The sequence below is a fragment of the Scatophagus argus genome, chromosome 9, assembly GCF_020382885.2.
Source record: "Scatophagus argus isolate fScaArg1 chromosome 9, fScaArg1.pri, whole genome shotgun sequence".
Classification (NCBI taxonomy): Eukaryota; Metazoa; Chordata; class Actinopteri; family Scatophagidae; genus Scatophagus; species Scatophagus argus.
Genome location: NC_058501.1, coordinates 11,822,847 through 11,960,875, shown reverse-complemented (window position 1 = coordinate 11,960,875; position 138,029 = coordinate 11,822,847). Strand labels below are relative to the sequence as shown.

General features: G+C 42.1%; 16 protein-coding genes and 1 pseudogene across 24 annotated transcripts in view; 5 read left to right on the top strand and 12 right to left on the bottom strand.

The window, feature by feature from the left end:
- Window positions 1-11,023: 11,023 nt before the first annotated feature.
- zdhhc18a (zinc finger DHHC-type palmitoyltransferase 18a) lies at window positions 11,024-19,610 on the bottom strand. 2 transcript variants are annotated; one of them, XM_046399630.1, is made up of 10 exons: window positions 18,956-19,609; window positions 18,618-18,778; window positions 18,211-18,360; window positions 16,925-17,062; window positions 16,751-16,802; window positions 15,599-15,701; window positions 15,403-15,515; window positions 15,063-15,168; window positions 13,718-13,789; window positions 12,842-12,980 (listed from the first exon to the last, which is right to left on the bottom strand). In XM_046399630.1, exons 1-9 carry the CDS (start codon window positions 19,189-19,191, stop codon window positions 13,748-13,750), a joined length of 1,101 nt encoding a protein of 366 aa, XP_046255586.1. In that variant the 5' UTR covers window positions 19,192-19,609; the 3' UTR covers window positions 12,842-12,980; window positions 13,718-13,747. The 2 variants fall into 2 exon arrangements, with proteins under 2 accessions (XP_046255585.1, XP_046255586.1); XM_046399629.1 differs by lacking the exon at window positions 13,718-13,789 and having other exon boundaries at window positions 11,024-12,980; window positions 18,956-19,610.
- An 818-nt stretch (window positions 19,611-20,428) lies between these two features.
- Window positions 20,429-23,147, bottom strand: pigv (phosphatidylinositol glycan anchor biosynthesis, class V). Its single transcript, XM_046399628.1, has 3 exons — window positions 22,753-23,147; window positions 21,316-22,482; window positions 20,429-21,222 (listed from the first exon to the last, which is right to left on the bottom strand). The coding sequence occupies exons 1-3, from the start codon at window positions 22,819-22,821 to the stop codon at window positions 20,935-20,937; spliced, it is 1,524 nt and encodes a 507-aa protein (XP_046255584.1). The 5' UTR covers window positions 22,822-23,147; the 3' UTR covers window positions 20,429-20,934.
- Window positions 23,148-23,846: 699 nt separating this feature from the next.
- Window positions 23,847-39,505, bottom strand: arid1aa (AT rich interactive domain 1Aa (SWI-like)). 2 transcript variants are annotated; one of them, XM_046399080.1, is made up of 20 exons: window positions 38,290-39,505; window positions 35,537-35,761; window positions 34,825-35,424; window positions 34,606-34,701; window positions 33,664-33,904; window positions 33,133-33,222; window positions 32,865-33,035; window positions 32,026-32,359; window positions 31,790-31,935; window positions 31,618-31,703; window positions 31,264-31,473; window positions 30,967-31,171; window positions 30,643-30,796; window positions 30,323-30,492; window positions 30,003-30,216; window positions 29,193-29,318; window positions 28,425-28,521; window positions 27,368-28,205; window positions 27,088-27,218; window positions 23,847-26,990 (listed from the first exon to the last, which is right to left on the bottom strand). In XM_046399080.1, exons 1-20 carry the CDS (start codon window positions 39,208-39,210, stop codon window positions 25,137-25,139), a joined length of 6,909 nt encoding a protein of 2,302 aa, XP_046255036.1. In that variant the 5' UTR covers window positions 39,211-39,505; the 3' UTR covers window positions 23,847-25,136. The 2 variants fall into 2 exon arrangements, with proteins under 2 accessions (XP_046255036.1, XP_046255037.1); XM_046399081.1 differs by having other exon boundaries at window positions 30,323-30,486.
- Window positions 39,506-42,167: 2,662 nt separating this feature from the next.
- Window positions 42,168-45,895, bottom strand: gpn2 (GPN-loop GTPase 2). Of its 2 annotated transcripts, none has more exons than XM_046400216.1 (6): window positions 45,754-45,895; window positions 44,964-45,488; window positions 44,631-44,787; window positions 44,309-44,469; window positions 42,866-42,996; window positions 42,168-42,676 (listed from the first exon to the last, which is right to left on the bottom strand). In XM_046400216.1, the coding sequence occupies exons 2-6, from the start codon at window positions 45,381-45,383 to the stop codon at window positions 42,604-42,606; spliced, it is 942 nt and encodes a 313-aa protein (XP_046256172.1). In that variant the 5' UTR covers window positions 45,384-45,488; window positions 45,754-45,895; the 3' UTR covers window positions 42,168-42,603. The 2 variants fall into 2 exon arrangements, with proteins under 2 accessions (XP_046256172.1, XP_046256173.1); XM_046400217.1 differs by having other exon boundaries at window positions 44,964-45,456; window positions 45,754-45,822.
- A 158-nt stretch (window positions 45,896-46,053) lies between these two features.
- On the bottom strand, window positions 46,054-49,570 carry gpatch3 (G patch domain containing 3). The gene is made up of 7 exons (XM_046400214.1): window positions 49,087-49,570; window positions 47,792-48,249; window positions 47,451-47,625; window positions 46,892-46,951; window positions 46,665-46,786; window positions 46,429-46,556; window positions 46,054-46,324 (listed from the first exon to the last, which is right to left on the bottom strand). Exons 1-7 carry the CDS (start codon window positions 49,505-49,507, stop codon window positions 46,141-46,143), a joined length of 1,548 nt encoding a protein of 515 aa, XP_046256170.1. The 5' UTR covers window positions 49,508-49,570; the 3' UTR covers window positions 46,054-46,140.
- Window positions 49,571-53,600: 4,030 nt separating this feature from the next.
- nr0b2a (nuclear receptor subfamily 0, group B, member 2a) lies at window positions 53,601-55,757 on the top strand. The gene is made up of 2 exons (XM_046400357.1): window positions 53,601-54,231; window positions 54,346-55,757. Exons 1-2 carry the CDS (start codon window positions 53,697-53,699, stop codon window positions 54,585-54,587), a joined length of 777 nt encoding a protein of 258 aa, XP_046256313.1. The 5' UTR covers window positions 53,601-53,696; the 3' UTR covers window positions 54,588-55,757.
- A 1,065-nt stretch (window positions 55,758-56,822) lies between these two features.
- On the bottom strand, window positions 56,823-60,593 carry kdf1a (keratinocyte differentiation factor 1a). The gene is made up of 4 exons (XM_046400356.1): window positions 60,246-60,593; window positions 58,832-59,895; window positions 58,391-58,465; window positions 56,823-57,507 (listed from the first exon to the last, which is right to left on the bottom strand). Exons 2-4 carry the CDS (start codon window positions 59,874-59,876, stop codon window positions 57,422-57,424), a joined length of 1,206 nt encoding a protein of 401 aa, XP_046256312.1. The 5' UTR covers window positions 59,877-59,895; window positions 60,246-60,593; the 3' UTR covers window positions 56,823-57,421.
- A 509-nt stretch (window positions 60,594-61,102) lies between these two features.
- On the bottom strand, window positions 61,103-63,368 carry LOC124065264 (annotated as a pseudogene).
- Window positions 63,369-63,374: 6 nt separating this feature from the next.
- LOC124065265 (transmembrane protein 222-like) lies at window positions 63,375-67,152 on the bottom strand. 2 transcript variants are annotated; one of them, XM_046400498.1, is made up of 6 exons: window positions 66,983-67,152; window positions 66,645-66,729; window positions 66,181-66,212; window positions 65,975-66,071; window positions 65,758-65,888; window positions 63,375-63,985 (listed from the first exon to the last, which is right to left on the bottom strand). In XM_046400498.1, exons 1-6 carry the CDS (start codon window positions 67,099-67,101, stop codon window positions 63,976-63,978), a joined length of 474 nt encoding a protein of 157 aa, XP_046256454.1. In that variant the 5' UTR covers window positions 67,102-67,152; the 3' UTR covers window positions 63,375-63,975. The 2 variants fall into 2 exon arrangements, with proteins under 2 accessions (XP_046256454.1, XP_046256453.1); XM_046400497.1 differs by having other exon boundaries at window positions 63,375-64,328; window positions 66,983-67,150.
- A 610-nt stretch (window positions 67,153-67,762) lies between these two features.
- Window positions 67,763-74,892, bottom strand: wdtc1 (WD and tetratricopeptide repeats 1). 3 transcript variants are annotated; one of them, XM_046400363.1, is made up of 16 exons: window positions 74,833-74,892; window positions 74,016-74,154; window positions 73,737-73,820; window positions 73,575-73,621; window positions 73,115-73,226; window positions 72,214-72,401; window positions 71,912-72,094; window positions 71,674-71,768; window positions 71,411-71,526; window positions 71,243-71,318; window positions 71,030-71,126; window positions 70,750-70,920; window positions 70,422-70,657; window positions 69,961-70,129; window positions 69,485-69,677; window positions 67,763-69,351 (listed from the first exon to the last, which is right to left on the bottom strand). In XM_046400363.1, exons 2-16 carry the CDS (start codon window positions 74,079-74,081, stop codon window positions 69,154-69,156), a joined length of 2,031 nt encoding a protein of 676 aa, XP_046256319.1. In that variant the 5' UTR covers window positions 74,082-74,154; window positions 74,833-74,892; the 3' UTR covers window positions 67,763-69,153. The 3 variants fall into 3 exon arrangements, with proteins under 3 accessions (XP_046256319.1, XP_046256318.1, XP_046256320.1); XM_046400362.1 differs by having other exon boundaries at window positions 74,731-74,888; XM_046400364.1 differs by having other exon boundaries at window positions 69,961-70,126; window positions 74,731-74,888.
- Window positions 74,893-76,335: 1,443 nt separating this feature from the next.
- Window positions 76,336-89,276, top strand: cep85 (centrosomal protein 85). 2 transcript variants are annotated; one of them, XM_046398444.1, is made up of 14 exons: window positions 76,336-76,599; window positions 77,591-77,650; window positions 77,755-77,886; window positions 82,028-82,821; window positions 83,953-84,083; window positions 84,328-84,445; window positions 84,576-84,761; window positions 85,302-85,454; window positions 85,544-85,698; window positions 85,812-85,929; window positions 86,570-86,620; window positions 86,719-86,826; window positions 86,941-87,184; window positions 87,283-89,276. In XM_046398444.1, exons 2-14 carry the CDS (start codon window positions 77,611-77,613, stop codon window positions 87,444-87,446), a joined length of 2,394 nt encoding a protein of 797 aa, XP_046254400.1. In that variant the 5' UTR covers window positions 76,336-76,599; window positions 77,591-77,610; the 3' UTR covers window positions 87,447-89,276. The 2 variants fall into 2 exon arrangements, with proteins under 2 accessions (XP_046254400.1, XP_046254401.1); XM_046398445.1 differs by lacking the exon at window positions 76,336-76,599 and adding an exon at window positions 76,624-77,388.
- ubxn11 (UBX domain protein 11) lies at window positions 88,655-94,121 on the bottom strand. The gene is given in 15 exon segments (XM_046398447.1): window positions 88,655-89,995; window positions 90,078-90,227; window positions 90,716-90,792; window positions 90,872-90,975; window positions 91,059-91,155; window positions 91,228-91,305; window positions 91,390-91,607; window positions 91,715-91,820; window positions 91,905-91,984; window positions 92,075-92,126; window positions 92,216-92,316; window positions 92,475-92,505; window positions 92,507-92,589; window positions 93,590-93,630; window positions 93,705-94,121. Coding segments are annotated over 15 exon segments (1,425 nt in total). The 5' UTR covers window positions 93,776-94,121; the 3' UTR covers window positions 88,655-89,859.
- A 77-nt stretch (window positions 94,122-94,198) lies between these two features.
- Window positions 94,199-101,501, top strand: fez2a (fasciculation and elongation protein zeta 2a). 2 transcript variants are annotated; one of them, XM_046398448.1, is made up of 9 exons: window positions 94,199-94,763; window positions 96,079-96,187; window positions 96,366-96,482; window positions 96,674-96,806; window positions 97,783-98,048; window positions 98,263-98,343; window positions 98,481-98,556; window positions 98,639-98,704; window positions 100,365-101,501. In XM_046398448.1, the coding sequence occupies exons 1-9, from the start codon at window positions 94,423-94,425 to the stop codon at window positions 100,379-100,381; spliced, it is 1,206 nt and encodes a 401-aa protein (XP_046254404.1). In that variant the 5' UTR covers window positions 94,199-94,422; the 3' UTR covers window positions 100,382-101,501. The 2 variants fall into 2 exon arrangements, with proteins under 2 accessions (XP_046254404.1, XP_046254405.1); XM_046398449.1 differs by lacking the exon at window positions 98,263-98,343.
- A 956-nt stretch (window positions 101,502-102,457) lies between these two features.
- Window positions 102,458-104,134, top strand: clec3ba (C-type lectin domain family 3, member Ba). The gene is made up of 3 exons (XM_046398450.1): window positions 102,458-102,801; window positions 102,950-103,048; window positions 103,293-104,134. The coding sequence occupies exons 1-3, from the start codon at window positions 102,702-102,704 to the stop codon at window positions 103,691-103,693; spliced, it is 600 nt and encodes a 199-aa protein (XP_046254406.1). The 5' UTR covers window positions 102,458-102,701; the 3' UTR covers window positions 103,694-104,134.
- Window positions 104,135-105,577: 1,443 nt separating this feature from the next.
- Window positions 105,578-112,067, bottom strand: cdcp1a (CUB domain containing protein 1a). The gene is made up of 9 exons (XM_046398443.1): window positions 111,760-112,067; window positions 110,847-111,056; window positions 110,373-110,735; window positions 109,899-110,267; window positions 108,442-108,633; window positions 107,926-108,288; window positions 107,473-107,829; window positions 106,905-106,992; window positions 105,578-106,730 (listed from the first exon to the last, which is right to left on the bottom strand). The coding sequence occupies exons 1-9, from the start codon at window positions 111,821-111,823 to the stop codon at window positions 106,277-106,279; spliced, it is 2,460 nt and encodes an 819-aa protein (XP_046254399.1). The 5' UTR covers window positions 111,824-112,067; the 3' UTR covers window positions 105,578-106,276.
- Window positions 112,068-113,457: 1,390 nt separating this feature from the next.
- Window positions 113,458-115,132, bottom strand: LOC124065330 (transmembrane protein 158). Its single transcript, XM_046400605.1, has one exon. The coding sequence runs from the start codon at window positions 114,746-114,748 to the stop codon at window positions 114,047-114,049; it is 702 nt and encodes a 233-aa protein (XP_046256561.1). The 5' UTR covers window positions 114,749-115,132; the 3' UTR covers window positions 113,458-114,046.
- Window positions 115,133-123,796: 8,664 nt separating this feature from the next.
- lars2 (leucyl-tRNA synthetase 2, mitochondrial) overlaps window positions 123,797-138,029 on the top strand; it is a 28,838-nt gene continuing 14,605 nt past the window's right edge. Inside the window, exons 1-7 of the mRNA XM_046399656.1 lie at window positions 123,797-123,951; window positions 127,641-127,886; window positions 129,639-129,770; window positions 134,637-134,728; window positions 134,812-134,872; window positions 134,994-135,083; window positions 135,364-135,507. Coding sequence (XP_046255612.1) covers window positions 127,653-127,886; window positions 129,639-129,770; window positions 134,637-134,728; window positions 134,812-134,872; window positions 134,994-135,083; window positions 135,364-135,507 — 753 coding nt within the window. The 5' untranslated portion in view covers window positions 123,797-123,951; window positions 127,641-127,652. The remainder of the gene's footprint in view (window positions 123,952-127,640; window positions 127,887-129,638; window positions 129,771-134,636; window positions 134,729-134,811; window positions 134,873-134,993; window positions 135,084-135,363; window positions 135,508-138,029) is intronic.

Below are 138,029 nucleotides of genomic sequence, written 5' to 3'. Positions count from 1 at the left end.
TATTAATAGCTCTTAATGTGGTATTTGATTATTTGTGTGCGATTAAAGCGGATAATGAAATATGATATGATTTTGATTCTATATGATTTATTACAGAGATCATGTTTCAAGCTGCGCAAACACCAGCTCCGCTTTTCCTTCTATGAGCTACGCTTTATTTGTCAAGTGAATGTTTGCAGAACATGCAGGATGTTTTTATTTCAGCAGCACCCTCCTTCACATCATACACTTCATGGTCATACAGATCTTATGGGAAGCGGGAGGACATCATAAGCACTTCACAGAAGTAAAAGGAAGTTCGAGGGCTTGCTGGAGGGGCATTTCAGCAGCAGCTTTATCCAATTAAGATTGTCCAGATAACAAATTTTTCCAGTTCGAAGTGACCTCTACGTCTATGTTTCCAATCAGGATTTGCTTGTTACCTCTTTAAACAAAGTATTGTATACTTGCAAGTCCTCTCTATTTGCCAGTAGGCCTACCAGTTGTGACCAGTTCAACTAAAATGTCATTTTTTTTTGCAGGGTTTTCTGCATTTGAGTTATTTAGATACCTGGATGGGACAAATCAAACAGTAATTTATAAAACAAAGGCAAGTGATCTCAAAATGAGCTGAATTTTTTCATAAGAAATATGTTTTTTTTTCCACTGCTGCTTACTGTTACACTTGTGTTGTGTTTGGCTATAGTCACCATTAGCTCAGTGGAGGTGGAGCTGACTGAGGACTTTTTGGACAGCGACCTTGGATCACAGGGGAGTCACAATGAGCAAAATGGTCTCAGCTCAAGCAGGCTCAGCAGCCTCTCATTTCCTACTGACTGTTTCACATTTTGGTGTTTTTGCTTTATTGACTTATTACACTACATGCTACGCTTGTGAAAATTTGTCAAACTCACTTCAGTAGATATCTCTGCAACACAATGCATGCATGTCTTTTGATATGATGTCAACACTGTCGTTTGTCATTGCTAATGTTAGGACTTTTTTATGTTTTAAAACTATAATCCTGATATAAATTTTCAGACCCTAACTTCTTACACTAATTATTAATCAGTGTTACAGGCATAACATAACTAAATTTATATTTCAATTAAAGGAAACAAGTGGGTAAATTGTATTTTGCTAATTACCATGACTAACTAAAGTGCAGTCATTTTTTTCCTGTTTTCTTGTCATTCCTAATTTTCTGGCCTCACTTTAATCTAAAGAAAATATGTTGCCAGTAGCAGCATGGTACATAGTAACATGAATACACAGGAAATCCAGAGGCTGCTTCTTCGCAGCTGAGTGTTTAAACTATGATAGCAGGCTATTAAGCCTGTTAATACTTGGTGATCACACATTTTTATAGGTCCTTATCGTTTTCAGTCTGGCCTGTTTAAAGTGAATAGTCTTACCTTTGAGTTGTTTGTTTATTCAGCCATTGGAAAATTAAAGGCTACAAGCACCCGAACAATCATTCGTTCAGTTGGCTCATGATTGTACGGTGGACTTATGAAAAGGGTAACGATAACCTGCGATGCCCTTTATACTTTCCATTTATACTTTCAGAGAGCTCGCTGCCACTTTTTTCCACTCTGCCTCCTTATCTGTGGAGTGTTTTTAGATTTTATTTGTGTCGGTGCAGCGACGTTGCTGTGGTCTGAACAAAACATGTCAGCTTTTCACGTCTAATGCTGCATGTAATGCGATGGTTCATTTGAGGCATTAAAGATAAAAGGGGAGGCCTCAGTTAAATAATGTACTCACCTCAGATTGCTAATTTAGCTGCTGTTGGATGCAATCAGTTTTGTCCAGTTTATTTGATTCCCCTGAATTTCAGAAATCTGCATCACAGGATGGACTGTGGTCACCCTGTCTCATCCAGTCCTGCATGCAGTCTACTATGTGCTTAAATGTACTAAACATCCCCTAGTGAAGGATTTTCACAATGGCAGACATTACTCACAATAGCAGACGTTACTCTTTCAGTGGTGAGGAGGCTTTATGTTTCTGCTGGTGTGCCATTTGCCAGTGAAAAATACAAACAAGAAAAACTGTAAAATATGACTTCCTCTTTTAAAATGACCCAAATATGTCACCATTTTAAAAAAACACTAACTGCGCCTATCTGTCCACACGTTATGCACCTATAAAATTTTTACAAGAGACTAAAGTTCACTTCATGATTGACCTGTGTTGATTTTTAGTGATTCTGCAATAAAACACACTCTGACAGAAACACACACTCTTACGCACTCGAGCACTTATCATGTCTTCCGTGAACACATGCATGTGCATATTTAGTTCACCCGCCTCTCCAGTGTTGTCTACAACACACAGCTGGAGGCTGACAGCATCTCACAACCCCTGGAGAGGTCGGGTCGTGGGCGTACCACCATGGACTTGGTCTCCACAGAGGATCATTTCAAATCCTGTGATGCTAACATAATCCTGTTTCCCTGGCAACAGCATCCCCGGTTGTGGGGCAGCTGGGCAGAGGCGTCTCCAGCTGAGGGTCCTGCCAGGTGCCGATGTGAGACATCTGCGTCATCAGACTATAAATAACCTGCCATGTGGCAGCTGTGCTTCCTGGGAGCAGAGCCAGCCTTCACCTGAATGTGAAACACTTGGGGAAACAGGGAACAATGACGACAGATACATGTCAGGCCTCTTGACATTCTCAGGTTCCTTCACAGTCGGAGCAAAATTCATGAAGTGGAGCAAAACAATTAACCCAAGAACTCCTGACATGTGTTCATCACTTTGTGAATAAATCCCCTTTTCGCCTTTTTTTACTTTGTGCCAATGTCACTGGATCCTCTGTTTATCCCTCAGTTGACATCCTGCTGCAGCCATGACAACTGAGACTGTGAGTCTAGTAGGCGTGGTGAGATTACCAATATTTAAACACACCTTAGACAAATGCCACATTAGACTGGTGTATGTTCCAGCTCTGGCAATGATCAAACATGATGAATGTGGGCATCATGAATTATGTGGTGAAGGAGGCGTGTGTTTGCTTTTATTAAGAGGCCACTGAACAGCTTCTCTTCTGTTTTATTGGGGAGGTTTTTGTATATTGTGTGGTATGTGTCACGTTTTTCAATGCAACGTTATTGAAGAGGTCTGTTTTCCTCTCTGTATTTGTGCTCAAAGACAGATCCCATGGTTGTCAAATATCTCTATCTGCCTTTGCCTGATGTTGATGCCTGCAGTGACGGGAAGAGGAACAATGCGGGGCCTCTCTCGAGTGCAGGGACGCGACTGTACGTCATAGTGTGCTGTAAAAGTGTGGCTGAATATCGATGTTGCCAAACAACAAGCGCTGAAGTGTCACAATGATCAATTGTGTGAAGACAGATAAGACCCCGTCTGTCACACGGGATGGCTTGCAAAGCTCTTTTCTTACCAGTTTGTCATGGCTGCTACAATCTAAGAAAACCGTTTCTCCCAAAAAGACTTGGTCTCAACTGCCACTTCATCCACTGACCACATTCAGACATGTAATACTAGAAGCCCAAGTATTGCTATTATTAGAGTGTGCATCGTGTGTATTGCCATAGCTAAAATAGTGATGCAGCTGCTGCTATTACATCGCATGCATTGCATTGCTGACATTATACCGCATGTTTAATTTTGAGATGTTGTGGATGAATAAAAGTTTGTTTGCATGAGAGCTTTAGGCTCAGATAACCGGTCTGTACAACCAGGTTGGGTTGACCGATCAGGTTGGACCGGGGCTTAGACATGATAGAGAGAGCGAATGATAAGAGAGGTAAATTTACTTTAGTGGATTGCTCCAGATGAGAAATCTATTGGCCAGTGGAGTGAAGTTACGCAAGCAGCTGTGCTTCTGACGTCAGATACTCTCCGCTGCCTGCTTGATTGATTACAGTAGTGCTTGGGAGAGCAGACCAGTGTGCTGAAGGAAAAACTAAACACACCAAAACACACTATAGATTCAAGTGGCATCATGCGTCTCTTCTCTGTCCACACACAAAATGAAATGGAAAAATACTAAATGGTGAAAAAGAAAGCACATACTATTGTGTGTCGATGTGTTGTAAGCTTTGCTACTATTGTTGGACTGAAATCAAATCATGAAATGTGTCGCTGTGTTGTTGAATGATTATACAATAGTTTTTTTTCCAAAGATTACAAGTTAACACTGGTTTAAGTAATAAAGGTGATGGTTTTATGTTCTAGAATGACTTCTGCTCTCTTGTCTTTTTATTGATTCTATAATGATTTGCTTTTTAGAAGTTAAAAGTGAACCATTGAAAGCTGCATAGCGCTTTCTTCAGGTCCTGCATATGTGCTATAGTATCTTTTGAATAAGGGAGGTTATCACATAGTTGAGCTGCCCTGAAGCTCAACGGTCAAATATAGTGTTCGGCTACATATTATGTAAGACCTGGGTTACTTTACAAACGGGAGGGAAGGGGGCGGATAAGTTTGACTCGGTGTGATGCTGTGTGGACTGTCAAATTCATTATAGAAAGAGAACAAATGTAAGTTAAAAAGAGCCTGAGATCTATAAAATGGTATACAACGAGGAAAGATCAGAAATGTCTTTTGAGGGTAAATAAATCTGTTTCCTCAGTAAATTCCTATCTAATGCCATATAGAATTGAGGGAGTCTCTTGCAATGTTTTGTAAAGTTTTCTTTTCCTCAAACTCTCTGCTAAGCACATGTATATCTAACGTGTGACTTATTCCTGCTTGTATAGGACCCCGTGTAGAAGAGAGGAATGTATGGCCCCAGTAATAAAACACCGTCGCCTCCTTCTGTATGTCTGGGACGTCCTAACTTTGCTTCCTTTACTGGAGCTTAAATCATGTTATGCAAGGGCTCCATACCCACCCCAAAAGGACGTTTAGTGTCCCAGTTGCAAATTGTCAAATACTACACATAAAGAAAATAAACCCCAGTTCGCTTCACTTCTCAACTTTGGTGCTGTTAGATGAATGGTCCTCTGTGGATATTACTCTCCACCGTTCAAAAATACTTGTAACTACACTACAGGGACATAGAAACAAGCTGACAGCTGCCTACAATGTGCAGATACCGCTGAGTCAACAGACCCAACCATAAAAGCTTATAAAATAAACTTGTTCTGTAATTTTCTCAACACATGTGCCTCGTGTGGACACTGCATATTAAAAGTTACCAGAGAGGGGAACTGGCTCTTTCTGCTCTCTGGAGCATTTACCAGAAGTGAGAGGGAACCCCTATTTAGCAGGAAGCTCTGGTTACATTCCCAGAAATCCTGTCTCCTCACCCCCATCCAGTAGCTGAGAGGAAAAACTCAGCACGATGAGCGATTAAGAGAGTGACATGTCAGGGAGCAATTGTTCAAATTCACTGGAAACCTCTGGGGCTAAGCACAGCAGAAATATGTCCTCGGAGACAATGTCTGTTAGGGTCATGATCATACCAATGCGATTGACTCATGCTGACTCATGATAATGTCCAACACCTGAAAACAACAGAGCTGGTCGAATCTCAGAGCCGCGCTTCAGTTGGGTTAAAACCTAATTCAAATGCTCCTAAAAAAAAATATTTGTTAGCGGCACGTTTCTCACATCACCATCCAGATTTTTAAAATCCTTCTCCTGGAAGGATTATGGGATTGGGAAAAAGTGTATCCCATCATGCCTTGGGACAGAGAGAGAGAGAGAGATGGTCCAAGAGCCACAAAAACCTTTATGATATCAAAAGAACAAAGTTCACTCATTAGATTTACAATCAGCCATTTCCAGACATATCCAAATTCATGACAGGTGTTTGTGAGTATTGATAACAAAACAAGATTTTGAACAAAAACAAACCTGGATTGTTTTCCATAGTTTGAAAGATTCGCACAGGGTTTTCTGGTGAGAGGATGAAGATTTATGTAGTGCTATAAATGAAAGCAGGCATGGTGCACACATGGCCAAAAGCTGCTCTGAGTTACGTGCTGTGGAGTTACTGGCAACAACTGGGGCTCAAGAAACCACTCGACATTCACCCCACAGTCTCGGGCCTTTTAACTGTACAATTTAAAGGTTTGTGGCCTGTGTTTTACTACAGATCTCTCTGTCTCTTTACTAACTCTCTCCTCTTTCCATTACTTTTAAGTAACATATGGAAACATGATAAGCAATACAGAGCATTTAAGCTGTACTGTGACATTTTCCAAGTCCATACATGTTGGGAATATGTCTGGTCATGCCCTCTCAGTGACTCAGCATGCACTATGCTGTCACTATCAGTCACTTTGTCCCACCTCTTTTCTGTTCTAACTTTATTGTGGTTGCTACATAAACCTGGGCCGTGACCAAGTGCCTGAAGTTCAGCGGACTTTATTAGTCATTGCACAACCATCATCTGTACGTAACTACATTCTTACAATGTACAGCTGTCTAAACATCTCTATATATAATACCCAATACTGAAATACTTGATAACTTCAGTGCTGTAAGACATACTTGGTATCCTAGTATGATTCTAAGTACAAGTTGACATACTACATACTCCATCCAGAATACTCCATCGTAAGTGGGATGCAGAAGTGTAGTGAGGTGTGTCATCATGTGTTTGCGCGTATGCATGTAAAGTGAGATGTGTTTGTTTGCTTGTAGCTTGTATACTAAGGTATGCAAACTTTGAGATGCACGCCTAATCCTGTAAGTATAATATGTAATTTGTAACAGAGCAAATGGATCAATCCAAAACAATAAAAGTAACCTTAGCCTTGATGTTGATGCTGACTGAGAGCTTATTTTACCATTTCATACATGGGTGGCTTAATGTATAACAGTTAATTGTATTCAATGTGCTTATCGTATGTTTTTAAAATCATTAACATAAGCAGTGACAGCTGTGAGAAAAAATGCTGTGTGTTAGTGTAGTATCAGATAGCATAAAATTAAAATGTACAAGGAAAGTCCAGTATTTCTGTAAGTGCAGTACTTAAGTAAATGAATCGCTTTCCATTGCTGATTAAATCAAAAACAAACACTGCAATCATTTGCTAACAACCTGCTAAAGTGGTTCAGCCAATAAAGATACTCCAAATCAAAATGCTGCATAAAACACTCAAATATATTGATATAAATATGGGATTTGCAGAGTTGCTTTTTTTATTATTTTTCTTTATCAGTTTATACACTCCACTCACATAATGTTTTAAATAAGACAGGCACATATGCAGAGTTGTGTCACAGTGCGTGCAAGCTAGGCAGGGTATTTCAGACATTGCTCTCACCAGCAAGATTCCTCAGCTCAAGGCAGCCCCAGGCCAGATGAGATACTGTATGTAATTCCTCTAATGACTTCCGGGTCTACCCCAGAGTCTCCTTCCAGCCGGACATGGCCAGAACGACCACCTCAGTTAGCTCCTTTCTACACAATGAAGCCAAGAGAACCATGTGATATTCAAAAAGCAGAGATGTAGTTCAGAGCTTCCCAAATCAAACACTGTCCTCACCTGCTGTGTCTTCATGTCCTGTCCATGAATGTCATGAACAAGACCAGACAGTCCAGCGGGACATGGTTGTCTTTGTACTAAGAACACAGACACCGCTCCGACTTTGGTTAAACAAAGACTGGATGGAAGTTTTCAAAGCTGAAGCACTTCTGGCCAACACTGGGCCAACTAAGCCCAAATGGCCTCCTTCTTCAGCTTGATGGCTTCCTTGGGTTCTTAGGTTTCCACCACAGCGGGAAGCAATGACCTTCTGATCATAGATGCCCACTGGTTAAGGCTGACATGATGGTTTATATTACAGAGAAATGTGCACACTGATGCATTTGTGTTTGGCACAGAAGTCATCTAATCTTTATTTAACGTTTTGCAGAATAAATAATGTGTGGACATAATTTCCAAAAGAAAAATAAATAAAAATAGTAATATGTTATCGGTCTGCAGTTGAACTTTAATATTATAAATACTAGCAATAATCAAGGTTTGTTCAGCAGATTGACTGAGGCCATATCAAACTTGTGCATGATAATCGCGGCTGTGATAAGGTCTGACCCTGTGGTGCCCTGGTACGCTAATCCATCTCCATGGCACATATTCAGGTTTCCATAAGCAGCTCTTTCCACCTTACCACGCACAGCCAAAATTTTTCCCCTGCAAGAATCAGGCATATGTGACGTCTTTTTCCTTGTTTACCTATCTAATCTGTACACAGAAAAAACACACAATTACCAGTTTTTGTAGTTTAGCAGATATGATATCTTGGAAAAGTGGAAATTGTTTAAACAGTTATGTGAGAGATAGGGAGGTAGATGGTCATACTCAAATTCTACATATCAAGACAGAGACTTTCATGTAGAACAACAGTAATAGCTGTTGAGATGTACTTGCAGCACAATGCAATAATTAACTAATAATATATCACAACCTAAAATGACCTGTGTACAGCGAGCAGTACAGTACAGTACAGATCTGTAACCCTGCACCGACTCTTCTTTAATCTTTAAATGAATTGGATCAGTCAACAAACCAAAACACAACCCAATCAACAAATAACACTGAACTGATCTATTATGAGCTTTGTGTACTAAAAGGCTTTCAGGGTTTTATAGGTGTTCACACATGCCCAGATAAACAAATCTACCCATGTTACACCCTGGAAAAGCAGTACACAAACAAATGGGTAAGTGCTAACCAAACTCAGGTGCACTCACAGTGCCATAGACATTCTGTGGAAAAATCTTTTTAGCTTTCAGTGTCAGCTAGTTTTGATCTGCTTTGATCCTTGTTGGGAGTTCAAACAGTTTTTAGTTTTGTTGTGGAGATATTGCAGCATAAGTCCACTTTTAGGAAAAGACAAGTATGCAAGAACAACAAGCCATCTGTGTAGTGTTACAATTCCACATCCAGGATTGATAAGCCTTAACCACCGTGTGCAAGTTACCCACATGATCTGGTTGTTTTATGTTCCACCGGCCTTAGCAACAAACTGTGCCTGCTGGCAGCTGGTTAGTTCTGCTTAGTGCAGGGTTAATTATATCCAGCTTCACTGCCCAGCAGAGTCACACTTTTAGCTCTCGAAAATCACAGCAGCGGTGATAACGACAGCAGCCCTGACCTTGAGTCACCTGTTTTGTTCAAAGGTCTGCTGGTCTGCTCTGGTCAGACCAGTGAGCTATGAGGAGAAGACTTGTGAGAGTGTGACACACTGCTGCACACATGACAGCAGGGAAACGTAGAAGAGGAAGGAGCAGGATGAATCAGAGCGGATGGCAAACAAAGGTAAATTGGTACTAGTTTATTTCTTCAAAGAGCTGGACTTTATTAGTTTTAAGTGAAATGGATGGCTTTCTGCTGGTTGTGCTCTTACTGTGTGTTAACAAATCAAACATATGGAAGCATCATATTACACAATAAAGTTTTGTTCAGGCTGTCCGTGTAGTGACCACTATAACATGCAAAGCTCAACCCTCACCCATCCGCTGACATTAAAGAATGTTTAAACATGTCTTGTCGAACACCTTTTTGATTAAAATACATCCTCTTATTGTGAAATCCAGCAGCAAAGCAGGCCATGCACTCCCACTGACTGGGTGGCCTCCTCTGCCTCTGTGCCACACCAGCTGGTGTTAAAGAGCATGACACACTCCAGCAAGCGAATAATCACCTGCAACCAACAAGGACACAAATAATCCACATGTCAACACCCGCTGACATATAAACCCACAACACACTGATGACCCAGTACCTTTACTGGTGCTGTTAAATCAGGCTCATCTTCTCATTTCTCTTCTTCTTCTGTGAACACTTTTTTTCGTTCAAACAGACGGAGTGCTGTGGTCAAAATGCAACACAGCTGCCGAGGCGGCGATGCTTTGGCTGTCTTCCCTCTGCAAGACAAAAGTCTGACCGTCAAGGAGTGTTTTGAAGTCGACCGATGTAACAGATGGATCAGAATCTTAAGGAATCCATTAAGGTCACGGTAACAAATGTCTTGTAACAATGACATCTTTTGTCTGAATGCAGCCAGGGCTTTGGAACAAGTTTGCCTTCAAAACATCTTTTTCTTCTCTTATTTCCTACCTTTTTTTCTGTTAACCCTTTTTTTTTTATTGTTAACTAGTAAAACAAATTCTCCAAAAAGTGTGCTGAAACAGACATCAACCAAATGCAATTGTTTATTTAATCTAAGTTACTTCTCTTACATATAAAACAGACAAAACGACATCAGTACACAGGAGACATCAGCTGCTACATGCAGAGAACTCTTCAAAAATAAAATAATCTTTTTAAAAAAAGAAAAAAAGAAAAGCTTCCCAAAAAGGGATCCTTACAGCTACATTCTCACTTCCCTGCACACAAATTGACAGCTGAATGCAGTCAGACTCCAACCCCAGCTGCCACGGTCCATCCGCTGTGATCACTGGCCTTCAGGCTATTTTCCTCCAGTTTTCAATTTCAATAATTACAGGCAAAACGGCTCCTTAAAAAGGATAACCCTGGGCACAGAATATGAATCATGTCATCAGCAATGCCAAGGAAACAATTTAGGCTACCAAATAGAGAAATATGATATTCTACTCTGTATGACCATTTACCAGGGTGAAAAACATCACTAAGCCACAGTATAAAAGACTTAATCTTGTTAGGCTGGAATGCATCTCCTTGAGGATGGAGAGTGGATACAGCGGACAGCATTATTATGAAAATCATATTCCTTTTTACTGTGCATGGCTTGGTTTGTGAACCTAAACATCAAAGTTTATTAGCCAGCACAATTTATTTCCTGTGTATGTCTAAAGTGCACACCCTCCACACACACAGACCCTTTTCATAGCTGGATCTCTGCCTGTCGACCACATGTGCCTCTCTTCGTTTGCACGGGGGAGCTGTCAGAACGGATGAACTCGGCTATCACTGATTTACTGTATGAACTATATCAAAGTTTCACACTGGTATGTTTAAACTCATTGCATGTTAAATAAATTCCATGTGTCCAGTTAATTTGCTATGCAATTACCAAGACCTTGCCTCAAAATTATTTGTAGGAAGTGAAATAAAAAATAAACCATGAGGGAAAAAAAACAAAGGCAACAAAAGCGATCATTTTATTGACCAAATGTTACTGTTACATCCTACAAAATACAAGCAACCAGGTTTGTTTATACAAGCACTGCTTGCAACTGTTTACACATCCTATGGGTCTATGCAGGTTGATACATGAATGACCCCACTGACTATGGCAAAGTGGTTCTTCACAAACTCACAACCTATGTACAGCATCAAAGCTCAATTACACAAAAATAAATAAAACATCACAAAATAAAGACAACAGATTTTCGTGTTGCTTAACTGTCCTCCACAAAGCTGCATCCCTTAGTCATTTGCTGCCCCCTAGTGGCATGAACTAGCCACTCTGCTGCCATTCACACCTGCAAAACTGTACTTCACCATCACAGATGGAGGATAAAGTTTCATGCTGTAAGATGAGGAAAAGGTCACAGCCATAAAAATGTCAGCTTGCCGCGCATGTAAAGAGGCCTCATCAGCATCCCTAAAAACAAACAAAAATCACTCTGCTTGACACAATCCATACGTCAAGCCCGTGCTGTAACCACCAACTCACTTGTGAAATACAGTCAAAAAACAGATGCTCACTCAAATCGAAAGCATTCATGGAACTCACATTAATAGAAACCAGCGCGATGAACCTGTGATGAATACTGCAACCCAAGTCCTGGTAGGCAGCGGCAAATTTGGTATTAAATTAAACACTTGGTTTTGACATTCAACAAATTGGATAAAGCAAGTGGACACTATAAAATATGTGAAGGAACTATTTCAGTTAGTTAATATCCACTCAGAAATATAAGTCAGAAAAAGTATCTGGTTAAAATATCTCTCGGTTTTACCTGTTATCCTGTCTCAATTACATACTCCTAAAGTGATACAATTCACAAAAAGAAAATGTAACATTTAGCCTCAGAGCATCGGATATACAAAACACAAAGATTGCAGCAAAAACCTTGATAAGCAAGGTTGTTAAGAGAAAAAGAAAAAAAACAAATCTTGCCTTCCCTCCAAACTCTGACAGCTCATTCATCTAATACTGTCAAGCTGGGTTCACCCGATGACACTGGGATGATGTACACATAGGCAACAGGAAGTGACGAGACATGACAAAAGGCTAACTCTTGAGTTCATAATCCTGAAGTGGCTCACTAACCAGAGCATGCCAGTTCAGTAAATCTAAACTCCTGTTTGTGAACTTACTGCTATCGTGAGTATTCCCAGATTCAAAGACCTGTTTGCATAATATATTAGCAAGAACTTAAACACTGTGGTTGTGATGTATGGCTTGAGGTTCTGCAGAAGGTGTGGAGGCATGTTCTGGATGTCTTCATAAAAAGGTGTTATAAAAATATCTCTATATTGTGCTTCCAAGTATTACTAAGATTCACCTCCATCCTGAAGAACACACATAGTATATCACAGGACACAGTTGATAAAACTCACAGAACATAAAACCCTTGCTGATAAAGCCTGATCGACTCGAAAGAATGACATCTGGAGATACAAACGACAAGACAGCATGACCGACTGCGACGAAAAAGTTTCTTTGGAGCCGGAAACAGAGATGTACAGAAGTGTTGAGTGCAGCAGGGACAAGAGCACTGACTCCTGTTCTCTTATGGTTAATGGGTGCACTCAGGGTATGGGGATAAAACCAAGGTCAGGTGCACCTCCCAGAGTCAAAGTGGCACGGCTCAGCGATGGGGAGGGAGAGGCCAGACGGAAGGCTGGGTTGATGGAGTGCAGCGAGTCCCTCTTGCTGCTGCTGCTGAACGGGGGGCACGGGCCTGCCACAGGCTGTCGGGAGCAGCCAGCAGAGGCTGAAGGTTCTGGGGAAGGTGCTGATGTGGCGGAAACCTTCAGGCCCAGCGGAGTGGTCTTTGGGGTGCAGGGGGGGCACAGATCATGAAATTCAAAAGAGTGGACTGCCCTCTCCAACACATCCTTGGTGCTCTGAGTGCACTGTGTGAGGAGGAAAAAGAGAGAAGTCAAGGAAAAGGGGAAAATGAGCCACATCAGTAGTTTACTATGACAGGCGGAGCAATAATAACAGGACAAACATGTATAGGAAATTCTACAAATGTGATTAAAATGATTAGTTAAAACTCAAGCACAGTGAAAGCAATAATAGCCATGGCGATAGCACCGTCAAAAGATTCATGGGGAGAAATAGAAGACGTGAGTTAGATGCAGACAATGCAACATGGGTAAAGAGTCAAACGTGTGGAAAAGCTGCTTCTTCCTGTTTCTTCAGGTTCTGATGAAAATAGAAAGGCACATACGGGTTACACAGGCTTGAATTTGTTTGCGTCACCAAGCATGCACAAAAACACCTCAGACATGTGAGATGAAAATATCTCATCTAACCAACTACAGAGAAGACAAGATTCAGATGATCAGCCTTCAAACACAAGCTCCATCCCAAACTGAGCAAGTGAGCAAATGTTAATGACAGGAGAATGAGTGGTAGTGAAGCATGCACATTCACAAGGCAATGCACCCATCCACACCAATCACAAGATCTATCCTAACAACATTTAGGTTTAAGCCAGAAAAAAATAAAAAAAGAGTATCTTAGAAAAGAAAATAGTTGTTGACAGTGATTCCAGACATAAACACAAACTGTGTTACGAAAAATACACAGTGAATGGCAAGTGAAGAGATGTTGTGATTGGTTTAACATTCAACCCTACTCTTACCATCAACCCGTCTACATGCAGCAGTGCCCTTCAGGCTGTGCAGGACAAAGCAAAATCCTGACAGTTCTCCTCCTAGCAGGGTGGAATGAATACAGTACAATACTGAGTGTCAGATCTTTCATCCCGTAATGGAGTTACAGGCATATGAAACAAATGTTCATGTTCATAATAACAAATAAACCCAAGTGTTACCCACTACCCACTGAAATAAAATGACCTAAAACAACACAACTTTCCCCAAACACCTTAAAATCTGCATGAGTACATGAAAAATAAAGATGTAAACCCAAAACAAAGATGAAAATCCAATCCCAAAATACAAAAATAAGGTTTATTTAAGACATAAAAGAAATTTTATTGGGTAAATAAAGTAAGTAAAATAGGTGAAGTGGATTGAAGAAAATAAAACAATATAGCAAGACAATATACCCAAGACATATGATATGCTCACCATACTGAGTGACAAATGTATTCAAGACATGAGACAAATGATCTGTGATAAAGTGCTGATAAATCAAACACAAGACATGTTCCATGGCCCTTTGCATGTCCTACTGAAATAGCAACTCAGCCCTTTGTGTGCATATACCTTCACCACAACATACAAACAAGCCCAGTAGTATAGCAACGAGGCATATAAAGCAACAAGTTACAAAATGTAAGAGGACATAAATACAATTCAAATACTAAAAGGTGCAGAGTCTTTACTGTCCCACAGCACCAAACGACTGTAACATATCTTCAGCAGTCTGACAACTCAGCAACTCAATAACGTTAACAAATTCTGACATTTCTGGCTGTAAAGACTCTTTGCCCATTTGCTTGCATTTTTAACTGCTCAATGATGCCAAAGTGCTAGAAGCGGTTTCCAAGACATTTTGTTCTAACGCTCCAGACCCAAATGAAACAGCAGTATTATTTCAGCATACTGTATGGTGACAGATGACCTCTTCAGTAGAGGTTTCTGTTGAATGCCAACTCTGATTAGCAAGCTTAATCTTTTCTGCTGTTGACATTTGGCTTCATATCGTGTGTCACTTCCAAGTCAACGTAAGCTGAGCCCTAGTAATCTTGTTCCAGTCCTGTCAAAGACTCCCTAGGAGGGATTTTTATTAAAGATTCATCATCTGCTTTCTGCTGCCATAAACAATACACATAAAACGTATAATTTTCACAACACCGGGCATAAATTCAAAATAGTGCATGTTGGCAGCTCTGCCTGGGTGACTGAAGCTGGAAGTCTGGAGGATGAAGGAGTGGAGAAGGAAGAGTGGCAGCCTAACAACAACACAGGAGCTACGGGACTGTCAGGACCTGGGGGCGACCGCTAGCTGGTTCATCCTACCATGTGAGCATCGTTCTTGGCCACGAACGGAGGGAGCTCTATCTCCGAGGCAGAGGCAGCAGGGGGTGCCTCATCAAAAGGCAGGAGACCTCTTCTGTCAATCAGACTGGAGAACAGAACAGAGGATTATGCTCTGATGCACTTCAACATGGACTGTACATGTAGGGCAACTGACGCTGTATTATTGAGAAAATGTTCAAGAGGCAATTTCACCAACTGTGAACAGAGGAAAATGTTTCTAAACCCTAATGAGGGGGACACAGGGAGAGCTTTATAATCAATAAAGGAAAAATGTGTGTGGGCTTCAAAGCTTGTATGGGATGAGGAGATCTTTACTCACCTTGGGGGCATGGGGCCACATAACGTTACACAGCAGTTGGTTATAATACTGTTATAACTGTATGGGTTCCCAGACTCTTCTGCAGCCCTTTTACTTGACCAAGAGCCCTTTATCTGCACAATGAATAAATAAAATAAGCTGTCAGTTTGTGGATAAAGTATATTCCAACAATCATGAAAGGAGCACAAGTACTTACATCTTCATTTGTTGTGAGGTTGGAGGCTACTAAGTAAGTATGGAAGCCCGAGAGGCCCAAAATAGACCAGATGGAGAAGAAACAAATCACCAACTCCACCACAGTGCACAAGGAAGAGTCAAGGCAGGATACTGTTACAATTACTTATGATTATTTAAGGCAGCAAAATTGAAGATTAAAATCTTTCATGATGTTTAAGTTGTTTTCCTCCCACTGTTTTTTTATTTCCTCCTGCTCAAAATACAACATCTGCAAGAGGCATCTAAGCTACTAAATGTCTCTGTGTCTATTCTGAAATAAAACTACAGAAATAAAACTGGCATTGCAAGTTATTTGCAAATACTTCCATGTCAACAAACTTCTGATAACACACACTGGTGATAACAGTGTGAACTCTACAGCCATTGTACTAGAAACAGCATATACTCACTTCAAATCACAGCACACCATTTTTCAGTATTAGAATATTAGATGTAAAAGAACAAATAGCGTGAAATTGAGCAACATTCGTAACGGTAAAGTAAACATATGTTACATTCCACCACTTCAAATCTGTTATCCAGATGTGAACAAAAGGCTCACCCCCCCATCATAATGTTGCTACTTAGAACCAGTTTGTTTTTCGCTGTGGTTCGTGCTGTATTAAATTTAAAGCCTACTAGTCACAGAGAATTCAGATTCATTGGTGTAAATTTTTTAAAATGTAAACTGACGTAATACGTTGCTTAAAAAGTCTAATCAGATCATCTGCTCTGTGAGATAACTAGTAAAAAATGAACATATTCTTTCTTAAAGACACGGAAAAAGACTCCAACAAGACAACATGATGACAAATTACCCCAGCTGCTATCTGTGAATAAAAATTGAACCACTTCGCAGTCATGCAGTCTATATTTGTCAGCCCACTGACATCATCTCACAAGGATATGAGGCAGCAAACCTCCTCCTAAAAGCCATCCGCCCAAAAACACTGCTTTGCTGGGTGCTAACTCTCTGATCCTATTAAGCGTGGGCTGGGAAGCAGCGGGAAACGCCAAGTCAACTGTGTAACTCATGTTAATGCTTGGCACAAAAAAAAGTCGCAGATTTAAAAATCTCATCCATTTCATCAATAGGCTGACTGTGTGACAACTTGAAATGTACAAAGGATATCTGGCAGGGCTCTCTTGAATGGCTTGAACAAGGCTTTTACCTGCTTGAGAACCTGAAGAGAAAAGAGCAAATCCAACACTAAATAATTTTAAAAAGTCACTTTTGATAACATGACAGAAGGACTTTACAACTACTGAGAACACTTGTGTCTTTTTACCAAATGAGAGTACTTACGCAGGGTAATGTGTGTGATGACACAGCCAAATATGAAAGATGTCAGAAAAGACAGAGAGATGATGAAGCTGTAGAAAAAGCGATAATTACGTTTGCCCACACAGTTCCCTACCCATGGGCAGTGGTGATCAAATCGTTCTGAGGATGAAAAAACAGTTTGCATACCAGAGATCAGAGGCATGTTTATAGTAGTTGTAAAATATAACACTAGTTAGGCTGAATGCCTTACATGATGAGTATTAATCTACTATAAATCACAGACACTGCTAATTTACTTTTCATCAAACTGAAGTCTTTCCTGTTTCAGTGAAAGGGTGAGTTCACAGTTTTTCACATCTGTCAGATGTCAATATGATCACTGAAACTGTTTTTTTCTTGCTATAATCCTTCCTCCATTCATACTGACCAATAAAGAGTTTTCTTTTTACTGCAATTCCAACATAAGTAATGAGAAACAAATGTCGTGGTCTTCATTCTGTGCAAAGACAAACTCCAAATTTAGTTAAAGTTAATGTGAGGTTTCAGAAGTCTGACTGAGACTAATCAAGTGGGCATCCTCCAAAGTTACAGACTTTTTAGTGTGAAATTCCCTCTTTGTGTTACTATTTCTCCGCCACAGCCCAGCAAGTAAACGTGGTTTGGGAAAACACAAAAAGGGTTTTTTTTGTACTAAAAATAGTGTAACTTTGTTAGAAACACACTTGATTTGATTACCTGACATTGCTAAAGCTTCATACTGGTTTCAATTGAACTCTTGAAATTTTTGCACAGAAGGAGGTCTGTGGTTTTGCCCTCCATCTCTCCCATTGGAATCACATTAAGAAGGGATATTTCGGGAGCCAGTACAGACAGGAGGAACGAAGACAGCAAGCACAAACAGTACATATAGACATGTGAGTATTGTTTTAAGGCATACTTAACATAATGTGAACCTATCCTTCAACAGAGCAGACCATTCAGGCTGGTAAAAGACACACTCTGTAGTCCCAGAGAACTGTTTGCTATCAAGACCATCCACTTTGAAGCAAACAACCTAGATCTTGCTCACACAGAACTGCTCACCTTAAAGGAAAACTGCCATTCATACATTTTATGTTTATGTTATGTTCAATCAATAGTTTCATGCTTCTGGCATTGTACATTCAAAACACAGATCAGTGGGTTAATATGGGAAGCATGAAGCATCTAATGAAAACCTTCCAGTCAAGCAGCATGGTGTGTTACTCTTGGCAATGAAATTAAATTGTTACGTTTAGTGCAGTTGGATTAAGCGGGAACTTCCTTACCCACACAGTTGTCACACAAGCTGCAATGGGAGGTCCGAGGAGGACGGAACGTTTTACAAGTGAAGCAGTATTTGAGCTTTACCACCTGCTGGTTGATGAGGATCTCCTTGGTTCGTGGTGGGGGGCGATAGGTAGAGGATCCTGAGGTATCTTAAAACAGAGAAGTACAAGGGGAGAGACTCACTAAGACTTGCACATTTCAATCAAAACAGTTCACCCAAGAAGAACTCAAATGATATACTAAGGAAAGAACACACAAATAAAGCTGGCTTTTGTGCTCTTCCACCATGATGGAGAGTAAGCTACTTAGGCTCGCAGTTAAACGACAAACATGTCCCTCTGAGATGCCCCATATGGCAAAGCTCTTTTACCCCATCTGTTCCACAGCAAGCATGCAATTCCAGTACCTATCTGCTTCTCTACGTCTGCTGCTTCATCTGGGGTGGCCCTCGGTAAAATGCCTGGATCTGTAAAGCTGGTTCTCAGCAGGGAGATGATGACAAACAAAAAAAGCACCCCACCAATCACAGGTATGAAAACTGTTAGGTGCTCCACCAGGAATGGGCAACTGTGAAAGAGAAGGGCGAGTTTATTTCAGCCTGTCCTAGTGAAAAGTACAATGTCATGAAAACACCGTTTAGCATAAAAACAATTAAGCACAAGAATGTGTTAGCAAAGACTTTTCATGTTGCATTCAGGGCTCACTGTAAAGAAACATACAAAAAGAATATTTCCAGTCACTCACTCGAATGCGAAGAAAAGGCCACATGTGACAACAATAAGGCCCAGTGTCAGAGGAAGCACGCCGCTCTGTCTGGCCAGGATTATCCTTCCATCGCAGAAAAACCTGTTCTTCCCAGGGAACACTTCCCACTTCCTCCGGGGACGCTGCGCTTTCCTCTCGGTGTGGTTATGTGCGGACGAGGGCGACACCGACAGCGACCGCGGGTCAATCTGCTGGTACTCGCAGTTCTTCATCATGTAAACAGTATCGACGCGGTTAGCGAGGTAGCTAAAGGCACCCACGAAACTCTCTTTTCTCGCCGCGTTTTGGAAAGACGCTACTCTCAAGATTCAGTCATTGTACGCTGATATTTTTTCGCTTTTTCGATTAGCGTTCAGTTGCCCATCTTGAAAACTGACGCTAGCTAGCTAGCGGACCAGCAAAGACATTCTCCTCCGTAGCAGTTTCACGAGCTGAATCAGTTCCCGAGTTGACTCAAGGCTAACTACCATCTTTGGTAGTTACATTAAAGCCATTAATAATTGTTACTATTCATATTTATTTCATTTATATTAGCTTGTCCTTTAAAAAAAAATCGACACATACAGACAGGCTTCGGATCAAGCTTCTTGTGGCAGTTCACGTTTCCTTTTTTGCCGTCAGCCAACGTACGTCACTGCGGGGCTGCTGACGTAGTCACCCAGGATTGAGCGCTGATGTGTAATCGCACTGACGGGTGAGGTGTGAGCAGGAGATGATTTGTAGATCTGTGGCCGACACCAGCGCCTGTACAGTGATTATCTGCTTGGATTGGCATAGGCAGCTCCTGGTGCTGTGGTTTTTCCCACGCTGAGGAGTTAAACCCCTTTTAGAGGATGTAACAATTTAGTGTAGATGCTTAACAGGTGATAGACTTGCTGTTTCAGATGTTTAAGTAAAAGACCAGTGCTATGTGCACGTGTACAGCCGTTAATTTCTTTGTTAAATGTATTTATAGAAGAAGAATTTATAGGACTGTTTAAGGATGAAAATCCAGTCAGGCTCTTCATTCTCTAGCCTCTGGCCTACAACTGTTAATAGTTAAAATATTCATCCTACATGAGCCAAAAATGTAATGTAAGATCTCACGCTACAGTAATAGGATTTTTGTGTTTTTAGTATGAGTGTTAAAAAAACACTGAAGTGTTAGGCGATGCGTTTCATGCGCGACAGCAACACCTTGCGATTCTGGCAAGAGTTCACATTCTCCCACTCACACTTCAAAACAAATTACAATGAAAGGCAGGATCTGTTTTGGAAGTAAACAACAAAGGAAGACAATTTAAAAAAGTATACTGTTTAAAGAGAACGACAAAGGCTCTCATGTTGAGAAAATACTAGTATGCATTTTAAGTTCATTTGAATTATACTTTCTTTATGACAGAACAAAAAAGCAGATTTACATAAATGTCTAAAAGGATAACTTTTATATAAAATATAAACAAAAACAGAGGATCTTTTAACAGAAAAAAATCTTTATTTTTTCATTCACATCCAAAAATTCCAAACTATAACTCGGAATAAATCTTCCAGCATGCAGGACAATATTAAACAGAGTAAATAAAATGTAATGCTTAAGCAAAATCTGCCTGTGTGTGTGCGCGTGTGTATATATCTATATATATATTTATAAATATAATTCTTTTTTTCCCTCCAAATACAACCATCCAGTCTTCCAAAGTTTTACAACCAAATTTAAGAGATGTCACATAACGTCTATGTAGGACTGAGCAATGTAGTCATAATCATTTATTTGACTAAATGTCACATTGACAAAAATTTTGCATTCAAGTATACAATTATTTTCACAATAAAATTAACAGTTACTACAATAACAAAAATGGACTATTAATAACATGCTGTAAAAGTACCTGCATGTGGGTTCATGTCACTTTAAATATCATATATAACTCAGTCCTACGTAGAAATATTGCTTTTAAAGCTCATAGTAACATTTTAAATCAAGTCCATGGCAAGAAGTTACAATGCAGTGCGAGGCCCAGCACCCAGTAACAGAGGAAGTAGCCCAGGATGCTCTGCGTGGTCGGAGAACAGACTGTGAAGTGTGGCAGCAGAGCAATGATGGGATTTTGAGGTGTGTGCTGGCATCCATTTCTAGAATGTGTCTGTAGCTGTACGCTGGGGTTTGATGTTCTCCTTCGATGAAGAAGGGGTTCATTAAGGAGGAGCAGATGAGCACTTATCCAGAAGGGCACGGGTGACGAGGAGGCCATGAATCTGGTTAGAACCTAGAAATGTCAATTAAAAACAGGAATAGGTGTAAATTAAGAGACATTCCTCATACCCAGGCAGATGAAACATTCCACACATGATTTACTTACCTGCACATGCATGCACAACGTTCCAAACACCAGAAGTACCGTTGAATGCACAACATAAACAAACACTCTGGGGCTGAACATTCCCGGCATGGGTTTGTCGAGCCCTTTATTTGCACCTGTCTCCCAAAGTCCGAGTCTTAGACACAGATCTGGATTTGCTTGAAAATATGCATAGGCCGCCATTATGCCAAGGGTAGCCATAGGTAGAGCCAAAATAAAGTTCGGTATCTGCTTCAGCTCAAAGTAGCGAAGGAAGCCCACATCCCAATATACATCCTGGATGTGAGAATAAAGCAAGGGGAGGGGTCTCATGCACCAGAGGGGTGGCGGACCATTTTCATCTGGAACACGGTAGCCCTTCCGTTCAGCCAGCGACAGAAGAGCAGTGGGTATCCGTTCCAGGGACACCGATGGTGTGCAAAACGTCCTATAGCCATAGTACTGGAAAGCACAGAAGGGAAGGGCAATAATTGCAGTTCCTAAGAGGGATGTTAGCAGAAGACGAATGATGACCCAAATATAGTGGAAGACTTTACTGTGGCCTTTTGTCGTTGTTCGATAAACACGAATCTGGGAAATTGCGTGCAGTGATGGAAGGTACAACAGAAACCCAATGTTAACAAGTCCATTGGATCGTGCTGCAGTGGCTATACTGAGGGCCAGGCAGGCTCGGAAGGTGAATCCTTTTTCCAGCAGGTAAAGGCCACCAAATGTTAGTGCAGCAAACAGGCTCTCAGAGTATCCAGCGGTCATGAAAACATTTGCAGGTGTGACACAGTAGAGCAGGCTGGACAGCAGAGCAAGACGTCTGTCCTGAAGAACGATTCTACTAAGGGCATGCAAGGCGACCACACTCAGCAGGAAGAGGGCACTGTTCCCCAGAGCCACAGCCACCAGCAAACGCCCCCGCACACTCAGCCAGCTGCTCAGGGGCCACAGCAGCGTCTCTGCCAGACCTCGGAGAACAACAGGGAAGAGGGGGAAAAAAGCAAAGTTGTGCTCATAAAGGTAACCCCTCTCAGCAATGAAGAGGAAATGCTCAGCATCCCAGTGAGAGAGGCCACCCAACAACCACTCAACTGCAGAGTCCAAGTATAGAGGCTCCTCTGTCCGTGGGGGCCTGAATGCATCAGCATCATGGTCAGGGATGGCAGCATTGAAGACAGCCTGAGGAGAAACATTTTACTATTTATATGAATAAATCCTGCTATCATAAACATAATATTACTGTACAGAAAAACAAACCACACAGGTGAACAGTCATTTTGTCTGTAACCTGCACTCCAACATGTATTCCTCTGAGCACTTTTCAATAGCTACCACACAGAAACATATAATATCCAACATTAATAACTATCAGTACATTAAAGACATAAACTGGGAAGTTAGATAAGGAATTTGTCAGATTCACTAAATCCAAATTTGCCTCAAGCTTACCTGCAAAAACAGTGACAAACCCCTAGTGAGTGTAGCAAACTCCAGAACTGCTCTGACATCCATGGTCATTGATGTGACGGACAAAATCTGAACAAGCCGGTTGTGACAGGCCTGAGCATTGTCGCTGCTACGAGACAGTCACTGCTGGATTCGTCATGTTTTCTATCAAACATAGCTAGCTACGAAAAAAACTATTCCGCAAATGAGATTCTGTGAGTTTCGCGTTTTCATTGGTTTGCCAAATTTACGAGAGGATGCAAGTCGATTTTATTAGAAAGCTACCCGTCTTCAAGTAGCGTTTGTTTTCGCTCAGGTGCAATCTTTGCCCTCGCAGCCTCTGTCTGCCGCAGCTTGGCTCGTTTCGGATGGCACTATTCACTTCCGGTGTCACAGCAGAATGAATATCAAAATAAAAGCTCATGAGGCCTGATGACGAGAACTCGTGCAGTTGGTCCCACGAGCGAAATTTTTTTGTGTTGTAAAATGTTATCATTAATAATTTAGTGTTTAACGAGTAGCTTTTGTAAGCTGTTGTAAGCTTTGTAAGCTTACAACTTCTTTATCAAAGAAGTTGTAACTTCTTCGATAAAGTTCTAAGGGTGTTTGTCAATTCTTGTAATATCATGCGACTCTCAGGCGGTCAGCAGGTGGCGCTCCACATCGTCTTATGGACTGGTTTTTCGAGTTGTGTGTGGTTTTCTTCATTCAAGAAGTGAGAATACATCCCCAGTGAATTTCAGGTGCATATTTTTATATTGTACTTTGTAAGTAATGGTATAAATGTGATTAACTTCATCAGAGTTGTAATTTAAGTTACATGTACATGAGGTCTTGGCCTGTGAAATGTATAGCAGCTGTTAAAGATGGTGTGAGGACTCTGAAGGCCATAGAGCTGATTATTTTGCAGAAATATAGAAACTGTGATAGCTAATGCAAATAGCGAATTCCATGTCAGTCATAATTGACTTTTGAATCCACTGAGTAGATCCATGTGAAAATACATGTATTTCAGAAACTGACTGGAACCCAATTTTGTATTAATTCACATTTGTGTGATTTAAAGGGTTAATTATTTCAAAAGAACAAAACCATCAAACAGCTTACGAAGATTTAATGTACATTTATTCTTACCACGTGGAACATATAGTATAAAGATTTCATACTGAATAAATGATATTCATTGAGCCAAAAAAAGGGAAAGGGAGGAATTTACATGTCGTCTTAGCTACATAGTCTGAAATACAAATATGCAGAATCCATGACTGAAGAAAAATTGTCAAATGTGTACTTCATCTAGTTTATTTTCGTTGTACCAGGAGATAACAGGTTTGAGCCGTGTCTGCCATACTACGGAGCTGTGGAGACCAGAAGAGTGGGTCTAATCAGCAGGGACTGTAGGTCACAGACCAAACTCACGTCAGCCTCAATCCCTCACCGATAACAAGTGTGAGAATAGTGACACAGACAGAGACAGACACAGAGAAAGGAAGTGTAATGTACAACATTATATATACACTACAGCAAAGCTGTATTTGAAGTTGAAAACCAGTCCTAAGAGGTGATTTCTTTTCATAAGGGTATTCATACAATCAAGGGATAAGAGGAGGTAAGGGTGTTGTAGGTTCTTGATACTTTGGGGAAGAAAGCCATTTTCTGTTTAACACCAAACTAAAATGACCTCAAAACTCTAGAAGAGTTGTATCTTCTGCTTCTGTGTGAAACGTGTGTTACAGAATGCTTACACTCAAGAGCAGTACGGTACAGAAAATGTCCTACAATCTACTGCACACTGCACAGGCCTCCCTGGTGAAGGTGTCTATTGACAGCACTTTGTCTACTGTCGGGCTGACTTGTGAGAATCCAACTACAACAACTATAACCAGTAGGCCACTTGTCAGTCTGCTTCACCTCAGTATGTCAACCACTTATAGACTCATTGTGCCCTCGAAGGGAGAGCTAGGGCACACTGTGTCTCCCAAACTCACTGTAAACGAGACAGCAACTTTGGTTACAGTTTTTGTTTTTCAGCTATTTATTTATTTATTTATCATTTATTTATCTTTATTAAAAAGTACTTTCCCCAAGTGCAGAACAGTCTCCCAACCGTGGTACTCTGCTCTGTGTCATCCAGTTGGCATTCATGTTGCAAGTAGTGTCACTTTGTGGGCATCTCTGGTTTGTAATCCACCACAGCTCTGTGATTACCCTCCTCCAGCAAGGACGGCCTGGGGAGGGCTCAGAGAATGGAATCTGAAGGATTTTCATAAATTAAAGACAGTCACTTGAATTTTCCTTGCCCTGTTACACACACAAGCCAGGCTTCCAGGAAAGAGGGGATTGGGGATAAAACCCCCAAAAAGTGGAGCCACGGCTCCCTACAGCTGTCATGACTGGCCAATCAAAAAGAGTACATCACAGATAACATGAGAAACCAGCGAGTTCATAAGGGGAGACACTGAAAGGTCGAGGAGTCGGGACTCATGTAGTGTGAACTCTGAGTGGTTCTCCTCCACCTTGGCTAAGGCGTGCAGAGCCCGGGCAGCTCTCCGCATCATGTCCGGACTTGTGGGCTCGAAGTGCATCCCCTGTAGGTGTAGTAGAGAGCTCTGACTCTGCTGAAGCTGTGTGGCAGCCAGACTATCCTCCAGGAAGCCCAGCAAGTTGCCCACGCTGCCTTTCTGAACAGCGATTGCTCGGGCTGCCATAGTATCACCCTGGGCCAAGTTGGCCAACAGGACCACGGCCATCTCCCTGCAGACTGCAATCTTCCTGTCTCCGATAAGCCGCACAAGGTTCCCGTACAGCTTTTCCAACCGACTGAATGGCGGAGTGGCCAAGATGAGGTCCACATTGTTGTCTTGGATGCTTAGTTTGCTTAGCGTCTCCAGGACCAGTCTCTGAGGTGATAAAGCACTGTGCGGGCCCAGTGTGGGGAAAGGGTCCTGGGCCTCTGCTGAAGGGCAGACAGCCCAGTGGAGAAGACCATCCAACAGAGGCAAGCAGATGCTCTCAGGGTAGATTGAAAGGTTGAGCTGGCCTGAGATGTTCGCCAAAGTGACCAATGTGTTCTCCCTCAGAAGCCCCAAGCAGTCCCACCACCATTCATCCCTTTGGCCCATTCCCTCATCTGAATCCTCATCTTTCTCGTAGGTGAGCGGAGCCTGCTTACGCTCAGGGTGCCTGTGGTGGAGCAGGATCAGGCGTCCCAACAGCAGTAGCAGCCCTGGATGTTTGGACATCTCGTGGTCATTGCCTGGTACAAAGGAGAGGCTGCGGACAATGTTGGAGATACAAATGCAGCGGCGGGCTAAAGAATCCTGCCAGTTAGCCAGTGCAATGAGAGGGCCCTCGTCTTTACTGTGAGGCTCATCCTCCAGGATGGTGCCAGTCTGCTGTGCCTTCTGGGTTAAAAGACTGCCAGGAGAAAGAATGGATCTATTATTCTCCTGATGACCGTCAGAATCAGTTTTCCTCTCTTCACTGCCGAGCGAAGGGCTAGCCTTCTCTGAGACTGCTGCTTTCTCTGAAGAAGATGTCTCTTTGTGCCTTTCTTCTTCATCCTGATGTTTCCGTTTCTCTTCCTCAGTTGGCAAACCATTTTCCTGCATCTCTTCTTCTGGGACTCGTCGCCTCAGCAAAACCGGGGGCACTGGTATTCGTTCTCGTGGTTCCAAGAAGTCTTTGCGTGGTTCAAAGTGAGTCTGGATGTGTTCTGTTGAGTCTCCCCCACCAGCACTCCAATGAAGCAGCCCACTGTCAAACTCTTGCAGTTTGCCATGATTATTGGACTGGCCTGCCACAAATGGGTCTTTCTTTCGTACCACCTTAAGAGGAAACTTGTCAAACTTGCTGGCCTGTTTGGGTCTCTCATGAGCAGCTAAGGATTGCAATGAGCCATTCTGTTCAGATGACACACCCTTGCTCTTCCTGTCCTCATCTTCTGTTTTCTCCTCTCGACCACGAGACTCAGAGTACTGATCTTGTGCTTCCTCCTCTTTGACATGAGCTGGCCCCCCTCTCTCCTGTTCCTCCTCTTCTTCATCATCTTCTTCCTCTTGTTCCATGTTCTCAGCCTGTGCTTCCTCTTCCTCTTTGTTGTTCCAGTCTCGTTTCAAGGCATCAGGGTCAAGTAGTGTCCTCTGGCCAGGGTCTCCCACCTCGTACTCCCGTAGAATGCCAAAGATTTCAATGAGGCAGCGTCTGAAATACTCAACCACCAACTCCAGCAGACCAGGCAACTAAAGAAATAATATAAATATAGAAAATATTAGACTAGATAACTAAACATAGCGCACTGTTGGAAATCATCATTAAGGGCTCAATGTTGAGTCTCACCGTGTTGAGATCAAAGGTGGAAATAGTGCTGTCATCATACAGAAGAATGTTGATGGTGTCCAAGGCCCACGTACTCTCACCCAGTAAACCAGACTTTAAAGACATCATGACTCTCCAGGCCTCTGGAGTTCCTAAGAAGTCAAGACAAAAAAAGAAAAACAAAAAAATTGGCACCAAATACTCACTATTCAACAACTTGAAACTTGGCAGTGTTCTCAATGATAAAGAAGGTCAACATGGTTGGATGGATGGCCTCAATATTTACAAACTATACTCATACCGATATCTTTCACGGTGAGTCTCCGACGTGGTTTCAGAACAGGAAGGGTAGCTTCTACAGAGCCTGGAGGAAAAGGCATGTCTCGCCTGATCAGAGGCGACTGCACTGGAGGGGGCACTATGTGAGATGCAGGCACTGGAGGGCCGGCCTTCTGCATCTTCATTACTCCATGCATATAGGGAGATTTACTAGGTGATGTCCTGCTCTCCATGGGGCGTGGCATGGATGCTGGGCTGGACACCTGTGGAATGTGGTTCTGCACACCCTGAGGGGGTTGGTAGTTGGACTGTACTGACCGAGGCATAGGTTGGCCAGGTCCCGCTGGACCATAAGGGGGTTGCCGTGGGCCCATCTGACCTCCCCACTGGCCATCATGATTCATGCGCTGTTCTGATGACATCATCTCCTCTGAGCGGTTCATGCCAGGGTAACCGGGACCCTGGGGTGGGCCCCCAGGGCCACCCTGACGGCTTGGGTAGCTCTGATAGTTGATGTCTCGCGGTCCCTGCCACATACCTCCCTGAGGACCCTCAGGGCCTGACTGCATCATCTGAGGAGGTATGTTGGGCTGAGCATTCGGCCCCGACGCCGTCTGCATTCGTTCACGACCAAACGGAAAAGGGAACTGATTGCCTGGGCCAGGTGGACGGCGATCAGAGCCAGGGTAGGGCCCAGTGCCGCTGTACTGATTGTACGTCTCCTGCTGTCCTGAAGAGGGTGCAGAGGTACCTCCTTGCTGTTGCTGCTGTGGTGGTTGTCCACCATGGAAGGGCCCACTGTACTCTGTCTCATGACGTTTCGATGGAGGGTAACCTCCTTCCACAGGACGCTTGTAACTCTGCACATAACAAAAGGTACAGAGAAACAATCATTTCAAAAACATTGCAAAAATGAGTACATGGGTTCACAACACTTTTTCTATTCAGAAACATGAAAAAAAGCTCACAAAAAACACACTAAAACAAAAATAATAATAATTTTTTTAAAAAAGGAACGCTGACATTATTTGGTTCTGGTGTATTGACAACAGTGTGAGTGGTGCAGATGGATCATTGACCTGTTGTTGTTGTGGGTACATTCCAGGCTGCTGATTTGGGTAGGCGCCAGTAGGGGGCGTTCCCTGTCCAGGATACTGATTACCATAGGAATCATGCCTGCAAACATTGCACCTTGTAAGTTTGACCATGAAAATACTCACTCACACACACACGCAAACACAGCACAATACACATACAGTATAATGGTGTATAGTGTTGAATTTAAGACCAAATGACAGCCAGTTGTTTTGTTTAAAAGCCTCATTCTCAAATACATTATACCACAATCTCCATTATATTTGTTCTCAGTTGTATCAACGTAATTCATTACCCCCCCCCAATCTATAAAACCTTTATTAAATATAATGGGCATGTGGGAATCTTGAATATGAATATCCAACTCTTTTTGTTTAATGTACTGCTCACAAGACAAGTTAAATAAGATTCACAGATCACAGATCACAGACACTCCACATAAAATAATGCCAAACCAAAAAGCTGAGATTAAAGATTTTATCCATGCAGGGCAACAAAATTATACTATTCATGACGTGATCGTGTTCTGATGAATATTTCTCACAATATAAATATCCCAATAATGTGAAATTATATTTTGTCTGATTACAACCAGATGAAATAGGTTGTCTTGTAACAACACCAAAGAACCCTCACTTCTAGCATTGCTGAAACCATCTAAGACTCACAGAGACAATACATTTCTTTAATGTGCCCATTGAAACTAGCTTTAAACCTATGAAATTTGGCAAATAAGTACTATGTGAACTGACCTTGGTTGCTGTGGTGGGAAGCGATTTGGCGAATACATCCCCGTGTCAGCGTTGGCAGGCATCATAGGGTTTGGCTGAGGAGCACCGGATCCCATGTTACCCTCTGGGCCCATCGCTTGCTCTGATCTGGGAAATCAGAACAACACAAATGGTATGTTTTTCCATATTTTGCTACGCACTGGCATACAAATTATGCAAAAGTTCATCAAAAAGACCACAATGATATAATAAATTTTACGATCACAATTTGTTGCAATTTAGTATGAGCTACTGGCCAAAATTTGATTTTCATCCTCTTTTTTTTATTTTTTTATTTTTTTTATCTGGCCCTTAAGCCTGTGACTACTGTAGCTTTTTGTCTGTCTCAACCAACCAATGCATTTCACCCCGAATTTGAAATATAGACTCAGGTTAAACAGCACAGCTTATTAGCTTATTAAGGGCGAATTATTTTTCAGAGCATCACAAATATACACAGCCCTCTTCTGGCACAAACACCAGTAATTTATGTGAGTGAAATATATAGTTAAAATATATAATAAATAAATGAATATTAAAAAGTCATAAAGCAGGATGACAGGTTACTGTTTCATAAACAATACAGAGTAAAGTGGACCCATAAGATGTGCAGACATGACAGCAACATGACACATGCTACAGTCCCACCACATCTTCCATTTCAAAAATATTTTTTTTTTTTCCAGGTGTGTGTTGTTGGAAGATTGTATTGTATTTGTTTCCACAACAAAACCACGTCAAACAGTACATCATTAATTCAAAGCAGGGTTAACTGTGTGAGAAGATTCTTACCTCCTGTCATAGCCTGGTCCATAAGGATACTGCTGTCTGGGCCCCATCGGCATTGTGCCCATGGCCCCAGGCGGACCCCGGTTGAATGGAGGCTGTTGTTGTTGCTGCTGCTGTTGTGGTGGTGGCGGCGGCTGCGATGGCTGCGACTGCTGCGGCTGCTGTTCACCCACCCCACTGTTAGGGCCCTGGTTAGCAGGTAGAAACTGCTCCCCAACTGGAAATGCAATTAGAATTAAAGCCCACTCAGAACTGATTTACTGAACAGGTAATTGTGGACGTACTTTTGTTTTAGGATAACACAATCGATTCAGCGTGCTCACCTTTCCGCATGTTACAAAAGGGGTCCTTGTTGGGTTCGTAGGTGCCCATGCGCCCTTGCATGTCTGGTGTATTCATGCCAGACTGATAAGCTGAGTTGGGTGTCATGTTTTTCCTTGGGAAAGCAGGGTCATTTCCTTCAGAGAAGGGGTCCTGCAGGTTCACGCTGCTCCTACAAGGAAACAGAGGTAAGGGGGAGGGGAAATTAGGAAATAAGTGGGAAAGACAGAAAAAAGGCATAATGAAATTAGTTTCTTTCATTAAAACGTCTTATAGAAGGTAGATTAAATTGGTAAAATGAGAGGTGTTTAACGACAGTCACCTGGACCCAGGTGGCATGGGGGGCATCTGGGTATGAGGAGTAGAGGCTGGGGTGGGAGGTTTTAGGTCTCCACCTTCAGCCATGGAGCTGCTAGTGGACTGAGGTGTCTGAGGACCCTGCAGAGAACCTGACCCAGCTGTGGAGCAGAGGGACGCTTCAGTTCGGAATAAGAGAGAAGACAGACAGGGTACATTACATTAATGACACTAAAGCACAACAAATTATGTGTTCATGTTGGTTTGAAACTGTTTGGTTGCAGGTCACAGCATTGGACCTGCACTGAAGTGTGTTCATGTGAAAAGATTTCATGAGGACAAGTCTAACCTGGAGACGGGGGCTGGACCTTAGCAGCTTGGTTCTTTTTGTTGTCTGTAAAAATCTCAGGAGGGGGGTCCTCACCGCGCTCAATTTTGCACTCAAACGCATACAGACATTGGATGTACTGTTTCTTCAAAGAACTGGCAGCACTGCTGGATGTACCCACGTTCAGGGAAGCAGCCAGATCACGCCATTTCTTATTCTTATTCACCTGGGAAACACAATTTCATATCACAAATTACAACAGGGGGCCAGCAATTAATGTATTTTGGAAGTTATTGTTGTTAATTATGCCATGCTGACCTGTGTCATTCCTCCAATCTCTTTAACTGACATATACAGCAGGAAGAGGTCAAGGGGTTTGCGTCCGACAGCGGGCAGGTTGGTCATGCCCATTGCTTTCTCTTCAATGAAGGCCAAATAACGGTCCACCCACATCTTCCTGTCCGGCTCTTGTCCCAACTCATACAAGCGTGTTATCTTTTCATTGGTTGTGGTGGAAGAGTTGGACTTCTGTTTTGTGCATGAGAAATGAAAGCATTTTAAAACAGCGAGGAAATGCTAAAGTTGCCCCTACAGAAGATATCTGATGTGTTTGATGTGTTTCAGCAATTAAAAAAGAAATATTTTTGTTAGAACATATATAACACAGGTTACCTTAGATTTGGACTCTGGCTTGGCTGTTACAGTCCCATCTACTTTGTTATTCATTTTATTGTTCACCTCTGGGCTTGAGGCCATACCTAGACACAACGATAGGGCATTATATTTGAAGCTGCCACCTTAAAAGAAAAATAAAGCTAGGTGGAGTCATTTCCGTATTACTTACCACCTGAGTTATTGGCCATGTTTGGCCCCATTGGGTAAGGTGATCCACCTTGTGTGTTCATCATTCCAGGCATGTTGTTCATAGGAGGGCCATATGGTGAGCCGGAGCCCATCATGCCTGGAGACATATTGGGATAACCAGGCATCCTGAATGGAGGAGAAAACATATGAACACCTGGTATTCCTCAAAGTCTGTGGAAGCAAGGCAAGCATTTTTAACATTTATCATGAACTAACCGGTTGTGCATGGAGTTGGTGGCAGGGTGTTGCATGGCTGCGGGGTCCTGGGGCTTTCTGTTCATGCCTGGGGGAGGACACATTCCTGACCCTACCTGGGGCGGCATGTTGCCCATGTTAGGAGGCATGTTTGGACCCATGTTGGGGCCCATATTTGGACCCATGTTGGGGCCATAGGGACGTGCCCCCATTTGATTAGGAGGCATTCTTCCCGGAGGCATGCCAGTATATGGCGGTCCACCACCCTGCCCTGCCATAGGGTTCATTGGGCCCATGGCTGGCCCGGGGTAGCTTGCGTTAGGCATGTTGCCATAGCCAGGTTGCCGGGGATAACCTAAGGATGACATTATCACAAAAAATCAGTCATGGCTATAGCTGTTTACTGGTCTAACATAATCACTGCAGAATCAACATAGAAGTTTGTATCAACATCAAAAGTGGATCGTTACAGCCATGAGTCCTGAAGAACTGTGGTGAGACAGACTTTTTCCCTACAGTGTGCTAGAAGAGAAAGCTATGCACCCAGAGCAACAAGCCTCCGTCACAGTCTCAGCTCTACTGACAGGAGGCTCTGCTACGTCAGCTGACTCTCTGCTTCACAGCTATAAATAGCTGCAGCAGAGACAGAGGGAGGGACCAATGATAGCATGATATTCCTATGAGGCAGGAAGATATATTCCATATGTTTGTTTAATGGGACATGTATACCAGAAAACTTCTCAAATAGATAGTAAATTCAGTGAATAACCTTACAAATTCAAACCTTGAAAATGAATGAATCTTTTCATGACATTACAACAGAATTTCAAGGTAAAATTATCAAATCTGAAAGCACATACCTTGGGGGCCATATTGTCCTCCCTGCTGTCCATAGCCACCCATGGAGTTGTTCTGCTGATATGGACCCATCCCAGGATGCATCTGTCCCCCTGACGACTGCCGCGGCGACAGTGCAGAGGCTGACTGGGGGGAGCCATAAGGGGGCATTTGGGGGTTTCTCTGCATAAACCCTGAAAGAGGGCAAGAGAGGGAGACAGTGCTCAGATTCAGGTGCTACAGGAAACTATCCTGACATGGCCTTGACTTTGAGTTTAGAATGCAGCATACCTCTGTCCTGGGCCATAGGGGACTGACTCATTGCAGGGTGCAGACTCCCATCTGACTGCACACTTGATGGTCTAGGAGGCATCTGGGTCCCTAAACAATAATATTTAAATCAGGTTAGTGTGAATTTAAAAAAGAATACACGACAGCTACTGTGGTTATAAGGTAGGTGTCATATTTGAAAGAAAGTCAACATCCCACCACTCTCAATGCCATATTCGGCATTTTTACACCTGCATGTTTTGTGTGGTGTGGTGTTTTTTTCTAATTTTATGACAACTTAAGGGGAAATTTTAAATTGAAAAAATTGGAAAAAAATCAATTAATAGTGCTGTTTTGTTAGTGTTCTCCACCGAATACACAGAAATTAGTTTGAATTACAGTCAATATGCAGTGCATTTCCCCTTGAAATGGAAAAACAAACAAAAAAAAAAGACAAAATCTAAAGTGCAAGTATTTTAATGTCTAGACCACAATGCCAAAATTCTGCTATTGTTCATGGGTCTCATTTCACAGCACAAGGGATCAGCCGACCTGGCATGTTGGCGGGTGACAGCGGCCCTGCGCGTGGAGTGCTGGCGCTGGCAGGGGAACCAGCTGGGGATGGCGAAGGCCCTCGGATGCCTGGCAGGTGGGGAGATGTGTGAGGTGAGAAGGGCGACTGGGCCTGGTTACTCTGCTCGCCCTGGCTGCTTGACACACCTGACGTGCTCACACCAGGACTCAGAGCACCCTCGGTACCTGTAGGCAGGTCATCGATGGACCCTGACAGGTCCTGAAAGAACATAAAGGAAGAGAAGAGGTACAGTCAACGAACATGGTGTATTACACAAAAAAGAAGATGACAACTTAGATTCAGCTCTTGTGAACTGTAACGCAGATTTTATAATTAGCATTTTTACATGTAGAAAGAAAATAATTGTAACGTCTATCCCATACACTGGCTATAGTATTAGCATGTTGCAATTCCCTCTCTGCAGTTTAGATATGAGCGGCACACATAAATACTACACACACACACACACACACACACGCACCCAGAGGCCTTTGTCCTTATTTATCTCTTTCAAAGGAAAAAAGAGTGTGCAGAAGTGCCGGGGGTTGTCATGGTTACCAAGGTTTGTAGAATGAGAGCTGAGTCAGCATGTAGCAGCAGCCTTGCCATGTGATTTCAATACACAAACAAACTCTCCTGTGTTCACCTCAGACTTGCCCATTTACACAGCACCTATTTTCTCAAGCATCAGCCACTCAGCCATCTCTAAATATACACTAGCATACAGAAGCACACAAGTCTAAAATCACACAGCAGCATGCAGCAAAATGTAAACTAACACAAAGGGACTTTTAAATGTGATGAGCCTCATAATGCTCTACATTTGATGAGTACTAAAAAGAATATTTCTTGTGTAATAAAACCTACAGTGTGAAAAGAGCTTTTTATGTTCCTGCAGTGACATAACAAGCATAACTGACCGGAAGGCTGGAGGGGCGGCCTTGACTGTCCTCCGTGCCAGATTTAGGCTGAGTGGATGGAGGGGCACTGGACTGAAATGAGTCCTGGGATACCTCCTAAAGAGATATCAGAACACATGCTTAAGTTTACCGCTAGGTTTATGGGAAAACATGTCTGTAAATGCATGCCAAGAAAAGTGATTAAGTATGACGAATATGAGCCCAGTCTGAGTGTAGTACCTGCTGTGGTGGAGGGAAGCGCTGATAAGGTGACTGTTGTGCTTGCTGCTGCTGCTGCGGGTTCTGTGGATATGCGGCAGGTTGGCCTTGTGGGTGTTGGCTGTGTCCTGGTGGCTGCTGTGGAGGCTGAGGCTGTGCCTGTTGTTGCGAGGGCGGCTGCGGAGGTCCCTGTGTTGATCCAGGGTAGCCTGACTGGCCCTGTGATCCAGGGGTATCCTGGGAACCTGGCTGCTGTGGGGCCTGGCTGGGAGGACCCTGCTGTTGGGTGTACAGAGACTGGCCAGACTGTGGGCCTGAGGCTTGGGAATAAGGTGGCTGTGACTGTGGTGGGCCCTGTGGTGGACCTGGCAGTGGCCCTTGGGACTGCGGGGGCATGTGGGGCTGCTGATAGGCTGGTCCTCCCTGGGTGTGTGAAGCAGATGTTGGAGGAGGATGGGGTTGCCCTGGATAAGGGGCCTGGCTACCCGGTTGTCCTTGTGGGTTCTGGGAATAGGGGGTTTGTGGCTGGCTTGGGTGAGAAGTCTGACCAGGCTGGCTGTAATATGGTGCCTGGCCCTGAGAGCCATAGTTTCCTGGTCCCTGCTGTCCATAAGATCCCATCTAAACAGAATAATGTAATACATAACACTTCAAACACAACTGAAAAAATACAGATATTTAAAAAATGACGAAAGTAAGGGCTTAAATCTGAAGAAGAAAAATAATACAACACCTGTGGACCAAATGGCATGCCTCCCATGCCTGCAGGTGTACGTCCTTGCATTCCCACTGGATATCGCTGGGGACCTGGAGGGCCATAACCCTGGCCAGGGTAACTGGGCCCCTGTTGTGGACCTGTGGAAGGGCCTTGTTGCGACTGCTGACTGTATGGACTGCCTGTTCCGTATGGTTGACCCCTCATTTTTCCCATTGGGTCCATAGGACCGGGTGGCTGGACCTGGTAAGAACACAAGACAATGCACAGTCAACAAACAGAGCAGCACAGGAGAAATCCAAATAGCAAGTGCAACAACTTACATGCAACTCTCCCCATTCTTAAACAACTTTATTATGCCACTACAGTGTGTTCTTCTACTTGGCTGCAGTGTGTCACTTTAGTAGCACTAAAAGTGTAAAAACAAGCGCCAATGAATGAGAAAATTGTTCTTTTTTCATCTTATTTCCCACGGTCATTACCCAGGGTTATTTTTTTTTCCCACCTTACTTTGCCATAGTTTCGGAAGTCAACAGAGCTATATATATCTACTTTCGAATGGAGGGCAGTCTGCCCAATCTTAAACATATCCCAGCTGTGCTCCTGTTTTGAGTCTGGTCCAAGTAGCTTTTTTCCCCCTGAGAAGGCAGTTTGGCTCTGGATGAATGACACCAGAAATGAAGGAAACACTTTCACAACAGCCGGCAAGAGTGAAAAATGCACAAGAGTGTACTCTGTCTATAATAACCCAACAGTTAGCATGAACGTTTTTCTCAGGTAAAGACTGGGTGGTTTGCCTAAATCATCAACATAGTCAACTTACTTTTGTGTAATTCTAGTGTCTTAAAGGATCCAATTATTCCCTCACCTCCACCAAAACTGTTCGGAACTATAAAAGGTAGGGATTTTAAGATCATTTAAACTGGAGAACGACGTAAAAGTGTCCCCTTTCATTACATCAAGTGAATTCCCACATGTGCACTTTGCTGAGAAGAGCATCATCAGTTTAACATCAGCCTTCTACAAATAGTATGCAAAATGCCTTACTTGACATTTTGCAGATCCAAGATAATGAAGTGAAATAAATAAAAGCAGCACATGGCTAATCTGCATAAGACAGAGAGGAAACTCCCTTGGCTCATGAGAGATGGTGGACTGCCTTCTGATTGGCTTGAGGGGAGGATTGGGGGGAATTCTTTACAGGCACACAGTCAAACTTGTGTGGCATGCCAGACACAGCAGAATCACTCACACACATATCCTCACAGGCTGAGGTCAAAACTTCTTTTTGTTACTGTGTGACAAATTACATTATGAAAAACAAAGGTGTCCTAGCCTGTAATTTCTTTATCTATGGAACATCAAGGATACCACATAATGTAGTGTGTAAATATGTAACAAGAAAACTAATAAAAGAGCAGGTGCTGTCTTAAGCCATTATGTTATTAACATTTAATGAACTGTAGCAACGCCATTGTGTGCTTTTTATTTAAATCAATCAACGCAAAGCTCTGTCTGTCATATACAATGATGCAGACTGCAGATGTCACAAGTTCATGCTTCAGTCATCAAAGCAGATTAAAGAACCAGTTCTGATGGTAATATTAAAACCATGATGCATGCATGCATGCTAGAATAAACGGCCAATGATCAGGATTTTTTCCCATTTCAGGAAATACTTATCATAAGGGGAAAAAAATACAAATATAAACCCCACATATCATTGATGTCCCACTTGGTCTAACTTTACATGTTACACGTTTTGTTGAAAGTGAAAAGTGGAGCAGAGGAGTAAAGCAGTCATACCTCAGGTGACCCACTGATGACTTAATGCTGTGTGTTCTTATCAGCTACTGTTGCCTTGCATCACATGTAATTATAAATGGCCATGAGCAGCGGATGAGGAGCCAATCAGATTTCAGCTAGCATGTCAACTAAAGACCAACTATCTCCTGGCTTTGACAGCAGGATTTTACCTCCACAATTCAAATCCCAGTGCAAACTGCAATCTACAGGCTACACTCACTCACTCATTTATGGCTGAATTGACTGTTTATAAGCTAACATACATGGAAAGCCCAGCAGTTTTTCCACACGGGAAAATTCATTTAATCACTGTATGAGCAAAATGTAATAATGTACACCATTTTCTAACATCGAGCAGGACATTTAAACAACTTAACCTGAACCTAAATTAGCCATTTAACTAACCGTGAGAGGCTGATTCGGCATGCAACACATTCCTTCCGTCGTAGCCACAAAATTACAGCTTATCGGACAAGAAAACAATACAGATACGAGCGCATAAGCAACTATGACAAACTAATATGCATGAGCACACCTTATCCTTCATACAGCCGTACAGTGTAAACACATTTATAACGAAATATGCTGTGAATTTAACGTTTAACACATGTAGGAACACTGGCGAAGAAAAAAAAAGATCCGCTGCTCTTCGCGGAGTATTTTCGCCCCTTTTCAAAGTCGGGCCTTCTTGGCTCCCTGAACGTCCTTAACGTTACATCGTTTCAACAACTTATATCTTCTTCAAGCGGCACTCTTCTATTGCTACATACCTTTATAGACACATTAAAAACACTTATTTAACGCTGTGGTGTAAAGGAAAAAAACACATACGAGAGGCAGCCATTTTAGAGTCTTTGCGAACTAGTATCAGACAATGGCTGGCCTGCTACGTTGTGAACTAGCTAGGAGGAGGGAAGGAGACCTGCTAAAGCCCAAATCATGTTCCTGTATTAATGTGACTTTACCTGGTTTCTAACTAGCGGCTGCCCGGCACCTCCCGGACTCATTGGCGACGGGAGATGGCTTCTTTGTTGCCAACCCGGATTGCTCCCTCCATACAGACCGCTACTGCCCATGTCAGCTGGTCCCTTACTAGCTCCTTCTTGGCTACTGTAGTCGCTAGACGGGTAGTTTGGGTATGCCCGCGTTGAGCTGGGGGAGGTTAGCAGCTTGTTGAGTGTCGGCGTGGATGTTGGTTGAGGGTTTCCAATGTTATATCTCTGGTTATTGTAAGATCCAGCCATCGCCGTGGGTCCTCCCGCTGGTGGCTGCTGCTTAACGTTAGCTGGCTGCCCCCCAGCTGTCGGCGCCTGGGTACTGCGAGGGGAGTTCATGGCGTACGCTTGGCCGGGATATGGAGTCCTGTTCGGGAATGGGTTGTAATTGTTAAACTGGTGGTTTGAAAAGCCATGGTCGTGTGAATTAGGTTGATACGGGTCCATCATGTTGCTCGACTGCACGACCGGACCCGCAGCAGCTGCCATGCCAGGGCTTTGTTGTCCGCCATGTTGATGAAAAGGGGCCCGACCGTAGTGCTGACTGTATCCGTACGAAGGTGGAGGAAAAGCGGGACCGTGGTGATGCACCAAACCGGGGTGGTTATTTCCCTCTGGTCCAACAGAGTCATTCTGGTTATTATTGTTAGCCCTGGGCGGGTTCCCATTCCCGTTCTTCATCTCAGGTTCCCCTCCTCCCCCTGCATTTCCACCGTCGGCCCCGTCCTGCAGATCCCCCCGTCCCGGCGATCCGCTGTCCAAGCCCGACTGCTTTTTGTCTGACTGCTTCTCCCCCGGTGCCAACTCCTCCTTGGGCTCTCGGTCCGGCTTTTTGAGTTCGGAAGGCGGGCTAGTGTTAAGAGTGGCGGCGCTAGCGACCTGAGCGGCCATGATATACCCCCCACCTCTCTCTCCCTCTCTCGGCGAGTCAGTCACAATCAAAAGCTAGCATTGAATATAAATAATTGTTCATAGCCATTTATCCTTGTGCCGATTCATTCCCACCCCTCACACCGGACCGAATCCGGCTTCCATCCCCCGGTTGCGGTTCCGTAATTGGGTTAGAGATATGATGGAGGCTCCATACAATGCGTAAAAAACGACAGAAATTGTTGTGGGAGTTGTGTTACTGAGCCCGGGTAGAGGCAGGGAGCGAACCCAACCAACACGAGGCTCCGCTAGATACTGCCATTTTACTGAGCCGCAGACGGCTGCAAAACATGGACCGGATCAACTCGTTTGGGGAGTGGACTTTTTGGTCTTACAACCTCATATTGTCGTTTTTTTCCACATAGGTGGAATATTTTTTCCACATGCAGAGAGTCTGATGTTCACGCAATTCTTAAATGTTGTGTTAGAAATATAAAAGAAAAAAAATCGATGTACGTTAAATAGTCAGTCTAAGAGGTTGTGCATCACAAAATACACGCACTGTGAATTTCATGACTGATCAGTGCAGGAGCAAAGTAATTAGTTATATATATATATATTTCAAGTCTGTGTACTGTGTAAGTCTGTTTACTTAGATGTGGATACCACAACCTTACAGTGTGAAGAGCCATACTGCACGCACTGCAACATGGGCATTAAATGAACCGAGATAATATAGCGTGGCTAGCAATACACGCAGTTATAATTCTCATTTGATCAAGAAAGGAAAAATAAATAATAATAGTCGTGCCCTATTTATAAATATATTCATCAAAAAAAATCTGCCTTTGTATTCTGGTGCTTTTAGTTAATTCCCAGCAGTGTTTCTGAGTGGTATTTAGGCAAGCAAAGGCAACACACACACGTTTTTTCCAGAGCAGAAGGAGGAAGCCTTGCAGCAAAACGAGACTACCAATGCACATTCCCTCTTATTCCCTCCCCTGCGTGCTCTGCTCTGCTCTCCTCTACCACCCCCTCTCCTCTCCTCTCTGTCTGTCTCTCACTCCAGCAGAAACACTCCTCTGCTGCCTGAGTGTGGGGGGATGGGTGCACAAGCTCCAGCTCTCTCTCTCTCGCTCTCTCTCACTCTAACATTGAACTATGCCGTGCAGGAGGGAAAAAAGACCTTATCTACCAGACAGAGGATGCATGACAGTTTCAAAGTCTCCAAACAATTAGAAAAATAGAGCATTTCCCCTTCTCTCCTCAGTGAAATGAAGCAGACATTTTTGGCACCCACAGGGTGTGTGCACAGCATTGAGCAGGGGTAGGATGGTAATGAGAAGTGTGTGTGTGTGTGAGAGAGAGAGAGTGACACACACAGAGTTTTTATTAAAAAGAATGAAACTATACATGATACGGTTAATGGTGCGTTTAATAGTTCGCATTGATATTGATTAAAATTCCGATTTTGGGTGTAAATGGGATAGGATTGTCTTTCGGTTTCTCTTCTCACTCTCGACACACACACACACACACACACACACGCGCCACACGTATAAACCATTTCTCTCTCTCTCTTCACACGAGACACACAAGCGCGCGCACACAAACGCACATCTACCTCTAGGGGGCTTACAGGGAGGGAAAAAAAAAGGCAGGAAGTACCAGTGAGAAGGCATACTTGATCACATGTACAAACATCGGAACACAATTTAACATTCTGCCTGACACACCCCCCTAATGCAAGGAGAGCAGAGAGCTTTGCAGGCAAGCTGTCCACATGTAATTTCACTGCCACATCATACCACACGGGGTTAATGTGATTTCCCACATCAGTGCGAGCTCGCAGTGTGGATCTCGCTTTATTTTAGTCTGAGTACGACGATGCACGAGAAGTGCATGCACGCACACCAAGCCTCGTGTCTTATGTGCGTTGTATAAGGCGGTCTAAACCGTGTGTTCAGTGCTTGAGGTGTATCTAAAATGCGGATGTTGGGTTTTGAAACTGGGCTTCACAGAATACAACAGCAGCGGTGGGAAACTGCTCTGAGCATTAAAAGAAAGAGTGTTTTAGTTGCTTTTAGGAAGACGGAGATTCTTCCATCCCAGAGACCATACACAGGGCCAGTTGTGCAGAAACAGATTTAATGTAGCTTCCTCTCCCCGCCTGACTTAATTTTTCTGTTCTGGCTGCTGGGAAAAGCTGGAGCAGACTTTCATGGATCTGGGAGGGGGATTTGCAAACACATGTGCCACCTGCTGGACAAGAAACAGACCCAATATACAGAAGCCCTCGTTCTCGGCCAAAGTCATTACTAGCCTACTTCTGATCTTCTGATGCGTTGGTGATGTTGTCGATTCACTTTGCCTTTGTCAAAAAAAAATAGTCCATTTATGCAGTTATGTCATTACTAAGTAGCCCATGATTATTTCAAACATATGGGATTAAACGCTATTTTTTAAAATACTCAGCGTGCTGCACAATCTCCATATTTACAGAACAGAAACTCTGTTTGAATAGCAATATCATAGTCTTCACTATAGATAATATTACAGTATTTGGTAGTACTTTTATTCTGACATTTGGGAATCAAATTACCATTTGTTCTTTAAACATAAAATATGTAATGTTCATGTTACCCATTCACCGCACACATACACTCACTTGCATCTTGGAGGCAATACTGATTGTCAAGTTCCATTATACTCCACTGCATATCAAGGGAAATGTACTGTCTGTTCTCTGTATCCTGCTGTCAGACATACTCCTTACTAATATATGTACATGCCAGGAGGTAAGCAAGAGGACAGTCCTTTGTCATAATATTCAGCATTTATCACAGAAAAAAATAGAACGCTAACAGAACACTTTTTAGTTACTTAATTTATGCACCAAACCATCAGCAGCAGGGAATAACAGTATGAATCTTATAATTTCAGTTAATTCATTACCATAGAGAAGACAAAAGACAATGTCTATTTTAATAGGGATCAATTTATTGTGTTCAGAATCAATATGACGGCATAGACCTGCAGCCCTGGATGTATACTGTGGAGTTTTCCCTAAAATACATTAGAAAAAATCCACAAGTGCTTTTACATTTGACACGTTTTAAAAAAATATACTGAAGATTTCCTTATTGTCATCTACTGAGAAATACAATTAATCACATTGCTCTGCTGAAGAAAAGCTCAGCATGTACTCCCTTCAGTCGTCCTTGTTGTGATTTTTTATGAGGGGTAGCGCAACCTTGAAGCATCTTCAGCACCCAGATTTAGTTCCCGTCTCTCCTCTGCTTTTGTAAAGAGGCTCAGAATTCAGGCCAAGTGAAATGGATGTTGCCAAGACTCCCGTGGCATACTGGTGCAAATAAGGCAACCACTTTTGTCCTTTTATTCGGCTTTTTCAATTTACAGGTCCATCATCTCCTCCTCAACAGTCTTTCCACCGGTTTCAACGTACCGCTCTTGCACTCTAAGAGTACTGGAGTACTGTTAAGAAAACATAACACATTTTAAAATGTATATTAAAAGATTACTTGTCGCATAATTTGTCCAAGGTCCTTATAAAGACAAGACTATTCCGTAGTTCAGCCACTTCTCATAAATCTTCAGGTTTGATTTTAAACTAGATGAGTCACCATGAGTCATCATTGTGATTAGGAAAGGATACGAGTCGAACTGGAAGTCTGCCCCCACAGCAGCTGACATCATGGCCTGCAGATTCCTCTCCTCCAGGTCTCCAAAGCAGTAGCCATTGGCCTTGTCCACTGCTCGTAACACCTGAGTCATGCTGTCTTTGTCCTGGATACAGAAAACAAAAGCATCTGATTGAGGAGCTTTCCCTGGAGAAATTCACTGAAACTCCCTAATGACAAAATATCATGCTGGAGAAAAAAAAAACTTGAAAACACTGAAACTTTGACAACGTTCTGTTTAAAGGCAAACATACTTCTGCTTTTGGAATAATAAAATTAGATTTTTTACATGTCCTCAATTAGATATGAACAGCATACCGGCTGACTTCTCCATCTTGGAAATGTGGTCATACTGCCTTGGTGTAGGTTACTTTGAGATAAGCTACACATGCAAACAAAGCCATAAAACCCAAAATGTCCTCCAGTACTCATGAGTTTAGCATTGTTTTAGCGTTTCTTAACCAAGGGAAATATTGGCTGCTTAACTTAAAAGGGACAGAGAACAGAAATGTATCAAGGCTGCATTTCCAGCCTGAAGGAAACAAGAGTGCCAACCTGCCATTTGTATAAATTACTAGTCCCATGTGCGGTGAAGGGCCAGAAGTCTAGACTCCTGTTTCTGGGTGCACACATAGGATCACTTTCCATAAAGAAATAATGTGAGGGAACGAGGACTGTATGTAGACAGCCCACTTCCTTTTAACAGTCAAATCCATCTGCAGAAAACTGATCCAGTGTTCAATTTCAACTTATAAAAATGACTTGTAATTTACCTGCTGATTAAATGAAATATGTGGTGGGTGACCTGTGGAAATTCTTTAAAGGTAGTCAGTTTGACATAGGTGAGTTAATGTAGGAGTTAAACATGTTCAGGCCAGTTCTATTCTGTGTTCTGTGGGTAATAAAACCCTTTACAACCAAGCTACTAAAATATAATGAAGGAGGAATTCTTCTTATTATTATTATATTATTATTACACCATTCACTGAAAATCTCCCAGTATCCAGAGAAAGCTATTAAGTAAAAATTCATTAATATTTGGCACCAAAGTTTGAACTAATAAAATTTGTATTCTATTCTAAAAAAAAACTTTCAGCTGAACAAATTTTCTGCCAGTTATTTTGTGCCGCACAAAGAAACTGAGCCTTCAAGGCCTCGTTTCTGTATATGGCACTAAATGATCATATGAATTACATTTCATTACTTCTATTAATTTAAATTCAGAGGGTTGATGACAGGCATTTGCAACTGGCCTCTAACTTAGCCTAAGCCTAACAGCACTTTTTGAATCTGTAAATCCACAGTGATTCTACTTTTAATTTACTTAAGCATATTTCATTGCAGCTATAGAAAAATCTAAAATGTACTGAACACAAGTTGCTGAGGGTCATTCTTACAAAAAAAGTAAACAGAGATACCTGCACATTGAGGGGCACAAAAGAAACAAGGCTGTAATCTTGAATGACCTCTGCCAACTTTTCATTCAGAAGACGAAATTTTTTAAAGAAGGGGTCTGCGGCCAGATGATCGAGAAGATAGCTCAGGTCCATGACCTCTGTGTAGAAGTCAAGGTTGAAGGCTGTACAAGATTACAGACAGAAAAAAAATTACCATGGCGTACAATGAGTAGTAAGTAAAGTAAATGTAGAATTCTATATTTTGTACATATATCAATAGTTATCCTCCATCTCGTTTGTGGTATTTTGTGTGTGTAGTAACAGCAAACAGTTCTTAACTTACCCAGTTTGCCATACTGTTCAATCAAGTCCATCTTGGAGAGGACATTGACGTGAGGAAGCTCCACGTGCAGCATGGTGGACAGGGAGGTACACAGAACAGAGATGAACTTGGCTGGGTCAGCGCAGTAATGAGAGTCCACAAGGTGCACTGCTGTTAGCTTAAAGAAAATAGAAAGTGTTGCAGGGCAACAGTTATGAGAAATAAATGGAGGGTGGAAATCACTTTAATATTATGTTAACGTTGTACATGCATGATAACTGTAGGGATAAAGCGCCAGTTTAAGGCTCAGGGGACATATCATCATTCTCATGCCTGAATGTTTAGGAAACTTACCCTGAAGTTCCACTTGGCCAACTGTGAAAATATATTCTTTACTGAGCTCTGGTGAGTGTACAGCTCCACTTGTCCAGGACAGTCAAACAAGAAGTAACAGTCACTGTACTGTTTCATCTTGTTCTCTAACCAGTCCAGATTTGCTTCGACATACTCCATACTGTAGAGGAGCCCACCGTTAGGTCCAAGCTTCAAGCCTTCCATGACATCGTCCAGCGTGACCAGCTCGGAGATATCTACCGCACAGGAATATGGTAGTCCTTCGTTGGCAGGGTCCATGTTCACCACAACCACCTTGCGTCCCAGGTGAGTAAGGAACTCCTGCATTCCTTGGCAATAAGTGGTTTTTCCTGAGCCTGGGGGTCCGATGACCACCTGGCCGAAGCGTAGAGGGGGCGAAACTGCTTTCTGGCTGGACATGGTTTCAGTGTCAAGAGGACTGGGGGATCACATCAGATCGGATCAGGATGTCAGAGGGGCCACATGGGTTGTCCTGTGCAGGAGGTCAACATCCAGGTTGTTTACCTGACAGTGTCACATCAGTGTGTCAGATACTAGCGTGGAAGAGACTCAAATTCAGCATTTAGCGTTAGCTTACTGCGAAAGCAACAGTTCAACTCGATACGATTAATGCACTCAGATACCTAAGTTATCAAACAGACTTTCTATTAATAATATTGCAACTGATAAAAATTTATGTAGCACAATGGTGCAACTATCATGGCTACAGTTTCCGTTATGATATTGTGGACGTGTAAATGTAAATGCGTATCAGAACAGAAATGGTTACCTTCTTTCCACCGTTGCCGCTAACTAGCTAGCCTACTCTAAAGTACATCCGGGTTAGGTATCGGGCGTGCCATAATAAAAGCACAGTTTTTCATTGCACAAGGGGCAGGTGACTAACCGCAGAGCTCAATACCCCTGTGCTGTAACTTCAAGATTTCAACATTATCGCACATTATTAATAGTTCTGACACAAATGTGAAGCATTACATAGGAAGACATTTTTTTGGTGATAGTGAGTCAGCGACTTGATGCATAATGTATAATAATAATGATAATAATAAAAAGACAAAACCAGCACAAGTACACTGAAAGGTTTGAATTTTTTTAATAGCACAGTCAATTAAGTAAGACAATCAGCTAAAAATCTAAAAAAATACTTTAATTTGAGTCATCTTTGTGGTCCAATGCTGCCTCCTGGCTGCCAGCCTCTGTACTTCATACTAGTGTTGGGTTGACGTCTCAGCAACGTATCATCTCCGTCGATGCTTTTCGGTTTGTCATACACTGTAGATATATGAAAATCTGTTCTGGCCTTTTTTACAGGATGTAGGACCAATTTCTCTCCATGGTACCTACAGAAAAGTAATTCAATAGCATCAGGAGTACACTAATAAATACACTCAAAACACACAAGCAGTTAAATTTTGTTAGGTTCTGTTTTTGTCTTCATACACACCCAAAGCCTCTTTTGCAATGGGGATGTTGGCCGTCATTCTCAAGAGCTTCAGGAATCCCAGTCTGACTGTGTCCCAACCCTTCGCCATCCTTCCAGCCCTGTTTTTCCATAACACGGCGACCAAAGCCCTAAAAAAATAAAAAACAAACCAAAAAAAAGAAAACCCAAACATTAAGAAGTTGCTCATATCGTTACAGTAGAAAAGGTAGGAGTCAAAATATAGGCCACCTCCATACCTTAGTGAACCTCTCAAAGCTGCCAATAGACTGATTGCGTCCTGATCTATCTTCAAGACCGTCCCTTAGCCTTTTCTCATACCGCATTCGGACATAGTCACGGGCATCCATGTCACCGCCATCTGTCAGAGGAAAGACAGTGTTAAAATCAGACTCTGAAGAGATAATTCAGTTTGATTCACTTCATCAGTCAAGACAATCACAGATGCAAAACTAACTTAAGATACCTTTATCATAGTAAACACTCATGTCAACGTCCCAGTCGTCTGCCGTTTGTTCGTCAAAATCTAAAAAATAAGGACAGGAAACAAATGTATTTAATATTCAATCAAGCAAATACATTTCATTTGAAGCAGTAGTGAAGAAAATCCATAAAACTCATCAAGAAATAAGTAAACAACGCGTAGACTTAAACAAAAATAATCCCTCTTATGACCCAGTAGAAATGTGTGGCAGTGTTTGTATCTGAAGAGACCATGCCTCTTAACCCGTTTTTATTTTCTTAGTATTTTGCTGTGATCAGGACGTTTACAGGCATCAGCACTTCTGGAGAAAAATAACTGATCAACCTCTCTTTCTCACTTACTGCACCTTATAAACCTTTACAAGCAGCAACCCATAAATTCCTCATAGTATACCTTCAAGGTCTATTATTATAACCAGAGAGTGGAATTTAGTTTTGTGTTTATCTGCAGTCTGATTACATAAGATGTGGCATTAACACATATCAAGATATATGAGCTTCTTCTGATAAGGATGGAAAACTGTATGATTAATGTTGCATACCTCCTTCCTCCTCCTGCCAGTACTGGGCGTCGGTGTAGAATACCAGGCCTGAGCCGCCCTTCTCCCACTTCAACTCAATCTCCTCTTCATACAGCCTCTCTTTGCTTCGCTCCTGGCTCGTTACATCATCGTGCAAAGCCTCATGGCGTTCCCACTCCTCACAACAGTCATCATCCTACATCCAATAAGATTAATAATGTAAAAACCACAGTGAAAATAGGTCAGAGAGCCCTATATTACAGCAACACAGATGCTAGGGATAGCAATTTCTACAATTCATTTCATTACATTTCAACATTTGTATTTGACATGCTAAAAAATATAAATGGATATAAACCCACATCATCTGCATTTGACTGTGCATCCTCTTCCTCCTCTTCATTCTGTGGCTCATCAGTCTCTGTTTTTTCAGTGTCGTCAGCTAACCGCCTCTGTCTTGACGGAGGAGCAGCCAAAGTGCCCGGTCCCGATATTTCATGTCCAGAAGCAGTTAATACAGTCTCTTCTCTGGCCGGAACTGTCTGACTGTCCTGATACTGGAAAGGTACATTGCCATAACGGCGACTGGAGCTGGTTTTGGGGAAAGTCAGGCCCAACTTCCGAATGAGGCGGGGAGGCATTCGGCAGGACTGGATGAGGTGTAGGAACACTTTAGTTGGTGTGCCCACATTTCCATTCTGCATCAGAGCAGGTGGATTCAGCTCAGATAAGCTTTTGAGGTCAGCTTCTGTGAAACGCTTCGTTAAGGACACCCGGTGCCGTTGCTCATATTTTGTTTTATATGGGAATGACCCATCATCTGTAAGAATAAAAAATAATAATAACATTTGGCGTCACAAATAAACATGACATAAGACAACAAATTTCCAGTAAGGACTACATGAAGAAGCCATGGCACAGGTGACATAATCCCTACACTCTTTATGTAACTGAGAGGTTTCCATTTGAAAGAAGTCGTCCCTTAAAAATTATTCTATGAATCAGTAGGTTTGGGGCTTAAGAATTAAACAAAAATTAAACAACCGCAATTTTGATATTACTGTTCTAGTCAAGTAAGTTCAGTATCAGAGAGGCATTTCTTTTGTTCATATAATTACAAACCTTATGTGGAAGTGATTATGTGTGCAGTTTTACAATAACAAAGCTAATAACCTGCAATAGGCATGTTTCATTATTGTCGAAGGTTTTACCAGAATCAGACTTAAAATAATAGCTAAAATTAAAGCCACTGAAGCCAAGGTGTCCTGAGTGTTAGTCATTTGATTGGCTCAAGCTCTTCAAAGAGCTGATCCTGCACTTCCCATAATGCATCCAACTGCAGCAACCCAGTTTCTAATGCAACTTTTGTATTCTGTTTGATTCGATGTACGTGATTTTTTTTTTTTTTTGGCTCCAATCTCAAGCCAATCTTATTCTATTTACGATATCCATTTTCTTTTCTACGATTTCGGTTTTACAAATGTACCCGTGGAGACACAGAGCAGCCCCCATCGCTTGTAAACGGACCGCGGTGAAATCGGCTGAATGCCTCTTTAGTGTAACACAAGAGTAACACGTTAAATATAGACTAAACGAGGGGTGATCTCTTCGTTAAAGACAGGCACATTTTGAGAAGCACAATCAATGCCTCACTGACCTCCGTCATCTGCAACTTTTACTCTCTTGATGATACAACGTCGAGCCAGCCAGTTCCCCTTCGAGTTAATCCAGTGATTTCCCGCATACATCCTGACGAATCTGTCAGCTTCTTTGTTATGAACTGATACGACACAACAGCACGACTTCACCAGCTGCTTCTTCACAGAGCCGTTTTTTGTTACGTGGTCAGTCTCCTCAGTCGAGGATCTGAAGCTGCCCTCTTCCCCCTCGCCACAAACTGTATTTTCGGGCCCATCGGACTCCCTGAGGACCTCCGGTCGATGTCGATAGTGAAAACAGTGAAAACCGCCGCTTTCTATGAACTGACTGAAGTAATTTCTCAGGTCCGCTGAGCGAAATGCTACAGGAATGTTGCTGATAGCAAAATATACAGCAGCGACGTCTTCAGAGTCCGCCATGATTGTTGATGGCAAACGTCATTGAAACGTCATTCGAAAATGACGTCACATCCGTTTCCTGAGACGTTGTCACCACCGCATATATAACGATAATCTAGAGACTGTTTCTCAGATGGTTACAACTTTAAACTGACGAAAGGCATCCAGCTGAACAATACGTACAGGTTCTCACACTAAGCAAGAATACTTTAAACTCAAGTTTAAAGCAGACATACAACACGAGGGGACGCATGGATACAAAGGTAAATAAACACAGGGATAACAGAGTTATCAGAATCCAGCGATATACAGTTTTTTTCTTCATTTTCATTTCTGTGTTGTTTTCATATTCTGCATCAGCAAAAAGAAGGAAAGCGAGGAGCTCAGAAATACAGAAAGATAATGTATCTTAAGATGCAGTATTTCTGTTATCTCTATTGTATTCCTAACTTGTTATGTTATCAGCAGTACCAAGTCACATTTTGTAAATGATCAATGATGGATTAATTCTCTGAAGGTTTTTACTATACTCACATGGGCATTTTATATGTATATATATATAATATATATATATAATTATATATATATACTCACCATAAATCATTCCTATCCAGTCCAAAATAAAATTCCTGTGATATCCAAGAAATTATATTTTTGCAGCATTGAAAGTATGGGGACAGTAATAATAATATAATAATTGATTTAGGCAAACAGGTACCAAGACCTACTGAAAAGAGCAAAATAGAAAATGTTTGGTCCTGTAAGATTAGAAACTGTTTTAATCTTTCATGTTCCTACATTTATTTGAAGCTCTTTCAGAGGGACAGCTAAGAAATGTATTGAGTCAGAGTTCATTAACCCAGAGACTAACTCTTCCTCTGGCCTTCACCTCTGCTTTTATTGTTGTGTTTTGATAGTAATAGGCAGTAAAATTAGACTTGGGTCCAGACACCCTTACATCATTTTCCACGTCATATTAGAAAATTACTGTGCATTGGTCATAGCCACCCTGGATTGTGTAAGTCCAGACCAACCCTGAACAGTGTCACATATATTTGGAAAAAAAAATAGTATGGTATTGAAACCGACATGATAATCATTCAGGTAAGTATTATTATTATATTATTATAGTTGTAGCACCCTATATCATACTATACATCCTAGATCCCCATTAAATATCGGTCTGAGCTGAATTTTGTAAGTAAAATAAACCAATATTGAACCTAGACAAAAAGTCATCTTTCCACAGACAAGCCAACACACAAAAACATTACCATCATGGCTCATTTCTCTGGAGCTTTTGGCCTTTAGAACTTTCATAAATGAAGGTAAAGCTTCACAAATTAACTGTGGACGCAGTATTGTTTTATTCATTTCCTTTCAGTCAAACAAAATGAGTACAACTTCATAAATACCTCAATGAACTTGCAAAACTCAATATTGTTGAGTAAAGTTGACCAAAAGGAAAGATTTTAATTTGATGTGTTTGAGTTTGCCAACTCTCAAAAGCCTGGAAAAGGAGAAGGAACAATGGATCACTTATAGGATTCACTCTGGTATTTCCATTATTGAGTAGATTTTTTAGAAATGTATACATTTTGTTGTTGACAAGGTCTGAAAATCTGATTTATACTGTTCCAAAGTTAGATGGTGAACACAAAAGATCTATATATAAAGATGTGAAATGACTTCCAAAAAAAACAGTCACCTTTGGGTTGATGAACCCAGGCAAATGAACCTCACTATATGAGCAGTAGGTCAAGGTCAAAGTGTCATGTACCAGACACGGTGCTGATCATGATGTGAGAGTTCACTGACCTGGGGAGACTTAAACCACAGGAAATGTAAAGTCAATATTCAGAGGGACACCTTACACGCAAAACAAATTGTGTTTCAGTGGATGATTGATATGCTGACACGATTCTCTTTAAAACGATCTAGTTATTGTCCCATAACATGATTAGTTACAGTCTTAAATTCATAACAGTCAAGTATCTTAATACATTATTAGAGTTTGTAAAGGCAAAATTGGACTCTCTTCAGCCCTTATGTCATGCCTCATCAGGCCCGGACAGTTTTATTTGCTTCATTTCAGAATACAGCAGTTTTTCCACTTGTGGAATGAAGGACATTTCATTTTTACTGTCTTAGTTGGAGATAAGCGTTTGTCCTCCGTGTCCGTCTCTGCCTGCTCCTAACCTCTATAAACACAGGCCTTATCACAGGCTTTTACAACTAACAGCATGTCTCATGAAGCCCCGAGGGCTGCTGGAGGCATTATAGGTCACTTTACTGAAACATAACGTCATGTGTTTCATCATGGGTTTGAAGTTGTGGTTCTCTATGATTTTGCTCCGATAATTTTAGACAATGTCATGTCTTACATGAATAATCACCGAAGTGTACCACAATGAGATCACTCCAGGAAGGAAAATGAGGCTATGAGAGCTTTTTTGGAGTATTTTTTGAAGGAATGAGTAAAGAGACAGACGGAATAAAACAAACATTAGGTGACTGGTGCCGGCAGTAGTGTCTGGCTTGTAATCACTTTATTGCAATCATTCACTTTATGAACTGACCTTGACTCTACTGCCCTGAGTTTTACACATGCCTCTGAAACTTCCATCTTATGATGCTTTCAGGCCTCTAGACAAAAGTAAAGAGCATAATATGTAATATATTGTGTCACCTTCACTGTACCATATGGTAAAGACTTTAGCTGGTTGGTGGTGCTCAGCGTTCAAGCCAAAGGAGCTTGTCATTGGAAAGGTGTTGCTTGTTTATTTGTTACAACAATAAAGTAATTTGCTTATCAGTCTCAGACCTCTGTGCCAGGCACCAGAAAGATAACAAATTAGGGTAAATTTATTCTGATGACAAGTACTACCTGTTACAGACACCATAAACTTCAAGTTTGGAGGCAACTTTGATTATGTCACAATAAAAACACATATTTCAGCTTAAGTCATCTATTCGTCATTCTGTCTATCTATCTGTTCTAAAGTGATCCTGGTGACCAACCAAGTGCATCCAGATGTGACTGTAACTGAATTTAATCACTCTAAGAAGGCAAACACAAAAGTAAGAGAGCTGACTTCCGTTGCAAATGCCAAATGCAGTTCTAGCATCGAGTTCACAGTGGTGTCATTCTATAAGTCAGGCAGCCACTTCAGTTTTGTTTTTAGTTTGTTTCTGTCAGTCCACCAATTTGTTCCAGATTGAAATGTCACAACAACAATGGGATGGATTCCAATGAAATTTTGTACAGACACATGGCTTCAGATGAGGACTTCTACTGACTTTATTCATCCCGGACTTTTACTCCAGTAACAGCATTATGTCTCACAAACTCCTGGATAGATTCGAATGAATTGTAATAACTTATTTCTTCTAGTGCCACCATCAGCTCACCTCTCTAAGTGTCCAACACTTTTTTGTTCTATGACTAATGAGTGTAAACCTTTCATCTACATACGTAATGTAGATTAGCATTATATTGATGATGATGTCATTTAGGTAGGGTTACTGAAAGCTCACAGATCCGCTAGCATGGCAGTAGGTTAGTTAGGATCCATATGATGGAATTGTCTCTTTCTGAAATATTGTTACGGGCGTTGTGTTATGGGGGATGTCAGAATTTGACCTCTGGATCTACATTAGAAAAGACAGAGAAATTGGATTTTAGTGTCTGTCTAGGGATACAATTAGATGCCTTTATAAAAACAAAAAAAGAAGAAAAAGAAAAAGGAAAACTTGTTACACCTAATGAGAGATTAACTCATGGGTCAATGGCCCCTCTATGCCTTGGCCTCCTTCCAGCTCTGCAGGTGTGAGTTGGCAGTATACAGGGACACATGCAGTGTGGGGCTGATTACCTCTTCAGTCCTTGGTAGCTTGGTACTGCCTGGGTTAATGACACTGGCTGCAAGATAAGGCCCAACCCTCTTGATATCCAGCTTTACTCCACCAGCTCCCCTTCATTGAGAAAAGCTTATCGGTTTCCCAGGGTTATTCCATCAGTCGCCTGGCAGAGCACGTAGTTGTTTTTCACAGAGTGTATTGACAAGTCAAAGTCCACTTAGCAGGGTGGGTTGGCCTTATAAATACAGGGGCACGGGAGAAGGCAGCAGTAGTGCTCACAAGCTCATGGAGAGCTCATCCCGTAAGAGGTCAACTATATTTAACTACAAAGATCTCTGCAACCTGTAAAATGGATAACGAGTGTCATTGTTCGGCCAGCAGTGACAGGCTGTCAAATCCTATCCTCTTCAACATCTTGAGCCAAATGGATAACAGCAAACCAAGCCAAAACAGTCTCAACTACAAGTCAGTACCTCACAGATGCAACTGTGAGCAGCGACGGACAGTGTGCCTAAAAAGGCCATCTGAGATTTGCAAAGACGCTTCAGCAGTTCTGGTTAAAACCATCCAGTTCATGAAGAACTTGCCTGCCTTTAACCAGATGCCACCGAATGACCAGTTCTCACTTCTCAAAAGCTGCTGGGCACCCCTCTTCATTCTGGGTCTGGCCCAGGAGCATGTGGATTTTGAGGTGACAGACACCCCTGCTAACAGCATGCTGAAAAAGATTCTGCTAAACCAACAGGAGAGTCCTGGGATGGAGAGGGAGCAGCCCACCATGGCCGGTGTCAACAAACTCAAGTCCTGCCTCAAAAAGTTTTGGAGTTTGGATTTGAGTGCAAAGGAGTATGCGTGCCTCAAGGGGACTGCAATATTTAATCCAGGTATGTACTCATTTCATTTCATTTCTTGGAGTGATTTCTAAAGGGTAAACTTTTAATCAGTACTGAATAAATATATTAAATGTAACTGTAATGTCTTGTCTTTACATTCAACAGATGTCCCAGATTTAAAGGCGGCTCTGTTTATCGAAGGCTTGCAACAGGAAGCTCAGCACGCCCTCAGCGAGGTGGTCCAGCTCCTTCACCCGGGAGAACAGGAGCGCTTCGCTCGAATCCTCCTCACAGCTTCCATGTTGCAGAGCATCACACCCAGTCTCATCTCTGAACTCTTCTTCAGACCCGTGATAGGCCAAGCTGATCTGCTGGAGCTGTTGGTCGACATGCTCTTCTGCAGATAGAAGAAGAGGAGGGGGGACTTTGTGTGACTGTCCTGGAGAAAGATGAATCCAATGTTTTTTAAAGTGCTGATGCCGAACTTTTTGTTGACGGACCCAAGCAATGCCTGACAGCTCCTGACAGTGGACTGCTCAAACAAAGCACTTAGAACAGCCAATGTGTGATTTGGTGAACATGAGACTATTAATGGCTTGTATTTACACTGAAGGTGAGGTCACTTTAGCCCAGTCAGAAAAGATTTCTGCTGACATGGAAAGATAAGAGTTTCCACTTAAAGACAGACTGCACCCACTGTTAATATACTGTATCTTATGTTGAAGATCTTTTGTGTGTTCTTCAGTGTTGTAAATACGTCTGCATTGATAGAACATTTCAAATAAATATATTTTTGTACACAAACATAATAATTGAGTTCTGTCTCAGTCTTTTAAATTGACTCAAAGCAAGCCAAACCTGACACTATATTTGTTCTAAGCACACAAGTACTTCACCTGAGAATGACACTTTGTCCTGAACATCAACATCCCTGCAGTTTATTTGGCAGGTCGATCTTGGCTGTCATGTTGTGCAGCCAAGTATTGCTCAAGCCCATGTGTTTTAATAACAAGGTTTCCAAAAACAGCAAATATATCAGAGAGAAATGATGCAAGAGACACATTGCCAAAAAACCCTTTCAATAATATGGGGTATACTGGGTCAGTGAAGGAACAAGCAGGTACATCAGTAGAGAACATATTGTAATGCAGTCTAACAGGGTTTATTTTCCCTAACTTTGAGGCAAGTTCAAAACTTAAAGGCAAACACTGGCTTTTAAAGCTACTGACTGACCAGTCTGTCACATTCAGTATTGCATAAAATTCAAATTGAGAAACCATATCTGACTCATGCATGCTGTGCTCTCCTTCTTGTTTTACCTGATTGTATTCAAACCAAAGTTAAAGGCCAGTGTTGTGTATCAGTGATATACATTTCTCAGACTGAAGGCATCCTAACTATGTGAACACTTCATCACCTTTTGATGTTTCTATTTAGACCACAAATGTCAATATATTACAGTGTGTAATGCTTTATTGTTTGTTTTCCTGTTTTTTCTTGTAGTACTTTGTCTCCCTCTCATGGAAAATAATGGAAGTCATGTATAATCTGAGAAACTAAAGTCAGAGTGTAAAAAAACTGGGCCTTGCTATGTGTTACACAAACATTCAACAAAATAAAAGCCCTGTGCAGGCCAGTTGTGACATTTTTCGTGCACAAAAATGAACGCAAGATTGTTGATTCAAGTGTCTTTAAAAACAAATGGGGCTTGCTGCTAACAACCTGCAGGCTATATCTGATACTGAGAAAACCCTCTTGATTCATCCTAGCCTGTGGTATGTTAGTTGAGAAACAGTGAGCCTTTGCTTGACACCCCGTACTGGTAAAACAGGAATGTGCTGGTGGAGCAGAAAGCCAGAGGAAACGGGGTTACACAGGGCAGCTGCAATACAACAAAGCTCAACACTTGGTCCAGCAGAATTCAAAATATACTGCTCATTTCTAATTGTGAGTGGAAAAACCTTTTCACCTATTTTAAATCACATTGTCACAGCATTGTTTTCCCTGTGCCATTTCTGCTAATAAAACAGCTCAATGAATATGTTTATTACATATCTTTAGTTGGCAGCTGTCACAATATAACTGTCATCTAAAGGGCTGACTACTTTAAGGATGACATATGTCTTGAAATATGCGTGACTGATAAGTATGGTGTAATTCATGTGACCCTGTAACTTTGGGATAAATTCCTTAAATCAGGCTGATTTTCTGCTTATTTCCTTTCCCATAAATGACAAAGACAAACCCTGGGATTTTATTTCCTTTTTGTCAGAACCAGCCAAACAAGTTTCTTCTTTTGCTGAGGGCGGAAAAAGCCTGCCTGGTACAACACAGTGACCTCGGGGAGATGAGCTTGACAACAATAATCCAAGAGCCAAAGAATAAAAGTAAGCTGCAGAGACAGAAAGCCATGCAAGAGAAAGACTTGTTGATATATGATTTACTGCAAAACAAATGGAACTGCTTTTGTTCAAACTACCTGAATATTACTGAATTATTTTGGCTCAACACAACACTCTGCAAGCATAGAGCAGCACTTCACATGTTCTGTAAGCTAAAATAGGAAATAAACCATTTGCACATGACCGTACACTATTCACATAAAGATATTTTCTTATTGAATACACATGAAAAGGCAAAAACAAGCATGGAGATTTTTATTTTGTTAAAAAAAAGACTTTCCTGTGAATAAAAAACACATGGACAAATGGTTTAACAACCCATTAAGTAACATTGATTTAAAAATCTACATCAAAATATGGCTTCACAAAGTTTTCAGGTCAAAACACACTTGTAAGGAGTCTAAATGGCAGGAGTTAATAACCCCTTACAGTGCATGCACAATGGCTTGCATAAACAATCACAAAGACAAGAATGAGGACGGTTATGTTCTACCATCAGTCTCTATCTTCTGGCCTAACTGCTTAAACTGCACGTGTGTGTTTAACTTTAAACACTGCATACAAATACATAAAACTTGCACTGTCTCTCCCTGTGATAAAAAAAGTTTCAGCTGGTCATCTGCAAAGATAAAAGTCCATGAATTTAAATGAAACTCCAAAGGCAAACTGGCCTGACCGCTACAAGGACAAATACAACGGCTCAGGAGAAAAGGTGCTCCAGTGAGTAACAGCAAAGCAAAACAAAAACAAAAGTAAACAAAAAAAAACCCCCAAGAACGTTGTCCATCTATCTGGCTACATCACTGTCAGTGTGGGTACTCTTGTTTCAGTGTTGGCCTTCAGAGAAGCAGGGGAGCGCCTGAGGAGTCTGTTTCAGTGTCATGATGGTAAGGTGAGTAGGCGGTGGCAGTGCTGGAGGAGTACGCTGTGGGGCAAAGAGCTTCATTTAACACACTGAACACAAAGAAACAATCAAAAAAAACTTGGCAGCAAAGCAAATATAGCACGTTACATTTCGGGCACAAAATGTGAGACGCAGAACAGTTGTGTCTGACGCGGGACGCTGGCACATTCTCAGGCCGTTTGTGTGAAAGTTGTGGTGACACAATATGGTGTAGCCTCATTCAAAGACATGTAACAGGACACCCCATCCTTCTAACAGCTTCTCTTCAGTAAAATTTCACACAAAAAAAGAGGCTGCTGCACGGTAATCCATCTGTAATCCAAGCTGTTCGCCAAAGTTATATAATAAAACAGGGGACTTTATGTGGCATATATTTAATGAGACCTGATCTGCAGCACTTGCAGGGGAGGGGGTATAGCATGACCGCTGAGCTGGAGGGGAGAATGAGGCAGACTGATAGATGGGTGTAAGGTGGCAGATGAGGGGAGGGGGCAGCTAATGAGCGAGGGATTGTAATATGCAGAGAAAAGGGACAGGAATGCAGGCTTTTCACTGTTTAAAGAGTGGAATGTTACTGGAAAGTAGAGAGGAGGTGAGAAAATGCCTGCAGCTGCAGCAGGTACAATGGACTGTGAAGACTGAGCCTCACACACTGATTCACAGGGGTAGTAATTATACCTCAATGACCAGAACAAATAAAGGCTGTAGCCCTATTAGCACAATAAATGTGATTCATTTTTAATCTTTTCAATATTTCTAACCACTAATCACACACATGTACACTCTGATGCTAACTGAATCTGCATCTTATTCAAATCTTAAATCCTCATGCATGAATCTATTTCAACCAAGCGAGGTGCATACATGTGTCCGTGTCCTGGAAAATCCCCCCAAATGTACTCACTTCTCCCGCTGTAATGTCTCATCTTCCTCGCAAGCTCATCCGATGGCGTCTGCTCCGAGACTTTCACCTCTGGAACTGCAGGTAGGGGACGCAAAGACAAAACTGAGTTCAAGCAGACACAGCGCTTCAACAGACTTTACTGTGGTCACCTGTACCATTGCGCAACACGTTTTAAAAGATGGTGTGAGCCTGTATCAACTTGTGTCAGGTTAACCAAATATTATTGGGTCACTGCCTCTAAAATACCTTTGGTATTAAGGCTTAAAACTATGAGACAAACAATACACCTACAGTAGCGTTCCAACAGATGCAATGAGTCATACAGGGAAGATCAGATGATTGGTATATTTAGTATACTGCAGTCAGGTGACGAAAACAGCTGTAATTATGGACGATATCAGTTTTTAAAAAATGCCGATATTCTTAAAATAATATTCTTACAGTCACTGCTCATGAAAGTGTTGGTCATGGTCTCGTTGCCGCTGTCGGGCAGAGTCCCGTCACTCCTCCCATTCGGACGCTGTCCTGCTGACTGATGGCTCTTGTTTCTCTTGCCCTTCCTCGTGCTGATGCGGATAACTCCGTGCACCAGCTTGCACTCAGCCTCCTGCTCCTCCAGGTTGTAGTCCTGAGCAATGCTGTAGATGAGCTCGCTGATCTCATTGGTCTTGCGGGAGAAAGAGGAGTCAGAGGTGCACTTGGCTAGTTGGTCGATCTGGTGCAGGGCATAAAGCTCCAGCAGCTTCTTGGTGATAAGAGAGTCAATATCTGTGCCTGTGTCACTCAGGTCATCTAAGTCATAGTCCTCACGGGATAACAGGCTGGTGTTGCTGACAGGCCGCTGACTTTCCCCTTTGCCAGGTGTACGGGTCCGTTTGGGGGCAGCAACTGGATACCTTACTGTTTGACCCGCGATGCGCACATCCGGGTAGCGAAAGCTGTCGCTGGTGGGCAATTTAGAGTGTCTGGTAGACTTGCTGGACTCCACAGGGATGCCGCAAGTGGGGTTGGTCACAGCCATGCCATTAGGAGGGTGAGGCTCGCTACCTGCTTTAGGGGGATGGTCTGTGCAGCTCTCGTTAACGGGTAGGCAAGGCTCTCGGCTGCCATAAAATCCACAGGTCAGTACACAGCAGATAAGAGCCTTACAACCACTCCAGCCCATGGAGGCACAGGAGCCACAGGCGTGCCTGCTGTTAGGTGTGCTGTCTGCTGACCCAGGAATAAATCCTATAGTCTCAGAGCCCCGTCCTGTTCCATTTCGTGGGTGGCTTCTGCTGCGACTGTACTTGTTCTCTGAATACCGGGAGTGGTCCGTGCGGTGCTCGTGCAGATGTTCCCCATGAGGGTCTTTGTAAGAGTCCTGGCTGGCTGCGCTCTCCCTGGATATAGTCCGGGTCTGTCTGTACTTTTCTGCTCTGGTACTGGAGCTGTGGTGTTTGTGGTGGCGGGACGTCTGTGGAGCCCCTGTGCTGTGGCCAGGCATGGCTCAAATTGCCTGGGACCTGGTACAGGAGAGGCATGTTTAGAAGAAGTAACCAGGTGTAAACTCCTCTTTTGTTGTCAATCAAGCTTGCGAAATTAAACGCACCATGGCACGTTAAAAGAACCCGCATTAACGTTTCGTGCAGTAAACATTTGGCTTCCAGCGAAGTACCCCTCCCCCCCTCCCCCTTTAAACTCAGAGAATGTAAATAAAAACTGTGTGCATTGATTGTTGGCGTGATAATAAGTTGGCCCATTTCGTCGCGCCCTGAAAGCTTGTTTGGCCTACAGCTGTGCAGTGAAACAGTTCAGACCAAAGCTCACTCAACATTTAACCATTTTTAATTTTACTAGCAAGACGTTCACTTACCGCATAGGAGGAAACACTTGGTGGTTGTCTTTTATCCCAGATAACTTGTTCAGCGAGCAAACCGCGGAAGTCTCAGAGAGAAAACTTCTGCTAGCGCCTCAAACACAGAAAGAAAGACTTCGACCGCCCACACACTTCCAGGTGATTTTTACCTACACGACAAAAAACTTGCAAACCTCAAGTCGGGCGCTTCGACCGAATAACACAACTCAGCTCATTCCTGTCGTCTCCTTTTTTGTAAAAGTCTGTCTTGTGTAGCCGACAGTCTTCCAATGTTTGGCTATTACCTGCGGCTACAGCTAATCCCAAATTCTACACCCACCCACAGGTGAGTCGTGACGTCATATCGCGAGGCGGATATGAAAGTACAGGGGAAACGGTGACAGAAAAAGAGGAGCAGGTAATAAAAACGGAGAACTAAATTCAGTGGAAGATGTTGGGGGGGGGAAGAGAGGAAAAATGTTGTGAATATGGTTACAGCATTCATAGTCTTTAATTTGGTACCATGTGATGCAGCCAAACAAATGATGGTGAAATTCTGTACATTCTTACAGGAGGACTTTTTAATATTTACACAAGCAGGCTCTGAAAACAGGCATACAAGGTAGGCCATAGGCGTGCATAGCTGCAGAGCCAGCAGGTATTTTCAGAGCCATATCTTTCATTCTGCCCTATTTTTCCCTCTACAGAAACACTTAATCACCTGCTCTTTGAATTGAAATAGTAAGGCCACCTCACCTGGAGAAATAAACATGCATGTTCAACATGTGTCTTGTGGTTTCACAGCAATCACTTGAAACAGGAGCGCAAGAAAATTAAGCACCAAAATCTTATTTTGTTTTTAAATATTTGTTTATTTGAAGTAACACAGGTTTAATATATAGGCATATTCCTTTGAATATTATAAAACACATTGAAGTCACATGGTTAATTAATTTCAAGGATTTATTTACTTACTTTTTTTAAAAACTTTTTTTTATTATTTTACTAAGCGTACATACATGGGATACATACTCTGGGAATATTTACATAATTGCTCAGAATTTGATCTAGGTATTATAACTTTTTAGGTCAACGTACATTTTCCATGCACCTGATCTACCATCTATTTCATTTAGCTTTCTTGCAAACCTCTGCAGTATGTTAAGAAATTTAAAGTCATGACACAAATATGAAAAAAGCAAACACAGTGGCACAAATGGCACATGGGCTGTATATTTTCAATGTAGCCTTTTTTAAAATATAAAAAGTTATGATAAACAATATTAGAGTCAATGTAGAGATGCTCCAGTGCCTTGAAAAGACAAAGGCACTTTTAAGGAGAGGAAGCTCCTAACTGTACATCTAATGGCATAAACTATTTACATTGACATCTTTTTCAAATTTTCTCAAATTACTCCAGCTTCATTGGAGTATCATAGGCTGACAGGTGGAGAGGTTGTCACATGTTTGACACGCGTCTGTAGGAACCGGGATGATACAGGTGTCACTTGGCAGCTGCTGTGACAGAGCTGATCCTAAATGCATTTGTGCCCTGCTGCCACAGTTACCTGCCGAAATGTGCCTCAGCCGAGGGTCTGAGTCAATCTCGTATCTGTAGTGATATCCCTCCATAACATCTCGACATGCATCTCTCATTTCAATGATCCACTTCTTCATGCCTTTGCGATTCAGGTAGAGCACAAAGAGGAAGACCATCCCCACAAACCCCAGCACCAACCCCAGGAAGACATATGATGTGTGCAGGGTGAGGTCGGCCACCTCTGCTTGGACTGGAACCACACATCCAATAGCCTGGACACTGAGCCCCCACAGTCGGGTGTTACTTAACTCTCTTGGTGAGCCACACCTTACAGCATCCACGTCTACCTGAGCTCTTGATTCATTCAGCCAGGCTACAAAGTTTCGGATCTTACAAGAGCAGGTGTAAGGGTTGTCTCCAAGAAGAATTCGGATGTTCCCAAGCTTCTCCAGCTCTTGCAGAGCATCAGCCCTGAATATCCTGAAGGCATTGTGTGTAAGGTCCAGCACCTGCAGATGGCTCATGCCAGAGAAGGTTTCACTGTAGACCTCCACCAGAGAGTTATTACTGAGGAAGAGCTGCTGTAGGTTGGGAAGGTGGGAGAACATGCCTGAGGGCAGCAGGGCAAGTTGGTTCCCAGAGAGGTCAAGGCGGAGAAGCCCTCTGAGGCCACCCCAGCGCAGAGCTGTGGTGAGGTCTGTCAGGGCGGAGGAGTTGTACAGCGAGCAGCTCAGGTTGAGCTCTTGAAGGGGACTAGTTGGTATTCTGAGAGCTTCTGGATGGATGAGTGCCAATTGGTTCCCGCTGAGGTCCAGGAAGCGAAGGTCAAGAAGGGCAGAGAAGCTGTGCGATGCCATCTCTGTAATCCTGTGAAGAGGACTAAAACTGTTAACACTGTTCTTACGCATGAATATTTTCAGGCTTGGATGCAACTATGCATCCTCAGTGTACTGTCAAAGTAAACACATGTAAACCAAATACAGAGGAAATTAATTTATTAGATACACATCATGAAAGTTATATTATTCACACATGGCTTAATATACATAAATGAAAAAAATGACAATCTCACCTATTATTGCTTAAAATGATATTGGTGACATTCTCCAGCTCTGCAAATGAATCAGGTCCAATCTGGAGTATATTATTCCCTGTGATTATGACAGTCCTTGCATATCTTGGAATACTTTGTGGCACCGAGAGCAGATCCCTGGAAACACATTTCACTGTGCGAGTGACATCAAAACACTCACAGCCAAAAGGACACTCCAAGCACTGGTGTGGTGCACAAAGAAGGATTCCCAAAAACACTCGGACTCCGAAAACACACATTTCCAACGTATATCCAATTAAAGAGAAATATTCAAAAAAATGTTCACACAGAATATGAATAACAGCAGGAAAAACGTATTTCCATGTGCATTAATGATTCAAATTCTAAATGCAAAAGCTGCAGAGACAGCAAAGAGCACTCCAGTATCATCAGCCACTTCTGAATCTGCTCCACTCTGGGAATAAAGAATCCCGTGAAGTGATGGGAGTTCATATCACGCACAATGTGCTGGATGAAAAAGGAACGTGGTTCCCTTAAAGGTACAGGGGACGATTAGGGCATCCGCAGTCTGCGAACTTCACCACAGACTACAAAGGGACACTTAAAGAGCTCAGTACACAGCACATCCAAAGTAAAGTTACCCAAAGAGAAATTTTATACTGATAGATACAAAATAAATAACAAATACTTTTTGGGTACATAGAATCAATCAATAAAATAAATACATAAGGTAATGTAGTACATGAAGTATTGCTCTTAAGTTGTATAATTCAACAGAGTTATATTCACGTTCCAGGATGAGGACGCACAGTTAGAAAGCATTCAACTTCTGTCTGAAGAAAAGCAAAAAACAAAATCATACTAAAGAAAACACATATTCATCTTTACACACCAGAAGAAAGAGGACTGTCGGATATTTTTACAGGACAAAACCACTATGTATCATATGTGGGTCCTACATTGTTCTATCTTTGGTTACTGCTCATATCTCTTAAACAAATAATTGATGAAAACTTTCAGCATTAAGATTTCGTGTTCCATTTAGTAGTGATTCGTCACTGAAATGTACATTAGCCAGTCTGCTAACACATTCATCACTGCCATTCTTGAAAAGTCTCTCTGGGTTGGTCCATTGTGGTATAATCTGGAAAGGATTACGATATTCTGAAAAACAGTAATAGTCAATTTTGAAGAGATGTTTTGCAGATACTGTAGCTTATGCACCTTGCCAGATCATTTATATCTGAAGAAAAAATAAAGAATAACAACAACTCAACATCTGGGCTTTCCCCTTAAAAACCTTTCAGGGGACTACATCACTAATGGACAATGAAGTCCTTCATTTGTAATTTTTTCAAATGTCCCATCATTCAATGCACAAGGACAATGTATAAAGTATGTGTATAATTCAGCACTCAACTACTGCAGGTTGAATGTCAGGATGAACGTGGCAAGGACTCCGCAGAGCATGAAGAAGGGCAGCCAGGTCTTGAGGAATGCTGCCCAGCTGAAGGATAAGGGGGTAATGTGTGTTAGAGCAATCATCAACACATGGACAGCACATGTATATGTGTGTGTGTGTGTGGCAGAGAGGGTAAAACATCCTCTCTTATATATTTCTGGCCAGACAAGGACATGTGAGGTGTGTTGACGTATCACATGGTCCAATGTCTCCTCTCCCAGAGGACCACAGCCCCCATCCCCCCACCCGAATGCACTCCAGCCCGTGTCCTACTGTCCTTTTCACTCAGCCGGCACACAGAGCCCAACTGGAGAGGTGACCTTCAGCAGTGCCACAGAGGGGGAGCACCGCTGTCAGTGATGAATTGCACGACTCTCCTTGTTTTTAAAAGACTCCTGTGCTGTGGGAGTGTATGTGTAGAGGCAGCACAAACTGTGACGCCAGCACACTCTATGTGGGTCAGCGGAGAATAATGAGGGGGATTCTCTGTGCCATATGTCTCTTAATGCTCACAAGCATCCAGCAGCAGAGCAATTTAAAAGACTGCCTGCATGTTTGTGATGAAGATGCTTGGAACCTGCAGGTGTGCTTGGAACAGTATTGTTAGCAAGAATTCTTCAAGCAAGAATTCTTCTGTCTTCTCTGTATATATACAATATATAGACAATAGTATTGGGACACCTCACCATTACACCAAAAGGGACTTTAATGACATCACATTCTAAATAAATTCTAAAGACAGCTCTGCAGCTATAACAGCTTCCACTCCTCTGAGAAGGTTTTTCACAAATTTCTGTGGGAACTTTTACCCATTCATGCAGTAGAGCATTTGTGAGGTCAGGCACTAATGTTGGACAAAGAGGCCTGGCTCCTTGGATCCTTCGTGTCAACGTCTTTGTCCCCCACTATGGGTACTAAGGGTTGTATTTTCACGTGGAATTTTTCGTTATACAAATCAGAAGGTCTAAGGATAAAGGTTTTACTGTTCTAGACAGTACACCTTGTCCAGATGCAGTTTTAAGCAAATTTGTAATTTTGGGCTATATCGAATTGATCTGACTAACCAAACCCAAGTGATGTAACAAACGACATAAACAAAAACCAGAAAAACCAGAAGTTTTAAATAGTTGTGTTACAAGCTATAAAGTGCTGTATGCACTCTGTGCTATTAAGGTTTGATAGTGCGTCTGTAGACATGTGAGACTCAGTTGGAGGAGTGGACCATTAAGGTTGGTGATTCCATCCACATGTCCAGGTGTCCATGACCAAGACACTCAATCCCAAAAGCATCTGCCAAATGACTGGTACATAAATGTAATGCAACAGGATCTAAACCTGATAAATGTTATGTTTTATCTTGTCCACCAGAGACAGACTGAAGAAACTCTTTGTAGGAAAAGGTAAAAATATGTGTCAACAAGATCTAGAAAAGGGGAGAGGTTACAAAGACAAAAACGGCAGCTAAAACACTCACCTCACATGTTTTCCGTAAATGAAAGATCGCACACACAGGTTCACCATGTTCCAAGATGTGCTATTGTCATAGCGCATAAGGTTGAGGGCCATGGCAACGTGGGAATGACAGTTATCTAAACATAGATTGTGCTTCAACAAAACAGAGAAAGTCACATATTACAATATGAATAAGGATGAAGAAATACACATATTAAAAATCACAAATTTTGTCTTACCGGCCTACATTTGTATTCCTCAGAAGCATCATGCACCGCTTTGTCCCATGTAGCAGCACCACTGCCACACACTTTGTCCACATCAAGCTTCCAATACCTATGACATTAGTGAACAATTAATCAGTTTGTATATTTAAATGTGTGATTAGGTGTGACCTACATGTTGAAATACAATTGAAATACTTCATTTTAATTATTATACTTACCTTGTTGGCCTACCAAAACCCATGTTGTCCTCCTGAAAAAAATAAAGTCAAATTTGAATTATTTAGTGAATTCAAGTGAATTTACTTATAAATTATTGTGGACTCCACTCAAGATACAGTACACCACAAATAACAATCAATTTCAGTTTTGCATTTTCATTTCAGAATCTCTTTATTAGCCAAATGTACGATGTACACAGAAATGTGACCTGGTGTAACAGCGCCACATAACAATAAATTTAAAAAACAAACAAACAAAAAAAAGTTAAAAAGTTAAAAAGGTTGTACCTTGAAAAATATATACAATTGAGGTGAGATATATACAGAATATGATGACCAGAATGAGATGACCGGAAATATACCCAATGACTTCCTATCTGGACTCTGTCCCACTGAGCCATTACAATGAACTTAATCTGACAATTGTCTCTGATAAATGCATGATCTTTTAAAGCAATACTCACCGAGACAAAGTATGATCCTGCAAAATCTCGTATAATCCCAGAAGAGGTGCATATACCCATGTGACCAATGAAGGGGAACACCCACCTGCAGAACGCACATACAAGACAACAGTACATCCACAATGACGTTAACACGAGTCGGTTCATGTACGTTTGATTGCGAATACATGCTAATGCGGCACATTTAATGCAGTCAGTTAGGAGGGCATAGAAAACAACAGATTTTACGCTTCCCATTGGCTAACATGAATCTGACCGAGTGGCAAGCGGTTACGTTAACGCTACATGCTAACTCTAAAATAGCAAGACCAGGAAAACAATATGAGTTAGCCTCTTACGACAAAATAGGAATGGGTGTCCAAACAACGCAGTAGGGGTAGCGGCTGCTTTTTCTGTCGTTTTTTAAGAAATCACCGTGGTAATTCATCATCACGTCGTTATCGTCCACCTCCGCCATCACTGCCCGCAGTGACAGGAGATTACAGTGACGCACAGGCAGCGCGAGGCGGTGTGATGCGGAAGCGCGCAGTTGTCGCATCCGCGGAGGAACTGTTGGTCTTTGAACACAACACCATTTATTTGAGCGGCGTCTGTAATTTAATTTGATTTTATAAGTACAGACAGACATTTTTACCGTGTTAGCATCCATGTTATAATTGCTGGTGTATCTTGTCTAATTTCACGGTATAAATGGTTAATTTATAATCTTCATCGTGCTCATAGCAGAGCTTTTGTGTCTTTTCAGCCCTATTTGGCACCCAAACTCACAGTCTCAGTCAGCTGGGAGCTTTTTCACAGTGACTGCCAGTACTCCTAAAGCTGGGTCACCTCATTACTGTACATTATTTGGAGCATGAGAAAATAACACACACACACACAACTATTCATGCTTGTGATGCACTGTGCTCATATTTGTTGCCTAATAGTCAGCAAAAGCAGACATTGATGAATGAACCAGATACCCTAGAATTCATACCATAGACTCATCTACAGTATATCTTCCCAGTCTAGTTAATCATGTGTCAGTATTGCTGTATCTGTTGCATAACTGTTAGGTTAAAATGTCAAACAATTGCTCATTAATGTAAAGAACCAAAGCATAATCACACAGACAAGAGTGTGTTCAATAACTTTATTCTTTACTTTGTTTGCAACAAAGGTTATTATAGGATCCCTCAAAGAAAAACAGCGTTATCTCAAATTAATGAACAAAGGAAAACACATGGAAGCCTAGTGTTGCATGTTGTCGAGGACACACTCCTTAACATTTACCCTATCGGGGGGGGCAAAGAAGACCCAGTGAGCTCTGGGTAATGGATGGGGGGACTCTGTGTCCTTTTCTTTCCCACAGCTACAATCAGAGAAACCTCAAGCAAGCAGGACTGAGCACCTGGCTGCAGCAGGTGCTGGAGCCATGCAGCTAGTGGGCAGGAACCCCATCACCACCAAATACTTAGCACATCAGTAGCCATATATCACAAATTAGCATCTGTGTCCCACTAATACCCAACAGAAGTTTCACACTCACATTTCATGCTAAACATCATTTGCAATTAACGGGACATGGTTTAAAATGAAGAAGCTGTATTAGCAAGTTTTTTTAAACAAATATTTCTTTGTTGATACCTTGTTGATCTTATCAACAATCTATTGTAGTAAAACCTCTTAACTAAAAGAAGCACAGTATGCCAAAACTATGTTTCAGTGAAACAAAGAAAGCAAACATTAATCCTTGGCTGTTGAAATGGTCGATGACAACCTTTGGCAGAAAAATCCATGTGTTTTTTCCAACTGTTGTAAAATGAAAAAAAAACCTCATAAACACATTCATTAGAGCAACACTTGCGACTTTCATAACTTGGCGAGTGACGATTAATTCTAGGCTTCCTGTGACCAAAACTCCAACTGAAAATATGATCAAGTCTAACTCAGTATCAATGACCTGGGCGTGCAGCCTTTCTGAGATGAGCGGGCAATAAGACTCTTAGCTCTAACTGTAGAGCAGACCAGAGACGCAACAAAGCGCCATCTTCTGGTCTGTGATCCGATGCTCCACGGAGGACACCGCAACTGTGTGGACACAATGACCTGAAAATAGGTCGCCCGATAGCAGGATTCTCCTTCTACATGTTGTGTGTTTCTCCAACATAAACCTGAGGAGGGGATAAGTGCTGAACTCCTCCTTCTTCGTGAGAAACTGGGGAGTGACGTGGAAGGTGCGCTCTCCTCAAAGATGTCACCCCGCCACCATAGGGTGGATGGAGAGGTTGAGGTGCTGTCAGTGCTTTGAAGGGGTAAGATGGGTGTTCCCACGCTCAATGAATTCCTCTCCCCAAAGTGGTCTCCACCAGTCCTCTCTTTGGACAGGGGAGGGCGATGCATAGTGCAGAGATGTGACACGACATTCACTCAATGTTTCTGTCAGACGTGGTGGAAATTAAGATTCAAACAGGAGCTGGGAGAGTGCTTTGCTTCCTACTTCCATTCTATAGAATGCCCGACAATTTGTTTAGCTTGGCCGGCACTGCACTTGTCCCTCTGAGCTGTCTTCGTCATCGGAGCCATCTGGGCCGACGCCCCGCAGGCCTGTGATGCGATAGCCCATGTTGAGCAGCATTACCTCCAGCGGATCAGCATTCATACGCCGCTGGTTTGCCTGAGCAGCACCGTCCATGTCCTCCACCACTCGCCCGTTTTCACTCTCTGTCTATATTATGATAAAGTAGACGGTAAAAAAAAGGCAATAGTAAGAAAGAAATACAAAATCAGCTGTAATGGTAAAGGATTTTTGTATTATTCAACATTTAAAATGTGTAAGTAAATACAAAGCAGCTGTGTACCTCTGGTCTAGGGTTCCATAATCGAACCACAGGGTCAATACCACTGGTGGCCAGAAAGCAGTAGCTGGGGTGGGGCTGCAGACAGTTGACTATGGATTCGTCCCCCTGCAGGATCCTCACCAGATTCGTTGTCTCCTTTTCCCAGATAAAGAAGGAGCCGTCATCTGAGCCACTGACAATGTACTGGCCTTTGCTGTAGAGTAAAGGAATCCATTCAGACCCACCTGATGAACCGCGTTCTTACATGTTGTATTCACTAGGAATCCCAAAAAGTGAAAAGATTCTGTGTTCTACATACATATTACGTTCCACTAGTTCTAATTAATTCAAACTTTCTGAACGAAAGTCATTTTTCACCATTGATTTTTGCTTTATTTATTCTCTATACACAGGTTTAACATGCTCTGTCTCAGGCTACAGAGCTCATGAATGCCCCCTAGTGATGCCTCAGCAGACCGCGGGTGAGATCTACTGACCTTCCAAAGAAGTTGGCCTCTTTGATATCAGTGGTGGTATTGCAGTGACCACAGTATCTGTGCTTGTAGTCAAAGCTACGCTCTCTCAGCACCAACTCATCTTCGGGGATCGACTCCTTCCGACTGAATGAGTGGAATCGAATGGAGCTGTTGGTCTTCTTATCTTCTGCTGGTGAAGAGAAAAAACCTACCTATTACCACAGACACTTTCAGATACATTTACAAATAAGCAAAAACTGTCTCTTGAAATGCAGAACAAACAGACACACTCATACCTACAGTATCTGTTTCTAAACCCCCCAAAATTCTTAGTTTCACTCTCTCAACTGTATACATACTTTGTTTCTAACCAGTGTTATCTAGTGGCAGCGTAGCCTGGATGTTTGTTCTAAAATTCAAATATGTACATACTTGTTTAACAAATGAGAGCTACTGTAAATCAGCCATTGACACATTTCTACCTGATTCTGTCTTGGAGAAAAGAGCAGCCTTGATGTCTTTATCCAAAGCATCACAGGCACTACTGTGTGCCTGCTCTGGAAACTTTCCCTTGAAATCATCCAGACACTCCAGAGCTTCAGCCACATACTTCAGCTCAAACAGACACCGTGCCAGCCTGAAATGAGCCTTCAGATGACCAGGGTTTAGAGTCAGAGCCTTCAGACAGTCCCTGAGAGCATCATAATGGTCTCCATCCCTGTGAATGTAAACAAACACTGGGTAACTGCTCTTACACCGTACAGGAGTAGACGATGAATTGTCTCTCTGCAGTGACACAATGACACATACCACTTGCGTTTCATGTAGGCTGCAGCCCGATTTCCATACAGCATGGCATTGCAGTTGGCCTGATGAATGCCTAAACTGTACAGCTGGATGGCCTGTGTCCACTGTTGCCGGGCAAATGCATCATTAGCTTGTTGCTTTATCTTCTCCAAGTGAGGAGGGAGCTCAGTAGAACTAAAACAAAGAGAGTAGAAGAAACATAACTCATGTGTGTTCAAGTTGAAACCTTTAAAAAGTTCACCTGTGCATAAAAAAAGCAGTCACAGGATGAAATTACGGTTACCTAGAGTGCATCTTGCCTCCGGCAAAGCGAATATGGCTGGTTGGCAAGTGAATTCCATTGGAGACGCCATTGGTTGTCTTTCCATTCTGTACCTCTCCTGGAAAACCAATGTTTCAGAAACCAGATCAGCAGATCTATAGATGCAGTACTTTATCACCTCATCTCTGAGGCACCATTCAAGTTCTGTTGCCGATATAGGTGGAACAGACCTACCTGTTGATGATTGGCACTTTTTTGGAAGCAAGAAAGTGTATGGCCTTTGCTTAAATGTCAGATCAAACAGATACACCTAGAGAAACCATCAAAAAGCAAATGTTTAAACAATGAAACAGAAATTAGTAACTCCTCTCACTATTCCTTGTTGGTTCGAACAAGCATTACCTGTTCGCCACCCATGTTAACAAGTAGTTCAGTGCCATCTGGACTAAAGGTTACATAGGTGGCCACCAGGACCCTTAGGCGGTTATTGTAGTCTGGTAGTTTCACTGGCAGGTGCCCTGGAGCATTCAAAGAGAAAGTGATGTTATTCAATTACATCCTTCACAGTCACTTTTCTGCAACCTGCACAGCTCCTGATGTCATAACCATATAATCAGAAGACAAATGTACCAGTTGAATAAATTTGATACCAGACATATATGCACCTGCAACATAATACTGCCCAGCTCCATCTGGGATGGGCTTCTGCCTCTCACAGAACGTGTGCACAGCTGCTGAAGTGCCTTGACTCAGAGATTTCCTGTTGAATGAAAAAAAAAACTTGCTTAAAACCCATTTGAGCTTTTGTATATCAAAAACTGGAATGGACTATGTATCACATTTGAGTTGCTGTTGATTAACGACCACCAACGAATGACACCAAAATGAAAAAACTTCACCAACCTGTAGTTGTGAATCATCCTGATGTCATAAAGGCGAACAAAAGGCCCGTTGGCTCCCACTGCCAGGTAGTTGTTGTCCCGCGGGTTGACAGCTAGACACTTGGCCTCAACCAGCTGACCACAGAACTCTGTCAGGTCAATCAGCACCTCAGAGCGTTTACTGCTCTCCCTCAAGTCATACTGTCTGCCGTGAACAAGGAGAAAGTGAACTCACTCCCTGTCCCATAGGTAGGTATGGGATATCTTTTGACTGATTTAATTCATTCCTGGCCCTTGGAGCATTAAATTAGCCTGGACGCTAACCTGATGATGCCATCCTCCGCAGCACTCCAGAAGGTGTTGGGCCACATGGGTGCAGTGGCAATACGTTTGACTCTGTTGGTATGATCAGAAAACATATGGATGGTTTCCTTCACCGTCAGGTCATGCACGTGGACCTTGGTGTCAGCTGCACCTGTTACCAAAATTCTGTCGCCGGAGTGAGGGAGAAACTGTGTGGACAGACAAAAACAACACAATGAGCTTCACATGTTTCACAGTGGCTTTCCTTTAAATCACACAGCAATTCAATTGCACCAGTAACCACAGATTAAGGCATTAATAAGGTGTTTACATAGAGTATTTATGTGACCAATGCACCAATACTGCCATTTCTGTGCCATGGCTGACAGTCTGATAAATGGTTTTTAATGCCACTTCCACTTTTTCTTCCACTGCAATATTTGACCTCATCCCCAAGCTTTCTGTCATGAACCTACAGTGCCCTTGTGGCAATTTTTGCACATAACCACAACAAAGACAAGTCAACCAACATACTGCTCATTAAAAGGCCAACAGTGCCACCTAATGTATACTAACAGAATTTGTATCACCCAGAGTATTTGATGGTCACTAGAGCAAGAGCAAGGTGAAGCAGAGCAAAGCACTTTACCAGCAGATAGGCATAGTAGGTTGAAGTTAGAAATGTGTTTATACAATTAGAATTCCTGTCAATAAGATGAAAATGGGAGCACTCCACTTATCTTGCTCCAACTGTAAGCATAATGCAATAAGACAACAACAGTAAACCTTATTTACATTACTTCCTTAATCACATTATGACTCCAATATCAACATGTATGTAAACAAAGCCACTGTAAAATTTGAACCCGTTTTCCCCTTCTTAAATCGAATACATTCATCTTACATCATCAGTCCTTCTTACCTTTACAGAGAATATATTTGCTGCATGACCTGTGTGCATAGTTGTAAGCTTCTTGTGTCTGAAGGGATCCCAGATGACAGCATGTTGATCGTCTGAGCCCGACGCCAGTAGACTGAATAAAAAAATGTAATATAATAAGATCACCAGTTAAAGTGTATAATGCAGAACTCACTGGATTCACGTTTCATTGTTTATAAAGATAAATGATAGTTATTATCTATTGATCTTGGGGTTAGCCATTAGGACTAATTTACCAGAAAGCTGAATCCATTGTTGGTGGATACACCAATTTTATGCGGACATACAACCTAGCCACAATAAGTATTTACAGTACAGTGTCTATAAAATACATCGGAATAAGTATTTTGGCACAGTTAAATGGTAATGTAACCCACTCCATGATTCTAAGTCAAAGACTTTAATTACAGTCAAAATGAAAACTTCAAGTTTTGAAACTTACTCTCCTTGCTCATTCCATTCCAGACAGTTCACACAGCCAGTATGGCCCTGTTGAGACAGACAGTATAAACTGTACGAAAATATAATACACAAAAATATCAGCCTCCTTCCCTTTTTACAACTTGCTCCCTCTACAAGCAAACAGACACTTGCTGTCACTAACCTGAAGTTCAGCTTCCAGTCCAAGTCTCTTGATGAAGGGGTCAGTCACATGATAGAACCTCTGGAAACCAGGTGCTCTCTTGTCCTGAAGACATGAATCAAAGTCTCCATCAGATGTCGGACATGACAAAGGTAATTCAAAAAACTGCAAACAATGCTTTTTGTTGTCTGTTTGGGTACCCTCCACGCCCACCCCCACCTCATTTCTACATATGATGAACACATTGTCCCTTCAGTGGTAGACTAGGCTTCTAGGATGCTCTGCCATTTGTTTACTCACTCTGATCTGCCTGTGCAGGATATCCCTGGTGATGTTGCCAGAAGTCATGGCCTCACCGCAAAACATAAATTAGGGTCGGGGTGGAGGTGCCAGGTGTCAGAGCTCAGATGACATTTAATCTGTATTTCTCGAGAATATGCTGGAGAGAAGTTGAAAACATTAAGATAAGAGTATATAATACAGGAAGAACACTTTGCGTGAAGCTGTTACTTATCTAATCTCTACTAATATCAGTTATGCGTTAAGGCTGAGATGGTGAGCAAATATTTTAAATAAATATTCAGCAAATGTTTTTCTTTATTTTCCTTTTTTAAACAATCGAAAGACGAGTGACATATAACGATAGCTGGTCTACACACTTTGTTCACTTCAGTGCCAACGACAGTGGCTTTGCTCCCGTCAACAAACCCCAACAAGGCGAGTTTATTAACTTGACGCTAGCTAACTAGCTGATGGTAGCTATGCAGCTCTGTCGGTTTTACAATAGGCTGAATGTTTCGCAAAACCTTGACAATTATTTAAATGTTAAGGCGCTGTTAGCCTGCCAGAACCTTTAGCCACCTATGCATCAGGCCTTTAGGAGACCTGCCGTTTACCAAGTAGCTGGCGTTAGCGTATTTGCGTTACCTTGCTAGCTAAACAAAACGTCCACTTCATGTAACGTTAACAATTTCAACGCTTTAGTTAAAATTTACGACTGCTAAATAATTCTCACCGCTTTCCTTGAACTAAATGGGCCTCTGTCAAGAAATGTCCATTTAATAGACGTGATGAATCACACTCTATGTGAGTTTGTTGACAGGGTTCACGCTAATACCTTCTCTGACTTGAACACAAACCTCCTCCCACTGAACGTATCACGCAACTTTGTTCCGCCTGCTACAACAGAGCAAACACTTCCGCCCCGTGTTTATTTCAGAATAAAAGCACACTGTCTACAAATTACATCTTGCATCAACAAACATTTCATACCACGGCACAAAAAAGCAAAAAGGAAAATAAAAAATAAAAATAAAAACCTCACTCTATACCTTAAAGAGAATCCTTTTATTGATTTTTTTTGCAACATTCCAAGCAGAGGAAAAATCTGATCATTGCAAATTAAGAACTTAAGTGAGGCAGCTTTATGTACTGGTCACAGACAATGAGAGAATAATAAAACAATACTTCAGTTCAGTTCAGTAACTAGCCAGACAACCAAGGGATCAGAAGTATGATCTGACCATACTTCAGTGGCATGTAAGGATAAACTGGATATACTGAGTCAGGCTAAAACACAAGACGTTGTGGTGTTTATTGCGCTCATGGTGAATTTGGCAGGTGATAAAATGTATCATCAGAACAGGCAGAAGTCATCTAAATGAGAGAGATGCATTCATCAACAACAGAGTAGGGAAAAAGCATGAAAAACATATATTTATTGTTCTATTGCATGTTATCAGAGGTGGACAAATTGAAGAAGACGAATCTTTTCTATGTAATAAATGCAAGAGAAGCTGGATGTGGGACTTAAAAACACAGAGGTTTTAACGTAAATACTGAACAAAAAAGATGAAAATCTAACATGGTTTCTTCATTATAGCCTGTCTCAGTTCTTTTCAGCTGTTTCACTAAATGATAAGGCCCAAACACGTGTCCTCTGAGGCATGCCTTTCAGCATCTATGAGGCAAACATCTTGGATTAGATCTGGAGATATTTGTTGTGATGTATGATGAGTACTTAGAAATACAGCACAGAAACTCCTATTGATGATATTGGAAAAAACAAAACATTCTGTTGTTTGCACCCTATGTGTCACTGTGTGTTAGAAGTTACGTGTTACAAATCCAACTTCTGTAACAAACTGATGTCAGCATTTGTGGTATTTTCACTGCTTTGTCATCAAAAGCTGTTCTGACTGGTGTGAACCAACAACTTCATTCAAACTGAAAAGCAGAAGTGTTTAAATTGCGCCACTAGGATCAGTAGATTTTTTTTTTTAACCAAAATTATTTTCTAATGTAGTCCATTTTGTCTTACTGTGGGTTAGTGTAACATGCCAAATCTGCAACAAAAACGTCATTTTTGTAATTAACCGTATAGCTTTACCTCAATGTCAATTACTTATGTTATCTCTATAAAGATATTTCAAAGAGTTTAATAGGTTTGACCACTTACAGCAAAAGTCTCATTTTCTAGATTATTCTCAAAGAATCTTGATTGGGTTCGTTTTGTATAACTCGAGAATGAACGCTCATTTTGTTGTTGTATCAGAAGCAGCATTTCAGTGCGGGTCTTGAGTACACTGTTAGACTAGCATTTGTACTGTAGTCTTTCAAGCGAAACCACTACGGACGCATGCACCTTGCAGACAGGAAACCCTCAAACGGTTTTTCAGACAACACGAAGCGTCACTGTTCAACGGGCGGCGCTGTTACACTAAACAAGCGGCCATTGTGTCTTTGATGGGTAGTCTGCCATCAGAGGGGATCTGTGCAGTTGGCTAGCGGAACAGCAGCAGCAACGGATGGTTCAGATTCAGCTTCGGTTTTCAGCCTCAAACCGTGATTTGTGACTGCATTCTGTGTTAATGTGAAACGAAAGGTAAAGAAAGCTTTTTCGTCAGCGCCGAAGCCGAATTTAGCAAAAGTATTGTAAGGACAAGAGGTAACGGAGATTTGTAGCGTTATTGTTAACTCGAGTTACGTTAGCTAAGCAAATGGCAACGCTGTGTTAGCGGTTAGCGTTGGACGGAAGCTAGTTTGTTAGACGGAAACGGATTTGTCATGGATTAGCTAAAATGGTTATTGGTGTAGCGTATCGCAGTACAACAAAAATTAAACGTTACAGAAAGGAAATCTTAAAGCAGGTATCCCTTTACGACAGGACAGACGTGGATATATTTGATTGTCGCATTAGGCTAGCATCATATTATTCTAACAAATCAAATTCAGCCACTAGTCGCGTTTAGCTGATAGCTTGCTTTTATGAATTAGCTAGTGAATAGGATTAGTAGTTAGTTTAGAAGAGCCAGACTGCATCTCACACCGCCCTTATCCATCCGTAATCCTTATATTCGCTTGCCATAAATAATGTACGTTCCTGTAGCCTCTTAGGGATATAGATGTTTGTGTAACAGATTATGTAACGTTAAGACATGTGCTCATGTTGTTATTTTTATTGCTACCCAGAAAAGTATGTCGAGGTTGTTTCTGGCATGTTGATGGGCAGATGAGTTTGATAGGTGAGCAAATCAGTCAATAGCTAACAGCTGTTGAATTTTAGGCCTTGAACGTTGAGTTCACAAGATGCAGTGTGCAAGAAAGAGGGTTTTGTTCAGATCTGAATATTTGGTTCGTCACTAAAACCAAATTATTAAATTGTTTTCTTCAGGTAACTAATCCTTCGGAAGACTTTTTCAGATATTTGCTCATCAGTCAAACTTAACCTAGATCAAGATATTTAAAAAATATGGGCAGTGATAACTTTTACAAGTTGTTTATATACGTTAAACTAAACAAGCTTTAAATATCTCTCTGTGTGTCTGTACTTCCGTTATATGATCATTTTAATTACTTCCGCATTTCATTATCAGGTGATATTGTCTTGTTTGGCATGACGACCTCACAGAGATATATTGAATCCAAACCAGCAGGTTAGTTGACGCTCTGCACACAAAATACATAAACAGTGTGTATGTTTAGCATGTGTTGATATGCTCTTCTGTTGCCATTGTCCTGTTTCACAAATACATTTTAGCCCGGTTTGCTGACATGGAGTGGCAGACACCAGCTGTGTCAGAGAAGTTCCAAAGCCGTTTTGGCCGCCGGCCTGGAACATCGGACAGTGGGGACACTGGTCTTGGCACCTCCGCATCTGACAGCACAGAAGGTGATGACTTTTGCTTGTTCTTCCGCTGCCTGGAGCACTTTACGTAACATTGTTTTGAGTTCTGTCTGTCAGCGATGGTGCTCCAGCACTTTTGTACAGCCAGAGTTGAATGTTTAAGTGGTGGTGTGTTTATGATCCACTGTGGGTGCTCGGGAGATTTGCAAAGGTAGATTAAAGTCCCAGCCAAAAATGCCCCAGGGCTCTCTTGCACTTCTGTGGTTTTAAGGTTAATTAGACAGATGGGGTTTTGGGATGCCAGGACTGGACTGCTAAATGGTAATTGGCCCATGTATGTAGAGTGTAATGTCACATTCAAAGTGTTCTGAATATTACATATATACAGTGGTATGAAAAAGTTTGGGCACCCCTGATCATTTTCAGGATTTTCTTTTATAAATCATTGGTTGTTCGGATCAGCAATTTCAGTTAAATATATCATATAGCAGACAAACACAGTGATATTTCAGAAGTGAAATGAAGTTTATAGGATTAACAGAAAGTGTGCAACAATTACTTAAACAACATTAGGCAGGTGCATAAATTTGGGCACCCTTGTTGTTTTATTGATTTGAGTACCTTTAGCACTAATTATTGGAACACAAAGTTTGTTTGGTAAGCTCATTGACCCTTGACCTACATACACAGGTGAATCCGATCATGAGAAAGGGTATTTCAGGTGGCCAGTAGCAAGTTGTTCTCCCTTTTGCATCTTCTCTGAGGAGTGGCAACATGGGAGCCTCAAAACAACTCTCAAATGACCTGAAAACAAAGATTGTCCAACATCATGGTTTAGGGGAAGGATACAAAAAGCTGGCTCAGAGATTTAAGCTGTCAGTTTCCACTGTGAGGAACATAGTGAGGAAATGGAAGACCACAGGCGCAGTCCTAGTTAAGGCCCGGAGTGGCAGGCCAAGAAAAATCTCTGATAAGCAGAGGCGAGGAATGGTGAGAACGGTCAAACTCAACCCACAGACCAGCTCCAAAGACCTACAACATGATCTTGCTGCAGATGGTGTCACTGTGCATCGTTCAACTATTCAGCGCACTTTGCACAAGGAGATGCTGTATGGGAGAGTAATGCGGCGGAAGCCTTTTCTACGCACATGCCACAAACAGAGTCGCTTGAGGTATGCTAAAGCACATTTGGACAAGCCAGCTTCCTTTTGGAATAAGGTGCTGTGGACTGATGAATGTAAAATTGAGTTATTTGGACATAACAAGGGGCGGTGTGCATGGCGGAAGAAGAACACAGCATTCCAAGACAAACACTTGCTACCCACAGTAAAATTTGGTGGTGGTTCCATCATGCTGTGGGGCTGTGTGGCCAGTGCAGGTACTGGCAATCTTGTAAAAGTTGAAGGTCGCATGGATTCCAGTCAGTATCAGCAGATTCTTGCCAACAATGTTCAAGAATCAGTGACAAAGTTGAAGTTGCGCCGGGGCTGGATACTTCAACAAGACAACGACCCCAAACACTGCTCAAACTCTACAAAGGCATTCATGCAGAGGAACAACTACAACGTTCTGGAATGGCCATCTCAGTCCCCAGACCTGAACATTATTGAAAATCTGTGGTGTGATTTAAAGCGGGCTGTCCATGCTCGGAAACCATCAAACCTGACTGAACTGGAGATTTTTTGTAAAGAAGAATGGTCAAAAATACCTTCAACCAGACTCCAGACCCTCATTGGAAGCTATAGGAAGCGTTTAGAGGCTGTTATTTCTGCAAAAGGAGGATCTACGAAATATTGATGTCATTTTTCTGTTGGGGTGCCCAAATTTATGCACCTGCCTAATGTTGTTTAAGTAATTATTGCACACTTTCTGTTAATCCTATAAACTTCATTTCACTTCTGAAATATCACTGTGTTTGTCTGCTATATGATATATTTAACTGAAATTGCTGATCCGAACAACCAATAATTTATAAAGGAAAATCCTGAAAATGATCAGGGGTGCCCAAACTTTTTCATACCACTGTATATTGTATGTGTTCATATATATATTAAAACACACACACACCCCACTGGAGATGTGTGTATCTAGTATATTTATCTATCCATACACTGACTGGAAAAAATAACAGACAGGCATCAGCAGAAAGATTCCATGCAGTGGTCAGCTGGGGTTGGATGGTCCCAGTACAACAGGAAACACGACAAAATAATAGGCTGGAAAATTATCAGAAGTTTATCAACACTGTGGGAGTTAAACTTCAGAAAGTTGGTATTCATGGCAGGACCGCCTATTGGAAACTTCATAACGAGTGCAAACAGGTCAATGTGTTTTTGCACTATACACTCTATGTGTGTTGGCTTCTCTGCGGGTGTCCTTTGACTTTAACACATAATGTCTTTTGTCAGGTGTTAAACCCAGTAGGGGATCTTTAATGGGTGACACCTTTTTCCTGAAACTTCCTGTATGGTCTGTTGTTAGGATACATTCCCTCTCTAGTTGTTCTCTTTTTATGGATTTTTTATGAATGTAACTACTTCTTACAGCCTGACTTATTTTAATTAAAACTGGTGAACATGCTAGTGGTGCTGGCACAGCTTTATCCTGGTCCTTAAACTGACAGGCGTGCCTAACAACATGACAATTAGCCCCAAATTTAGTCACAATAATAGCCTGTTGTAAATATACAGTATAGCATACTTGGAGTGTTAATTAAACAGTATTAGAATGCCATTTAGAAAGCAGAAAGAAGGAACGTTGATTTTTAGTTTTAGTTTGTGAGTGTGTTTATCAAAGAATGCTGTTTTTAGGCTTCAGGTAATTGATATGATGTTATATACTTTCTAAAGGCAGGAATGTCTTTGAGCAAATATCCTTCTTACAGTTTAGTTCAAACTTGTTCTAGCCAGTCATGAATCAGTGGAGCCTGGAGGCAGCTTTTATATTTGAAGCTTTACCCTCCTGAAAGCTTGGAGTTGTTTCCATAATAGTATAACTTTTTGTTAAACTAATTATTATATTCCCTTGTGATTGTGAAGAGTGGCCAATTTAACGAACTTGTGGTTCAAACTGAGCAGACCATTCAGTCTTTGAGTTCGGGTGTACACGTGTGTGTGTGATGTTTGTTACAGTGGGAGGAGGCAAGGTGCTTAAATAAGCGGCACCCACAGATCACTCTGTAACTTGAGAGGTGGGCTATAAATACCCCTAACCTTTCCTGTGTAGGTCTGTTTGTGTGCGTTTGCTCAGAGCTTGATACAGGCTGGTACTTTGGCCATTGGAGGACAATACTGCTTTGGGCACAGGGTCTACCTGCTGTGACGCTGTTAGTCTTAGCTTCAGAGGTTGATTTGGTACTGTCCAGAAATGCACAAGACAGGCTGTTTCGATTTAAAGCATTCTGCTTCTCAGCTCACCTCAGTTCAGCTTTAGAGAAAATGCCACAGCTAATAACATGTTTGTTGCGTTGGAGTGAATGCCCCATTTGCAGACTTCAACAGGTCTCTCAGGTTAGTAATGCTGTCGAAATAAGAGTTATGTAACTTTGAACTGTGTTGGGACTTGTGGAGATTTCTACAGGTTGGTAGCAGTGATCTTTGCTCTTTTCCAGAAGTTCTTTGTGAGCATAATGTGATCTTTGAGGTTTCCAAATGAACCCAGTTAACGTTTTACGCATGTTTTAATGGAATGTATTGGGTGTGTACTCTGTAGAGTAATCTGATAGTGTTGTTAAGGGAATAATTACAAGGGTTTCTGCTAATTAGAAACGAAGACTCTTTAGTGAGCAGGTCTGTCTTAACAGAATAATTGTCTTACATATACATTCTGTGTCATAGCAACTAACACAAGGTTTGTCAGACCTCTAAAGCAACATATTGTTTTTGTTAATCATCTAATCCAGAGCTTTTATTCTGTGTTTTGGTTTAAGTCTATTATAAGCCTATTCCCTGGGTTGAGTCAGTCAGAACCAGTTAATTCTTTCAGTGGTGACACCTCATCATCAAAGTAGGCCACCCATAAACCCTGGTGCATCTACTTTACATCACTGACTGAAAATAGAGAAAATGACCTGCGGTGTTGCTCTAGATATTCTGCATTCTGATTTAATGAGGTCTGTGTGTTCAGTTGTGATGGAATAACACCTAATGCAATTTCTAATGACTCTTTCTTCTTGTACTCTTTAAAGACTTCTGCAGTTCCAGCAGCAGCCCTCCTTTCCAACCCATCCGCAGTCAGATTCCCATACCCACTGCACATGTCATGCCATCCACGGCCGGAGCCCCGGCCTCTAAGCCCCGGTCATGTGTCCAGGAGGATTCCCTGTCCTCTCTTGAGGGTCACAGGTCTTCCTCTGGCTCCAGAACCCCAAGTGGCTCCACATCAAAGTCTTCCTCTCTCTCCAAATCAGCATCTTCGCCCAACTTGGATGCTCAGACTGGTGTCGGGGGTGATCTTGCAGCACAAAAGCCAGACTGCTTGAGCCGCTACCGCAGTCTTGTGAATGGGCTGGACCACTCACTTTTCCCCTCAGATCACACGCGGGTGGATGAGGGCCAGAGGTTTGACACTCCTGCTGTGGAGCCCACACTAAATCAGTCAGCCCTGCTTGGGGGGTTATGCCCTGATGTCAGACTCCGATTACAGACGACCGGGATTAGGGACGCCTCAGACTGTGTCTCTGAGTCCTACAGAGGAGGCATGGAGCACAGCTATAAAGTTCTGCCTGAAGCCAGGGCTGGGGTTCCCGGCACACCAGAAACCTCTAATCAGAGGAGTAGTCAGTCTGGTGGAGGCGGATCCACTGGAGTTTATGCAAACCCTCTCAGCCTGCAGACACAGGCTCTGCTGAGAGAGCACGCAGGCTCCAAGGGTTATGAGCCATTGCGGCAGGACAGATGTAGTGAAATGTCCAGCTGGCAGCAACAACAGCAACATAAGCAGCAACTGGAGAGTTTACGCCTGCAAGTGGAACAGATGCAGGTAAGCATTTACCCTAAATAGAACATTACACTACACTTGAAATAAAGAAACTCAAATCTCGAAGAGTGTATAGTTTTTTCTCTTTGCTGCTATGAATATGGTGAGGGGGAGTTTCTAAGGAAAACACAGGGCATTTAAGGTGCATACGTGCTGAAGTCCTTGGTTTTTGGGGACATTTGAAATTTGGTTCCTGACACATATATAGGTCAACACTGGAAAAATAATGTTCCACTGAATAAAGCCTGAAGCCATACAGACACCCTGTCCTATTTTATAGTATGACTTGTCAAGTCAATCAGCAAAATCAAAACCACAAGAACTTCAATGTGATTTGTGGTGTCAGGTTAATGTTGGGTTACACGGCTTGTTACAGCTTCCTTTTTACAGTCTGTAAAAAGCTGTCAGAATGTTTCAACTGTTGTACAGCAGCTGAGACTGAGCAGAACATTTAAATGAAAAGTCCTGTTGGACTCAGAGGTTTTCACTGTATGAAGACATTTCTTGCAAGTTTTACGATTGGTGATCATTCAAACTTTGCCTCAAACTAAATGATTAGCTGTTAAAGTTGTGATTTGAGGAGGGGAGGAATCCATTCTGTCATTCATGCATTCAATCATTTATTCATTTATTCATTCATGGTGCTGAAAATGTTCTTCTGGGCGCTGATATTTGCCAGTGCTTTCAGTATGTGTTGAAAGAAAGACTTTAAATAGCCGCTGAGGTGGAATTACATTCTATTCTAAAGAAAGAGATTGACACCGCTTGATGCTCCTCAAGTTTTACTCCTCTTTCATTTGAAACTGACGGCATTGTTACGTCATAGTATCTGTTACTCTATTGTAAGATGACTGCTGTGATGTAGGAATAGTTTGATCAGCTGTCAGTCCAAGAAGCACTGGGGCTCTTTTCTGAGCTCTTCACATTTTGTTCTGTGTGATGACTATTTGTTTTTGTATTTCTTTCAACACCTGTATTGCTTGCAATGAACAGTACACTGTACTATGCAGAGATAAAATGGTAGGATATCAGCTGTGCACACATTTAATTTATTTTTAAGGGTTAAAATTGGGCCTGTATTCTTTTTGTATCTCTTATCATTACATATTTTCACATGTTGTTTTTTTGCTGCAGTTGATGAGTGCTGGAGTGAGTCAGTACCCATCCCTGTACTCAACACCCACTCACTCAGAGTCTGGCAAATGGGATGCTTTGGTCAAAGCCAGTGAGAGTCTCCTAAAGGAGAAGGAGCTTATCATTGAGAGGCAAGTATTACTAATACTTTAACTATTCGTGTAGAGCAGTATGAAATCTTTATATCCTTGACTCGATACCGTGGTATTGTACAGATTAGCCTTTATTAAAGAACACATTTTCGTTACACAAAGTATTCAAGAATTGATTGATTTAAAGGATTTGATATGTTAGAAGTTGTTTTTTTTTTCCACAATGTTGCTGACTTTATTGTTGTTTTTGTGCTGATGATGTTTGGACCTGGTTGTGGTTCAGACAAAAGCAGCACATGGCCCAGCTGGAGCAACGTCTGAGGGAAAGCGAGCTGCAAGTCCATGGAGCCCTCCTGGGCCGTGGAGCTTCTTATGGGGATATGTGCATGCTGCGGCTACAGGTGGGTGAGAACACAAACTAGCTCCCACAAACAACACTGAGAACCCTGTGTTGTAGTGTCACCCTCCTTGCAAACTATTTACCCTCAAGAACCTTCATTGAAAGTTTGGCATCACATGGTGGCTTTACAGGAAGCTCAGAGGGAGAATGCCTTCCTGAGGGCGCAGTTTGCTGAACGCACTGACTGTGCTGCCCTGGAAAAGGCAGAGGCAGAGCACAGGCTGGGGGCAGTCGAGGCTGAGACGCGCCGACTAACTGAGAGCCTGAAGGAGACCTGTGAGAGACACGCAGAGGAGATGAAGAAACAGGAAGAGAGGGTTTGTGCTTGCCTAACACATCCTGCTGACATGTAGTGTTGCAAGAAATGGTAACATGAAAGCATTCTGTGTCACTGTTCTTTGTTTTTTAGTTTATTGGCATTAATTGGTTGGGAACAGCATATAAAATTTCTGTACTTTTTTCATCTTTGTAATGAAGAGAAGTTAAAAAACTGTCCTTTTTTGCCTCAGTAGCTCCTTACAACTGATGCTATAGAAACAAAAAACGATACAGGAAGCTTTACTCACCCCACAGGAATTGAGATACTGTTGATAAAATCACTGTTAAACTCAGAACATAGATAGATCCAGCGTGTTGCATATAGCTGTAGGATCTGCAAGTTCATTTCTTCATTTCCATACACGCAGCTTAAAGAAAGGTGCTAAAACAGCTTCTCTGAGGCTGACGTGATGATGTTTGTGATACATTCTCTCCTTGAGTTTTCTCACTCGCTATGAGTCGTGCATTGGGTGTAGCACCTGTCACTTGTTTTGTTTTGAGGATATTATCCCACTTACCACATTTGCCTATTTGTGCAGATTCGCAGTCGAGACAAGCACATCAACAACCTGAAGAAGAAGTGTCAGAAGGAGTCTGAGCTGAAGAGAGAGAACCAGCAGCGTATTGAGACTCTGGAGCGCTATTTAGCTGACCTGCCCACCTTGGAGGACTACCAGAGCCAGAACAAGCAGGTTGGGACAGCTTCATCTGCTTTTACTGGATCTGCTGTGATTTACGTGTGTAAATCATTAAACCTGGACATGTTTGTGTTTTACATCAGCTTCTAGAAGCTGAACAGCAGGTGGCTCAGCTCCAGGAGAAAGTACGAGAATTAGAGGTCAGCCTGGAGACGACGCAATCGCAACTACGTGAAAAAGACGCACATTTGGAGGAACAGAAACGCAGGGAAAGAGACCTGCTGACCACCATTACTGAGTATGCACACACACAGTTCCACAACAATGTGCCATCTTCTCAGGGGCGTGCTACTTCAAACAGTAATAACTCTGCATAATGTATGTTCTGTGCTTTATTTCTGTCTTAATCAGTATGCAGCAGCGGGTACAGCAGGGCCTTGAGGATGGAGCCAGACTGCCTTCCCTGGATATCGAGAAGCTCAGAGGAGAGAACAACACTCTGAGAGAAGAGCAGCAGAGACTCAAAAAGGTCTGTTGTTATTTGTCTGTTTTGCGTTTGCTCCTCAAAAGCTCTCTGCTTTCATTCATGACGTACAGTGGGTGTACACCTGGGATCGAGGCACATTATCACTAAATGCAGTATTAATATAGTAGTTGTACCCCACATGTTGGGCTGGAAAGTGTAACATTCTAATGAGGCTTCATGATCTGTTTGTGAGTATTGTCATTTTAGGTCTCTTCATTGCCCGTACAGAAGTGTACGGTAGTGAATTGGTTTGAATATACTTGTTGATCTGTTTGAGGAAGATTAGAGGAAGTGTGTTGCCAGTTAACATTTAACTAGTGAGAAGTGTTTATTTCTCTGGAATTAAGTTTCTGTATGTTGGGATTAAAACAGCAAACCAGTCGTCAAGAGTAGAACACTTTCTTAATCTTGGATGTTTGTTTGGGGTGTAACTACCCTTTTTTAAATTATTTATTTATTTATTTATTTATTTTTTTTAAATGTCCAATATATAATGTTTACCATGTTTATATTTTGCTGCTGTGTGCTTCACCTACCGACAGGGGGAAGAGCTGTAGTTTGATATCAAGATTAAAGAAAAAGTATTTTATTATTGCTTTCTGCTCAAGTATGTAGTTTTAAAGCTCAGTTCCTCTTTTGGCAGGTCATTGAGAAGCAACACCGAATGATGGAACAGCTTGGCTCCCAGATCCAGGTGTTTATCCCTTCACAATTAGTCTCTCGTTTGTGTGCTTTCTGTCCTGGTTTATGATCTCTTAACATTTGGGACTCATTAACTGTTTGTGTTTTTAGGCTTTGGAGGAGCAGATAGTTCAGGAGGAGAGCAGCTCTCAGGCTCTCAGAGAAGAGGTGCTGTCCAAAGAGCAGAATGTGTTAGAGCTCCACACAGCCATGAAAGAGGTGAGATAGACTTAACTGTTTCTTCGTACGATAAGTGGAGAACCAAAGCTTTAATAAACCTGGTTATAAATTGCCTGACACTGGCGTATGTCGATGCTGACTACTGTGTTTCAGCTGTCAGCCCAGAACCAAGAACTGATGGAGCAGAATCTGACCCTGCAGGAGCAAATGAGCGACCAAGAGCCGAGGAGCACTAGCCAGGCTTCCTCTGCCCTGCAGCCGGCCGGGGCTCGTCTCACACAGAGGCTGCATATGGAGATCGCTTCCTGCCTCAGTGACCTGCGCTCATTGTGCAGCATTCTGACCCAGAGAGCTCAGGGGCAGGACCCCAACCTCTCCCTGCTGCTTGGCCTCACGTGTAAGCACTATTTGATTCCTGCTGTTCACAGGCGCATCGCTTTAAACGTAATACATTGTTTACACAATATGAATAAGAGTCGTGTTTTGTTTCTCCAGCACCACCACAGGTGACGGAGCAGGAAGAGGACTGGATGAGTCCAGAGGTGCTGCAGAAGAAGCTGGTTGAAGCTCAACAGCTCCGTAGAGATGTAGAGGAGCTACGCAATGTGATCCTGGACCGTTATGCGCAGGATATGGGAGAAAACTGCATCACTCAATAACATCAGCACCCACTTGATGTAAGGAATTTGCGTAACCCCACTTCACCTGCGTAGCATCTAAAACAGGCTCGTCTATCAGATACTGAATGTCAGAAAGAGGACTGGATTTTAATATTCTTAAAATGAGGACAGAGGAAAACCCAAATGGTTTAGCTTCTCCTTCTTTTAACTGACTGAACGTTGGTTCACAAGCCTGCCTGTAGCTCAGAGCCCTCCCTCCCTTCCCCCCCTGGTGAGTTCATCTATTTCAGTCCAAGGGCTAACAGAAAATAACTTACCTCTAATACTTGATCCTTAAGCATTGTTTGTTTGTGTGTGCGTGTATGTGTATGGGTGTTTTTTGGTTTTTTTATAATGTTGACATGAATACTGTCAGTTACCAAACAGTCTTATACTTTTTGTTCCACTCCAGTAGATAAATATTTGTGTAGAAGTCCCACAAATATAATTTATTTAATTCTTAATTTCACTCTCGAGGGGAATTATTCAAGAAGTGGTTGACAATCAACTGAAACTATTTTAATCTGTGCTTTTAACTGAATTCACAAGGAACATGTTACTAACATGCCATTATTTAAAATGGTGAATACTGTAACATTGGACTCTGCTGTGAGGTATAGGACTTGACAACCGAAGGGTTTAATACCAAATCAGCTTCTCGCACCAACTGGCCTGCAGCAGCAGCTTTATTACCAAAGAAACTCCGGTCAGAGCAGTTGTGCAAGTCTGTGAATGTCTGTGAATGCTTCTCTCTGCTGCAGGCCTCATTCTGAATGAATACCCACACCATGTGCCTTTCTGTCGCATTTGCAGCCACAATGCTAATTCATTTTTAGACCAACCACAAAGGGCTGTTTGCAGCAGACTCTTCCAATATGACCTTCCACTCATTGTATCAACCAGTAGGATAGTCTATACATTCCCTGACTCTGAATGTAACAGATAATTTTGGGCCATGTCACAGAGTGTGTGGAGGCCCCCTACACTGTTTTTTTTTTTTTTTCTTCTCCCTGGTAGATACGTCAACTTAGTTGAAACTCTTGAGTCTGTGTGATGTATGTTGAATCTGCTCCATGTAGATCTTCACAGTATACTGTACATTTCAGGTTGATAACAGCTGACTCGCGTTCGACAGTATTAATCATCAGTATTATTTATTTATTTTCTTTGTTTGCATTGACAACTCAGCGAGTCCTCCTAACGTGTTGCTGTAACAGTGTGCTAATGTGTTTAAGCAAACTTGGCATCTACAATGTGTAAAGGTCCCATGAAGTGGCTTTTTTAGTACTCTGCTCCTGTGATTTGAGGTGTGTTGTATTAGATAAGAAGTTGGCGCTGGTTTTAATGTCGGGATGGACAAAGACTGGCAGCAGTCATTGATGATCCTTCACCTTGTACAGGTGGAAGTGGGACAAGTTTTAATCCCACAGGATGTTATGAGGGGTTGGCTGGATCACCCCGAAATCACCAATAACTTTGTACTGGATGAAATTTTATATTCGCCCTGAGTGCAGGAGAAGCCATTTAAAGGAAAAAATAACTAGACACTTTACAGGAATAGAAAGGCATTTTAATACAAAAATATGCAACAATGACATTTTTGGACAAAAATTGTACACAACAACCCACCCAGGGACACACAAGCCATTTTCCATTTCATGGGACCTTTTTGGAAAACTAAATTAGCACAAGATTTATCTTTGGAAAGTCAGGCTCCGCATGCCTTAACATCTCAAATGTTTTTGCAAAAGGGAAAAAGATGTTTATATTTTCATACTTTTGTCCTTGTTTGTATTTGCATATTTTAGAAATAAAGATTTTCAAAATGTTTGTTGTATTTTATTCCATGTTGATTTCTTTTGCTTGATTGTGAACTGCAGTATTTTCATCTCTTCTGAGCAGAAATCCACAAATACCAACTTTCAATTGATAAAATTCTCTTTATTTCATCAGTGTCCATAAAATGTTGTGTGTCTGCCATCAGTCACATTCATCCAGTCAGTCACAGTGGACCACTAACCAATCCCTGTCCTTGAGGTAAGTATCATAAAAAATAATGATCCCAGTTTCATGTAATTAAATGGACAACTTAGAGTTTTAACATCTGGGGGGGAAAGAGAATTGTCATTGGATCAGTAGTATGAGTATCTATCAGTCTTTTCTCAGTGGGAAAACCACAGGTGTGAGTAATAAAATCAGTGAAGGCTGAATTCCCTTTACCTGCTTCAGTTTCAGAGTCCTGGTACTGTGCATGTTGGCTCACTGTCAGGACTTCCTGTAGTACACTTACACATGTAACAGAGCCATTGATGGTATTATTAGCACCTTTGGTACAAAGACAACTCAAAAAGGCTGATTGGAAAAAATATGTAGTTATAACCCTCTACAACTTTATAGTATTGGCGTCAGTCAGTCACTGAGGGCATTTCCTCCTCAGCAGCAGCGTAGCGTTAGCCATCAGTCCACATGACTGGAGGGTCTGGCGGTCGTCATCGTAGCAGCGCTGTGGGTACGCGCTGATGATGTCGTAAGTAGAGTGACCAGCCCCTCTGCAATGCAAGAAATACAAACAACCAGCGTCAAGTGATGTAAAGACAGACATTTGGTCAGTGCAGGAGGACGCGGTCTCACCTGTGTTTGTCCAGACACTGCCGCAGGTGGCCGATTGTTTCTGTGGAGTGCATTTTCAGTATGAAAGAGCGGTTTCCATCCTCTGACTTCATTTTGAGCGTGATGACATCACGGGCCGACGCCGGCCGGTCCGGGCCGACCATCTGCAGTCTATAAGGCGTAGACATGTTTGATCAAGACGCAGACTGGCCTGAGGCTCCTTTAGGAGGTCAGATCTGAATCCTACATCCCATCACAAGCTAACAAGTGACCTGCCCTATTTTTTCCAGACCAGTGCATACAGTAATCTCCACAATCTTGACAATCAGGCGCCGTGACCACATCAGCATCTTAATCATGCAGCGTGTCAGTGGAGCTAGTAATTCCTTTAACCACATAAACCCTGATTTTCCTCGTAACTTCTACATGGTTGTAAAGCTAGAAAAGACATGACAACATCATAAGTACAGTTTGCTTGTATCCTACACTGAGTGAGTTACCAAGAACAAAATGCAATACTATCCTTTCCTGTGCTTCATAAGTTCAGCCTGACATATTTTGTCTAATCATCCTCGACAATTTAATACACATTTCCACTGTGAAGTCAGTTAATTGTCCGTTTAGGAAACAAAGCTGTGCACTACACAATATTTTTATACCTGTCTTTCATTGCTCGCAGTGCAGGTGTGTCTATGAGGATCGCCAAATTGCTGCTCTGGACATCGGATGAGCCCTGCTGAAAGCACTTGTTAAATAATGATCATACTGTAGTGAGTGCACATTGAGCAAAAGCACAGACAGGAAAGACTCCTCACCTGCAGGGTATCCCTCACCGACTCCCTGATATCAATCACACGGCCAGCCTTTACTACCACTTTTGGTAAACTCCTCAGGAACTGATCCACGCTCAACTTGTTGCCTGGAAACAGAAGAAAACATGAGAATTACAATGAAGACTGGAGACCCATGATAGTATCACTGTGATGTTTGCAGGACCATGACCAGATTCATTGTTTTCCCCACAAACAGCCTGTCCTTCACCGGGAAATTTATTCCACGGTTCCCCGAAGACAAATTCCTCATCTCGCCTGTCGTGAACCTGCACGAGAAATTTTGGTTAGTGGCAGAAGTGCACAATTACACATTTGCTCACAGACAAACAGAAACTCACCTCAAAAGGCACACCATCTGGAAATCTCTCTTGGAGCTCAATGGGAAAATACCCATCCATAAGATCTTGCATGCAACGCTGCCAAGAGCAAAGCAAGAGGGTTTGAACCAGCAAGGGATCCAGTTTAAAGGATTACATGCTGTGGATTTTTAGCAAGCCGACCTGGGTGCTCTCCTCCTCATACGAGCGGAAAGGACCATCAAACATGACAATCCCATTCCTGTAGAGACTCAGCTGGACAGGATCCTTTTTTGCGAACTGCGCACCTGTGGTTGTCGATCGCACAAAACACTCTCCCTCCCCTGCGAGGACGTTCAGCTCCCTGATCCTCTGCAGCACAAGGTCAAAGTTCATGTGGAAGCCCCCAGCCTTGGAGACACCTGCACAGGAAAAATACCCGGCATGTCAGGAGTCATTTTTGGAAGGTAACATAAATGCGTTCAGGGGAAGCTTGGAGCATGTAGAGATGACAGCAGATGGAAACTACCTGGCTGACAGAGGCCTCTCTCTATGTTATGTGGCTGCTCACTTTCATCTGAGTCACTGCCTCCTCCATCTCCCACCCAGATCAAACCATAGTCATTTAGAAAGTTCTGCAAGATATGAAGGAACAGAATTCAGTGTGGGTCAACCATAACATTAACATATCAGTGAAGTGTTTAATTAAACTGACCTACCTCCATTTCATATACTTGACTCTGCAGTTGTTGGCACCTTCGTTCAAGTTCCTCTCTGCCACTCAGGTCATGTGTATGCTCTAATCCTCCCACACACAGGAAAGATACAACCCAAGTCAAACCTTTTATCTGGAAACATATGGCATATATCAAATGTCTGTAAATGTTACCGGATTCTTTCAGGAGCTTCAGTTTCTCCTCCAAGACTCCAATCCTTTTATCCTTCAGAGGAAAATTCAAAGTGAGTTTGAAGCGTTTTTGTTATTTATCTGAAGGAGTGTGTGTGTGTGTGTGCGTGTGTGTGTGTTCACCTTCTGCTCAATCTCCTGTGCTTGGCTCCTCACTGTTTTCTCCAGCAGGGTCACCCGCTGCATCATGGCGGACATTAGCTCAAAGTCGCTTGGTGGAGCACCTGAATATCGGGGTGTTAAAGTACATAAAGTACTTTTCGCTCTTAATTGTAAATAAATCAACTGTGATTAGATTTAGGTTAGATTTTAAGTCTGTTCAACAATAAATAAAAAAAGATCTACTTTGCTTTGGAAAGACAGACTTTGCATGAACTTCTACCTTTCTTTAATGGGGCTTTTGACTTGGAGTGAAGTGGAGGCCTGACATCCTGGTGTGTGAGAGGTCAGAGGAGGATCAGAGGATTCAGTACCATCAGTCAATCCTGCCCGAAATTCTGAAAACCACAGAAAAATGTTAAAGCCAACAGAAGATCTTCTTCATATTTTACCTGTTATGGGGAGCAGTTTGTCAGAGCCAGTGGTGGAATGTGACAAAGTACATTTAGCCCATTGCTGTTCTGTATTTCAGTAGATATCCAAGGATCAAGGTAATTTATTTGCCCTTGTGCAATACTGGGTTGCACAATGACATGAAAGTTTGTTAAAGCCTCATTCTACACATAAAGAACTTACACACGGTTAGAACAGAATAGGATACAAAATAAAACATGTACAATTATTTGAATATGCACATACTGTATACACCCAGAAAATAAATCTGTCGTGCATTTATTATTTCACTTTATTTTAATTTGAGGCACTTGTACAGTACTTTACTAGACTACTACCTTCTCAGCCTCCACTTCAATACATTTTAAAGGAAATTACTGTTTAGTCCAGTCCAGCTATTTGACAGTAACCTTACACACTGAGATTTAAGAAACGTAACATATGAAGAGCCATGATGCTTTGTTATGTGTGTTACTGTGAAGGTAGTAATTGTGACAGCATTTCTCACAATTTTCTGCAGTTTTACAAACCAAACAATAAGCTGCTGATTACATCAATATCAGATGTAATCATTAGTCGCAGCCACATAAAACAGGTACAGATTATCTCCACCTCAACCCTAACTATTACCTAGGGTTGTAACAAACAATTATTCTCAGCTTGTTAACTGTTTAATCAAACAGTTCATAAAAAGTTAAAAAGAACTGTGAAAACCTGAAGTCTTCAGATTGCTTCTTTTGTCCAACCAGCAGTCAGAAACCCAAAAACTTTTCATTTACTGTCACAACTGACCAAGAAATCCCCACATTAAAGAGGCTGGAACCAGCAAATATTTGTCTTTTTTCTGAAAGATTTAACTGATTATCAACATAGTTGAATAATAATTTTCTTTTGATCAACTAATCGAGTAATCACTAAATCATTGTACTTCTAATAACAACATACCTTTTAACAGATCCCTCCTGAAAGGCACATTTTGGCTGTCCCTGCAGGTCAAAGACATATTAAAGTGCATGTCCCTGTCCAGTAAAGTTTCAGTATTTCCCAGTGACTAACCTACCGCTGCTCGTTCAGAGGGTCCTGCAGGGGAAGCCGCTTTGTCTTTTTCAGCATTGACAAAGGTGAGCTCATTTTACCTGAGACAAGATGGGCACCGCAAGTAAACTCAAGTAAACCGATACCTATAGGTCTGTTCGGAGGGATTTCCTGTGTTTCTTTCAGTTTGTTTGGAGTCTGTTGCCATTAGCAACGCAGAGGGATCCGGTTGATCTAGTGGAATAATGGCTGCGTGGTTCCTATTTCTGCCGCAAGAGGCCGCTGTTTCCCTGTCTGTCAATCGTTATGTGACCTATGCACTGGTCCTGTTTTGTTTTTATAACTGGCATGTGACTGTTTTTTACTTTGTCTCTCTCTTTTTGGTTTGTTTATTGCAAGAAATAATGTTTAAAAAAATCATGAAAAAAGATCTTTAAACGGGATCAACTGAAATAAAAAAAACAATAATAAAAGCTGTTGATTGTTTTTGGAAAATTATATTGATTATCAAGCACTCATCAGGTTTTGAAAGGCTATCACCATGCTGCCGTGCACTCCTGGTTTCGACAGCCCTCTCTGTAGCCTATCAATAATCCAGTTAGTTGTAGTGACTAGTCGGCCCGGTGCGGTGCAGCCATACTGTCCGGTTCAGCTTCGCTCTCCGTGGGAAGTGAGGATGTTGAGGCCTGTCATTCCTGCAACACATCCATCACCAACCCGGGGCTTTTAGGCTGGTCCGGGCTATGGCTGCACCCATCGGACATTTCGACGACGACTGGCCGATTCTGGGTGATCTGAACCTGGTGTCAGACCAGAAGCTGCTGCCACAGAAAGGCCGTGTGGCCGCCGCGGCAGAAACCGCAGCAGCCCCGCAGCTCCTCCCGGATGATTGTGGTGATGATACCCCCGAGCTGCACGACGGCAGCTTCTCCTCGGCGAAAACCGGTGCTTTTAAGTCCATGGAGGACCTGGTGAACGGTTTCGACGAGAAGTTATCCGTGTGCTTCCGAGGTTTTAACGCTAAGACGGACAGCATCGCTTCTGTGAACGTGATCGCTGAGGACTCGCTGCTGGAGAAAGACGAGTGAGTGTTTCTGTCCGGCCTGTGGGCTCGCTCGTTGTGTTTTTTTAACGGCATGTCGAAGCTTCAGCTCACCGCTGCAGTTTGCATTTTAAAAACCAAAGACGTGTTATGTGCAGCAAGCAGATGTCGTTTATCAGGAAGACAACATTTCTCGGACAGGGTTAGGCTACGTGGTCTGAGGCCACAATGGCACAAGCTGTTGTCATCAAAACAACACTTAGGCGCTGCAATACACTGGAGGTGGAAGCTAAATTAGTTACTAAAAATTCAACCAAACATGTGCTCTGATATCTATATGTTGTCAATGTCTCCCTCGAAATTGGGTTTAAAAACACATATTGGCCGATATGTGTCGACCGATATATTTTTTTGTTTTTATAGCCGATATTGATTTGAAATTGTCACCTTTGTGTCTAGGGTTTTATTGTGTTTTATATTGTGTTATGTTATTGTGTTATCTATGTATTTCATAGCTGTAATGATTAATTGCTTAATCTTGAAATTGAAAGGCATGATTAATGGATAATAAAAAAAAAACCTAATTGTCAAATGCAGCCTTGAAATGAGTGAGCTATCGTCCACCTTTGCTTAATCCAAGTAAAGATAGGCTTCATATTTGCAGATTACCATTCCCTGCGTTGAGTTCACAAACCGTGTCAGAGTGAATAAAAGTCTTATGAAAAACATTAACACTAAACGAGGAGACGCCTTCTTGTGATGCCTTTAGTTGTCATCGTCATTCATGGCATTTTCAATGTGATGAGCTCCGTTAGGGATTATACTTTCAACTCCTGCTTAAAGAAAACAGTTTAATCTGATTGTGACATTTGTGGATGTGATGTCTGAAAGTATTTCTGTGGTGACTTTGTGTAGACCACCAGGGTTCTTGCTATAAATGTAGGTTCATTTTCCATAAATTGCTGGGATTAAAAGGGCACTCTACGACTCCAGAGACCAAGTAGCGCAGGAGTGCAGATCCCTGGTTTGATCCCAGTCAGCGACCTTTGTGACGGGCCTTTTCCTGTATGACTGTATCTTTACTGTTGCTTTTGAATAAGAACAAATAAAAACTGATGAAACAGCTGTTCCTACTGTGGGACAAACTCTGCAAACACAGGATTTGACATATACCATAATACTGGGAAATGCCCTCGTCTTTGAAACTCCATCCCCCAGTTTGTAATGCAGGTTTTCTGCTATAGATTTGTGTTCTGCAATCCCAAGCTGAGATAACAGCATCATTTGAGCTCCTGATGTCCTTAAGTCTGAGGTTTATTTTAGATTTCCGACTTAATTTGATCTCTTTCCTCTGCAGAATCTGGAATGCTTTGACCAGAAACTATGGGTGTGTGATGCCGGTTGATTGGAAACAGTCTCGAACATGCGCCCTCCACATCCCCACATTCAACCTGGAGGAGAAGCCCGTGAGTGATCGTACCCCTCCCGTCCCATCTCTGTCCCAGTTTCCCTTCAACACCAGACCTCCCTTCCCCTCCCTCCCCAAATCTCTCTTTTCCGTTCATCTCTCAAATCTCAAACATTCATTGTGCCAGGGTTTAGGGCTTTGATTAAATTCCCTCCCCCTGTTCTGCTCCTGGCTAGAGAAAGACTGATGTCACGGTGGAGCTGTCGGATGATGAGGAGCTGAGGGAGCAGCTGGACATGCACTCCATCATTGTCTCCTGCCTCGCAGAGGAGCCGCTTTTCACAGCAGAGCAGGTAGGTTTCGTGTAAACCTCCAGTGTAGTTTCTCCCCCCTGAAGAAGAAAAGCACAAATGCAGAGCAGCAGCTTAACGTGACTGAAATCCCTCTGTGGTTCTCGCAGAGATTTAATGGCTGATGTTCGCTGGGTTATTTTGAGTGCTGCCTCTCTGATGTGTGCATGTGTGCGTGTTGGTGCTCTGTTCAGGTTATTGAGGAGATAGAGGAGATGATGCAGGACTCTCCTGACACGGAGGCAGAGCACAATCCCTCTCAGTCGGACCTCTCGATGCTCTCCTTGGACATCCAGCGGGCCACCAGCAGCCCCAGCTACGAGAGGAGTGAGTGTCCGCTTCCAATGGGACAAATAATCAGCAGTGTATCATGAGTGGTTCTCTTGTAGTACATGCTATCAGTACAAATGATAGAAGCATCATGATATATGTGCTTGTGGTTCTTCTTGTGACTAGATTCAGTGGTACCCTATTGTTATTATGATGCTTTGTCTTATGGTATGTTCTCGATAGTCTTTTAACTTTTGAGAGTGTGTAAAAGCTGATCAGAAGTTCACCATACTTGAAAAAATGACTTTTTATGGTTTTGTCATCGCACCACCACATATGGCGTGAAAAGATCAAAAGACACAACGAACACATCGGCGAGCCACACTGTCGCACTTTATGTCATGTTCCTTCATCATGATCGACATGGGTGCTGTGTTTTTATTTTGACTTAGTCTCACATACACCTTCCTGCTGCCCCAAATACTCCACCAGAGCACCAGTCCCAGACAAGCCACTCAGCTGTACCACAGCTGTTGGAGGAAATGACTCTCAGAATGAAGCTAAATATTCAAGACCAGCATTTTAAGATTCATGTCTCCATCAGGACTGAGAGTCACAGACAAGCTCAGCAAATTATTGAAAGAAATACGCATCGTTGGTTTGGTCTTGTCACAGGATTTGATGATGACAGGAAAAATCTGTAATAATGACAGACTTCTCCTTTAATGCTGTCAGTGTTCTTGTTTAAATGTTTTTCTATATGTGTGTTCTAAATTTTACACCCAGGCTTAATATTTTTTGTTGTGAATGTAAATCTTACTTTCTACAAATTAAAGAGATCCACTTTTACATCAGACCTGGAAACACATATTGACATCTAAGTGACCTAGAAAATAAATATTGTGCTGAATAAAAATGTAGAATAGGATTAACTCCTGCATTTTGAATTGTTTTAGTATCCGCTTGTGGTCCATGTGTAAAATCTGATAAAAGAGGGTTAAAAACGCATCTGTGTTGTGTGTCTGTGGCACAGGGGTGAGGACCCTGAGCGTCGCGGAGCTGAATGAACGTCTGGAGGAGATGGAGACGAACATCAGGAGATTCTCCGAGGAGCTTGTGCAGCAGCTGGCTCTCAGAGACGAGCTGGACTTTGAGAAAGAGGTGAAGAACAGCTTCATCTCGGCGCTCATCGACGTACAAAACCGACAGAAGGAGCACCGGGAGCTGCTGAAGAAGAAGAAGAAGCTGAAAGGTGGAGCCGGGACGTCGCAGGGTCACGCGGAGAAGACGCTCGGATCAGTGAGTGTTTTGTTCTTTCAGCTCTGTTTTAAGGAAACGTTAGCAGCCTGGTTTGTGTGCGTTGATGTCTGTGAGAACATTGGGTGCCTTTACTTTCTCTGCTGTTTGCTGCACCTCTTGCTGCAATTGTTGTTTTATTTTCCAACTAACCGTATCTTCCTGATACCTGCCTACCTCGTCTTGTGTTTCTCCACTCAACTTCCCTCCTCCTCAGCGCTTCAGCATGGAGGGACTCTCTTCTGTCATTCAGAACGGCTTCCGGCAAACCTTTGGGAGCGGGTGCAGTGAAAGACAGGTTGCTTTCTGTTTTTCTCTCAGCTGCTGAACTTCTTTCTGCTGCAAATTTGCGCTTTGTTAGGAAACACAGAAACCATCCAGTACAGCACTTTTATCCTCAGTCTCCCTTTGCCTGTGTTCTGTGATTGCTTACAGTATTTGACCACAGTTATCCCTTATGAGAAAAAAGGACATCCTCCTTCGCTCGAGGACCTCCAGATCCTGACTAAGAGTAAGTCTCTTTGTACTTAAAGTGCTTTCATTTTAGTGGTTGTGACTGAGCCTTTCACTCCTCTGTATCTGCTGCCTTGCAGTTTTACAAGCGATGAGAGACGACAGTGACAAGGTGCCCAGTCTCTTAACAGACTATATTCTCAAAGGTGAGCTTTCCTCTTCTTTACACTGTGTACAAGTTGGTGACAAGATATGTTTGCTGTGTGTCTGAACTGTGAATGAGGTTTCATAGAAACCAAAGGAAGGATCAGTGATGGACTAGTGATGGAAAGTTAAAGAACAACGTTTACTTTTGACTTTTTTTTTTTTTAACCACATATTGTTGTTGTTTGGACTGAATTTTGTGACATCTCGGACATGTGTTTCAGTTCATTGAAAATCATCCTGAAAACAGCCGGTGTGGACACTCCATCACTGTGAACACATCAGTCAACTTTGGATATGTTATGGTGCTGTTGCTTGGTATTAAAGCTGACAGCAGTTTGTGTGTGTTCATGTTTGAACACAAAAAAAAGGTGAAATCTGACAACTGGCTGACACTGAGTGTCACTTTTTAATATTCTATTGATGGAAAATCATTTATCAATCAATATTCACAGTCTAAAAAGCACAATATAAATCCAGTAGTGTTAAATTTAGGCAGCTGACTCTGAAGTCTCAAATTTTCCCATGTGGAACTGCAGGAGTCCACAGCCTCCCGAAGGGAAGAACCTCAGCCTGATGGTCATTAATGAAAAATATAAACCTATTTACATCAAACAACCAGCGTGGTCCTTCAGAGCCACTTTGCTCTCTGTCTCTTTATGTCCTTCTTTTCACACGTGTTCTGTTTTCATTCTGTCATGTTTTCTTTCTCTGCTTCTTATGATCTAATTCGTTGCTGCCTTAGCTCTGGTGTGAGCGATGGATGGAGAGGTTTGTTTTTGTTTCACGTGTGATGTGCAATGCAGAGCCCCCCCACCACCACCACTGAACCGTAGTGCAGTCTGAACCCTGTGTTCTCCTCTTCACCCCCCCCCACGTTGACTGACTGCGGCATGGTTCATCCCTCTTACTGTCAGTGATTCACTGCCTCACACATTAAAGCTCTATTTACCCTGCAGTTAACATTTAACAATTATTGTTCGTGTTAAGACTGCAAGTATTTATCCTCACCTGTCTTACTTCAGAAACAGGTTTTTGTTTAGATATTCTGCATTAACTGGTGTTCTCATGTTGTGATTTTTTTCTTGTTTACACTATATGGACAGAAGTATTGGGCCACCTGACCATTACACCAACAGGGACTTTAATGACATCACATTCTAAATACATGGACAGCTCCCACTCTTCTGGGAAGGCTTTTAACAAGATTTGTTTCTGTGCTTTCCCATTCATGCGTTTGTGAGGTCAGGCACTGATGCTCGCAGTCTCTGTTCTGGTTCATCCCAAAGATGTTTGATGGGGTTAAGACCAGGGTTCTGTGTGAACCAGTCAAGTTCTTCAACACCAAACTCATCCAACCATGTCTATATGGACTTTGCTTTGTGTGTTGGGGCACAGTCATGCTGGAATAGAAAAGGGCCTTCACCAAACTGTTGCCAGTTTTCGAGAAGGTCTATCTGACAACTGTTGTTGTCTTGATATGCTGAAGCATCAAGATTTCTCTTCACTGGAAGCTCAACCCCTGAAAAACAGCCCCATCCCAATACTTTTGTCTGTATAGTGTGTCTCCTACTTGGTAATTTACACTGATTGCCTCATGTTGAATCTTCATCCTCAGTCACTCACAGCAACTTTTAATATTCATCTCAACTGTTTTCACAGTGCTTTGCCCTACATAGACCAGAGGGACGGTGCCTAACACTCCACAGAGGCTTCAGAGAGTTAACTTTGGCAGCAAGATGAAGAGGACTCAATGTGTTTTTTGCAGACATTAAGCATACTTAATTTATTCCTGCACATTTTGATGTCACAGTGTGTCTTTTTGTGTTATTTTCCTCATTTACTTTTATTTATTTTGTGTTGAGCATTGTACTTTTTCCATCCGTGTGTGTTCCTGTGCATTTTGACTTATTTTCTGTGTTTTTGATTTTCTTCCTCTGTGAAAGAATATTCTAAAAATGCTAAGTTATATGAGTATTGATATACCGGCACAGCAGCTGCACTGTTTAGAAGCTGAGCTTTGCTTGTTGGTTTTAAGTAAGAACAGAGCTACAATGCAAAGTGCTTTGTATTTATGTGAAGGGCTCAACTATCCACTGAGCAGCGAACAGACCCACAAAGCACGTTAAACACAGGAGATTAACTTTAGATGAAGAGATCAGCAGAAGTCTAAAGCATAAATGGAAGAGCAAAACAAGATAAAGTGTGATTTTATTGATCCCCAGGATGAAAGCAACAAGTACTGCAGCAGGTTGAACAAGTACAGGATACATATGAAATATGTAATATTAACAAAAGAGTTACTTGGCTTGAGCATAAAGTTAACATGAACATTATATTAAAAAAACTTGATATAGTTCAACACAGCTTTCCACATAGCAGGCAGAATGTTCTGTCTGCATTCGTCTCGGCAGAATACATGATCATTGTTACTGTACAGGATAAAGGGTTGGTGGTCAAGATAAAGTCTGAACAGAAATGAACAAACTAACTATGCATTAGAGTAAACTGATTTGTGACCCACGTACTGTCTGTACTTTGGCGACGCCGATTGCAGCTCTGAATCAGAGACTGGAGCGTCGATGTGCCTGCTGAGCACAGGGCAGCGTCCACCATGGCTGGCCATTGTTATTCTCTGTGTATTCTTGCACACGAACAAGCTGCCTTTGCCTCAACTTTTGTACATTTGAAACGACTTATTTTCAACGAATGTCATGAATGCTGGATTACTTACAGAACCTGCTTCATTGTTAATTTATTTTGTAAATATTTCATTTCAAAATATATCGATCGCACCCACCTCGTCTCAGTTTGTCTTATTACTAGACATGCGAACAATAAACACACAATGTTGACAATGAAACATCCTCACAAACATGCAAAATCAAGCCCTCAGAATAGGAATCACTTGCAACACAGAACATAAAGTATAATATAATGTACAAAATAAAGTTTAAAAACACAAATCCCTCCATATCATTTTATTTTCTACAATTCCTTTCACCTTCTTCCTGCATATGTCTAAGGATTTAATGCATATAAATGAGAAATTCTGAGTAACTGAGATATTAAATGAGGTATTTCTGCCTTGTGAGAAAGAAAGGATCCTAAGTAGTAAGAAACAGTATTCTACACCAGAGAGCCCTGGAATTTGTTTTCTTGAGTACTGTAGTGTACTGTGTACTGTATGTGTGTATTCAAAGAGTGAAGTGTGGGATTGCTGAACATCCACAAGCACGAGGCAGTCGGCTTCTTTACTGCTGGCAGAGGTCACTGAAACTCCCAAGTGAAGAGATGAAACAAATACCAAATCCCCAACAGTATTTCTTCATTATATAAGTCTCTCCACGTGTCATCTGCACCCTGTCCAGCTCACTGAGGAGATCCAGATGTGGGCTGTGGGACAAAAAAATCCCAAAACATCCAGCCTCTGGCTTCCTGAAGCCCTCAGCAAAAACAAACAGGCCCTTTGACTGGAACTGCCACAGTTCAATTAGCAAGCAACTGAGAAAAGACTCGGCAAACGGCAAAATGTTTGTTGTGCTTGAATGGCGCAGACAGATGCAGACGATTGATAAGGATATTAATTATTCAAATTCTGTTCCTGTAATAAATACGAGACAACAACAACAACAACACACACACACACACACACACACACACAGAGATATCTAGATAAGGTCCTGCTGTAATTTATTGGCAACCTACAAACACATGGAACCCGAGCCATGCTGGTCTGAATGCTGTTAAACTCTCCACGGCCCTGCTCTCCATCCATCTCCCTTCAGCCTCTCAAAAGCAACACAAACTGCTGTTAAACATCTGTAAAACATTTGTCCTCTCTGAGATAAGATTTCCTTATTCACTCTGGGCGTGTGATGACAGTCTGGCCAGTGCTGAGAGCTGTGAGGAGCTCGTTGTGGTGCTGCACCAAGAACAGTTTCTTTACGGTGGATTTTAAGTTTGTTGTTTGGTTTTGTTTGATTTCTTCAAAGCATTATGGATGCTCGAGTGGTTTGCTTGATGTTTTGTCTTCTCCTGCTGGCACACTGCACGTACCAGCAGACCTCCTCCTCCAAGAAAAGAAATGGCAAGAAAGGTAGGAGCTGATAGTAACTACAAAATCCACACTTGTTAAATCCATGAATAGCTCTTACAGAATAACAGTGCTGAAGTACTATATGAGAGCTCATGAGGAATACTGACGTGCATCACACTTTAAAATAACTTTCTTGTCCGTTCGACAGATTCTGCAAACAACGCTGCGATCGAGGAGATGAAGAAACAGATCAATGACATTATTCAAGAGCTGAATTTGCTGAAAGAGCAGCAGGCGTTACAGACAGGTATATTTTTTTTTCCTGCAAGAATGGTTTCATAAATACCTTACAATTTGATATTTTTTATATATATATATATATATGTATATATATTTCACAGAACCAGCATACTGTTTGCTGTAAAATAGAAGCTGGAGTGACAGGCTGAATCTCATGTTTCAAACACCAGTTTAAGATCTTTCTTTAATGGAGAGCCAGAAATAGACAACAACTCTTGAGTCACACTGACTTTCCCCTAACACCCCCCCAGTTTGTCTGCGAGGCACAAAGATCCTCGGCAAGTGTTTCCTGGCTGACCCAGTGAAGAAGACTTTCCACGCAGCCAGTGACGACTGCATTGCCAAAGGAGGCAGCCTGGGCACCCCTCTGTCAGGATACGAGAACGATGAGCTCTACAGCTACGTGCGCGAGAGCATCGGCCCCGAGGAGCACATCTGGCTGGGCATCAATGACATGGTAACCGAGGGCCAGTGGGTGGACCAATCAGGCTCCGGCGTGCGCTTCAAGAACTGGGAGACAGAGATCACCCTGCAGCCGGACGGAGGGCGCAGCCACAACTGCGCCATCCTCTCCACCACAGCCAACGGGAAGTGGTTCGATGAGAGCTGCCGAGCTGAAAAGGCTTCTGTGTGTGAGTTCAACATCGTCTGACGGCTCCTTGGTCTTATCACAATCATCCTATGCAGATAAACGTATGAGGGTTACACGCTGCTTGAACGAAACACGTAGACTATTGGGTGCATTTATGCGATACATCAAAAAATTCTGTATCTTTCTTAAGCTTTTCTTGGCCAAGCCATTCAGATGTCAACTGAGTTCACGCAATGGTCTGAGATACAGCATGTTACTGGATAAGCTAAGCCCAAAGGGACACCATGTTTTACATTCATTCAGTAACTCATGTGCTCAAAGCATATTATCAAGGTAAACACCACTGGATGGCTTTTTTTGTTTTATGTGTTTGATTATGTAATCTGCCACTCAATGCAATGTTTTTTTAACTGAAGAACAATCATCATGTCTTTAATACAATTCTGAATGTCAATTTACGCTGCTGTTACATTATATAATGTTAATAAACATGTCTCCACAGCTGTAGCCTTCTCTTTGAGATGTTAAAACTTCAGCACATATAATGAAAGTATTTTGTTCAAAAGAGGGAATAAAACAATTGCTTCAAAATGCTTATGTAACAACTCAAAAGAGAAAAGAACTTGGCTGATTCGACAACAACACATACACACACAATCTCTTGAGTTTAGGTTCTCTACATCTCTTCTTTACAAGGCCAGCGGGACACGTTGTCCTTTCAAAATAAGTCTCAAAAAATACATCATCATAAGTGTTTTCACTGAAATATTACACTCTGATCGCAGGCTGCCACCTCTGGGGAAATCATTGGGGGTTATTTTAACCAAATGTATATGACTGATGTATTTTCATAACCAAGGAAATGGTAAACATCAACAGAGAGGCCAGAACAAGGGTGACATTTTTTTCTTTTTCAGGTGTCACCACTCACGAAAGTCAGGAAAGTTAACATTATAGACAGAGAGGAGTATATACAGGGATCGACATACTCTCCCATAAAAACACAAAACCTTTTCTAATTTCCAATGAATTTATGATCAGACCCTCTGGTTGCTACATTTCTAAAAACATTTCCACCCACGCAGACATTTTTCATGATGAAAAACTGGTTTCTGTATTGGAACTCTTAGCAGTTTACCCACCCAGAGGACGATTACATCAGATAAACATGTTTGGACGTTTCCATAGACACCCACTGATGTCAGTTTACATAGAGCATGTCCTCATCTCAGTCCCATCGAAACTCAGTCAGTCAGACTGTAAAGCATTCACCAAATTATCTTCACATTCAGAGAGCAAAAGGACGAGAATGGACTGATGGCAACATTGAGCTATGTCTCCCCCTGCAGTTCATGTTCTGAACTGCAGAGGGAGACAACATGGCTTTACAAGACAAGAAACACACAATTCATTCAGTCAGTTTCACAAGTTTCACTTTAAATATTGAACTCAATTTTCCATCAGATGAAACCAGTCAATATTCTGGCATCCTCTTGGTCAAACTAATGTCAAAATCAATACCATAAATAACAATTTGAATATGTTGGTGGTCATATTCTGTCCCTGTTAATGTACAAACCTTTAGATTTACCAAAAGAGAAAGTCTGTTAGGACTTGGTTTGTAACATGATCTTTTAGATCAGTCTGTCTTCACGGAAACCCATGAAAAGGTTTTGAGCACTGATCACACAAAAGCTACTTGTAACCAATAACAAAAACTCCGACATTTCTTTCTTTTTGATCACAGTAGTGAGTGTAGTTTCATGTCATTACAGCCCAGCAGAAGGGGCCTGTGGTCTCCAAAATATATTACACTAATAGAAAAATATGGTTTCTGACCAGTCATTCTCATTTGTCATAAAATCACTTAGTCGTTTAGCTAGCAGCACATCAGTCTCAAGATTCCCAAAAGTAAAGGTCCAAAATGAGAGAGAAACAAACAAACAAAAGCACTCACTTTTTATTTATCCCTGAACCAAAACTGGCTGAAAACAACTCGAAGATCCTAACTTGCATTAGGAGGAAAGTATTGACCTTTCTGTAAGGCGCATTTATGGTGACATGACACTGTATCTAGAAGTCTCCACGGCTGGTGCAAGAGCAGTGATAAAAAAATAGACAGGGAGAGTTCTCAAACACCGCTGTTGCAATCTCCTGCAATACAGGCCATCATCTGGCCTTCGTGTTTCGATGATGCTATAAAAGTTCAGCATATTGCAACAGCAGTGGAGTCCTCAACGGTTTAATGACTAGAATAAAAAACCTCAGCAAGTAAACAGCAAACATTTGCTCCAGTTTAAACATCCATAATATGTACAAAACAGCTAAAGTGTAAAATATTAATTGCCTACAAGCAACATATCTCCTTACAGAGGCAAAAACGGGTATAAAGAGGATGATTATGTACTGCTTTCAGCACCAAATGCACCTTCATCTGAGATAAAACAAGGTAACGGCTGCAGGCAGGTTTGAACAGGAGGACTGTTATGTGTGTCTGGCTTTGGTGCAAAACTGTGTTCAAGAGAAAAACACAGGCTTTGTGCTAAGGCTGAACATCAGGATATCACACAGACGCCAGGGAATGAAAAACTCAAAGATCAAGTAGGTCAAGTAAAAAGCAGAAAGTCAAATCCAATCGTCTCCTCAGTTCCCTCCCTCTGGCTCCAGCCGCGGCCCCAGATTCGGGGAATGTTCCTCTTCACTTTGACCGTCAGCCTGGTAAATCACATTGTCCACCAGGCGTTGGTCGTGGCTCAAAGGCCTCATGGGAAGTGGTGGAGGAGCCTGTTGAAACGAGACTGGAAACTGCTGTCTGCTGTCTCGCGTGCCGTCAGCATCAATGTCTTTAGAGCCCTTTAGAGGCTGATGTGAGTATGTGTTCCCTGTGCAGGGCCGGTGCGTGTCAAACTCTCCATAGACGCCGATCTCTCTCCCCTTTCTCAGCAGGTGTGTGTAGACCAGCGTGTCGTCAATGGAAGCGTATTCATGATAGTCGTTGTCTTCACGCGTTCCCGGAAAGCCATTCTGTCCTGGCAATAAGCTGGTGCCGTTTGGATTGTAGATGGCCTCTTGGTGATTCAGTTGCTTCTTCTTCTTCCTGTTTGGCAGGAGATATAAGATGATGAGAGTTTTATACATGAAGGGTAGAGAAGGTAGAAAATCTCAAGCAGACTGAGGCAGACATAAAGATACTCATTTGGAAAAACTAAATTATTGACTTATAGAGAACAAAAAAAATCTGAAGAATGAAATATAAAGCAGATGCACTCACCTAATCACCACACAGACCACTACGAGCACAATCACAAAGATAGCCAACAGAGCAGCCACCACACTCAGGATGATAATCAGCAGAAAGTCTAAATGAGGCAAAACAACAACAAAAGATCAAAACCTGTGAAGCCTGGAGATGAACAAATATTAATTAACTTTTTAAGCCTCACACACAAACACGCTAGCCTGGAGTTGCTAGCTATCTTACAGCTTATGTACAGTCATGTTCCATGTCCACAGGACTAGTTTTGGATGCGAGGAAAAAAAGAAAACAGGCCACACCCTCCTATAACAGTGCAGGCACCCAATCTGTCTTCTTTTTAGATCAACAACAGTTTAAAAGATTTTCAGGAGTTTCCAGAGTCTCACTGAACGCCCTCAATTTGCATAAAGTAACCTGGACTTCAACTTTATGCAAATGAGGACTGGCCAACAACTACCAGAATTAACTGGATGGCTGCTTACACAGACAATGAATGGTCACGTGCCATAAAGTATTGTGCCTGTCTGTGGAAACGGCTTACAGTTTATACAAAGCTCCAATATAGACCAAGTAACTCTCTTACTCATTTTCTTCTGCAGGGTGACCTTGGTCAGGACGCTGAAGTGTCCTCTTTGGGGCATACAGTTGGACATGTTGAGGTAGAAGCTCTCTGAAACGGTGAGCTCACTGTCGGCCTCCTCGTCCTCCCTGCGGCTGTAGTCCTCCTCCGGACGGCCGAATCGCTGCACTCTGATGTTTGTGTGGCGGTTGCTGCACTTGGGCTGGCTGAGGTTGGCAAACATGATGTGAGCCTCCATCTTCGGTGGGACGGAGACGATCCAGGAGATGGTGGAGTAAGCCTTCATTCCTACTGGCCAATGAGGAGTAGCCAAAAGGACAGGAATGTCCTTCTTTGGAGATACGGTGAATATGTATCTTTCTGAAAAGGAGTTAGAAAGAACACTGGATGAAATTTCACTGAAAAACATGTACTTATTTAATTAATCAATTTCATTCAGTTAAATCTGCTTGTTACCTGTTATATCCCCTTTTATTACGGCATTCAGCACAGGCGTTGGTAGTGCTTTGTCACCCAGACCAGACACAGTGACAGACACATTGTTATGGATTTGGATCTTCTGTATGGCTCCCTGAGGACAGAAGGATCCAACAGGAGTGCCATCGCCTTCGGCCACTTTGATAGTAAAGCTGTCATTGCACGGCTGCCCAGGTAGGGACTGCATGAGGTGTTCATTAGGAGATGTCAGCTCCACGGTGCCCTGCTGAGGAGGACGAAGAGTCCAGGTCGCACTGCTCAGCGGCGCGGGGAGACAGGTGGGCAGCAGAGGCACCGACAGATCCACTTTATCCTTCGGGCAGTCTTTGTATTGACTACACTCTGATATGGAAGTACATGTAATCTAAATCAGAAATCAGGCTGAACCAGGACAGATTAAACCCAAACTAACTAACTGACCACCAAAATGCACTGTCCGAGAGGAAAAAAACAACTGATAAAAAGCCTTCACAAAAGACTCAAGTTTGGATTTACCTATGACTCCCGTGGCTGTGACTCGAATGTCTTCAGGAAGGCAGTCCTGGAAAGACAGCTCACTGTTTGATGTGACTGTGATCTCCTCCTTCAGCACAGAGTTTACTTTCATCTCACAGTCCGAGGCCGGTCTCAACTTCTCAATGTGAAGAGAGAGGCCCTCCATTTTCCTCACATCCACTGTACACGACACTGCAGACAACAGCGCAAAAATTTATTCTTCTGTGACTTTCTTCTGAAATCATCAGTCATCACAAAACATGTCCAACAAGTGGGAACGTGATTCCTAGATTGCTGAAAGAAGCGTTTCTTGGTGATTTGCCAAAGCTGTCGTTCGTGACTCAGAGATGAGGCAAACTCAGAGCACCTCTAAACCGAGACCTGAGGGCTCAGATGAAGCCCGCACTCCGCGTCACTGTTTCATTACTCATTCATACTGAAGCTGTGTCAAGAAATGGTGAACTCTGCCACAACCCAGACTGAAGAATCTGAGCCCTCGTTGTAACCCAATGTTACAATGGAAAATAGAGATTATTTATATTTAGTAATCACACGCCTGTTATGACATAATTAAAACAGAAAGTAACTCAACAGAGAAAATTTGCGCCGACTCTGAACAATTTCTCCTGTACAAAAAAGACAAAACTGATTCCACTTACAAATTGATAAATCAAATAGCCAACTAGTTGCAGATTATATCTGACAAACTGCTCTGAAACAAGATGTATTTCTTGTTAGTTGATTGGTAAAATTACAGCATTAGCTGGACATCTGCAGCTTTAAAGATTTTAAGCAATATTTGATTTTTGATTACTTGGCGACAGCAGAACAAGCTGTAGGCGCTGACATTATCAGCTGCCTGTATGTACACCCAGCAGACACAAAGCAGCTTAATTAGTAACATATTGTAGATGGATGTAATACACACAGCAAATAAATATCTGTCTCTTCAGCTGCTAAATGATCCATTATGACACCAGCTTCTTGCTAACTGTGTGCTGTTCTGTGGTGGGAAGGTCATTTACGGTGGGTTTTAAGAGCTTTTTTTTGGCTGAAAACAGCTTCCTGCTGTGGCTGAAAATGGCACTGATGAGAGTGAACCTAAAATGCAAGGTTGTGAGCTCGGTAACCAGAACAATAAGCTGGATGTCCTTAAAATGCTCCTGATAGAGGAGAAGTTGAGCCATAATTCTCTGTGGGTTCCTCATTACAAGCTCTGTAAATCACACTTACAAATAAGCCTACATCGCAGCTAGTCTTAAAGGATAAGAGCAACATTCTTCAAGCTCCAGATCAGACCCAAATTCAAAACTGACTTCTTGAGATCTAACCACTTCATTTCTTAAATAAGTGAGATATGGGATGTACCATATTCAGAGAGGACAAACACATAGCAATCTCAGCACAGATGAAAAGTTAAAACAGTGACACATTTGAAGGCAAGATCATGTACAAACCTGGTGAACTTTGACTTGAAGAGACCACATTGAGGCTTAGGGACAGACCAGGAGAACCAGCACGTCTTCTGTCCATCTCGCAGTTCCTCAGTGTCAGGGAGAAGTCTCCCTGACTCTGGTCTGGCTGGGGGTCCGTCAGCCTCAGCACCAACGCCCCTCTCGCTCTGCTGTGATACTCCACCGCTGTGTCCTTCTTCAGACAAACTGGCTCTGTGAGCTTTAAGAGCTGAACAGCTGTCTTTTGTTTATGCGGGACCTGAAAGTACCACTCCATCACGTCGTCGTCAGGAAAACTGTCCGGGTAGTTTGGAGAGAGCAGCTCTGAAGACGAGGTCCCTTTTGGTAATGTTAGGGTAATTCTTGCAAGAGCTATTAGAGAGAAAAAAGACACATAAAGCAGTCACATGATGATGTCTGACAAAGTAGACATGAGACAGAGAAGTTATTTAGACACCAAAATTTAAACTAACTCACATTTGATTTCCTCCCCAACAGACACATCAAACTGGCCATTTTGCAGCTTCTGCCCTGCTGGGACATCCAGAGAAAACCTGCCACGATTCAATATCTGAGCACTACGGATGGGTCCCCGTCTGCAGTATGTCCCCAAGGCCACCTCCCCTGTCGTCTGGACAGCCTGGAGGGTGTATCTGTGTCTGTCTGGACATCTCTCTGATGCATTAATTTGTCTCAGACCAGTGTCGGAGAAGTCTATTTTGAACGCTTTCAGCGCATAGGCCTTCAGGTTCCAGATGAACTTGCGGGTAAAATTCAGCAAAGGATGCGAGCCGGAGTCGGCCTGGATGATGCGGTTATTGCAGGCATTTGCTTTACATTCTGAGAAGAGATGTTAACAGATGATTGTACTGTATTAGCTCAGCAGAACGATTAGACGGCCATTCAGAAAATATCTTTCATTTACACTCAAACAAATGGCAGTGACCTTACCTATATTTCGCACAATTTTCACGCTGAAAACATCTTGAGGTCTGGAGCATTGAAACTCCACAGAGACGGGAGTGTTGTCTTTAAGCAGGAGGGATGTGTTACATCGTCGTGAGCTTCCTGTCCCGGTGCACACTTTGCAGCCTTTCACCTGGCTGCTGTAGATGTTGATGACCGTGTCTCTGTCAGGTTTGACGGTCAACGTCAGGAACTCTGGGACAAATACAAAGCATGAATATTTATGTTGGACATGTGTAAAAACCACCTTACATACAATGCTGAAAATGTTACAGTGAAATCAACACGTAAAAACTCTGACAAAATGAGAACAAAAAGAGAGCACTGCTGTGTGTTAAGCTTTTACTCACTGTTAGCAGAGTCACAGTGACTAACTATTGAGAGGTGAGGCAGACAGGATCGACTCCTATGACTAACCAGGCCTGTACTAAGCAAACAGGGCCATGTTCGCTCACAACAGTCACCTAATGTCTCACGTATCCTGGTTAACGCTGTGTTATTTCTCTTTCTATACGTGCATCTTTACGTAAGTTTCTGAAGTGGACAAAACAGGCGCATCCTGTCATCTGACGCATCACACATACCAGAAACCTTTTGGTAAAATTCCACCCCGAGAAGAAGTTTTTCTTTCATTTTTCTCCTAATCCTGCCTTTGAAATTCCAGTAAGTCTGACAAAACTGTATAGTACATTTAAAAAAAAAAAAAAAAAAAGAATAAAAGAAGTCATTCACGTTCAGTTCATTTACATCCACGTTAGCGGTAAACATCACAGTAATGACGTGATTACAAACTAGAAACATTTTAATAATAACAACAACCATGTCTTATACTGTGACTTATAAGACACCATTTCACAGGAAATCTGTCCCGATGACTAATAATTACCGAGAGACTTACCTGATACGGTGGAAGCGACGATGGTAACAAGTAAAATGTAGAGAGCGACGGCCGATGTGGACATGCTGTCCTACAGTGTAGAGTCCTTTAACTTTGATCCTGGGGGAAATCACTGGACATCTGCGCATATGTCATGACTCCTCGTGCCGAGCTGCGACCTCAACACTCCACATGTCTCTCCCGTTTACGTGAAGCTCAGCTCGCGACTATCCCATTTCCTGTATGTGTGCATCAGGTAAGCCAAAGCAAAGGCGTGGCCAGGTCGGCCATTTTGCCAGGTACGAAAGTTTCGTCCCTGCTTTGTAAAATCCGTGATGAAAAAAAGAGCAGAGATCCACATTCACTCGTAGCCTAACAGATTCCCAGTGCATAAATATAAAAATGTGTTATTCTTCCTTCATTCTGATTATAGCTACACTCAGTTCATTAGGTACACTTACCTAAAAACTAAAAGTCTAAAACAGTCCTGGAATAAATCCAGACAGGTGCTGATTCAACTTTGTGGTTATTTTGGAGGTTTGCAGTGAGAGTTACAGAGCTGTGTTTCTCATATTTTGTCCGCCACTCTTCAACCCCCCCGTGACGGGAGGATTTATTGCAGCCCTGTGGTATTGGCCTACACTACATTAGGCTCCACCACAAACTGGCAACTAAGTGTGGTTTCTCATAATTGCTCAGTCTATCTGTTACTTTGCAGGTACAGATCCCCTCCGACTGCTTTCTGTCAACAACAATGATGGCTTTAAAGCTTGCTCGGTCAGCCTGGCTTGATCATCATCACAGACTGGTTAGTCAGCTCAGCAGGTCTCTCTTGACTGAACAAGCCACATGACATTAATACTGCAAAGAGTTACACATGTACACTCTTATGTCCTACTCTTTAACAAAAGGTAGGTTGTACGTGGTTGAGGTTTTTTAGTTGGGGGATCAGAGTAATACAAAACTCTTGAAATAAATTTATTGTATTAATATTACAGTGCTAAAACAACCATTGGTAACAGATGACTACTAACTCTCAAAATCCTTTCCTACACTCACCATAAACTCACAGAGAAGAGTCAGAGGGATCTCCTCACCCTGACTCATTTACTGAAACGATTACATTTGTGAACTGCTGTACATTAGACCAACCAAAAGTACATAAAGTATGTAGCATTACCTGAACCAGCTGAGAAGCCTGGCTTTGATTTCATTTCTTTTCTCAGTAAAAGGAAATGAAATGAAGTGGTTTTAAAACATTTTAACGAGCCACTTACTGCATTTACTTATGTTCTTTACTTCATACTCGAATGAACACAAGGGTTGATGGATGCAAAAGCGCCATTACGGTGATATTATATGATCATCTGCTCAACTTTGTGCACATTTTGGAGGCTGGAGTTTGTGGTGCCGTTGAACTGATTTGTCTTATACTCGTATATCCATCCATCCCATTTATTTCAGTGAAGGCAGGCTAAATAACATTAACAGTTCTCTGTGTAAAGCAACACAACTACAGCCTCCAAAATGACCATACAGCTGACTCAGCACCTCTGCAACAAAGCAGGATTTATTGCAGGATGGACATTGGATATTGCATTGGACCGCATTAGTTTTGGATAAGTGTGCCTAAACTGAGTATATTTTCCTGACTTTGAGAGTTAGCTGACAGCCTTTATACTTTGAAACAAGCCTAAGGTAAGCTGAGCGAGGCTACAGAGAACAGGTCAGAGAGAATCCGGGTTATAGCCTATAATCAATTTTATTTCAATTTAACATGAATACAAATAAGCACGCATATACTTGACATTATAAATCTAACAATATAAACGGCTATTTTTCAGAATGTATCTGGGAAAAAAAAACTACCACATTTACTCTGAACATGACTATAGGTTATATATATGACGGCACACTTCAAAGTTCAGTTTTTCAGTGCAAAAGTCCTACACATGGGATAAGGCAAAAAACTTTCTAGAAAGATTAAAAATTATACAAACACTGTTTAAAGAGAAAAGTTTGCACAGTTTACGCTGACATAATCTATAGGAAGGCCTACAAGGGTATACAAAACACATTGGTGTTGGTCCCAGTATAGATTTTTATTGGCTAGTATAACTTATCATACTTTACCTTGGTTGTCCTAATGAGGAGGAGGTCTAATAAAGGTTAGAGAACACCCAAAACTAAAGCATTTGATCAGAAAGTCCTCCAAAGCTCCGCAGTCACTCATTCAGGTCAACAGTTGAATGGCTACAATTATAGTATAGGCAGCACAGGCTAATTATAATAATAAAGATTATTTTAATTATCTCGGTCTCCTCTGCTCCATCCCATTGGGCAGAAATCCTGCAATGATCGGGACCGGCCATATGAGAGCAGCAACACTCCACACGATGATGACCAAAGTCATGAAACAAGCCACAAGTGTCGACTCGATTGGCTTTCTATTCAGCCTCCAACTTTTGTCCCCCTTCAGCTCGTCGAGGCTGAAATCCACGCAGCAGAAACTGACCTGATCCCCGGTCTGCTGGCCCCTCGACCTGCCCTGACCAAACCTCCGGTACCGGGACATCCCGCAGCCCACGCACAGACGCAACTCCTGCTGACCCCCAGTGACCCCGAGGTGCTCGATGACGACGGGCGAGATGGCCCTGTTGAAAGACGCCGAGAAAAAAGCTCTCCCGTGATTGTTGGTGGTGTAGATGAGCACATCACACTGGAAGCCGAAGCTGCTGTCCCAGCGGGCCACCAGCGACGTGGGCAGGAGTCTCTGGACGCTCACGTTGCACTGGGACAGAGTCTGCAGGGAGGAGGCGTCGGGCGAGGCGTCGCTCTCCTCCACGGACCTCTTGGAGAAGCGCACGTCCACCTCCAGGTTGGCCAGAAACCTGTTGGAGGAGTTGATGGGCGGCAGGAGGAGGTCTTCGTCGCTCCAGCCTTGGCATCGCTGGAGAAGTCCGGCCACCGCGGTCAGAGCCAGCAGGAGAGTCGGAGAGTCGTTCAGCATGGCACAGGGCGCGTCTCTCCTGCTCGCATGGTGCTGTGACGATCTGCAGGAGAGACGAGGACGAGGCGTGCAATGTTAGAAAATGCAAGTCCCCGTTGATTTTTTTTTTTCTCTTTTATTCAAAACGCAGCTCCCGACGGACAGACTGAACTCCCTGACCGACTGATACAAATGAGAACGTCCAAAAGCCTGTCACATGCGCGCATCCCCTCCCCTCCCTTTGGATACCCCCCCCCTCCTTCTGACTTGCTCTCCAAATGTGCCCTGCTGACGCTTTGTAGAAGCATCAGGCTGAGCTGCACTGTGCGCTGCCTTCACCACAGCTCTGTCACTTCAGGTGTGAGCGCCAAGCACTGTAGCACAGAGGAGTGACGAGCGGAGAGCCTCCAGTGCGCAAGGACAGAACAACTTCATCACACATCTTCCAATCAAACGGTCCCAACACACACACATGCTCAATCAAACTTTCTCAGTAAAAGGAAATGAAATTAAGTGGTTTCAAAACAAAATCCAGTCTTACTCTGCCTGTCACAGTGGATTTGAAGGCTGAAAATGAGGCAAACAAAAACATGACGTATAGGTGGCTCTCACACTGCTTGGAGACACAGCTAAGGTGCCACCTGCGTTTTTCGTATTTTTAATATATGATAATAATGATGATGATTAAAAAGTGTATTTTCTATAAGTAAAGTACCATAATAATAGAAAGGTCTGGTGTCAGGACCTCTGGTAGGGAAGGAGTGAATCCCTTATCCCTGTATTTATATTGTTGGTTTAAATACTGTAAATAGCCTATGCTGTAACTGTTTGGGAAACAGTATGGTCATTGGAGTGTATGATGAGTTCATGATTTTAGTTTTGTTGTGGAAAATGATTCCTCGTTTGTGCTTTAGGAAGCTGGTTGTTAGTGCTGTGCATTTCAGAATTGTGCCTTTTCTCTTTAAGAGTTGCTGTATACGGGTCACATAAGGGTCATGGCCAGAGGATTATGGGTAGAGCGCCAACAGAGATGTAACCTGTGACGGACTCACGACGTTAAGAAGGCGAGATGGACTCTTCATCAGGTTTATGGCGCTAACGTTGTCACGGTGTTTTTGTGACTGTCTACAGTTATACCGTTTTCCAGAGTCAGCGTTTAAGAAAATAAACTCTCATGAAAGCATCAGTATGAAGCGTGGCCGTTTATTAAACCAAGGCAGCTATATATGCTAAAATGAAAATATATTAAAATCACCAAATTAAAGATTTCTTTCCTGTAAAACTCCAGGTTTCTAAAACTCCCAGTGTCACAGGCAAAATAGGCTACAGGACATGAACTCAGTTTCCTCAGTGGAATATGAGCCCCGGACATGAGCTATAAAGTAACATTTTTTAAAATATAATAGGATTTCAGGTGACAAAGGTTACATCAGTGACTTGATCTCAGTGGTGATTAAGCTAAAATATCCGAAGTTAATCTACATCTCATGCAGTGTAGATTAACTTTTGAACCTTTATGTAACCAGAGTACATTCACCGAGCTCAGCGTGAGTGATGGCCACTGAGGATAGCGGCTACACTGGACCAGCAGGGCCTCAAGCGCTTTGCTCAAGAGCACCTCGGCAGCCGTGATGAGGTAATGCCATTGTCTCCTTTCCCACCAGGGTTTGTCCTACTAGTGCAAACACAAAAGAGTACAGTGAGTTACCACAAGCCAATGTGTAAAAGTATTTCTCCCGATAATAAAACATCCACCTCAGAAACCTGAAGCTGTCACGTCTGTCACAGTCTTTCACACAGCGTTCTGAGTAGTGCAAGAATGCAAGGACATATTTTATACAAAACATATTCAGCCATGAAATCAACTCTTCCATGTGCTGTTTACAATGGTTACCTATAGCGATGTACTGTAGGTCAGCAAAAAAAAAATAAATAAATAAATAAAATGTCAGAGCCAATAATTCATCAGCCTCAGCGCATCTGAGACGTTTTCATATGATAAACTCATTAATCACTGTGGATGGTTCAGTGTAGCACTGTCTGTTTTGACCCAGTGTTACTGTTATGTTTCTGGATTAAATCGCCCCATGGATTAGGTGGTTTTCTATTCATGGGTAACCTTCTGTGTAAAATTACCCCGTCGTTGTACTAGTAAAATATGAATAAATTAAAACAGGCTGAGAGATAAATGGTCTGTAATCCGTTTGCTCGTTTGTTCATCTGTTCTCTGCTCTGAGAGCTCTCTGCATGTTGGTGTTTGTATCTCAGCCATATTGTATACTCTGGTGCAACCCGACACTTCAGTAAACATGCAGTAGGGCTTTTGTACACACTGAGTATCACCTGCCTGCTGTATCTGATGCTGAACAGGACACAATCACTTTCCCTCCCCTGCCTGTGTTCTGGATCCAATATTTATCATGCACCGCAAATCTGATTAGAATTACAGCTCGGGACACAGCTGCAGTTAATCTCAATTTTGTAGAGTTCTAATAATAGTTTAAATATTAGGACTAGTGGTTGAACACCTGGTCCATTCTGGCAACAGGGGTTTCAGGCTGTGATCACTGTGAGCCAGAGTTCAGAGTCAGCCCTGTTTCCTAAAAAATAACATTTATATAAGTCAGAGTTGAGCTGGACGGAGCCATGGTTTCTTTTTTTTTTTTTTTTCAAAAATGTTCCCACATTTCTTCAGCCACGCTCAATACTATTACTGAAGATAAAATCTCCAAGCCTGTTTTCCTACTTTAATCTACAAAACTGTGGCTTAAATTTCGCTTTTTACTGCTTTTTCTTTTCGTTTATGCCAAGGTTTGCAAAATTTGTAGAAAAATGAGCTTTTGACCTCACCACGTGCAAAATAAAACTTGCACCTTATAATGTGGTACAATTTTAAACAAACAAACAAAGAAAAAAAAGAGCTTCCAGCTGTTGTTCTTATTGTGTCTGCCCTTCAGGAGATGCTATCCATCCCTCATAGAAAATCATTCCCACTTGTCAATCACTTAACCGTCGGTGCATCTTGCTTCTGGTTGCCACATTTTAAAGGTTGATACTGCTTTTAATGAGCAAAATAATCATGCCTTTTGCCAGTATACTCTTCCTAATAATGTCTACATAATGCATCAGAAAAGATAATAAGCTATTGACAGAACTGGGCCATTGACCAGAGGCAACATCGTCATGAATTATTCTCTTTCATCTTTCCAGGCTAGGAAATATCAACACCACTTGTATGAATTGTTTTCTTCTGTGCTGTTTAAATGGTATAATCTGCTCTAGAAGCCTGCCTCTGTGTATTTGATGTCAGGGCCAGCTGAAGTGAAAGACACTTTGGCGTTTATTTGCACCTGAAAGCCCTCTCGTCCCCATTTGATTATGACACTATATTCTATTCAGCGTTTTTGCTTTATGACAATCATGTAGTTGTTTGGTTCTCTTTCTGTACACTTAGACATCTCTCTGGTGCTCACAAATACTCCCACACATTTCCAAAGGCTGGTCCCTGCACATCAGATATGCTCTAGACAGTGTGGTGGAGAGCAAGGAAATGTAAATGACTTTCTTGTTCATTAATTATGCTATAAAATGTAAATTGCTTTGGTGACAAAAATGCAAATGGGACTAAGATAAAAGTCTCTTGTGCCAAAGGAGAATGCATGAAAGATTTATTTGCTCAAAATGCGGTTCTTAATTCAGGAAAGCAAATGGAGGACCTGTTAGTGGCTCCTGGCTGGCCTTCAGCAGCTCTGTGCTGGATCAGACGCCATTAGTCCAAACCCACTGGCTCACTCAGACAACCAGCTTAATTAGAAACTGAGGATTTGGTAGGTGCATTCTCATCGCTACAATGTTCAAGCTCTTCTTTGGCTTGGTGAATCCCCTGTCTGTCTCCAGTAGTCTTAAAACCAATCACTGCCAGGACTCATCACCATTTTCCTCTAGAAGCAGCGGACCAATGGGGAGGAAATGTATTTAAATGATGATTATAATAATACTAATAATAACATCATCATAGTTATTGTAGTCATGTTTAGCTTGAGCGCCGTGAATATTGTAGGGGATCAGAACAGGCACAAATATTCATAACGAGGTTGTGTTGAGGTCCTGTCTATCAGAAACAATCCACAGGGCAGCTGCTCTCCCTGTCACAGTTTATCACACAGCTACAGCACAGATGGCCTCATTTCTCTTCTGAAGAAACCTGGTATCTGCTCAGGTGTGAAAACCTAGTGGCCTGCAAACAGTTGGAGACAAATTGTGAAATCTTGCAGCACCATAGCACAGAGCGATCACAGGGTATAGAAATTACTGTGGTGTATCTATTATATTCAGGCATCGTTTTGAAGAGGGGCTTATCAACATGTGCAAATGAAGTCATGTATTACTGGCACAGAATTGTAGGTGAAGAGACAGCCCAGTTCAGTTTACTCATCAGGAGGGGGACTAGACTACTGTAACATGTTTTCTATGGCTCTGAAAGAAGAGTCTGAGAAGAGTTATCAACAGAAAGTCTTGAGTACATGGATCTTTAAAGATGCTCAAGATGCTCCTGAGTTGCACTGAAGGGGAAAGCGTTTTTGGGGGCTGAATCCATTCCAGGGAGTAAAACTTTATAGAGACACGATAGTGCAAAATGTATTTTTCCCTTCAAGTAAAAATCACAATATCATACTGTAAAATTATGTAATTGCATTAAAATATACTTGAGTAAAAATACAACATATTATCAGCATAATGTGCCTTAGTATTAAAAGGTAAAAAATGGAAAAAAAAGTCATTATGCTTTTTTTTTTCTTTTTACTTCACATTACTGGATTATCATCACTAATGCATTAAAACAAGATAAGATAAGAAAAGAGCTTTGCTGGTTGTTTCACAGCAGCAGGGAGGAAGGACCTGCTGTAACACTCCTTCACACACTTGAAGTGAAGCAGCCTGCCACTGAAGGAGCTGCAGTGCAGTCAGAGCCTCATGCGGGGGGTGGGAGTCGCTCTCCGTCAGAGAGGAGAGCTCAGCTATCATCCTTCTCCCTCCCACCACCTGCACTGGGTCGAGGGGGCTCCCTAAGACAGCACTGGCCTTCCTGATGATTTCCTCAAGTTTCTTCCTGTCCGCATTAGAGATGCTACTGCCCCAGCAGACCACACCACAGAATAGGGCCGATGCCACGCAGAGACGACAAAGGACCCGAGGAGCTGCCCCTGCACTCCAAAGGACCTCAGTCTCCTCAGCATGTACAGTCACGTAACATTTAAATTTAAAATGGAACTACTGAAATATTACTGGCCAGTGTAATTCTTAGCAGTGCATCAAATGTTGCATGCTTTGAATGAAAATTTATTTTGAAAAATAAATACTAAGCTGGACTGTTAATGTATTCATGTACCCAGGACTCCCAAGCAGTATTGTTACTGTGTGGATCTATTCTTGTGACATAACCTGAATTGTATAAAGTAAAAAAATTTTAAAAAAATTATTAAACAGCAGTTTTAACTCTGCTGGCTGTAGAATAGTAAAAGTAGAATATAAATTACAGCACAAACTGAAAACACTCCAGTACAGTACAAGTACATCAGTACATGCTTTGGTACTGCACTGTGCCTGAGTAAAAGTACTTAGTTACCTGCTGTCATAGTATATTATTTTGTTTTGTGATTTATTATATCCTGCTTACTCCTGTAAAGTTAATATGAGAGCTATTAAAATGAACATGTGGAAATACAAATAACAAGAGTCCAATTTAATAATAAGATTAATGATATCTCAGTAAGACTGCTACTCAAGCCTCGCTTAAAGTCAGTTTGAGGAGACCACAGAGGGATCTGCGCAACTCAAGAGTTATACACTAATTAGTAACATTCATTACCAGGGAGCCACTCTGATATCAGGCAAAATAAAGAGAAACGTAATTTTTTTTATAGAGTAGCTTGTCTGATGGATGTAAGTCGATTAGGGTGCAAGAAAATTAGAAGAGGAAAGATCAGAGCGATGCTGCCAGACACTTCTTCCACAGATTCTTTCAGATCTTGTAACAAACCTCATCCTCTCCTCTGTGCCTTTGTCTTCCATGAGAGCAGATAAGTGAAGGACACATGGTGCTGTCAATGTGAAATAGGCCTTGGAAATAACATCACACTTATCAGGCTCTCTGAACTACAGTCAGAGGCGTACGGAGACCCATCCGCCGGCTTCTCGCTGCTCTCGGGCAGCTGAGATGGTGTGAGATTGCTTCTTCCTGGCACCAGCGTCTTACTTGTGGATTGTGAATCACACACCCATCCACAAAAAGGTCACCTTGGACAGGTGAAGACAAGTCAGCACCCCCCCCCTCATCTGCTTTCTACCTAACGCATTGCTGTTCCGGCTGCTCCGTGTGGTCGTTTGTCATGTGGTTCTCTGCTGGTGAAATCCAATCGTCCTACACAGGGAGAGAGAGGCAGGGTGATTACCATGGGTTGTTTGTCATGCTGGGAATGGGGAGGCAGATGTGGGTGGGAAAAGAGGATGATTGGTTGCTTTCAAAAGTGATTTGTTTGAGAAACAACAGTGGCTGCTCGTACCTGAGACTCAAAGCCAAAGTAGCAGTGCAAAAATACACAACTTTAATGCAACCAAAAATAGATGATTAAAAGACCTTAAACTGGGCAATGATGCCATAAAGGTGTGTTTTCTTTTTCTTTTCTGTTAGAGTAGAATATAAAGTGGTGGAACACTGGGGCAAAACTGGCAGCTAAAAGAGGATGAGACTTTCACAGAACTGATTCCATGTTTTATTTCAGTGCTGCGATTCTCCACAGATTTCCAGCAATAAACTGGCTTTGCTCACTCAGGCGCTCCCTGGGGACATCCAGCCTCCATCTGCTCCTGTTATATGATACCCATCATTTTTCCTTATATGCCACGTTGTTAAAGAAACATTATTTTTAAAAAGTGTTGACCTGTAGCTGACCTCACAGCCTCTGAAGAGGAGAAAACTTTTGCTTTCATGTTATGTTATGACTTCCAAACCCTTAAAAAGTGTTTGTACCAACTTCTCAATAAGAATGACCGGACACACGATTAAGTAGGCAGGTTCAGTAGGAAGCAGATGATATGCTCCAATAAGGATATGATTTTTATGTATTATTTTATTCTTTTTTAATTCATTTTATTATTGTGATTTGTCTGCCTTCATGTCAGCAGACAGGAAGTGCAGGGAGAGAGAGGGATGTGCAAAAAGTATTGAACCAATACCTACAGATGATTTTCTCCCCCAAATCTTTCACTTTGATTGTTCCCTGTGATGTAATAAATATTTCATCTTATCGAAACAAATGTACATTCACTTAACTTAAATATAATATATATTATATATATATATATATATATATATATATATATATAATCACAAACTGACTGGATTTTGATGGTCATCATGAAACATTCTATGTAAGTTATAAAGTTTAAATCTGATATACCATACTCCCAGTGTTTTCACTGCTTTTTATCTGCTCTACTTCAAACAGTTATACTGAGTAAACATGAAAGCGTTTCACTGAAGCCTGACTAGAAAAAGCGACTGTCAAGCTAACCTTCTTTTGCCCTTAGTTCACTTTTACACGTTCATTTTCTTTGCTTTGCAAAACAGAGTAGTTATTAAGCATTGAGCTGGAGGAGCATGTTTTTGATTTTGTCTGTTTTTCAGGATTTCAGCTGGAATTTCAATTTTGACCAAATAATGAAAGACTATTGAGAAGCACATGAAATACTGTAATGCTGTAGGTTCATTCATCAGGGAGTGTATCTGTATCTGCAGAGGGATCTTTGGCTGCGCATGGAGAGTCAGTTTCTCAACTGTGTCAGAAACCTGTTTCCCTCTCTCATTCCTCCTCTTCAGCCACATCCTTTTGTGCGCTGAGCAGAGGCACCCATAAGTCTGGCATATGATACAGCAGGCCAGAGCAGAGCTGCAGGTTGAGCTCTCTGATGCCAGGCTGAGGATCTCTGTCTCCTGCTAATGATATCCCACCCTCCTCCTTCTCTTCCTTTGCCGATTCTGACTTGTTCTGTCCTTCACTGCTTCTTCCTGCATGTCAGATCAAAGGTGAGAGCCACAGGGAGAGCTGATAGGGAAGAAGCTCTGATGAGACGTTGCCTCCTCCTCCTCCTCCTGATCTTACTCCTCAGGGCTTCTGAGCTCTGCGATGAAGATGAGAGTAAGTGAAGGTGCTCCCTCTGTCAGCAGTCACTTTATGCTGAAAGTTGCCATCAAAGAAATTTAGCACCTTCACTCAGGATACTTTGGGATATGTGTAGTACTGCTGGCATTAAATTTGTGTCACAGAATTGTTTTACAAGTACTTAAATGGGTCTTTGATTTCAGTTAATATTCTCTGATTAATACAAAAATAAATAATATACATCTGATTCCAGAAGATAGGACAAACAAGAGGTTTAAACACGTAAGTTACAGTTAGGCAGTTTAATCTATTTTCTCTGTAATCTGACTTCATCTGTTATCAAGATAAATCAAGGGATTAAGACTGAAAACTGCAGTGACCCAACTGAACAAGAGCTGAAGAGCATCTGGATGTAAATCTGTTTGCCACTTATTATTATCATTTGTAGATGCAGACTTGGCTTATTATTGAAAAGTAAATGACACATAAGTCCTTAATGCATTACAAACATTTTTAATCACATTACCCAACAGAAAAGACACCATTAAGGGACATTTTTCACAACCTGGCAACCCAAATATTAAAGCGATCTGAACTGATCTGGTAATAATTAATTTTCCATTAATAAACATAAGAGTTTAAATAATTATACTTTTTATGAAGTTCTTACAAATAAAACAGGCTGAATAACATTATTCCAAATTTACATATTTGGTTTGTGTCAGCAGTCGGAAACCTTTCTGTATCTTGAGACACTAATTTAACTGTAATAATAAAATAATTTGATTATTAGTGCAAAGACAATACTAAGAAGACGAAATTACAGGTTTGTCAAAGTAACAATCAGAGATGTCACGGGCACGGGTTTGTCTTTGTCTACGTACACCGTGTTGATAAAGTTCATTGAAATTCAAGATGGCGGCGCCTATGGTGAAGTCGTGAGCCAGAGAACCAGGTCATTTACAGCGTATTTTACTGCTGGATACGACGTTTGTAACCTGAATAATGGGATTCGTGTCAATACAACTATAACGCTGAAACAAAGGACCTGGAAATAAAACAGTAAGTGCTTTAAAACTGAAAGCTTTTCTAAAGTTGACCTCCTCTTGTTTCATCGTCCAGCAGACAGCCTGAACAGCCAAGCAGGAAACATGAAATCACAGACTTAAACAAGCTATACAAGACATGAACACGTACAACAGAGCTTTGGATAGACGTTTGTTTGTGTCGACACCAGGTTATTACGCCAATCAAAGGAAAGCGAGTTATGCTAGCTTAAAGGATATTTTAATAACATTGTTACTGTATGTGAAGAAAGCTTGTTGTGATATGCAGAGTCAAGTGTTGAGAAGCTCAATTTGTGTTGCTAATTGATAATTGCGTATTTTCTTCACTGCGTTTGACCGATGAGATATGAATCAGCCTTAAATGCTGGACATCTCAAACAAAGTTGACCTGTTATCAGATTTCTCCAAAGAATTATGCAAACGAATTTATAGCATTGTCATAATTGAGAAGTAAATTTACAGTAAACAATTACCACAACTTAGGAACCATTACTAGTTGTACAGGAGCTGGGCTGTTATGGGAGAACCAAATATATCAATATTTTTCAGGTATTATGTCAATATTGACATTGTGGTGGGGACCAGCTCTGTTACTTTTTGAGTTATTTGTAGTGTGATGGACTGATTTCACCTCACTGAGCTAGAATGGTCTAAAAACTAATTTAACTTTTAGGACCAGAAAGAGCACCTTTTAAGCTCTTTTATAATATTCCACTAACCAAAAACACAGACAGTGTTTAATCTGATGTTTTGTAGCTGGATGTGAGCATGCTGGGTTCTGGGTAGCGTTTGAATGTGTTTGCTCCAGGCACAGCTATGATGCCTGAGTTTTTTCATACTTTCTTAAAGATTTTCTACAAATCCACTTCTCTATTTAACAGCATTTTGGAAAACAACTTTCCAAAACTTTTTCAAATGCGTTTAATTGTATCTAAATAAAAGCAGCCATTCAAGATATTTGCCTGAAATAAAAGGCAGTCTAAAGTTAGCAAAGTTTAAAAATTTTGTTTAACAGCACCAAGAATTTGATTAGACATCAGTTCCAGCTGCAAATTACAAATTACAAAATTTGAACACATTTTGGTTGATACTGAAAAGTTTTGAAGTTCGATGGAAAATCACTTTGTATCTTCAGATGACACGTTAGCCTTCCTCTGCTGTAGCTGCTCACATGGCAGAGCCAGCTTGCCGTTTGCAGAAGTTTTCAGTCAATCTCTACTGGAGACACGCGAGTGGATGAGCCCAGTCACCATAGAAACATTTTTCTCAGTCTCTCGCCTCAGCCCACTCACTTGCACCTTCAGAAATACCCACAACCTTGAGTGCTCAACTCTTCCAGCCTCAGCCTGAGGTAGGAGTGTTGGCCGCTGCAATGCTTATGTTATGCTTGAGAGAATTAAGTGAAAAACACATTCCCACGAGCATGTGGGTGGCAGAAAGGTGGGAGCATTTTTTTTTACTGGTTTTTACACTAATTTGGTGGAAAAAGCTCAGTATTATCCCCATAAGTTCTGTCCTTCTGTCCTTAAAGGATGTGGAGACTTGAACTTTCTCATGTATGAGTGACGTTTTCATTCAAAAACTCTTGTTTTCTTAAAGTCTTAGATTAAAAAAAATGTGCTATTTAGTTGCTAAAATAAAATGAAAATGATTTAATGTCTCTCTTTTACCAATTTAATTAGAAATAACCCTGCAGGTCTTTCTCCCAATAGTCTGCAGTTATTTCCCCACCACCCTGCTGAACTCTTTGTTTTCAGTAATCTTGCATTTTCATAAATTCACAGAATATAGAATAACCTTTTGACAGGTTTCCCACAGCTCTGGATAAACCATCATTCATCATCATTTTTAGTTCCCTCATTTGCATCTTCATCTCAGCTCGGTGTGTCGGAGTGTGCAGATTATCACTTCCACTCAGCAGCTTTAAAGGTCTTGCTGTCTGAGATCCACATGTGCCACTGCCTTGATAATGTTCTCTTGATGGGTCAGGTTAGCAGCGGTTGTCCTCCGCTGCAAAGGAGGCAGAAACTGTACAGATATCTTAGGTTACCTTGGAAACTGTGTTTATATACGTGTGCATGTCTGTCTCTGTGTTGCGTAGAAGACAAATTTAGGTCAAATTGTTTTTTTTCTAACAGGCAGTCGACTGTCTGACCCACACTGAACCATGACGAAGTCACGCCTAACTGCTGCTTTCATGCAAAAGAGAGAAGAAGTAGTAGTTTTTTGACGTAGCCCACAATAAATAAATAGTAGGACTTGTGGGACTTAATAATATTTGTATCTACTGAATAATGCTCTTTTTTGCATAATGCAGCATTTTGTTCTTTCTGCCTGTGAGGAATTATGAAACTTGAGGCACACAGTCAGGTGATGATGATGATGCTGCTATCCTCAGGCTGGTAGAGACACTAACATCCTGCAATGCAAAGGAAAAATGTGTAAAACTGCCAGGCAGATTTGATGTAGAAAATTGCTGAATAATTACAAATCTGTTGATTTTCAAAATGTTGTTCTCACATCTGAGCAGGCAGGCGGTTTAATAAGAACAGCCTGTCCAGTGCCTGACAGTGAGGCAGCGCTTAATCACATCTCGCTGAATAAAACTCATATTTCACAAAATCACGCTGTTGTGTGAGTGACGTGTTGCGAAGAACACGGAGTGTGAAACAGCAGTGCTGAGAGAAGATCACGTGGGGAGCTGCAGAGCCAAGCCATCAGTCACTTTGTCTTCAGTGAGTGGACTCACATGTGCTGTTCATGTGTCGACTGTTCGTGCTGAAGTCCTAAAGGCCTTGTTGCATTTTTAGAACGTGAGGGCACTGATTACAGAGGCACTATGAGTTTTCATTTGGGTTTCTGTGGATAAGGTGCTGTGACTTGAGACATGGATACAAAATGTATTTTAAGAATCAGCTTTATCGACAGTATATATATTTTTACATACACACAGAATTCGTCTTCTGCATTTGACCCATCCTTAGTTGAACACACACATGCAACACCCGGCAAATTACATGCAGTGAAACACACACAGGAGCAGTGGGCAGCATCAAGCGCCCGGGGATCCTGAATGGAAACTTGAGACTCATAAAGTTGAATCACAGCAGTCCAGATAATTCTGTTTTTTTTTCTACTTTCAGTTCAACTCAGTATGAACATATGGACCGGTTAATTGTTCAAATAAATGATTCCCAGAGAAAGCTGAGCAGTTTTTGTGTTACACGTGTAACGCAGTGGAGCACAACTCATTGCTTTAATGCTGCAACTGATTATTTACATGATGACAAATGATTTTTTTTTTTTTTTTTTTGGACCAGCAGTCCAAAATTTAAAGAGATTCACTTTAAAGTGACATATAGAAAAGCAACAGAACCTCACATTTAGAAGCATATTTGGACTTTGTAGAAGATGTGAATGATAAATTTATTGTTGAAGTTGGTGGTACATCAGTTAGATCATTTTATATGTGATCTTACCTGAATTTCCAGACTCAGTTTTGAAAAAAACATATTGATATCATAATATTAATTCCAGTCACATCGTCCAGGCCTACTGTAAAGTAGTATTTGACTGCAGGTAAACCACCTCTAGATCAGAAACCTCAGTATTGCATTAACTCACCAACAGCAGCACCAGCCTGTTCACTTGCCTGCTAATTTACTGCATCTGTCCTTGTTTTAGGTTGATTGAGCCATGCAGGTGTCACTGAGACGGCTGGCTCTGAATCCTCTGGCTGTTGCCCGGACTGGCCTAGTCAGGGGTGCTCTCTTCTGCCCATTGCCCCGCTTCCTGTATCCCAGCACCCGCACCCTCTTCAGTGAGACAGGAGTGTGGGAGAAGGACTACCGTGCAGAGACCCGATGCAGAGTGGAAGAATGGTGGCACCCGCGAATTATGGCCCAGTGGCAGAAAGATGCACAGGAGAAGGTAATAAGGCCTTTTACTTTTCCGTTTCCTACACTGTGTATCCTGGAGACATCATGATAATCCAGCTGGCCAAGTAAATCTGTGAGAATGTTCACAGGGGCTTTAGTATTTTGGTCACGATCCAATTTCTTGAGATTCTTGATAATGTCTTGTGTGTGTAAACAGAAACCTGATAAGTCCTTATCCTGGTTTTGTGAAACTTGGACATGCTGATTGGAGTTAAGTACAGCATTTTTAAACCTAAATGCTATTTTTACATCTTTTTGTGTCTGAATGACTACAGGGACAAACCTTCTTGTTAAGGGGTGGGATTCTTTTTCATTTTACCAGAAACAGTGAAGGGACCAGGATCCATTGTCACTTTGCCTCTCAAAACACGGGAGTTGCTGGTCTATAACTGCCTTGATGGCTCAGTTTGTGTTCGAGTGTGTGACTTTGGTGCTTTACCACTTTGATTGTCAATTGCCAACTAGAAATATGTAAAAATACGGTAGAGGTTTAAAAATACTGGAATTGCCCTTTAAGCATCCTTTCACATGATTTTCAGCTATTACTGGCACTGGCCCGGGTTGCTCATTTCAGACCCAGAGCTCTGGCTGATGATATATCCTAATGGGGTGAATGTGCGTCTGTCTGGGATACACCGACAGTGATTAAGTGCATTTATGACATCCCTGGTCCTAATGAATTTATTGAAAAATTCATGACTCAGGTTTCCTGTAATCATGTATGGCTGGATGTAACCAGTACTTACTGTGTTGCCGTGGTAACAGTGTTGTGTCTGTAAGCAGTCCATAATCAGGGCTGCTGCAGTTCAGGTTCTCACACTATAATCAGATACTGATGGAGGCTCATACAGTAATATAGAAGTCAGCCAATGGTCTCGCTGTGCATGTGATGAGTTATTATTCCTGTCCTGGACCTCATCAGGTTAATCCAGTGTCTTTCATACAAGATTCATCAAAAGGCAGGCTCAGAATGGACACTCTTGCGTTATTACTGTAGTCTCTCAAGATTAAAATTGTGAATACACGATATGGATTTTTTCAGCTGATACTGATAACCACTAATTACGTTTTTCTCATGGGCTATATCGACAAGGTGACTGATAATTTCACATTTTTGGATTTTATAAAGAAGTTCACAAACCTGTAATTTATGCTCACACTCCAGCAACGACATGTTTCTCTCAGAGTGTCTCCGCATCATTGACATATATTGGGATGGGCGATGAGCCTCCACTTTCTCCCACTGTGAAAAAGTGAAGCCAAACATCCCTGATGCGAGTGCTACCATCTTGCACATTTGGAGTCCACAACTAAATAACATGAAATAACTCATTTATCAAAACTTATCACCAAACGTATCTGAAAAATGCTCTTTTGAATATACATTAGAGCGATTAGAACTAAATAAAATGACAGAAAATGTATTTGATGTGTACTTTGTGTTTTTAGTTTAGTCAAAGTTTTACATCATGAGCACGGCAACAGCATCTTCTTCTCCTTTTTTTGTGTTTATTGGTAATGTGCAAATCGACTTTAAAGTTGCATACCACCACCTAATGTATGGGAACGTTTAGATGTTGTGTTGATTAACTTTATAAAATCCATTTGGCTTCGTATTATTGTCTCCACTTATTGACTACAATTACATTATCGGTCCGATATATATTGTACATCCCTAATTAAGGTAGTGTTTTATGGCCCGTTTTCAAAGCTCCATGCATTATTCTGACTTTTTTCCCCCCAGGGTTCCAACAAGAAGAAGTTTTATGTCCTCTCCATGTTTCCGTACCCCTCGGGGCGCTTGCACATGGGCCACGTACGGGTGTATACCATTAGTGACACCATCGGCCACTTTCAGAGAATGAGAGGCCATCAGGTATGTCTGCTTTTAATCTTTTTACCATTTCTGACTGTCCTCCCTGGAACATGCACAGTCAGTACACTCTGCACTGGCATTAAACATGAAATAAGTACACTAGATTTTTTCAAGGAAGACCTTCTGACTGGTCACAGTAGTGAAATAGCTGGTGTCGGTTGCATTTAACTGCTTCAGTTTCGGGGTCCTGGTATTGTGCATGCGGCTTCACTGTCACAACCTAATGAGACAGCTGGATGAACAGAGCCATAGTTAATGTTATTAGTAACACCCATACTCTTCCTATTATGACAAATCCAGATATCTTCTGTGCATCTGCTGGCTTATTTTTTCAGATTAACAGGTTTTTTTAAATTTTATTTCTTATCAGAGAACAGAGTTGGACATGTTCGGCCGTAGCTTTGTCAGCCAGCATGGTTGCTTTTAGCAGACGTTAAATCCAACAGATTTGCAGGTGGCACGCTCAAGACAACTCACCAAGACGTGAAATCGATCTTGTGTAGCTTGAAGCGTCTGCATTTTTCCGTGGATCTTGTCTCTGCCCTCAGAACCCACATGATATGCTGTGGATCAACAGAATCCGTTTCCCACCCGTTGTCTGTGGAGATTTTTCACCAGGGATATCGCAATTTCAAGAGTTATTATTTATATTTAGATCAAGCAAAGCGATGTGTATGCTCACCAATGCTGACTCAGCTTTTCTTGGACAGAAAATAAAACAGCATAAAGAAATTCTCACAGCAGCTCACCATACCTTTAAGAATAAACCTTAAGAAAGCTTTTATTTATTTATTTATGCTTGGGTTTGCTTTGTTGTTTGTTATCTGACCCTCCTCACAACCCATTTTCTGTGGCTTAGTTGTTATACTGCACTGACTTTTCTTCCCAAAACACCACGCCTCCCTCTGAGGCATGTGGAGGGACACATCTTATTTCAGAGAACCACTGTGAGACATCCGTATGTCGTTTGTGTTAAATGGCTTAAATGTTTGGAAAATTATTTGACTTTGGCTTTTCATATAATGTTACTGGTAAACCACTGAGTCTGGACGTGGACAGCAAGTCACCCTTCCGAGTTAACTGAGCACTCTGTGTTTGGCATATAGCATTATACAGTACTGACGGTCTGACTTGTGCTATCGACCAAAGTTAACTCTGTCCCTGGAGCATGTAATTCGATTTTTTTCCCCTGTTTGTTGTACTTGATTCCTACTGTGCTGTATTGATTTCTGCCAGTAAAGTGTACATTTGCACTTCATGTACATTAGAAATTAATTGTGTATTTTGTAGCTTGATTATTCTACTTATTTTGTTTCATGGTTTTTATGTAGCTGACACTCCATCTGAGGCACATTCGTCTGTTGTCCTCTTATGAACGTGTTGTTCTGCTGCAGTAATCTGATCTGTTTCGTCTGAATGATCCCATGATCCTTGGCGAGCTAAGATATTTTTAATGACACCAAGGACCTATTTAGTTTTTATTTTAATTTTTTCAACTTGGATAAAGACAAGATTGGAGTTACCTTTAAAGTGAGGAAATGTTTTCCCCGTTGTCTTGTAAGCTGACACTTAAATGTAAGGTTTTAAACCTGCTTCGGTAAATGTTAGATCCATACTCGACCCTGTCTCAAATCAAAGCATTGCAGTCGATACTCAGCACTCTGCTTGAGTCCATTAAAGAGCCATGTTGATAAAGCTGTGACCAGTGTCAGACCAATCATGCACCTGTAGTCACACAAACCTTATGACATGATGGTGGCAACCCATGTTCAATTCTTTTGTTAGTGTTTGTCATCACACCATCCATCCCAGTCAACCTGAAAAACCTCTCCTTTTTCTTTTCCTGGTGGATTTTACGCAAGATTTGTGTATCTTCCTCACCTGCAGTGAAAATCCCTTCTGCTTCTGTTATGGTTTCCCCCCGAAGAGCAACATAGTTTCACATGACTGAGAACTACTTCCTGCCCAGGAGTGTATTTTTCTCTCAGCATCTCGGCATCTGTCAGAAAGTGAACCTTGTTCTGCTTTATGCACACAGTCTTCTCTACTCGGTGCTTAATTAAGAAGTGTACGTTCAGTCCATTGTCACACCTTTTAAAGCTATTTTCTGGCTTTAAAAGTGTATCTCAGATGGGAGACCTTTTCTTTTTTTTTAACCATAAAATATAACAGTTTTATACCCAGACTCAATACATCCTGTTGTTCTACATCATATCAATAGATGGTGAGCAAAATCGTACCGATGGCTTAGTGAAAGCACTTCGAATGATCACTGTCACTCCTGGGCAAAAGGCTCAGCTTGGTGCAGTAACAGGTGATACATAAGTCTGTTTCATATTCAAGTAATAGTATAATTTTTCAGTGTTGGGAAAAGGACAAAGTAAATTATAGTTGTGTTTTTGTACTTGGGTTCAGACAGAAACCTAATTTTTTAAAAAAATGTAAGAAATAGTTCAAGAGGTTGGGAAATTCACTCGTTTGTTTTCTGGCTGAGAGTTGGTGAAGAGATTGAAACCACTTTGTGTAAAGTATAAGGCAAGAGACTGCTTCCGGTCATAATGCTAAGTTAACTAAGCCTAGCGTTACGACCGGAAGCAGCTCTAATAGCTACCTTGCCACCAGCCAAGAAATGTGGCATCCTCCATGAAACCACAGTTCATTTTCCTTGTTAGGTTTTTCTGTGGATTAAAGGACCAATATATACCCCCCCCAGTTTGCGGGCTTTATGCTGAGCTAACCAGCTACTGGCAGTAGCTTCATATTCAACTCTGTGCACAAAAGTAAATAAGTCTGATGAATACCATCTGCAGCAAATGAGTAAATAAGCTTTTATAGATGTAAATGAAAACTGATTCACGTCTGAGTCATGCTCTTCTTGTCCTTTGGTTTCGAGTTACTTACGCACATGGACACCTGTGTTAAGTTGTGCTTAAATGACTTAAAAGACAAACATGTTTTGGTCGTGGAATAAGCCTAGTTTGTCCAATGAACAACGCAGAAGAGTTGAACATTGAAGCAGAGTTTGGTTTGTAATCCATCAGCATGATCAGAAAACAGACAAATGCTGGAGTTGGATTTCATTGCTGCCACAGATGGAGAGAAGCTTCTAGCTGGAACTGTGTGGGTGGACACTTGCATGAAACCGAGTGGCTCCACATCCACCAAATCATTTTCCCAACACCCCTGTCCTTCTTGTCATCAGCGTCAGGAGCCTGGAGCTGTGGATTGATGCATCTGTCTCGTGTTGACACTGACTCGTTCCACATTGCAGTGGACAAATTATTATGAAAAGTGCCTGCACTGACACCCACGTCCACCCTTCCACTGCCTCTTGTCACTCTCTTGCTCTGAAATGCACTGTAAGTCACCGTGATAACAGGTCAGTGAAGAGTCCGGCTGGTATTCATGTTGTGCATGGACATAAGGATAAGTGGAGCATAAGCTGTTTGCAGGGAAAAGATTATTTTTCTCTGCCACATCCTTTTCTCTAAACACAGCCTGTCCATCCCAGGTGGACCCTGTAGCAACCACTGATGAAAACTGTCTCACTTTAATGGAGTATTTACACGGAATAAACAACATTGTGGCATATCCATCTTAATGAAGTGCATGTTTTTTTTTTATTCTGCTTTGGTGTCCACATAGGCTGTCTTTGGCTTGTGCCTCTCTCTCAGCATGCCTGTATTCCTCCTGAGCAGTCACAGTGGTCTGCTGTGCTGAGCGCTCTTAGCCTAATACCATCCAGCACCCGGCTTTACAAATGAGGCCCATGCAGTTACCAAGGATACCAGTTCATCTGAAACATCAGACCCGTTAGAGTCCGTACAATGATCCTCTCCAGTCCCCGACTCCTTGTCGCTCTGCTTCTCCTCTACGTTTGTCACGCCTTCCACCCCTGTGCCTTCATCTTGCTTTTCTCTCAGCGAGCAGTAAAATGCAGCTGGAGAGTTTAAGGACGACAGAGTCGTCCTCTTAAGTTGACAATGGTTCATGTCAAATATGTTCGATGTGGGCAATGAAATTTATGCAGATACAAAGTACAGAGGGAGACAGCAGACAGAAAGTTGCTTTTGGAAATTGTGTGTAAAACAACTGCCTGAGTAATTTGCATCAGGCTGGAGAGGATAAAGTCATCACATCATGATTTAGAGCTTTGCCTGGTTTGCTTTCCACTTATTTTTACATTATTTAATCTGCATGCATTAACCACAATGTGTGATATAGTTGAGCTCACAACAAGGAACAGCACATTATCATACAGGGATCGACATGTGCTGCACTTAGGGGAACGTTTTGCTGAAAAAAAATGACCTCTTGTAGTAAAAATAAAAGAAAACCAAAAATTATTGTATTGTTATTGCCTGCCCCCCGCCCCCTTAAAAAAAAGTGTTGTGTTTTGTTTTTTTTTGTTTCTTCATTTTAGCCTAACGGTTCAGAGTTTTGTAAGTCACATGTCTTGAAATGTGTGCAGAGGATCAGCAGACTGTGTTATAAACAGAGTTGTAAAATCGAAATGGATTTAATGCAGGGTTGGACTGGTACTTTTTGTTATCAGTTAATCTGTTGTTTATTTTTCTGTTTCATTGGCTATTTAGAAGCTAGTATTGATAAACAGCATTGATAAATATTGATAAATACCTATGACAATTTTCCAGAGCCCAAAGCTGCCACCTGAAGCTTGTTTTTTTTTTTGTTTTGTTTTCAATTTTCAAAGATACAAAGCAGGAAATCTTTATTTAACAAGCTGACACAATATTTACTAAATCTTTTCAATGATAACTGTCTTCAGATATCTTAACAAAATTGTTGTTGATTAATTTACTGTCAAATCATGAGAAACAACAGCGCTCCTAACTGTATCCACAGGTGTTGAATCCGATGGGTTGGGATGCTTTTGGACTTCCAGCAGAAAATGCAGCCATTGAGAGAGGCCTCGACCCAGAAGAGTGGACTAAACAGTACGTGAAATATCACCTCTGTTCTTATTAATGTTCACTGTTTGTACATACCTTAATGTTGCTGCTCTGTGTCACCTCCTCAGTAATGTCCAGTCCATGCGGGAGCAGCTGGACAGCCTCAGTCTTTGCTTCAACTGGGACCGGGTGAGTAGGCAGTGAAGAAGAACGGAGCATTGAACAGCCAGTTGGGCAGCTTTTAAATGTGGTTTGCTCTCGTGTGCGTCACTCCACACACCGCCGACTTGACTCCTGCTTTTCATGACAGGAGGTGACCACCTGTCTTCCAGACTACTACAGATGGACCCAGTATTTGTTTATCAAGCTCTTTGAAGCAGGACTGGCATATCAGAAAGAGGTAGGAATGGCCTGTGTACTAAAGTGCTTATCCCGGTTTTCTTTTGAACGGAATAATATGATTGGTTTGGGTATGGGGTCTCTGACTGTGAAATGACTGAGGCTGCTTACCCATTACTCCTGAATGAAAATGACTGAATTGAAAAGAGGAGAGCTTGGCTGAAGCTCTTTGATTATGTTTAATGAAAAGGGACGACCTTGAAATAAGCCTTTGGTCTGTCTATTAAATCCAACCTTCTTCCTAAGCTCTGCTTTTCATTTGAACTTTGTGTGTAATACAGGCTGTGGTGAACTGGGACCCCATTGATCAGACGGTGCTGGCTGATGAGCAGGTGGATGAAAATGGTCGCTCCTGGAGATCTGGCGCTCTGGTGGAGCAGAAGCTGCTCACACAATGGTTCATCAAGACTACAAACTATGCCAAGGTACGGCTCTTTGAGGTGTGTGTGTGTGCATGTGTGTTTTGCGCACGACAAAATGAGTGGCGGACCCTTCTTATGACAATCATGGCTGACACCTCAGTCACAGCAGCTGCACCGCCGTCTCTGTGGTTCTGCAATCAGACCCCTGGACGCCGTCATTTGTAGTCTGGCTTCTCTCGACCAATAAATGGGAGACAGACTGGTGGAGGTGGGTAATACCATCAGGTGTCCAGTTGATGAGAAGCCTCCACCTTTTTAGCCGTACGCTGTGGGCTAAAAAAGTGGAGAGCGAAATGACCCCCCTCTGGATTCAGCCATTTGAATCAGCCACAGGAAGGACGGTTCATGCATTATACATGCAACACATGCATGTAGTGGTGATAGATGTAACAATCTCAAGCAACAGCAACATCAAGAAGAAGGAACATGAGAAGCTCGAAAACCAGGGCCTGAAAGAGGAGCTGGAAAAGACGTGGAGAGTAAAAGCAACAGTGGTGCCAGTGGTAATCGGGGCACTGGGAGGCTGTGACCCCCAAACTGGAAGAGTGGCTCCAGCAGATTCCAGGTACAATGTCGGTGGTCTCTGTCCAGAAGAGTACAGTCCTTGGAACAGCTAAGATACTGTGCAGAACCATCAAACTCCCAGGCCTCCGGTAGAGGACCCGAACTTGAGGAAGACGCACACATCTCCCCAGAGGGGGTGAGAGGGGGATTATATAATTATTATTATTATTATTGTATACATTTGATATATATAACTATAAAAAAGTAAATTTGGGGGCGGCATGGTGGTTCCAGGGCTCGAATCCCGGTCTGGGCCCTTCTATGTGGAGTGTTGTGGAATGTTGCATGTTCTCCCTGTGCATGCGTGGGTTTGCACATTAGGTTAATTGGCTACTCTGCATTGCCCCTAGGTGAGAGCCCTGCGATTGACTGGCGACCAGTCCAGGGTGTACCCCGCTTCTCGCCCATAGTCGGCTTGGATAGGCTCCAGCTCCCTTGCGACCCTGACGGATAAGCGGTATAGAAAATGGATGGATGGATGGAAAAAGTAAATTTGTCCAAAGTCAGGCGTTGCCCAGTTTTAGTAGGAGCACTGAAGCCGCCCATGCTTGTCCATGTCAGAGGTGTGAGTGGAGGTGGAAGCAGCCTACTGTGACAATGTGTTCCTGCATTTCTAATTTTCTCTGACGAAGAGAGAAGTGGGAAGGAAGGAAGAGGAAGGCGTTAAGGAAAAGAAGTGAGAAACATAGATGGAGGGAAAGGAGGACTGTGTCAAATAAGAATGCTGGAATTGGACTGTGATTTCCCCGCGTTTGCGTTTTTCTGCTCGCCTGTACACGTGTTTACGTCTGTTAGGCGACATTAAGTTCAGACAATATTTATTCAGCAGCCATCGGTTTAACTGTCAGATTTGTTCCAGGCTGCACTGAAAGAGTTTCCTCTTTTTTTATTGTTTGACATGACTGCACATTATTACTAAGATGTATTTTTTGAAGCAGGGCGCGCAGGATGTAAATTGATGACGCGGCAGTAGGAGAGTTTTCAATTTCATGCATTATCAGACTTGTTGCACTCAGGCACATATGCTGCCTGCCTGTTACACTGCAGTGACGTCTGAATCATCCACTGCAAGCTGTTGCTCAAAATCAGCACGGCCTCCTGAGGGGTTTTGTCTCATTCAGGGACATGACTTATAGGTTGATGGTTCAATTCCCTGAACCAACGTGGGGAATGCAGGCATTTTGTATTGTTGCACTGTGTAATATTTTTGTCAGAAGTTTACTTGATGTCTCCTACACACACACACACACACACACACACACAGTTGCTTTGGGTCTCCTGTCCTTGATGTACCACTTCCAGTCACTCCTGCTTCTGTGCCAAACTATGTTTTCTAATCCAGGAAAGCAAGAACGTTTACTGCCTCTCTCTTTAAAGCCGTCATTGCTTGCCTGTCATTGCTTTCATGATCTTCCCTCCTTGCTAGTAACAGCTTTGTCTTGCTTTTCTCCTCAGGGAGTTTCCCTGTCAAGCTGAGACAGAGTCACTGTGAGAAAATCCATAACTGACACACACCTCACAGTCATGCTAGTGATGACTATAGCAAATGTTTATATTTGTATCAGTATCACTGTGACGAGTTACTGCATGCTTAGCGACACAGCAGGGGGGATTGTGGGTAATAGATTATGCCAAACTGAAAAGGAAATGGAGAGTTATGAAATCTCTGTCCTCAGCCCAGCTGTGGCTTTTTGGCCCGAGCCTTGTTGATATGCATAGCTTCCTTTAATCATGCGGAATAGCTGCTGTAGAGTGTGTGAGGCTGTGCGTGTGTGTGTGAGAGCGAGCGAGGACAAACTTTATTGGCTATTGCCTTGTGATATCAAAGAAAGTAGGGCGAGTGGAGGTTAGGATTTTTGAAAATCCCTCTTTGTCTGCATAATGAGACCTGGTTGGCTCTGCTGCTTTGTCAAAATAAATTGGTTTGGCTTTGAAAGAGGCCACACTGAGCTGGAGTCTCT

Coding starts and splice junctions, on each gene's coding strand:
- zdhhc18a (XM_046399629.1), bottom strand. CDS start 19,191: ATGATGAAGAACTGCGAGTACCAGCAGATTGACCCGCGGTCGCTGTCG. Junction 18,361..18,617: donor AGACGTAGAGAAGCAGATAG/GTACTGGAATTG, acceptor CTCTGTTTTAAG/ATACCTCAGGATCCTCTACC. Junction 15,702..16,750: donor ATTCAAGAGAGCCCTGCCAG/ATATCCTTTGTA, acceptor TTCCTTGTGCAC/TGTGGTGGAGTTGGTGATTT.
- pigv (XM_046399628.1), bottom strand. CDS start 22,821: ATGACCATGGATGTCAGAGCAGTTCTGGAGTTTGCTACACTCACTAGG. Junction 22,483..22,752: donor GTTTGTCACTGTTTTTGCAG/GTAAGCTTGAGG, acceptor GTTTCTCCTCAG/GCTGTCTTCAATGCTGCCAT. Junction 21,223..21,315: donor CGTTGTGCATGCATGTGCAG/GTAAGTAAATCA, acceptor TGACATTTCTAG/GTTCTAACCAGATTCATGGC.
- arid1aa (XM_046399080.1), bottom strand. CDS start 39,210: ATGGCCGCTCAGGTCGCTAGCGCCGCCACTCTTAACACTAGCCCGCCT. Junction 34,702..34,824: donor GCTTCCCTCCACCACAGCAG/GTACTACACTCA, acceptor ATATCTCTTTAG/GAGGTATCCCAGGACTCATT. Junction 26,991..27,087: donor CCACCTTTGATCTCAACACG/GTGAGACTCAAC, acceptor TTATTTCTTTAG/TTGCCTGGTCTGCTGGAGTT.
- gpn2 (XM_046400216.1), bottom strand. CDS start 45,383: ATGTCCAGCCAGAAAGCAGTTTCGCCCCCTCTACGCTTCGGCCAGGTG. Junction 44,470..44,630: donor TGAACAGTATGGCAAACTGG/GTAAGTTAAGAA, acceptor AATCTTGTACAG/CCTTCAACCTTGACTTCTAC. Junction 42,997..44,308: donor TTGTGCCCCTCAATGTGCAG/GTATCTCTGTTT, acceptor TTCTGTATCCAG/GACAAAGACAGCATGACTCA.
- gpatch3 (XM_046400214.1), bottom strand. CDS start 49,507: ATGGCGGACTCTGAAGACGTCGCTGCTGTATATTTTGCTATCAGCAAC. Junction 48,250..49,086: donor AAAAGTTGCAGATGACGGAG/GTCAGTGAGGCA, acceptor TTATTCTTACAG/ATGATGGGTCATTCCCATAT. Junction 46,787..46,891: donor GAGTGTTTACTATGATAAAG/GTATCTTAAGTT, acceptor TTCCTCTGACAG/ATGGCGGTGACATGGATGCC.
- nr0b2a (XM_046400357.1), top strand. CDS start 53,697: ATGGATAACGAGTGTCATTGTTCGGCCAGCAGTGACAGGCTGTCAAAT. Junction 54,232..54,345: donor GACTGCAATATTTAATCCAG/GTATGTACTCAT, acceptor TACATTCAACAG/ATGTCCCAGATTTAAAGGCG.
- kdf1a (XM_046400356.1), bottom strand. CDS start 59,876: ATGCCTGGCCACAGCACAGGGGCTCCACAGACGTCCCGCCACCACAAA. Junction 58,466..58,831: donor CACTTTCATGAGCAGTGACT/GTAAGAATATTA, acceptor CCCTACCTGCAG/TTCCAGAGGTGAAAGTCTCG. Junction 57,508..58,390: donor GAGACATTACAGCGGGAGAA/GTGAGTACATTT, acceptor TTTGCCCCACAG/CGTACTCCTCCAGCACTGCC.
- LOC124065265 (XM_046400497.1), bottom strand. CDS start 67,101: ATGGCGGAGGTGGACGATAACGACGTGATGATGAATTACCACGGTGAT. Junction 66,730..66,982: donor ACACCCATTCCTATTTTGTC/GTAAGAGGCTAA, acceptor TGCGTTCTGCAG/GTGGGTGTTCCCCTTCATTG. Junction 65,889..65,974: donor AGGAATACAAATGTAGGCCG/GTAAGACAAAAT, acceptor GTTTTGTTGAAG/CACAATCTATGTTTAGATAA.
- wdtc1 (XM_046400363.1), bottom strand. CDS start 74,081: ATGTTTTGCGGTGAGGCCATGACTTCTGGCAACATCACCAGGGATATC. Junction 71,527..71,673: donor TGGGCAGTATTATGTTGCAG/GTGCATATATGT, acceptor TGAATGCTCCAG/GGCACCTGCCAGTGAAACTA. Junction 70,921..71,029: donor GGAGGCAAGATGCACTCTAG/GTAACCGTAATT, acceptor TCTTTGTTTTAG/TTCTACTGAGCTCCCTCCTC.
- cep85 (XM_046398444.1), top strand. CDS start 77,611: ATGACGACCTCACAGAGATATATTGAATCCAAACCAGCAG. Junction 77,887..82,027: donor CGCATCTGACAGCACAGAAG/GTGATGACTTTT, acceptor TACTCTTTAAAG/ACTTCTGCAGTTCCAGCAGC. Junction 84,446..84,575: donor TGTGCATGCTGCGGCTACAG/GTGGGTGAGAAC, acceptor GTGGCTTTACAG/GAAGCTCAGAGGGAGAATGC.
- fez2a (XM_046398448.1), top strand. CDS start 94,423: ATGGCTGCACCCATCGGACATTTCGACGACGACTGGCCGATTCTGGGT. Junction 98,049..98,262: donor CGGAGAAGACGCTCGGATCA/GTGAGTGTTTTG, acceptor CCTCCTCCTCAG/CGCTTCAGCATGGAGGGACT. Junction 98,557..98,638: donor CCTCCAGATCCTGACTAAGA/GTAAGTCTCTTT, acceptor GCTGCCTTGCAG/TTTTACAAGCGATGAGAGAC.
- clec3ba (XM_046398450.1), top strand. CDS start 102,702: ATGGATGCTCGAGTGGTTTGCTTGATGTTTTGTCTTCTCCTGCTGGCA. Junction 102,802..102,949: donor GAAAAGAAATGGCAAGAAAG/GTAGGAGCTGAT, acceptor TCCGTTCGACAG/ATTCTGCAAACAACGCTGCG. Junction 103,049..103,292: donor GCAGCAGGCGTTACAGACAG/GTATATTTTTTT, acceptor ACACCCCCCCAG/TTTGTCTGCGAGGCACAAAG.
- cdcp1a (XM_046398443.1), bottom strand. CDS start 111,823: ATGTCCACATCGGCCGTCGCTCTCTACATTTTACTTGTTACCATCGTC. Junction 110,736..110,846: donor GAAAATTGTGCGAAATATAG/GTAAGGTCACTG, acceptor ATCTCTTCTCAG/AATGTAAAGCAAATGCCTGC. Junction 110,268..110,372: donor TGTTGGGGAGGAAATCAAAT/GTGAGTTAGTTT, acceptor TCTCTCTAATAG/CTCTTGCAAGAATTACCCTA.
- LOC124065330 (XM_046400605.1), bottom strand. CDS start 114,748: ATGCTGAACGACTCTCCGACTCTCCTGCTGGCTCTGACCGCGGTGGCC.